A 142,808-nucleotide genomic window follows, 5' to 3' on the forward strand; every position below is an offset into this window, starting at 1 on the left:
TCCCAGGACTGAATCCCCCCCACTGGTTGGGGAGGTGACCTGCTGCCATGGGGGTTAAAGCAGCACTCCCCAGCTATGAACTGGGGTTCTATGCTCTCGTGGTGACCTGTGCTGTGGTCTACAGTGGCAGTGGGATCTTCGAAGCATCCAGAGGTAATGTTCCCCACCTCCTCTCCCTGGGAAGGCAGAATGGATGTCAGGTGGCTGCTTTTCTAACTTCCAAAACCAGCAGCAGATTGCTTGGGAGTCCTTTGTGATGTTCAGAAAGGAGCTTCTTCCTTTTTGTCTGGTTGTCCCTTCGTCCCCATTTCCACAGGTCAGGGCAAAAGGCTATGGGATGTCACAGCTCTCCATCCTAGAACAGCTAACCCCCCTGCCTACATAGGTCTGGTACCCAAAATTTTTGTCTAGAGGCTCCAAAACCTGAAAATTCCATGGGATCAGACAAAGCTCCCTGGGATGTGCACAGCAAAAAGGCCTTGCTGGAAATTCTGGCAGAAGCAGTCAATGTTCCTGACTCGTGTGATTTTTTCCATGGGAATTTGTCCTTTTGGGAAGGGATGTTTGAGCCCTGATGGCTCAGCATTGTGGTGAGGAAGACATCCTGCCTTTGCCCACAGCTGCTTCTTGAAAGGGGCAAACAAGAAAGCTGGGGAGGATTTGTAGTGATAGAGGGAGGGGCAATGGCTTTAAGCTGGAAGAAGGGAGGTTTAGACTGGAGACTAGGAAGAAATTCTTTATAGTGAGGGTGGTGAGAAACTGGAACAGGTTGCCCAGGGAGGCTGTGGATGCCTCATCCCTGGAGGTGTTCAAGGCCAGGTGGGACAAAGCCTTGAGCAGCCTGGGCTAGTGGAAGGTATCCCTGCCCATGGCAGAGGGGTTGGAACTGCATGATCTCTAAGGACCCTTCCAACCCAAAGCACTCTCTGATTCTCTCCCCTAACTCTGGTTCCCTTCCAGACAGCATGAACAGGAAGGCTTTCCGGGATGGCATAAAGCCCGGCTGGCACTACTTCGGCAGGAAGATGGTAAGCAGAGGAAGGACTTGGTCTGTTCCAGCCACTGGTACCATGGTTGGTGCTGACCACTCTGGAGAAGCAGAGCTATTTTTTTTTTTTTCTGCTGCTGACACACTTTTACAAAGTCCATGTGACTTGTGTTTGTCTCCCTAAAGAACTACTCAGGAAAACATCAGCCCTGCAGCACCGCTGCTGCTCTGCTTTGTGTGTGCCGAGAGCAGCAACCTCTGCAGGGCTCTCTGGGGGCTTTGTCACCAAGCTAAAGTGCTCAGGAGCCCTTGGGTGTAAAATGGGGAGAAAAGGCTTTGAGATGTGTGGGTTTCCCTCCAAAAAAACCCACAGAATGGTGGGGTTGGGAGGGACCTCTGGAGATCATCTGGTCTGACCCTCCTGCTAAAGCAGGGCCACTCACAGCAGGGTGCCCAGGATCACAACTCCCAGGCAGGTGTAGAAAGTCTGCAGAGAAGGAAGACTTCCACAACCTTTCTGGGCAGCCTGGTCCAGTACTCATCACCTTCAAAGTAAAGAAGTTTTCCTTAAGTTCAGGTGAAGTCTCCAGGCAGGTGTTGGGGCAGGGGGGGCTCAGAGCAGTGAGGTTCCTGGTGCTTCTCCTGCAGGATGTGGCTGATTTTGAGTGGGTGATGTGGTTCACCTCATTCCGAAACGTCATCATCTTCGCCCTCTCGGGACATGTCCTCTTTGGCAAGATCTGTTCCATGACCCTGCCACAGGTGAGCCAGCCATGTGGTGGGATGGATTTGAAAACATCACCAGGATGACCTGATAACTGCAGAGGGAGGTTTGAAAAGATGTCCTAGGGTAAGGGGAGCAGGGTTGAGGCTTTCTCCAAGGCGCTGATGGGTCAGGTCTGCTCTCTTCTGGCAGCACCGGGCTGTGATGTACATGCTGTATGGGATCTCAGCTGTGCTGGGCAGTATGGGGCTTGTCTACCTGATGATCATCCTCTCCCACTGCCTTGTCCTCTACTCTGTCGCTCTGGCCAAGCAGAAGTGGCTCTGCTATGTGGCTGGACTCTGCTGTCTCGCCTCCTTCAAGGTGGAGCCATTCAGCTCATGGCAGGTAGGTCACTTCCAAGGAGAGCTTCTGGGGCACCCTTAACCCCTGGGTATTTCTGGCTACATCAGAGCTCCCACAGGGGTTGGAAAGGAGGGGACTGTTATGCTGCTAAGCTTGGGAATAATCCCACAGGGCCTATGTCATGCTTTGGTGGCTTCATGTAGGGCCAGAGCTCAGGACACCTGAAACCTTCTTACTGGTCAAGGCAACAGTCTGTCAGCCAGACAAGACATGCTCCTGACCTGTGCCTTAGTTTCCCCACCCATGACACAGAGCTGGGCTGGGCTCAGCAATGCCCACACCTGTCTGCCACTTCCCAGCTCCTCTGGGATGCAGAGGCCAGCTGGAAAATCAAGCCCCAGCTTTGTCTTTCCAACAGCATTAGCTCCAGGGACCGTTGGTGTCGGAGCAGAATTTGCCTGCTGCCCCAGGGCTTATGTCCTTCACAGAGCAAGGGAGCACAGAAGTGAGAGCGTGTTCCTGGTGGTAATTCTTTGTTTCTCATCCAGAGTGGGTTTGTAACAGGAGCTTTTGATCTTCAAGATGTCCTCTTCTACGGAGGAAGCTGCTTCACTATCATGCGCTGCATGAGCTTTGCACTCGAGAGCTCGGAGAGGGAAGAGGGCATCTACTCCATCTTTGACCTCCTCAAGTACAACTTCTACCTCCCATTCTTCTTCTTCGGGCCTGTCATGACATTTGACCAGTTCCATGCCCAGGTGAGTACTCCTGAGGCCAGGCTGGAGGAGGACCTCTCCCTGTGTTTGTTTCCTTGCCTATAAAACCTTTTTGCCACAGAGAAGGTTGCAGAGCTTCTCATGGCCATCTAGAGCCTGGTCATGTTCTGGGTTGTGCCATGATGCTGAAGTTGTTGTGGAGAGGAGCTTACACTCCTGGGGTTTAACCTTCCCTTTTGGATTTCTGGCCATTTCCCCAGATTTCTCTGTAAGGGAAGGTGTTGCTGCAGCAAAAGCATCATGCTGAGATCAGGAGGGGAGGGTTCAGCTCATGTCCTTGCTCCCTGGGCACCTGCCCTGCTCAATGTCTCAGTTTCCATGTCCCATTGCCTCAGCAGCTCCATGTTGCTCCATTGCAGTGCTGGGAGGCAATGGTGAGTGCCAGACATGTGGGTACCCACCCATGGGACCCCTGCATGCTGGTGGGGGTGCCAGCAAGGACTGTCTTACATTTCCATCCAGCTGGTTCACCCAAGGAGCATGAATTTCCAGGGGTGGTCTCTGTGTCTTAAGAAGTTATTTCTCTAGAACTAAGGGTGGAAGACTGTATTTCAGCAATGAGGGGCTTTCTCTGCTCTCTGTGAAGTACCCTGGTGCCCCAAGTCTTTGCTTTTGAGGAGCAGACTCCAAACAGTGCTGGAAAACATCATCACAAGCCTGAGCTGGGACCAAGCTCTGGGGCTGTTTCACAGCCAAAGACCAAGCAAAGTGGCAGCACTCTTTCCCCCCTCACTCCTCCCATCTCAGCATCCTTTTACACCAATGATCAACCTTGGTCATCAAGCCAAACTGGTAGCTTCCTGCAGGAGGGACCTCTTTCTTGGTCAGCTATTGTGCTGGGAGGAGTTGCCACCAGCCCACTGCTTCCTTTTACAGAAGAACATTGGCTTTTTGGACTCCAGTTGACATCCAGTCCATCTGCAGGAGCATTTGGGAATAGCATTTGTGAACTCAGAAGATAAACCAGCCCAGGGTGGAGGAGAGCAATCAGAGCCTCCCCAGTGAGGAGGAGACCAAAGACCCACCCAGACCAGCACCTTCTCTCCAACACTGGGCTGATACTGATTGCTGATCCCAGCAGGGTCTGGACTGGTCCCAGTAAGCTAGATGAGCTGGTGGGACCTGCTTCCCAGGCTGCTGGAGCAGCTGCTTCATCTTTCCAGTCATGATGTTGGATTGAAGTCCAAGCCCCTTCAGAGGGGGTACAGTGCCCTAAGGTGCCCTCCTCACCCCAGGTCCTTCTTCCTTCCTCAGTGCCCAACAGCCTTTCCTACAAAATAGGCAGCCCTGGCTGCTTCTAACACTGCAGCAGCAAAGTATCTGCAAATCAAAGCATTAAACATCTTTTGTCTCCAAGACCTGCACTCCCACCACTCTTACAAGAGATGATCTGGAGGAGGTTTTATTCCCTGTGCACAGCCCCAAACCAGGACAAGGTTCCCCTTGGTGAGGAATTCTCCTCATTACTAACTAAAACACTCACCACAAAGGGATAAGGAACAAATCCCCAACCCTTTTCCAGTGCCCCAGCCAGGGGTCCTGTCTTGGCCTGGGCACCACTGCCATCTCCTGGCTGATGCCCCCCTGCACTGCTGGAGTTGCAGCTAATTGCAGAATTCCTAATTGCCCAGCAGCAGTTATGGAGGCAGGCAGGCAGGTGGAGACCCTTCCCCAGGGTGGAGGATATGGCCCAATTAGGGAATGGATCTGTTTCTTAGGTTTCTACTGGTGCTATGTCCTGCTGGAGCCATTGCACCACCTTGTGTGATGGGAACTCATCTGTACCAGGGCTTGGACAGCCTCTTTGAGTGGAAAGCATCTTCCTTACTAGGGTCAGCAGGATAAATTCACTTCTATAAGGAAGTGTGGAGGACACAGCCCTGATCCCAAGGGGGTGGGATGCTAGAGGAGCCTCAGGGGTGGGCAGAGCACTGCCACCACACATAGACATAAGAACAAGAGGCAATGGCCTCAAGTTGTGCCAGGGGAGGTTTAGGTTGGACTTCAGAAAAAAATTCTTCCCTGAAAGGGTTGTCAAGCCCTGGAACAGGCTGATGAGGGCAGTAGAGGGGTCTCCAACCCTGGAGGGATTGAAAAGTCATGGAGATGTGGTGCTGAGGGACATGGTTTAGCAGTGGACTTGACGGTGTTTGGTTTATGGTGGGACTTGATGATCTGAAAGGTCTTTTCCAACCAAAACAATTCTGTGATTCTGTGAAAGGTGAGCTCTGTGTCCTCCCCCACATCTCCACCCCAGAGCCTGGTCTCCCTCAACTTCTCCCCCAGTTCACCATCCAGTGACCTCCTTGTGTCCTTAAAGCACTTGGCATATGACAGACATGAAAAAAAATCTGGCAGAGGCTTTAATTCTCAGGAATCATCTGGATTTGCTGATGAGGCTGGTGCAGCAGCCTGTGGATTATGCTGGGAGAGCTCCCACCTCTCGCAGGGCATAAAGGGAAAGTAATAAACCTAAGAGGATTTGGAACACAGCAGCGATTCTGGCGGCGATGCGAGGCCATCACTCTGCCCAGGGTAAGCCTGACAGCTTGCTCTGATGGTTTCTATGCTACAGCAGCCAGAAACATGACAGCTCCTGCAGGCAAAGCCCAGCCCAGGTTTGTACAAGGCACAGCAGAGGTGAAACCCCCATGGATCAGGTCCCAGCTGACTCAGAATCATGGAATCATAAAATGGTAGGAGTTGGAAGGAACCGAGTCCAACCCCCGTGCTGAAGCAGGGTCACCTAGATCAGGTTGCACAGGCCCATGTCCAAGAGGAGCTGGAAGTTTGCTGTGGGTTGCTCCCTGTGGGTGTGCTCACCTGGGATAGTCTTTCTTAATCAATGGAGATTTGGGCCATGCAGTCCATGGTGTGACTGCTAAAGGGGAGCGTTGAGGCTGCATTTGGGCCATGACCATTCTCCAGCTGGAGGAACGTGCTGTCCGTGCTGCCCATCCTGCCTCCCAGCTCAGCCCTTTCCCGGTTTGCTGTCCTGCCAGGTGAGCACCACAGAGCTAAGACGCAGAGAGGATGAGATGAAGAGCATCCGGGTCCATGCCCTTCTCCACGTGGGGGCCATCGTTGCTGTGGACATCTTCTTCCACTTCTTCTACATCCTCACCCTCCCTTCCGACGTGAAGTTCATGAACCGCCTCTCAGACTGGTCCTTGGGTGAGTGCTTGGGCAGGCTCACAGCCCCTGCTCAGCTCCGAGGCAGTGGTGAGGGATTCACATCTCCACCCAGCCCCACTGAGAGGCTTTGGCAGTGCCTGTGTGGGACAAGTTTGAGTGAAGCTTCCTCTTCCTCTTGGCAATGCACAAAGCTGCAGTCAGGCCACCCTGGAGAGCACGGGGTGGTGGTGGTGTGATGTCCTCACAGGGTCCCAGTGTCAACTGTTTGAGCTCAGGGTTTAAGAGGCTGAGCACCAAGCCATTCCTGTTGGCTTTACCTGGACTGGAAGGGAGCTCAGCACCTCCCAGAAATCAGCTCCATGCTGTTGCAAGAGACACATCTGGTATCCCAGATGCCTTCACAGGTGGCCATCCATTATGGGTGTTTGTAAGCCACTGAAATGGCTCCAGGGTGTGGGTTGAAAGTGGCTCAGGGAAGTTGTAGCTGATGTCTTCAACTGCTAATGGAGGGTGAACCCCTCTTGAAGGCTAGCAGGGAAGAAGCAGGACACAGCAGACAAGGTGCAGCAAGGAAAAGACTGATGGCAGGTATGGACCTTTTCTCCCAAGCTGGTCAGACACTGAAACAGGGGTGCAGAGGGGTTATTGATTCTGCAAAATTAGACACATTCCACAGTTAAATGGACAAGGTTCAGAGTAACCTGGTCTCCATTTCAAGTGGGCTGCTCTCTGAGCTGCAATGGCACTAGCACTGTTTTAGGGTGTCCTAAGACACTTGGCTGGACCGACCAAGCATAAGTAGTACTCCAGAGGCAGCTGATGTCCTCTGCAGCCTCTGCTGATCAGATCTTCCTGGCCTGTGGTGCAGCTCATGCACTGCTCACACCAAAGTACTGTGTGGCCCTTAACCTGTGAGATGAATCCCACCAAAACTGAGGGCATTTTAGCTTCTGTTTGCATAGGACTTTGAACTCTTTAGTGTTTGTTCCTGCAGAGTTTGCCCTCCAGTGTCAGACATCTCTCCAAGACAGAGCTTCTGGCCCTGGCTCTGTTGTGGCATCCACATTACATCTATAGCCTCAGAGAGCTGTGCTAGGGGCATTTTGATGGAAGTGTCAGTGAAACCTCAGAGGTCAGAGCTGAGAACTGTGAGGAGTTCATCATAGGTTAACATGCTTTAGAAGGAAGGAAGGAATGATCTTATGATGGAAGAACTGAGATCTCTCTGACTTTCTTGGGCTACCAAGACCAATGAACACATATCCCAAGAAGATACTGCCCTTTGGTTCAAACTTTTAAAAGAGCTACTGAGTTTTAAAAGCTTTGCTGGTCCAAGACAGTGTTAGATTGTCCTCTTGATGTTGTGTTTACTACAGCAGACTGCATGCTTCCATGGGACCCTAAGTGATCCTGCTTTGGCAGGGGTGTGGGGAGTTGGATTCAATGATCTCTTGAGGTCCCTTCCAGCCTCCAATGTTCTGTGACACTATGATGATGTCCCTCTCTTCTTCCATGTTCCTCTTCATTCATTTGCATCATCTTGCTTCAGCTGGCTTGGCCTACTCCAATTTGGTGTATGACTGGGTGAAAGCTGCTGTCATGTTTGGTGTCACCAACACCATTGCCAGACTGGACCACTTGGACCCACCCCAGCCCCCCAAATGCATCACCATGCTCTATGTCTTCGCAGAAACGTGAGTACCCCGTGCCCATCAGTGAAGGGAACCAGCATGCTTGCCCTGAACCAAATGTGTGTGGTGGGGAGGACATCTGGGCTGTCCTTCTGAGCAGCTGGCCTAGGAGCTGCAGACACCCTACACTAAACAGTCTCTATCCAGACCTGCCTACAGCCCAGGGAAATAATCTTGTGCAGGAGGCAATAGATAAGGAGAGATGTTACAACCACATGGATTGTGGGACCTGTTCAAGGAAGCAGCATGGGGAGGTGCTGTGAACAAGGCTCAAGATGTGGCTCAGCAGGGGACAGCTTTGTGGAAGGGCTCCTCAGGTTTTAATGTGCATTATGTCTTCTGTCTTTCAGGCACTTTGACAGAGGGATTAATGACTGGCTGTGCAAGTAAGTGTCTAACATCCCCACTCTGGTCCAGGCTCTTCTCTTTCATCACATAGCAAAGGAACACTAAATGTTGTTCATCCCCAAGCTGAGGTTTTTCTTTTCTGGCTGAATCCCACTACCATGGCATGAAGTCATGTCTAGTTTGTTTGTCCATAAGACCATTGAATTAGTTGCCACAAAGTGAAACAGACTCCCTCAGGAGTTGAAAATGAGAGTCCTGCCTCAGAAGTCCGTTTAAATATGGTGAGTTTAGTGTTCCCGCAAGGGAGGAAGAGTCAGGCTCATATTCCATGAGGAGGAAAGGGGAACTGAGCCCAGATATGCCAAATCCTGGGTAACAAAGGCAGCCTGAACTCCACCTACATCTCCCTCAGCCCTTCAGCTCTCTTCAGCCATGAGTACACACCAGCAAACCTCTGCTGAAGGTGGTGGCTGCTCTGTGAGCAAATCTGAGCTAGCCTGGAGCTCTACAGATCCTCACATTTTATCAACCCTTTACTTGCAAGAGGTGGAAAGGATGGCATTTCATCCCTAAAGATCTACAGATTTGTGAGGAGCACAAGCTGTGAGCAGCTGGACTGCAGCAAAGATCAGGTTATTGCTAGAACCTGTCAGACAAAACCTCCTTCCTTCCTCACTGGGTGCTCTAGATGGATATATGAGGAGCTTGTGGTGGGTGAGCATGGGATTAAGGGATCCAGAGGGCTCTTCTTGATGAGAAGGAACACCAATCAGTTTCCTTGCCTGGTAGGTATGTGTATGATCACATTGGAGAGAACCATGACAACATCATAAAGGAGCTTGTCGCCAGCGTCGCCACCTTTGCTGTCACCACCCTGTGGCTGGGGCCCTGTGAGATTGTCTACATCTGGTCTGTCATCAACTGCTTTGGCCTCAACTTCGAGCTCTGGGTGCAGAAGTTCTTCCAGCAGAGACTCTTTGCCAAACTGGAGGTGAGGAACTGGGCTGCCAATGGATGGGGGAAGGTCAGTGGGTCTGGGACCACACTGTAGTGTTGGAAAACATTTGTCACTGTGGGAAGCTTAACCTTGCTTCTACAAATCAGATCTGTCTTCAGCTGAGACTGAAGAGCAACATCACTGATGATGGCATCCAGCTCTGTGTCCAGGCCTTCTCTGTGGCGACCTGAAGCTCTCTCCTGTGAATTTTTAACATTCCTATGTCCAGCTGCTCAGCAGTGCAAGGGAAGCACAGTTCTGGTCTCTGTATCTCTTCATTTTATCCATGATGTCACCCACCCTGAGCAAGTTCCTACCTGCCCCTACGATGCCTCATGGGAAATTTAGGTTGGATGTGGAGCTTTGGGAGGCAAAACAAAGGTCTAGGAGAACCAGGATCGCTGCTTCAATGAGGCATTGAAGTGGCACAGGTGGGCACAAAATCTGTCCATGGGGAAATACTTATACATTTCCATACAGAACTCATAGAATGGTTTAGGTTGAAAGGGACCTTAAACATCTTCTAGTGCCAACCCCCTGTCATGGGCAGAAAAATAATTTGTGTTTGTTCTGCAAAACATCTTGACATTCAGAGTGGTTCTGAGCTGATTGCTGCTAAAAGTGAATGTTCAGATATCAGGATGAATTCTTTTCCAGCTACCCTGTGGGACCCAAGTACCTCAAGGACATGTTGGGAGAAAAACTTTGGAAACCCTGTCCTAGAAACAATTCTGTCCCTGATTTGTTTTGCCCAGCCTAACACTGGGAGGTGCTAAACCAGTGCAGTAAAGATCACTTCTGAATAAAAACTTTGGAGAGCAATCCTCCTTTTTGCTCTCCTGGTTGAACTCCTAACCAGATTACAGCCTCACAGGCAGTGCAAGTTCCTTCCCTGTGGCATCCCCACTCTCAGCACTAAGTGCCCTGGGACTTCCCTGTGCTCTTTGAAGATTGCTCTGAACTCCTTCCCAGCTGCACTCACACCAGCTGCTCCAGAGGGTTACATGCCAGGGACAATTTCACTCTGCTGCTGTCACAACTTCTCAGGTCCTTTATAACTCCTTAGAAACTCTTTCTACCAGGAGCTGGGAGTGGTTTGCACACAAGGCTAATAGTAACCCTGGTGTAGCACAACGTTCATCTGCCCTTAGCAATGGCTGATCCAAGGCAACAGATGAAGAGAGGAGGACTCAGAGATTATTAACACTTGAAACCATATGTGGCACACCCATGGGACCTCAAAGCACCAGTCCAGAGTCCCATAGGCATCCACGTCAAGGAGCAGAGCAGAACTTTTACCTTGGTCTTATGTTTCTCGGTCCCAGAGACACTAAAAGCTTCTCTGATTTTCATCTACCCCTCTAGGAATCCAGCTGGAGTTTGACTGGAGTCCAGCCAGTGGATCCCTGTGCCTTCCAGCCCCATTTCCCCTCACCCTCTGCTCCTCTCTCCTCCACAGGCTAAGCTGCCAGAGGGCATGTCTCGGCGCATCAGGGCAGCCTTTGGGGCAGTGAATTTCTGGGCCATCGTCCTCTACAACATCCCTGCCCTCAACAGCCTGGACTTTGCACTGCTGGTGACCAAGAGACTCCTCCTGACAGGTAAGCTGCTACCAGTCTTCACTATTGAGGGAATCTTGTCTCCCTGGACTGGATGCTGGTAGGGGGAACTCAGGACCCTTTCTTCACCAGAAGAGTTTTCAAGCCCTGGAACAGGCTGCCCAGGGCAGTGCTGTGGTCCCCATGCCTGGAGGGATTTAAAAGCCATGTGGATGTGGTGCTGTGGGACAGGGATTAGTGGTGTCTTTGCAGGGCTGGGTTGGACTTGATGATCCTAAAGGTCTCTTCCAACCAAAATGATTTTATTATGCTATGTCTGGGACTCTCTGGGATCCAAAGCGGTCTGGCCATTGGCTTGTTGTGTGGTTGCTCCTGATTGTGCTTAATTCCTGCTCAAAAGGTGTAGGCAGTGGTTTCATAGCTGCCAGCCTTCTCGTGTGAGCTCTCTGGGGTATCCCTTCCAGGTGTGCCTCTACAGCTCCCAGCCTGATGCCAGCCTGATGCCATGATTTAGACTCCTCACAGCAACACAAAGGTCCCATTCACCCCACGAAGGTGGGCTGAGTCCCTGGCTGTGAAGTGTTCCCTTGCTGGAGAAAGGGATTTTCTTGTCGCACCTCCTTTCCTTTTCCTTGACAGCTACTCTTGCATCAACTTAAAAGTGACAGAGTTACAAACCTTTGTGCTGCAGCCTTCTCTGTGTGTTTCTGACTGGTGGGTGGCAGCACTAATTTGAAGTCTTCTTGACCAGCCCAGGGTATAAATAGCTATCAGGAGCCCATGTTCTCCAGCCCTCTCTGGGGCAGGGCTGGCGTAGGACATGGATAATGTGACGCTCTGGGCTCAGTGTGCCAGAAGTGCCTGCCTGCTGAGCTCGCTGGCTTTTGCTGGTTCCATTATTCATCTCAGAGGTCCTGTTTTAGCTGGTACAAAGCCTGTGTCTCCGCTCTGCTGTGGATACCAGGCTCGTGGTTGCAAATGTCGTCAGACCCTTCCTAAGTGGAGGAATTGCTCCCAGCTCTTAGTCACCAACCTAGCTGACACAAATATGTGCTGCCCTGTTTGCACACTCTGTCCCCAGTAGATAAGGGGTAGTGCTGGGGTTCATCCTCAGCATCAGCAGGGCACAAAGCTTCCAGAATGTCACAGTGATGGACAATGAAGGACATGGGCAGGCTGAATCATAGAATGGTTTGGGTTGGAAGGGACCTTAAAGATCATGTAGTTTTAACCCCCCCTGCTGTGGGCAGGGACACCTTCCACTAGACCAGCTTGCTCAAAGCCTCATCCAACCTGGCCTTGAACTCTTCCAGGGATGAGGCATCCATACCTTCTCTGGGCAGCCTGTTTCAGTGTCTCACCACCCTCATGGTGAGGAATTTATTTTTTATAGCCAATCTAATTCTCCTCTCTTCCAGTTTGTAATTATTACCTCTCATCCTACATTGCCTGATCAAGAGTCCTTCCCCATCTTTCCTGTAGGTCCCTGTAAAGTACTGGAAAGCCACTGTGAGTCTCCCCACAGAAAGTCAGGAGATCTCATAGCAGAGACAGAATGGGCAGCAAATCAGCTGTGAAGCCTTGGTGCCCCCAGACATCCTGGAAATTTCTCCTTCCTCTCAGCAAAGCTGTAGAGGGCTGAATCCACAATGGAAAATGTCCTTGGCCACCAGGAAGTTGTGGTATTGCCTAAACCCAGCTGAAAAGCAGCAGTGCTGGAGAATAGCTATCCCCACTAGGTAAGCAGCTACCCCAAGGTGACCATGTCTGCCTTCATCTTCCAGGTTTCCCTGTCAGCACCTTGTCCATCTGGTTCATCACATACTGTGGAGTGCAGCTGATCAAGGAGCGTGAGCGCATCCTGGCCCTTGAGGAGGAGAAGATTGACAAAGCAAAGGTCGAGTAGAGGAAGGCATCAGTAGGCTTGTCCCATAGCCTCATCTCCCTTCCAGCCACTGCTCCAGGGCTCTCCAAGCACTCCTGACAATCAGACTGCTGTAGCTCACCCATGTAGAAGTCACCTGGAAAGCAAAGGTCACTCTCTTGCGGCAGGAAAGATTTTTCTCTAAGACACAGTGGGCGTTTCACAGGCTCCCCATGCATGACAGACTGCTGAGGAAGGCTCCCAGGGCACTTCTGTAATGCCATAAAGAACCATCCCCATCATTTTTCTGATCCTTTGACACCATGCAGTCCTGGAGATTCCCCCCCCTGCTTCCCATACCACTTGGTCCACCCAACACTCGGCTCTTGTGCAGGACCTGTAGCCTCCCGGAGGAGAATTCCAGTCCCACAGCCGGATGGAGAAAGGGATTAACTGGTGCTGAGCCTGCTCTCAGAAGACCATTTCTAGGTCACTTCCAGCCCAAGCATCCCATGTTGCCTTCACTACAAGAAATGGTCAGCACCTGCTGCCAGGTGTTCAGCATCTCTGGTTGTGCAGTGAGGACTGCCAAAGGGCTCTGCATGATCCATACCTGCCAAGAGGCTAACAAATAAATAGGACAACCTTTAGAGCAAAGGGAAGGAGGACCAGGAACAGCAAATTGCAGGGTCCTTATGTCCCCATCCCTGTCAGCAGTGCAGAGGGAGCTGTTACCACCTCTGCAGAGCAGGTCCCTTCAGTGCTCAATGTCTTGAACAAGAAAGAGATTTTAGTGGCAGCCTCAGGTGTAGCTCATGAGAGTGCAGGAGCCACACCTGCTTCACAGCCATCCTGCACCCTGGCCAGGTTGCCTGGTGAGCAAGTTTGCTGAGGAAACACAACACATGGCTCACAACTGCTTGCTCCAAAGACCCCACTTCAGTCTCAAAGGGCCCTCCACTGCTGGGTCTGAGACTAGCTTGGCTACCAGGACCATCCTGCTGTGATACATGTCCTGGGACTCAAACCAAATCCCACCTGCTTTTTTTTTTTTTTATCCATGCCATGGACAAAGGTTTAAGCTCACATTCCTGCCCATGGGTGAGGAACAGAAGATGCTGTAGCCAACTCTTGCTGCTCTCCAACCAAGCCATCTCCTTACTCCACTGACTTTGGTGCATAAAGCCGAAGCCCATGGCTGTGTGGCTGAATGAGCACACACACATGTGCACAACCAGAGGAGGAAAGTCCTGAGTGAAGGGCAGTGATTAGGGACTTGGTGGTGGAGGGGAAGACTGTGACAGCCTCCTTGGAGAAGCAGACTTTAGGATGCTGCTTTGAGAGTGGACTGAACAAATGTCCATGTGGTGCCTTGGGGAAAGGTGGGGTTCAAACTGAAAAACAGCTCTGGCTCTCTCTTGCACTTTAGAGTAACTTTCAGTGGCCTTATGTCTGAGTGATGTTGGTGCTTGGTGAGGGCAGAATCTGGACCACTCCTGCAATGTGGGTCGAGGTGCTTGGTGCTGGTGCATTCTGGCTTCCATGTGGATAAGACAGGATCGGTTCCTAGCCAGCTTCCAGCTCTGCCAAAGTAATTTGTGAACTCCCTGGTAAATGTTGTTTATTTCGGTAGTAAATAAATGTTGGACCTCTGTGGTACCTGATGCTTATCACTGGTGTGCTGCTGTAATGCAGGGGACACCTTGGGCACTGCCCTGCCATCAGAGCTGAGACACACCAGGATGTGTTTGTAGGTCCTCATCTCCCACCTCTAACAGTAACCCAAGGAATTGTTGAGTTTAACAGAAATCCACCTTGGGAGCATCACCAGACTGGAGGTTTGGCTGCACCCAGATTTATATTCACCTTTATTTTGACTCTACCTTCACACTGGTGAAATATCATGGGCCTGCTGCCACCAGACTGTCACCCATGTAGCTTTTTGAGTTAGAAGCCACATTGGCTTTATTTCTGGAAGCCCCATCAAACACGTTGGAAGTAAGGGCAGGTATTGTGCCTTGGTGGGCATCCCTAGTCACATCCCCAACCCTTGTAGCTAGCAGAAACATCCCTTTGTGATGTTGATCTGCTGCTGGACCTTTGGTAGGTGTTTCATGGCATCTCCATTATTTCAGACTGACTCTTTACCGCCAAAGTAGCTATGACATGATTGCTTCCTTCCCTTGTAAACCTCAGCTCTTCTCCTCCATGTACTGATGTCCTCACACAGATGAAGCCAGCCTGAGCTGCTGAGACCAAAGGTTCTTTCTCTGCAGGTGGCTCAGCTCTAGTCCCTGGTTACCCTGGAGGACAAACAGAGCCACCCACATCCTGCTGTCCAAGTGGGTGACTCACATGGCAAAGCCCAGTGACTCTGCACTGCCCTCCTGACTTGGATACTCTGAGAGAGAAAAATAATTCATTCACTAAGGATCTAAATTTACCCAGCAGCTGCATCTGCTGAAGCTGCCAGAAGGAGCTAATCTTAGACACCAACTGAGAGAGTGATTTGTTAGAGAGACACTTGCTGGGAGAGCTTGGGCTTTGCACCCCCTTTGCCTGAAGTTATCCCCTCAGCTATCACTGCTGTTAAAAGCCCTGGGGGTCTGGTGGGCCAGGAGCACCCAGCTGGTTCTATCTCCTTCTGCAGGAGATCTTCAGCCTCAGTATATGCCTCTGTATGATGGGATTTATCAACTGCTCAGCTCTCTCCTGGAGAAGAGTATCTCCTCTGATCTGGTTGTTGCCTGAGGGCTGGTAAAACTCACCCAAGAAGCCAAGGAAAGCCTTTCCTTATTGCAGCTACAAATCCCAACTGAAAGCCCTATGCTGGACCCCGACGTGCCTCCAAGTCCTACCTTCTCTTTCCTTGTTCTAAGATGTTGGCTGGGAGGAAGTGATGCTGCTGCATCCTCACAGGATGCTTTCCATGTGCCCTCACCCACCTCCATGCTTTGGGGGACTGTTGTCCACGTAGAGACACACCTAGTAGCTGGTTTAGTCTGTTGGTCATTGGAAGTCACCAGTTGTAGTCCTATTAGACCTGGGGGCAGGGAGGTGAGGGCTCTCTCAGAAGAGTCCACCTCCACCCAGTGCTGTGTTGTCTGCTGCACAGCAGTCAGCACTTTTGGGGGTGGAACTCAGCACTCTCTGAGGGAACTCAATTCATCCATCCAAGTATGCACAGAGATAACCAAATGGTGACTGTGCTGACTGCTCACCCTTATCACATCCACTTGTGTCATCTCATCTGCTTCCAGATGTTACATCTCTCTGGGCTTGGCTGGTACTTGCTTGGATTCCAGCTCTTCCACAGTGGTCACATATTGGACCCAGCAAGTGGAAGACAGATGGGACAAGACTGCTGTGATCAAAGCCTCTACAGGACAGAATGGTTGCAGAGGGCTCAGGAACTATCCAAGCTTCATGTTCCGCTGCTATCATCAGAGAAAAGTCTCTCATAATAATCAGATGTGGCTTTAAGCTCTCCAGGGCAAAAAGGCTTTGACCAAATCCCCAGAAAATCATATTGTGCATAAAGAGGTCATCAAATGACAATGACCAACCAGTGTGGACCACAGCAGAGCAGGAATGAGGGAAGAACAAACACACAGGTGAGAAGGAAACTCTGGGCTTGAGGTCCAGGCTGGAAATGTGTAACCCAAAGTGTAAGGAGGAGAACAATCTGACCACTCAGTGGGTGAGAGGTTCTGAAGCTTGTGGATCTGAGCTGTAGAAAGCACTGGTGGCTTTTCATGTGTGAGTGTTGCCACAAGTCTTTGTGAGGATGGTGTCCCAGCACTGCTGGTGTTAGGAGACACTGGGAAGGGTTATTTAGCCTGAATTCCTGATTTAAGCTGTCTGTGGAATGAATGGGGACAGATGGACAGCACCAGGGTCCTCTCATCACAGGTAAGTGTCTAACTTGGGTGCAGTAAACCTGCTCCCAGAGACACAGGACACTGAGGAGACAGTGCTCTGCACACACCAATTGCTTCCCCAAACCTTGCAGCTGGTCCAGCCACTTTGCAAAGCTGCTGAAGCCCATGGGGAGCCCATAGGAGGTCTGGGACCAGCATGGTGCTCTTCCTGTGAGTGGACCACAGGCCTGGGAGAAGTCTTAGACCCTCTGGTCTGTTGGGAGCTCTTCTGGGAAGGAATGGGCAGGGGCACCTTGTGATGGAAACAAACCTCAGCTGGCAGCACATGTTGAGCAGCACAGTGAGAAGGAAAACAAGCCAGGGCTCAAGGGAGATTAAAAGCAGGAGGGGAAAAATCCCAGCACAACACCACAGGATTAAACTTGGGGAAGTGCAGAGCTAATGCAGAGGGAGGGGAGAGGGGAGCACAGGGCTGTCCAGCCCCTGAAATCTGGGAGCAGAGAAATGTTTCTGAAGTTCGACCTATTCAGAGATCAGCTCTTGTCTTCTTCTGATCCCAATCTGGATGAGCAGCACAACAGAAGAGCTGTGAGCTCCCAAACCAGCCTGTGATGATTTCCCTGCTGTATTTGTACCTTTCAGATGTTAGTGGAGTCTCACCAGTACAAAAAAGCTTCATACCAGTATAATTCCTTCTCCCCACTCATGTAGATAACCATCATGGCAGAAAGCACTTTGATAAATACCCCCATGCCAGGGTGAGGAGTTCTATGGCTTGAAATACACCAAGAATAGTGGCTAATATCTTTGTGTAGACCTAATTAAATCCTTAATTAAGCCTGTGCTACCAGTGAGTGTGAGCCAGCCCAGAGGGTCCATAGTAACAGAGATAAACCAGATTCATGCATAAGTAGGTATAAATAATTACAGCTCCTCTGCTCACCCATGGCTGTCAAAACTAATTTGCTGCTTTGTGAGCTCCAGGGAAAGATCTGGACCTCAACCAGCCACCTGAGGACCCATGGGTCTTCCAAGACATTCCTGGGAATGCAAGCAGGACACAAGACCTGCTTGAGACCTCAACTTTTCTGGAGCGTCAGCTCAAGGCTAGGCAGGTTGTCTTGCTGTGTCTCTAGACTTCAATATTGGAGGGCTGAATCTCAGTAGACCTTAGCAGAAGGCTCTCATCTTACAAGAAGCTGTTTGTATTCTGTTTAAATCTCTTAATTCGTGAATTGAAGCTCACTGTTGTGCTCTCTTTACTTCTGCTCTGCCTCAGACGCTCTCTCTTCCACCAAGATGTGGAAAAGATGGATTTGTTGATGACAAGATGTCCAGAAGCTGTGCCATTTGGGCCCATGCATGTATTGCAGGCAAAGCAGAGCCATCTCTCTCTCTCCCAGGCTTCTTGAGCCTCCTCCAAAGTCTCACTTAAAGTGAGACTTTTTAAGTAACTTCTAGCATAGGTCTGGTATCCCATCTGGGAGTGTAAATAAAGAGCTCTGTCTTTGTTTTCCACTCCCTTGCAGAACCCTGAAAAATTACTCCAGAGGAGAATCATAGAATCATTTTGATTGGAAGAGACCTTTCAGATCACCAAGTCCAACTGTTAACCCAGCACTGTTAGGTCACCACTAAACCATATCCCTCAGCACCACATCTACACAGCTTTTAAATCCCTCCAGGGATGGCGACTCCACCACTGCCCTGGAGAGCCTATTTCAGGGCTTGACAACCATTTTAGGGAAGAAATTGTTCCTAACATCCAACCTAAACTTCCTCTGGTTCAACTTGAGGGCGTTTCCTCTCATCCTATTGGGAGAACAAAGGACAAGCCTGTGTAGAAAAGCAGCCTTGGGAACAATCTGGATGGAGCTAGGGATGCCACCAAGCCCACAGAAGACTGCATCTTTCCAGCTTTGACTTCACAGTCTATTTTCAGCACAGCAAAAGGTTCAGCAGCTTGGGAGCAGTGTGTTTATTGGTGTCAGAAGAGGGTCCCAGCCTTGCCATTAATGACCCAGAAAGCAGATTCTGATGTCTGAGTCATCTGAAGGCAGTTTCCCAGCAGCTGAGCCGATGGGGTCGCACACATCTCCCATCATGGGGACAGTAGATAAAGCTCCTGCTGCAGTGACTCATGGGCTGACAGCCCCTTCCTGAAGCATGGATGCTGGCAGTACAGCTGTTCCCCCACCACCCTCCCCTCCTCCTTGTCCCATGTGTCATATTAAGGGGTGATCGGCTTACACATGCTCCAGTATGGATTCCTTAAGCTTTGTAACGCTGTGGCTATATAAAGCCCTGTGCTGGGAGCTGAAGTACACAGACAGCTGCCATAGTGCCAAGCCTTCCACATTCCCAGTCTGCTGAGGGGTTGGAAGCTGGGGAGACCCACCAGCCCTGCTTTGAGTCTGTTTCTTCAGCAGGACCTCAGGTACAGACACACAAATACAGAAAGAAGAAGGACTGGGGTAAAAAAGCAGCGGTTACGTGTTGCCATGGGGTTGCCTTTTGATCAGGTGGAAGAATTACGGCTCTACCAGCAAACTCTCCTCCAGGATGGACTCAAAGACATGTTGGACCACAATAAGTTTCTGGACTGTGTCTTAAAAGTCAAGGGGAAGGAGTTTCCCTGCCACCGGCTGGTGCTGGCAGCTTGCAGCCCGTATTTTCGAGCGATGTTCCTCTCAGACATGGAAGAGAGCAAGAAGAGGGAGATCAGTCTGGAAGACGTTGACCCGGATGTCATGGGCAAGATTCTTCATTACATCTACACCTCTGAGCTGGAGATCACTGAGCAGAACGTGCAGGACATCTTCTCCGTGGCCAACATGTTCCAGATCCCCTCCATCTTCACCGTCTGCGTGTCCTTCCTGCAGAAGCGGCTCTGCCTCAGCAACTGCTTGGCCATCTTCAGGCTGGGCTTGATGCTGGACTGCGCCCGGCTGGCCGTGGCCGCTCGCGACTTCATCTGTGACCGCTTCGTGCTGGTCTCTCGGGACCAGGAGTTCTACCAGCTCTCCCCCGACGAGCTCATCGCCGTCATCTCCAGCGACTCCCTCAACATCGAGAAAGAGGAGAGCGTCTTCGAAGTGGTGATGAAGTGGGTGGAGAGCAAGGACCGGGAGAGCCGGCGGAAGGCCTTGCCTGTCATCTTCGAGAGCATCCGCTTCCGCCTCATGCCCGGCGACTACATCAAGGACCACGTGGAGAAGCACGCCCTCGTCAAGTCCAGCCCAGAGCTGCTCAAGAAACTGCAGATGGTGAAAGACGCCCAGAAGGGCAAATTCACTGTGGTGAAGAAGAAGAAAGTGAAGAAAAGTGATGAAAAGCAAGAGAAAGAGAGTGTCGTCAACGGAGCAGTAGACGAGAAGGAAGATGCAGAGGAGGATGCTCTGCCAGGGATCCTGAACGACACAATGCGCTTTGGGATGTTCCTCCAGGACCTTATTTTCATGGTGAGCGACAGTGGAGCAGTGGCCTACGACCCCACTGCCAACGAGTGCTACTTTGCCTCCCTGTCTGCTCAGATCCCAAAGAACCACGTCAGTCTGGTGACCAAAGAGAATCAGATCTTCATTGTTGGAGGACTGTACTACAATGAGGACAGCAAAGAGGATCCCATGAGTTCCTACTTCCTACAGGTACTAGCTTTACCTTTCTTTTGGGGTTTTTTTTTGGACCAGTCTTTAGGCCCCTATGTGATGCCAATAACGTTCATTGTTATGTGATGCCAATAATGTTCATTGCTGTGTGATGCTAAAACCCAAGTTGTTAATGAAGGTGAAACATCTGAGTTGCTTTACTAGAGAATCTTCTCCCTATATTTTTGAAGCACTGAAAGGCGGTTCTGGTAACTGAGAAAGGAGGTTGAAGGAGCAGGTATTAAGGAATAAGCCTTGATCCAAATACTGAATAAAGGACCATTTTGGAGGTTAGTGGCATCAGGTCTAGGTTCTGCTTTATGTTCTGTGGTTATGAACCCCCAGCAAAACCCAAGGGTGACTCTGCCAGGAAGAGCAGCAGCTACAGCCACAGAGCAAACAGCCCAAGGACACAGGGTATGTCCCTGCCCACCAACATGTGCCCTGTTTCTAGTGCTCTTCTTGTGCTAGTTCCTGCTCAAGCTCTCTGCTCTGGCCATTTCCATCATGTTGGGGAGGGGGTAGACATGCTGTGACGTCCTTTGGGATCCTCCACAAGAGCAGTGATTGCTTTAGCTCAGCAGCAACCAGAGCTGTGAGCAGACTGAGCTGTGTGCCTGCAACCTGAGCCCCAGCCCAGGCTGTGACCCAAGAGCACTTGCTCTGTAGACAGCTAACCCTTAGAAGAATTCAGTAAATCCTCTGCTCTTCCCCCATTCCCAGAAATCCTTTTGTTCTCCCACGGCTCACATCTATTCTGGGAAAAAACACTAACATGTCCATGCAGAAAGGATGAAGTAAGGGTAGATCCCAAGGTGAGACATACCTGAGCCATCAGGAAAATGGGGCCAGACTCTTCTCAGTGATCCCCAGTGACAGGACAAGAGGTAACAGGCAGAAACTTGAACATAGGAAGTTCCATCTCAACATGAGAAGTGGGAGAGTGGTGGGAGGGTACTGGAGCAAGCTTCCCAGTGAACTAGTGGAGTCTCTGTCTCTGGAGACTTTCAAGGCCCACCTGTGCATGTACTTATGTGATCTGCTTTAGGTGACCCAGCTCTGGCAGAGTGGTTGGACTTGATGATCTTTCAGAGGTCCCTTCCAACCTCCACCAGTCTGTGATTCTGGGATGCTGTTGCATGGGTAGGGTTGTCTGCATCCTGGTGCCTGTTGTTGGACCATGCTTGTCCTCACCTGGACAGGGTCAGGCTTTGGAGGCTGTGCAGCCCATGTGAAGTCTGTGAAACTAGAAGTCAGCAGGAAGAAAACGCAGCCCTAGAAAGGAGGATGGAGGGTGAAGGCAGTAAGAGTTCCAAGGGACATGCTCTTTGAGATGCAGCCATTCACAATGGACAACAGGTGATAACAGGAGATGTGACCAGCTCCATCACTTCCCTGAGACAGGCTGCTTTATATTCAGCCAAAGCTTGTGTCTGGAGAGCAAAGCTCCACCAGTCAAGCTGCTGGCCAGGCAAAGTCATTCCTTGAGCAGCAGTGAAGGTCCACAATGTCCTGGGCTGTTTCAGCATGACTGCAGCAAGTGGATCAAGGGAAGTGATTATTTTTTTCCCTTTGATCATACACTTGTGAGTCCACATCTGGATGCTGTGTGCAGTCTGGAGGTGCCCTGTATAAAGCAGACGTTGAAGTACTGGCATGAGTCTAGCAGAGGTCAACAAGAGGGTTAGAGATGCAGAACTGGAGGTACAAGAAGAGGTTGAGCTGAGTGTGATCAGTCTGGAGAAGGAGAAGGGGAGATCTCACTGGTGTCTGCAGCTGCCTAAGGGAAGGGGTCACAGAAGAGGTATCCAAACTCTTCTTGGTTTTGCACAAAAATGGGACAAGAGGAACTGGCTACTGGTGGCAGCAAGGGAAATTTCAGTTAGCTGTGAGGAGAACCTTCCCCACAGAAGTGGTGGAGTACTGGGATAGGGATCCAGTGAGGTCACAAAATCTCCATCCTTGGAGACATTTAACATTTGGCTGCACAAAGCCCTGGCAACCTGCTCTAACCCCAAAGCTGCACTTGCTTGAGCATCAGGGCTGGATGAAAGACCTTTGAAGGTCCTCTCAGCCTAAGTGATTCTGTGATTCCAAGCTACCATCAGCCAGATTTTATATTCAGCTCCCAGATTGCCACTGACTCAGTAGCAAACACCTTGGGCCTCATTTTTAGCTCCTTCCCCACAACAAGGGGACACTGCTTGCTGTGAACACAAGTCCCTTGGCTGGAAGGTGCCATCAATCTGCAGAGGTGTAGTTTACTGCTGTTGGCGCCACTACATAGCTCAAGGTTTCTGTATGAGAGAAGAGTCTTTGAGGCTTTGGTCAGCTAACCTTCACAAAGATGTAGAGAAGCAGCTGCATGATGGACTCTCAAATCATTCTGTCAGTGCAGCAGCATCTTACACCTTCTAACTTAATGGCTTAGTGGGCATGGTGGTGTTGGGATGATTGTTGGACTTGATCTTAGAGGGTCTTTCCAACCTTAATGATGCTATAATCCTATGACTCAGCTTCTGGCCTCCCTGATTTCACATTCCTCCTGCTGAAGTCATCAGAGTTAGGTCAGTGGTAGTTCAGACTGAAGGGCAGGCACCAGAAGATAAACATGCTGATAAATCCCAGAGGCCTTGCCAGTTTTGTCAGGACAAAAGGATTCCATTGACATTTCAAATGGAGAAGGGTGTCCTTAATTTGTCACTTCCAAGATTTATGACTTGAAAACAATGCTGAACCCATCAAGAAGCAGGAACTATCCTGATGACTGAGCTGCAGGGGTTGCACTATAAATAGTATATATGTGGACCACAGCATCCAAAGAGACAATAGCCACAGGCACTCAGCTGAGGCCAAGTCTTTGGAGGCAACCCAGCAAGCTGAAGCTCTTTGGCCTCAGCCCATTGCAAACAGTCACAAAACATATGTGACATACAGATATGCCTTGGGTTTGCACTAAGATGTCCCATCCTGCACCAGATGGCAAAGAATGGGCACAAACTTACATTGCAGAAAGGGCCTACTGAGGTGACCACACTGCATGTGGCAATGGACTTTGCCCTCGGCCTCTGGACCCTGACTTTTGCTGAGCGACTGTGCTGGGTGAGCAGCCACTAATAGCCATGTGTTCCCTTTCAGTACGACCATCTGGACTCAGACTGGCTGGGGATGCCGCCCCTGCCCTCCCCTCGCTGTCTCTTTGGCCTGGGAGAGGCAGAAAATTCCATTTTTGTGGTCGGAGGGAAAGAACTGAAAGAGGGGGAGAAGACCTTGGACTCAGTCCTGTGCTACGACCGGCTGTAAGTGTTGGGGTGGGAGTGGGGGGTGGGAGGGCGTGCACAGGAGAAGGGGGAGCAGCTGCTGTGCAAAACGACCCCAGCTCTCCAGGGAATGAAAGGTTGCAGAGCTAGGGCTCGAACTCTGCAGCTAGATGTGGGACCACTGGGACTGTCTCAAGCTCTCTGACCCTGGGGCTCCGGTCTGCCTCTCACCAGCTGCTGCATTTGTTGTAATTGAACCTCCTGGAGATGGAAGTCATAATGGGGATATTATGTTATCAGGGAGAGAGATTAGTGATGCTCATGTGAGACCTGTGCAGAGGAGTAAGAGGAGTTTCTCTTTCTGCCCTTGCCTGTTGGTTGGAAGCTCAGTAGCATTTACCATGATCTCACCAGGAGTGGCTTAGGAACAGGAAAGTTGTGTTGGAAACATTCAGAGGTGGTACTGAATGGCCCATCAACCATGACACCAAGCTTAATATCTGATTATTTTGGGACAATAAGCTCTGCCTCATGTTTGGTCATGAGCTTTATTAAAAGGCACCATCCTGCTCTGCTTGCAGGAGACAGAAACATACCAAACCTGCTGCTCTCTGTCCCAAAGAAGCAGGGCAGTAGGTATTAACAGCCCTTTGCTTGATCTGTATTTAGACCTGAGGGCTTCAAGGATTTGAAATCAGTTTAGTCCCCACAGAATAGGGCATTTATCTGCCCCTGCAGACTCTGAGAAAGGATGTAGCTGCCTCCACTAAGTGCTCAGGGGGTGGTTTGTATACTGATTTGAAGCTGATAGAGATGTCATCAGCACCACTTCTATTTTCTAGCATTATTTAGGGTGAGATTTTAACTGTGACAAACCTGGAGAAGGCAAACTGCTGCTCTGTGGGATCAAATATTTGCCCAGAGTGGTTGGGCAATTAGAAAACACTCAGTTCTTAGGTAAAATTTGGGGGCTACACACAATCATAGCACTGGTTTTGGATGGAAAAGACGTTTCAGATCATCAACCACGAACCCAGCACTGCCAAGTCCACCACTACATCCTACATGTATGAAAACTGCAGATGAGTCTAAGCTACATGGGCATGAGCTGACACCTCTTGAGAAACTGGGCAGCCCTCTTTGGGTACCAGTTTCAGGTTTCCAAAGCTCCATCACTGCTCAGCTGTTCCAGAGCCAGCTCAGAAGCTTCAACACAGCACTGCCAAATGTGGCCATACCCACCCCCTTGTGGGTTCTTGGTGTTGGCCAGCCAAAGCAAGTGGAAGGCAATGGCCAAAAAATAATCTGGTCTCAGGATCTTACACCTCTACATCTCACTGATTTTGCATTTTTTTTTTCTTCCCATCATGCAGAAATCTCTGTCTCATTTGTGTTCAGCTATAAAAGAAATGAGATCCTGGTAGAAGTGTCTCCACAAAGCCCAAGAGCAGGGAAAGCTGCAGAAAACAATGAAGAGTGGCATAAACGTTCTGCATATTTCATTTTCCCTTTTTCCCTAGGATCACAGAATTTACTGGATGAGCCTCCTCTTGTGGAGAACCTCCTGGTTTTGATATCAAGTCAGGATCTGTGCTCACCTCTAGGTCTGTAAAGTGTCTCTCCCAGGAAGATACAAACCCTTTTGCTTCCTATCTTTCTGATCCAGGTCCTTCAAGTGGGGTGAAGCAGATCCCCTTCCCTACGCAGTCTATGGCCATGCAGTGGTATCACACAAGGACCTTGTCTATGTCATTGGTGGCAAAGGAAGTGACAAGTAAGTCAAAATGCAAGAGGGATTCAGGGAGCTGTCCACCAAACAAGTGGGAGTGCAGAGCATGAGGTTGTTCTTCCCCAGCCTGCATGCTATGGGTTAAGGAGGGTTGGATGGAGCATGAGATGTTGTTCCTTCCCTCTCTGCTCACTTCTGTGACTGGAATCCTTTCTAAGACCTTAGAAGTCCTATAGGGACATTAGGAAGATGGCATTGCCCTTGTAGGAGGGGGAATGGATCACCCCATTTTGCTCACAGCAAGCAAATATTGCACAGATGATTGGGAATGGCACTGAAGAACAAGAAACCACTTCAGTTAAGGGTCTCCTGTCTTGGACTTGTGGAGCTGCATTGTCTTAGTAGCTAAATCCAGATGGGGATTTTTAACAAGAGTGAAAAACCTCAAAGCTGACCCCCACCTGCTGTCCTGCAAGACAAAGACTCAGGAGAAAAAGGCTCTCTTGGGGAGCATGGCAGCAATTGCTTTGCAAGGCAGAAGTGTGACTGTTTGCAGAGCAAACATGCCATAATCCAGCAAAGACACGTCCTGCTCCAAAAGGATTGCAGTCTGGAAAGAGTGAGCATGCACACATTGCTGTCCAGGGGAACGGGGACATTACTGATGATATTTCATACAATCATAGGATGCTTTGGGCTGGAAGGGACCTTTGAAGGTCATCTAGTCCAACCCCCCTGCAGTCAGCAGGGACATCTTCTACTAAAGGAGGCTGCTCAGAGTCCCATACAAACTGATCTGGAATGGTTTCAGGGATGGAGCTTCTACCACCTCTCTGGGCAACCTGGGCCAGGGTCTCAACACTCTAATTGTGAAGAATTTCTTCCTTACCTCTAGTCTTCCCTCTTTTAGTTCAAACCCATCACCCCCTGTCCTGTTGCACCATCAGGTTGGATCAGGAGTACTGGAACACTGATGGCTGTGTGTGAGGTCCTGAGAGACCTTTAGCTGTGTGAACTCACATCCAGTTGTGTGAGCACAATGTCAAGATTTAGGACTCCTGTCCAAAGTGGGCACAGGAGGAGTGGACATGTTAAACACACCAATGATGTCTCCAGGCATGGGAACCCTTTCTGGAGCCCCTGTTACAAGAAGGATCTGGAGGTGCTGGAACATGCCCAGAGAAGGGCCACGAGGATGATCAGAGGGCTGGAGATGCTCTCCTATGAGGACAGACTGAGAGAGTTGGGGCTGTGCAGTCTGGAGAAGAGAAGGCACCAAGGAGACCTTCTTGTGGCTTTCCAGTATCTGAAGGGGGCCTACAAGAAAGATAGGGGGAGGACTTTTTAGGGTGTCAGGAAGTGATAGGACTGGGGGGAATGGAACAACAATAGAAATGGGTAGATTCAGATTGGATGTTAGGAAGAAATTCTTCCCCATGAGGGTGGTGAGACACTGGCACAGGTTGCCCAGGGAGGTGGTGGAAGCCTCATCCCTGGAGGTTTTTAAGGCCAGGCTGGATGAGGCTCTGGCCAGCCTGCTGTAGTGTGAGGTGTCCCTGTCCATGGCAGGGGGGTTGGAACTGGATGATCCTTGAGGTCCCTTCCAACCCTAACAATTCTATGGTTCTGTGATGTGGAGGAGCAAAATCCTTTCTGGAGACCACACAGGCTTCCCAGCAGACATCCCCAGTGCAAAGCTGTCCCTTGGCAGGTGACTGAGGTTCCTTTTCTCTCCCATCTTTCTCCAGGAAGTGTCTGAAGAACATGTGTGTCTACAACCCAGCCAAGTTTGAGTGGAAGGAGCTGGCCCCCATGAAAGCTGCCCGCTCCTTGTTCGGAGCCACAGTGCACAAGGACAAGATCTTCGTGGCCGCCGGTGTGACTGACTCTGGCTTGACCAACGCAGTGGAGGTCTACGACATTGCCACCAACAAGTATGTGCCTGAGCACACCTCTGGGGATTAGTCACACAGGGAGCAGCTGTGGGTTGGAAGCAACTTCCAACCATCCTGCAGTTTGCTTGCAACTCCTCCCAGTTCCCCGGTTGCTCCCAGTCTGTATTCCTCAGGCAGTTGCCATCACCAGTGCCACTGCAGCTGGGCTGTGGGTCATCTGTAGGCTCATCTTCAAAGCACTTTCACCAGCTGCTGCAGTCCTTGGGTTCACTGCAGGGCTGCAGCTTTATCTTGGCAGCTTCTACCAATGCCATGAACTCTGTCTTTGGGCTGGCCTTGCAGCTGCAGTCCCACCACTGGGACCTGTTGGTCCATGCTAGGTGTGCTTCACAGCTCGTCTACTTGATGCAAAATGAAGCTGAACTATGATGATGAAGCAGAGCTAACAACAGTCAGGGTATGCTCCCATCCCAGGTAGACCTACGCAGGTTAAACTGTCACAGGTTAATTCAGTCCCTGATTTGAGGCCAGTCTCAGCATGGGGTGCTCTAACATGTCCCCTCTCTTGGTGTGGCAGGTGGGACAGCTTCACTGAGTTCCCGCAGGAGCGCAGCTCAGTCAGCCTGGTGAGCTTGGCTGGGGTGCTCTACCTGCTTGGAGGGTTCGCCACGGTGGAGACTGAGTCAGGAGAGCTGGTACCAACAGAGCTGAACGACATCTGGAGGTGACAATCATCCCTGGGGCTGTCCAAGGGAGCATGGGAGGGTTGCTAGAGAGAACAGACAGCTTCTGTCTTTCCTGCTGTCTTCAGTGTGAGATGGATGCTGTTACCCCAGCAGAAGGCTGCAGGCTCAGTGCAGGGTCCCTGGGTGAGAAGTTTGCCCTGTGCTGTGCTGGAGGGCACATGAGGTGATTCAGTGATCTCTTCCAGCCTCACGTAGCAATGTTCCCGGGAAAAATCTGCCCCTTCAGCTTTGTTGCCTGGAGCCGATTCCAGAGCTGCCCTTTGGCATGAAGAGACTTTTGTGCAGTGCATCCTCTCCCTGGGAAAACCACAGTCTTACCTGTGAGCAGAAAGCACCTTCTGATGGCTTCTTATGTAGCATTAGCTGCTCCTGTCCTTCACATCTGTGGCTCTAGAGCACCCTCAGCAGGCACCTGCTGGCCTTCACCACGGACATTCAGACTTGGAGCCATCAACCCATTTCCCAAAGGGAAAATAGAGTCTCTCCTGTGAGACTGTGTGCTGATAGCCATGCTCCCTATCCATGCCCACATCCAGTGGCAGCCTAGTGCTGCCAACCAGAGGATGCCAGGACTAAAAGTCCCCACACAGGTCCTACCTTGTGGCCAAATAATGTCTGTGGGACACCACACCATGAACCAGGGCTCCACCACTATGGAGAACAACTGAAACAAAGGAAAGGAGAGGCTTTTCTGACTGTTAACTGTCTGTCTGTCCCTCCCCAGGTATGATGAAGAGCAGCAGAAGTGGGAGGGGGTGCTCCGGGAGATCCAGTACGCCTCCGGTGCCACGTTCCTGCCCGTGCGCCTCAACGTGCTGCGCCTGACAAAGATGTAGCCAGGAGTGACTTAGGCTTTGTTCCATGGAGGTCTGGGGCAAGGAGGGATGGGGGGAGGTGAGGCCATGCTTAGCAGAGCAGAGATGTAGCATCTGGGAAGGACATTGCATCTACGATTGGTATCTTTTTCCTCAGTCAAATGGGAAAGGGGAGGAATTATTCTGAAGCCCTAGGGGAACTTGAAGGTAACTAGAGCTGGGAGCTGGAGCCTGCAAGGAGCTGGGGTAGACTGGAAAGCATTGAGCAGTGAGTTCTTCCAGTCTCAGCAGAGAGGACAAAAAGATCATACGCTTGTTCTGCTTCTTTCTCCATGTTTCTCCCCAACCTCTCAACCACTGCTGAACCTCCCCAGCCAACAGTGGAGGCAGAAAGTGGGTCCTAAGGGACTAAGCAGACAGTCTGCAGGGAAGGGGGGTTAGAAAGTATTTCCTCACCTAAAGCAGCTGTGAGGACGGTGATAGAGCCCACCCTGGGGAGGAAAGGGAAAGGTCAAAGTTAAGTGGTACATGAGAGACCTGGGAGGCCTTTGATGAGTTCCTGAGTGATGAGGACTGTTGGGATGAGACACTTAGAAGAACACATGAACACAGGCAGCAGAAACACTTTGGAAGTTGCAATGGAAAGAAACTAGACTTAGTTCTCTGCCTCCACCTTGACTCTGGGCTGAGGAGAGGCCAGGAGCTGAGATCTGCAGAGAGGAAGAGTCATGCAAGTAGTAGGGTAGGAAAAGGGGGAAAGAGATGAGCAGGGGTGGCCATGTGTGTTCATCTCCAGCCTTTTGGGCTTCTCACCTGCAATCATAGATCACAATGTCCTCACTTATGGTTGGCCAAGTGCTGTTTTTCAGGGAAAGGTTTTATATTTATGCTGGTTCTCCTATTTTTAATGTTCTGATGTTTTTTTAAGAGTTTCTACTAGTTTGCTAAGTACATGGAGATCTCAGACATGTTTGGCTCAAAGAGAGCTTCCTACTGAGGAAAAATGTGTACTTTTTTTTTTTTTTTAAGTTATCCATAATGTTGTTTTGATAGAAACACAAACATGCTGGCAGCAGGACAAAGATCTGCTAGAGCAAAAATCTCCTGATGCCCACACCATCTGACCAGAGGTTTATTTAAAAATAAATTACTAGCCTGTTTCAAATCAAATCCCCTGTGTTTGCATGTTGATAAAAGCTGTAACCAAATGTCTACAAGGAACGAACACAAGGACCAAGCAAAAGCTGCAATGAACACATGCAGCAAAGCAGCTCTATGGAGAGCCCCAGCAGAGCCCCAGCTTTTCACAGGATCATAGAATGGGTAGGGTAGGAAGGGACCTCCAAAGTCATCTAGTCCATGCTCCCTGCAGTCAGGAGGGATCTCTGCATCTAGAGCACGTTGCTCAGAGCCCCAGACAACCTGACCTGGAATGGGTCCAGGGACGTGGCTTCTACCACTTCTCTGGGCAACCTGGGCCAGTGTCTCACCACCCTCAGCATAAAAATTTTCTTCTTTCCCTCTAGTCTAAATCTCCCCCTTTCTAGTTTGAACTCATCACCCCTTGTCCTGTCACAACAGGCCCTGCTAAAAAGTCTATGCCCTTTAAGTACTAAAAGGCCACAGGAAGGTGTGCCTGGAGCCTTCTCTTCTCCAGGCTGAACAACCCCATATCTCTCAGCCTGTCCTCACAAACAGAAGGGTTCCAATCCCTGCAACGTTTTTGCGACCCTTTTCTTCTTACTTTCCCATATTTGGGAGCTGAAACTTTAGCATTCAGATCCTTCCAGCTATTCTCCATACATAGGAGGACTAGAAGCTTACCTAGGACTAGAAGGAAGTTAGATGACCTCATTTTACCATGACCAGAAGTGACAATTAATAATAAAAGAGAACATTTACAAACCTTGCAAAGTGCTATCCTCCAAGTGGCATGAAAATTACACTATCAAAATACCATGATCTCTCTGGCTCAAAATGCACTCATGGAGAAACTAAAACACATTTGAGAGGAAAGCCAACTTGGCATGAGTAAAGGAATCAGAGTCTTGTCCTGGTTTCATTTTAAGGGTTTAAAAAGTTACAGGATAATCTCCTTAGAGGCCAATCACATCAGAAGAGTAATGAAATATTCTTCACAAGAAAAATAAATCCAAGGTGACTGGCTGTCACAAAATAGCTAAAAAAAAAAGGAGAGGGAAAAAAAGAAAAAGGCAAGAACAACCTTTGAAACAATCAAATGTGTGAAAAAATGAACTGCAAAAAAAATAATCACCTTCTAGCCAGATCTGCAGAAATTCCTCTGGGTGATTTCCAAGCTGAATGATGATGATGAATCCACCAAATGCAGGAGAGCTTGTGGCAGAAAAGAAAAATGAAGAATGAAAAACAATCCATGCACAGAACAACCTGCTTAGGATTGGGCACCACCACCTTTGCTTCAGCTTTTTTAGATGGATGCAGGATGGAAAGAATGGAAAGTCCACTTGGTCCCAAGAGAAGCTTGATCCCCATCCAACTCCTTCCAACTAGGCTGGGCTCTCCTGGGAGAAATCTGGACCCTCTGAAGTCACTGGGGAATGTTGCTGAGCCTTAATGAGTTGGTGTGGTGTGGTTCCCTCAAAAATGTCTTGAGCTGTGGTGATTAAAACTGGTCCCCATTCTCAGCTGCACACCACCCAACTGTCCTTTGGCTTCATACACTTCATAGGAGCTTAGCACTCCCATGTGGTTCACATCCATCATAAAGCTGCAGGAGATGCCACTGCTGGCACAGGGCAAGAAACCACAAAAGAAAAAATACTTGTTATATAATGTGACTCAGAAGAGCTTGAAATATGCCACTGCCTGAGCCACAGGGGCCAAATCTCAGTGTATGCAAGCCAGTGTTGGCCCAAGGAAGGTAACAGAGTTGCTCTTCACCCAACAAAAATCTGGCCTGGAGACAATCAGCACCACCTCACCGACGGGCTGCTTCACTCCAAAGGCAATCACAGACAAGAAATGCCAACAGGAATACTAAGAGGGCCATCACTCCTCATTGCTGCCTAGCATACTCCCAGCTAGACACACACAACTCCAGTGGCACAGGTCTCACCACAGCTAACTTCTCTAGGCAATGCCAGCAGCAAAGGAGGAGATGCATCCCAAGGGTGGGGGGAAATCATCTCCTCTTCCATTAGCTTTCCAGTATCAGTGCTGATGATAGCTGGTGAGGTTCCCACAGCTCCATTTTAGATCAATAAAGGCAGTAGGTGCTTTTGGATGGGCTCCTTTGTTTCCCCACTGCCTCTTGAGTAGCTCAGAGAGCCCCAGATCATAGCTCACACAAACCTCCTGGAGTCAGTAGGACCCAGGAGCTCAGCCCTCACCCTACCCTAATAACCCCAGGGCTGTAAGCATTGAGACTCTTCCTCTACCAACTCATGAAACTCATCACCCTTCCCTGAAGAGCTAGTTTTCTGTTGGCCCCACAACAGCCTAGCTGCCTCACACACATGCACACACCTCCCACCAAACTGCATGCAAAGTCTATACCCGTGAAGCAACACCAGCAGTCAACATGCCACGGGAAGCCCACCCTGCTGGGCACTGACTCCTCAACCAATTGCCTGTAAAGAGCCTTGAACAACAACAACCCCCCAAGCCCCCCCAAAAACCCCAAAAAACAACCACCCAGCCAAAAAAACCCTCCAAAACAAAACCAACAAAGCAAACTTCAGGTAACAAAGAAAGTGGTGGAGCTTTAGGTTTTCTTTTACAAAAGACAAATCGTTTATTGATTCAGTCCTTCCACTTGCAACCTCTTTGGTAACAGTCATAACACTTCCAGACTGGGAGCAGGCAGTGGGAAGGCCCATTTCTGACCTCTCACCACTTTCAAGAGCTCAGCAACCCCTGACGTGCCTTGGTGAGAGGCCAAAAGCAGGTTTCAAAGCATTGCCAAGGGGCCTGCCCTTTAAGGACAACCTAAACCAGCCTACCGTGACTTGTCTTGCTTATGGGTGGCCCAAAGAGCAGCTCCAGCACCCCCAGGCAGAAGATAGCTTACGATGGGGCCATATGATGGGGCCACACATTGGGCCCCTGGTGCCCCGGAGCTGTGAGCTGTGCCCTGGAAGGCTGCTTTGATGCACCTCTTGGGACCTCCTGTGGCCATCATCAAAGCAAGACTTGGCTGTACCTGTGGTAGGCAATGACTTGCCCAAGTCAGCCCCATGCTGATGGATTAAGCCAACCATCTCAGCTTCCCCCTCATCACACCATCCCAAAGAGAGTAACTGCTGTACTTGGAGTTAAAGATAAACATATATTGATTACACATGGTCATAAAAAAAAAGTAATAATAATACATTTCCTAGAACATTACTCGATGCTTCTGAAAAGCATCCAAGCTTCCCCTCCCCTCCCCACCTTCCCTCATCTATACAGAATAAAGTGCTTCATTTAGTTTGTTCACACTTAGCAGAGCCACCGATACACTCCTGGCTTCTTGGGGTAACTGATACTCAACGCTGGGAAACAATACAGAGCCAAACACCAGGCATGAGAAACCAGTTTGGAGGCAAGTGCTTGGGGTGTCATCTGTTTCCTTCAAGTTCCATGCTACTCAGGTTGGTCTAATTCCTCTTTTATTTTCCTTTCCCTCCCCCTCCCACCCCCCCTTTTGAATTATTAGTTTCTTCCTTTGTAAGTTTGACCCAACTCCTGTCGTGGTTCTGTGTCACCAGGCAGGGCTGCGCGTGGGGAAGCTCTCTCTGTCCGTGTGAACAAAGGGTGTCTGTCCATCTGTCCTTCCCTCGTCTTCAGGCAAACCAAGAGTTCCATCAGTGGAGTTGTCTAGCAGCGGATGCTCGTCTCTATTGCACTGTCACAGCCGTTCCCACCCACTGGCTGTCCATCCACCATCACCTTCCCACCGTGCTGGGGTTATGGCTGTGGTCCAAAGGGCCAGCTGTGCCTCATGGACACGATGAGGCTTAACTGGTCTGTGCTACCAGGCTCCTGGGATAGAGAAACCAAAGAAATGACCCTCCCCACATGATTCCCTCCCTCCCCAGAGTTCAAATGATGAAGGGGGAGGGGAAACTAAAACTGAAACCCGGACAGGTCTGGGGTTATGTGCAGAGGTGTCAGCTGAATGTTGCGTTGTGGCATGTTCATGAACTGGGTGATGGAATCAAGCCCCTCTCCACCCTTGCCATCTGTCGAAGAAGGGATGTGAGAGATTAAGGTGCAAGAGTTTAAAAAAAAAAACAAAACCAAACCCAAAACCATAAAAAGCTTAAAAACAATGGACTTGACTCCCCCACCTCCTGTCTCGTCTAACCCAACAAGTGCCAACCAGGATGGATAGAGGACAAGACACTGCGGGAGCGACTTGTTTGAGCTTAGTACATTAATGAAAACCAGACATGAAGAGACACACTGGGGCCAATAAGGGTGTGGACAAAAGGGCTCAGAAGCCATGTAGGACTCCTAGGAACTGCCCAAGGCCTTGGAGAGGGGAGGGAGCAGCAGGGATCTGGTTCTCCAAAGTGCTGTGTGCATGGTCACATCGCGACATCTCCAAGTGGCTCTAGGAGCAGGCTCTTGAGGGGATCAGACGCGGCTGGGATCAGTCACTGGGCTTTTTGCTGGGCTTCTAGCCTCAGCGAGGTCCTCTCACCACACAGTGACATCCAAGTGGGACAGGGAGAGGAGGAACCGTGACTGGGACAGGGCAGGTCACCCCCAGGTGAACGGTTCAAGGGAGCAGGTGTTGGGATGGGTGTTTACTTGAGGGGAAGCAGCCTACCAGCCAGGCAAGCTGATGGGCTCCATCACAGATGACCACACTGGTAAGGTGATCCCTCCTCAGGGTGCAGTGCTTCCATCTCATCTCAAGGCTGAATGAGGGGAAAGAAGCACAAGGGAGCCCAAAGGAATTGGAATTGGGAGGAGACTACATGGACCACTCTGCTGAGGCTCTGCAAGGGTGGTGCTTCTCTAAAACTTCTCTAAAGCAATCATCTTCTAGTCTGGGTCATGGTCCCTTCAGAAAGCCAATGGTAGTGAGCTCATTGGCCCTGGCTGCAGTGCTGGGGATCCACAGGAGCCCACCCAGCATGGGGATGAAAAGCAATTTGTTGCTCCAACACGTTAGTGGGAGCAGCGTTCCAGAGACATGAGGCACAGGGGCCACTACTCAGTAGGAGGAGCCACCAGGCACCTAACTCATCACCTCAAAGAGTGCTCAGGAGAAGAGCAGATGCTCCCCTTCCTGTTTCTGTTAGGTCAATGTTCCTGAACATCCCTGGTCAGTAAAGCCCCTGAGCAAGTGGCTAAATCCTCCTGTCCCTACAGGGAGAAGCTCAACACTGCCCAAGTGCTTTGATGATTCTGTCCAGGAGACAAAGCATCAAGACCTCTTGCAGAGCCAGATGTGGCTCACTGTCCCCAGCACCCTGCTATCACCTACAACAAGGTGCAAATGAGAAAGGGCTCTTGAAGCCCATTCATTATCCTCTCTTCCTTCCTGTCTATCAACAGCCCTGCTCACCACCTCCCTGACCTGACCCACATCTGCACACATGCACAACAGCCTGGGGAGTAGGGCATCAGCTGCAACACACCCCTTTTGGCCATCATGTCTCTGCCCATGCTGGATGTTCTGCAGCCTCTGCAACACTCCCTGACACCAAAGGGGACACTTCTGCAGGAAGGTAGACCACACAGCTGTGGTCAGGCTAGGCCAATGCATGATGCTCCAGGGCAGAGCACAGGAGACAGAAACCCAGCTTGGACCCCAGCATCCAACAAACAGGTAAAAGCAAAGCCTTCCTCTTCTCCTCCACCAGCATGAAGCCAGCCTGAATGAGTGAAACCAATGACCAACTCTTCAACACACACACTGTGGCCAGAGAAGCACTAACCAACACCACAGGACATCTCCAAACCAAACACAGCCTTCACTGGTCCTTTCTGGGCCCCTCAAGCCAGGGCAGGGCAACAGCCATGGGGAGAGGTGAAGCTTGGGAGAGTGATGTGGGAAACAAGTTGGGAGAAAGGGCCATTGTCATCATGCTGAAGGTGGTCTTGCTTTAGCTCTGAACCTTGCAGTGGGACCCAAGTGGGAGGTCACCCACCAGCCAGGTGGTTGTTTGAATTGTTAAGGCACTATTCTGGGCTGAATCTGCCGAGAAACAGCGGCATTCTGCTCCTCTGCCCCAAGCCACCCTCCCACCAGTCCTGAGGCCATCTGAACTCTCCAAGGGACACCTCACCAACTCCAGAACATCCCCAGGAGCACAGCTCCTGCTGGAATTAGTGGAAAGGGCACAACAGGGCCCAGCTCCCTTAGGGTACCCCAAAAATGAACCAGCACCAAGCTCCTGATGCCCCAAGATGGAACACTGGCATTTGTGCTTTCACCTATCAAGGAGGAAAACCTCTTGTGGGGAAGGAAGACGCTGTGAGGGCTGCTAATGAGAGCAGGCTGAGAGCTTTCCAACAGGGACATCTGCTTGCTTGCCATGGGGCCACCGGGGCCAGCAGGGTGGTGCCCACCTCTCAACCTCTTGGCTGCAGAGGCTGAATTGAAAGACCAGCTTTACAGTACAGGGATTCAAGCACCACTAGCTCGATTTCAACTGAGGGTAAGTATCGAAGCACCGGCGGGCACACGACACTGGCCAGCTCCACCATGGCTGGTGTGGCATCCTGCTCCTCCAAGCCCCACCACCATCCCAGCACAAAGGTGAAGCCAGTGCACGGGAAAGTGAAACGGAGAGCAAAACCTTTTACCTGCACCCTTACAGATGGGACGATGGTTCCCCTCCACGTTTCTCACAGCGGGGGCTTCCACCTGCTCCCCTCTCTCCGTGGAGAATGATGGGTGAGAAAAAGGAAAAAAAACCCCAAAACCAAACCCAAAACAACCCCAGAATGAGGAGGAGGTGGGGTAAAGAGCAAGCGAAGCCTCGGCTCCCCGCGGGGAGAGCAGTCCGTGCGGCTGGGGGGGGGGTCCCTAGTTGTTGTTTGAATTTATCCTCCCCGCTGGGAACAGGGGAGGGGGTGGCGGTAGGTGAGGAGGAGGAGGGAGGGTCTGTGGCAGGGGATGAAGCAGCGGCAGGGGCAGCGGGGAGGCGCCGGGGGCCGGGGGCAGCGGGGCCGGGCTGGCAGCGGGCTGGGAGGTGGCGGTGTCCAGAGCCAAGGGGTTGCTGACGCGGAAGCACTTCTCCTTGTGGGCCTTGAGCATGTTGGAGAAGCGGAAGCGCTGGCCGCAGACGTCACAGGGGTAGGGCTTCTCCCCCGTGTGGGTCCGGCGGTGCCGCTTCATGTTGGGGCGGCTGGTGAAGCTCTTCCCGCAGATCTCGCAGATGTAGGGCTTCTCTCCTGAGGACCACACAACCACAGAGTGCATCAGGGCCCTCGAAACTCATCTGGCCCAACTCCCCCCGCAGTCAGAGGGACATCTACAACTGGATCAGGCTCCTCGCAGCCCAGAATCACAGAACCAACCAGGTTGGAAGAGATGTCCAAGATCATCGAGTCCAACCAATCACCCAACCCTATCTAATCAACCAGACCATGGCACTGAGTGCCTCATCCAGGCTTTTCTTAAACACCTCCAGGGAAGTCGACCCCACCACCACCATAGGCAGCCCATTCCATTGGCCAACATCTCTTTCGGTGAAGAACTTCTTTCTAAGATCAAGCCTAAACTTCCCCCTGTGCAGCTTAAGCCTCTGTCCTCTTGTTCTGTCCCTGGTTGCCTGGGAGAAGAGACCAACCCCCACCTGGCTACAACTTCCCTTCAGGCAGTTGTAGATGGCCCCCTCAATTTTGACCTTGAATGTCTCCACGGATGGGGCCTCCACCTGGGCAACCTGTTCCAGTGTTTCACCACCCTCATGGTAAAGAACTTCATCCCAATGTCCAACCTAAATCTACCCTGCTCCAGTTTCAAATCATTGTCTCTTGTCCCATCACCACAAGCCCTTCTAAACAGTCTCTCCCCAGCCTTCCTGTAGGTCCCTTTCAGATACTGAAATTATGTTATATGGTTTCCCCAGACCCTTCTCTTCTCCAGGCTGAACAACCCTCTCAGCCTGTCCTTGTAGGAGAGATGCTCCAGCCCTCTGACCATCTTCATGGCCCTCCTCTGGATCCAATCCAGCATGTCCATGTCCCTTCTGCCTTGAGGGCCCCAGAGCAGGACACAGCACTCCAGATGAAGTCTCACCAGGGCAGAGCAGAGTGGCAAAATCACCTCTCTCCCATCTGCTGGCCAAGCTTCTTTTGATGCAGCCCAGGACTAAATTGGCCTTCTGGGCTGCAAGTGCCCATTGCTGGCTCATGTCCAGCTTCTCATCCACCAGTAGCCCCAAGTCCTTTTCTGCAGGGCTGTTCTCATTCTCATCATCCCCCAGCCTGCATTGATGATGGGGATTGTCCCCATCGTGCAGGACTTCACAAGGTTCACCTGAGCCCAGTTCTCCAGCTTGTCTAGGTCCCTCTGGATGGGGGAAGCTGGATGAGAAGCTGATGACCAGACTGTCCCCCGACAAAATCCCATCCTGCCATCCACCTAAAGATGTGACCCTATCTCTGCTCTTTCCCCAGGACTCCTTGCCTGCAGGGGCTGGGAGACCTCACCTGTGTGTGTCTTCATGTGCTCATCAAAGTACTGCTTCATGTTGAAGTCCTTGCCACACCACTGGCACATGAACTGCTTGTGGCCGATGTGAATGCTCATGTGGGAGCGCAGCTGGTACTTGTACTGGAAGCGCTCATTGCAGTTCTGAGGGGGGAAGAGGGGCACCAGACAGTGATGAACACTGGAAACACCTCCCATGTTCCTTCCACCAAGATCACCAGCATGTTGGAGCAGTGCAGAAATCACTCTTTCACCCCCTCCAAAAAACCCTAAATAAATGACTTTTCAGGACATAATCAGTCAGGCTCGCAGGCAGGTTGGGCTTGGAGTGGGATGCAAAGTCCAGGGACTGGAGGGACAGATCCTGGCAATGGATCACAGGATCACACAGGATGTTAGGGGTTAGAAGGGACCCCTGAAGATCATCGAGTCCACACCCCCCACCAGAGCAGGACCATAGAATCTGGCACAGGTCACACAGAAACACATGCAGATGGATCTTGAAAGTCTCCAGACTTTCATCATAAGGTCGGTGAGACCTCCAAATCAGGACATGTTTCATCATAAGGTTGGATGAGACCATCAAACCATGCCATGTTTCATCATAAGGCTGGATGAGACCAGCAAACTATGCCATGTTTCATCATAAGGTTGGATGAGACCAGCAAACCATGCCATGTTTCATCATAAGGTTGGATGAGACCAGCAAACCATGCCATGTTTCATCATAAGGTTGGATAGGACCATCAAACCATGACATGTTTCATCATAAGGTTTGATGAGACCAGCAAACCATGACATGTTTCATCATAAGGTTGGATGAGACCATCAAACCATGACATGTTTCATCATAAGGCTGGATGAGACCAGCAAACTATGCCATGTTTCATCATAAGGTTGGATGAGACCAGCAAACCATGCCATGTTTCACCATAAGGTTGGATGAGACCAGCAAACCATGCCATGTTTCATCATAAGGTTGGATGAGACCAGCAAACCATGCCATGTTTCATCATAAGGTTGGATAGGACCATCAAACCATGCCATGTTTCATCATAAGGTTGGATGAGACCAGCAAACCATGCCATGTTTCATCATAAGGTTGGATAGGACCATCAAACCATGCCATGTTTCATCATAAGGTTGGATGAGACCAGCAAACCATGCCATGTTTCATCATAAGGTTGGATAGGACCATCAAACCATGCCATGTTTCATCATAAGGTTGGATGAGACCATCAAACCATGCCATGTTTCATCATAAGGTTGGATGAGACCAGCAAACCATGCCATGTTTCATCATAAGGTTGGATGAGACCATCAAACCATGCCATGTTTCATCATAAGGTTGGATAGGACCATCAAACCATGCCATGTTTCATCATAAGGTTGGATGAGACCATCAAACCATGCCATGTTTCATCATAAGGTTGGATGAGACCATCAAACCATGCCATGTTTCATCATAAGGTTGGATGAGACCATCAAACCATGACATGTTTCATCATAAGGTCAGTGAGACCTCCAAACCAAGAAGGGTTGCAAAGCCTGGAAGAGTGGGGAGCATCCCTACTACTGCACTGATACAAAGCATGGGGGAAGCTCCAAGAAGTGGAAGATGTTTCCCCAAATCAGTGTTTTTGACCTCATTTGAGAGGCTGTGGGGTGGGAGGACCTTACCTCACATTTAAAAGGCTTCTCCCCGGAGTGCTGGAGGGAATGGACCTTGAGGGACATGCTGCGCTTGAAGGACTTCCCACAGGTCTCGCAGGTGAATGGCATGTCCTTGGTGTGAGCTGAAATGGAGAGAGGCAGGGTCAGGCACCCTCCTCACACCTCAAGTCCCATCTGCTGCTCCAGCAAACCCAGCACCGTTTCAGGAAGAGGTACAGCAGCAATGTTTCAGGTGCCTGCAAAAACTTCTATTTTTTTTTTGATCACTTTTAGTGCCTTCAAGCCCCAGGGAGCCAACTGCTGCTGACATGTGCAATTTACTTTTGAAAGCCCAGCACTGATGTGGTCTGGTCCTCTTTTACAAGGGAAGGGATGGTTACACTTCAAACTCTCCTTTGATCATTTCTGGGGTCCTTTTTTTCTGGTTAGATAAAATAAATGAGCTTCCCCAGCGCCGTGTCTGGTTGCTCTACACCCAGCAGACATACCTTCAGCATTAAATACCAGGCCAGATTTCAAGGCCACAGGCACTGACATGAGAAACCTCACCCAAGAGTAAGGCCAGCCCTAAATTCCCATCAGGACAGTGACAAAAAGCCACCCTTCATTGCCCAAACAATGGCTGAACACCCCTAAAGAGATCTCTCCGTGGCACTGGTGCCTCCCACACTCACCAACCATGTGTTTGCGCACGTGGGCCATGGTGTAGAACTTCTTCTCACAGATCTCACAGGAGAACTTCTTCTCAGCATAGCCATGGACGATCTTGTTGTGCTCATGGAGGGACCAGAGCTTCTTGAACCCCTTCCCACATGTCACGCACTGCAAGGAGAGAGAGGATGGGTAGGGAAGCAGAGCAACCTACCCAGGTGCCACAAGCGTTTTTGTTTTGCCAGGCTACCAGCTGGAACATCACTATGAATCCTACAGCTCAGGCAGCAAAAATCATAACAACCACCAAGTCTGCTACAGGCATTGTCACTCCAAAACCTCCAGAATTCAATTTTCTATCCATTGGATGAGGATGGGACAACGATATTGCAAGGAAGGACACGGCATCTCCATCAAAAGATGTATTAGGACTTGCATGAAGAGCAGCTCAGGCACCAAGGCCCTTTTCCCAGCTGGACATTTTACTCTTGTACACCATGAAGCCATTACATAAAAATAACCCCAACCCTCTGTGCATTAGCAGGCTGAGAAGAACAGAGGAAGAAGGAGAAGCCCAAGCCAAGGCAATAGAACTTCAGTCATCAGTAGGTATTATGGATACTTTACCACAAAATGAGTTTCCCAAACATGTCCAAATAGACCAAAATGGCCCCAAAGTCCATCAGCACAAGCAGAACATGATGTGCAAAGTCGCCTCCAGGAAGGTATGGTAGACATTTGCTTCAGCTCCAACATGTTCAATGTTCCTCTGAAAATTGCCAGGAAAACTCCAACTTTGCCATGAGTTCTGTTGCAAGCATGAGAGGTCAGTGTGGTGCTTGAGAAAGCACAGGACAGCAAGGTTCATGCAGGGACAGTGGCCACCACTTGGCCAAGGACCCTGCCAGGAGCCAACAGTCCTTCTTTCTTCCAAGGGTCAATTCTTTCCCCTTCAGCTCTCCATGACTCATCTTCCTCTGGGACAAAACCATCCCTTCTCCTCACAGATGCGTTCAGAAAATAATTCATGCCTTGGAGACATCTCACAACAGCACAGCTGAGCAGTACCAGCAAGCCCAGGTTGGGATTCCTCCAGCTTCTCCTCCTGCCCAGAAGAACAGATGCTTGTTGATGGCCTTCAACCAAATTTTGCACCAAATAAGGCAGTGATACCATGAAAATACACCATTAGGCCACATTGTCACACTACCTCTCCATAGGTTTAGGTGCTTGAGAGTCAAAAATATGGTCACAGAGGCACTCCCAACACTCATCTTCTTCATCTTGCCATGCTTGAACATCACCATGAGTGGACTTCTGAGTTGTACGGTTCCCAAGCACAGATTTCTAAGGATTCAGGACCAGAGCCTGATATCAAAGACACATTAATGTCCATTTTCTCCACTTGAAAAAGGCTGCAGGGGAATCTTAAAGTTAAAGGTAGAGCGAAAGCAGCAGGTGTAGGAAAGCCCCTGGGCTGGAACCAAGCACCCTGGAGGGCTGAGCTCATGCCCTTGGTTCCTACAAAAAAAGAAACATCCCTTTGCAAACGTGCAAATAATGTCCAAATGAGGAGAAAATGAGAAGATAAATTCTTGCAGGGTAAGATGAAAAGCATGCTGAAGCTGGCCACAAAAGAGTTTGAGAAACAACTTGATAAAGCAAAGGCTGAGTCATTTTTAGGTGTAGGAGGCAAGATGTCCATTATGGTACCCAGAGGGATGGGAAACAATTGCAGGAGTGAGATGAAGCCCAATGTCTAAAGCATTATGGATGAAATTTAGGGACAAAGCAGGAATTGAAAGCAGCAGACCTGAATGAGAGGAGGGATGATCCCTTCAAGAATCTGGTTAAAGAAGAAGAAATAAAGACTGTCCATTATAGGTACAAAGAAGTCCCTTTTCCATCCAGCTATAAGCCCATGGTGTATTGATAAGAGTTATTTGCTGTCATCAGAGCAAGGTGAGTGAATCCTGGAAAAATTCATAAAGTTCAAGAGAGAGGCAATGATCCATGTTTTCAGCAGGAGGTCACCACAAGGGCAGTTGTGCTTCACCCTACTCAGAAATGACCCAGAAAAGGGATGAAAAGGGGGGGAAATACAAGCCAGGAGATGAGAGTCGCATGTCCTCCATCAGAAAGCAGACAAGGCTGAAGAAACATTCTGGGAAAAAGCAATTTTAATTGCACAGGCCACCACCAAGCAGGTATTTGAGCTGCACTCATCCATTCTGGGAAAAAGCATCCACCAAAAGCAAGGTGAGGGCTGTGAATTTGTCAGGAAGCTGCACCACAGACTCAGCACAGGCAGCAACACCTTCGCTTGCTGGAGATGAGACTGCTCCTGCCTCCATATTCCCTGCACTTCCTTAATGCTGAGGTCTGCTTCATTCCCCATTTCATTTGGGGTGCCATGGGTGAAGGGCTCCACTCACACCTGAATTATGTTATCTTCACCTAGGAGAGATGCAAGAGCATCTAAATTTGGTTGCTGGTGGGAAGGATGATGGCTGAAGCTCTCCAGAAGCTGGTATTTCAGCAGCAGCTCACAGGGATTAGGAGATGGGTTGGAGTGATCTGCAGGAACACATATTTGCTGCTCTGATGGGATGCCTGCCTACTCCTCTGCATCCTGGGCTGATCCCCTGCTGTGTGGGCAGCAGATGGAGGGAGGGGGTTTTGCCCCTCTGCTCTGCTCTGCTGAGACCCCACCTGAAGCATTAGGCCCAGCTCTGGAGTCCTCAGCACAGGACAGACATGGACCTGCTGGTGCAGGGCCAGAGGGCTGGAAAACCTCTGCTGTGAGGCCAGGTTGAGAGAGTTGGAGTTGTTCAGCCTGGAGAAGAGAAAGCTCTGGGGAGACCTTCTGGTGGCCTTTGAGTACCTTAAAGGAGCTGATAATAAGGATGGGGACAGACTTTTTAGCAGAGCCTGTTGTGACAGGACAAGGGGTGATGGTTTGAAACTAAAAGAGGGAGATTTAGACTGGAGAGTAGGAAAACTTTTTTTTTGCTGAGGATGATGAACCACTGGCCCAGGTCGTCCAGAGAGGTGGTAGATGCCCCATCCCTGGAACCATTCCAGGTCAGACTGGATGAGGCTCTGAGCAACCTGCTCCAGTTGAAGATGTCCCTGCTGAATGTAGGGGAGGGGTTGGACTAGACGATCTTTAAAAGTCCCTTCCAACTCAACCCTCGCTCTGATTCTATTCCCCCCAAACTGCACTGATGTAATGGACTCAGTCTGCAAACGCTGGATCTCATCAGCATTAGGTGAAGGACACCTAGCCTGAACCACACATGGATGTCAACTGCTCACAGAAATATGCTCATCCAGCAGCTGAGGAGCACAAAGGGCAGATTAAAACCATTTTAACTGTTGTCAGCAAATCTCTGAATTAAGCTAAATTGGTTTCAGCCTGGGGGAGGACAGCTGGAGTATGCCTCCATCAGGGGCTCACAATGTTTTGTCTAGATTAACTGAATAAACTCCAAGAAAAATTGCTCCTCACAAATTACTCCACAATCCCACCCACTCAGCGAAGGGGATGCCACAGGCCCTGGGCACAAATCCTCCATCCCCATGTCACCAGGTGACCCTCCTGAGCCTGCATACAAGTCATGGGCGAAGTAAGGTTCTCTCCCATCTGCCAGGTGCCTACCACAACACCAAAACTATTGTCTGAGCATGAACCCATCTCATGGTGTAGCTAGGTGGGATTTTCTCCACAGTGAGTGGAAAGTTCCTTTCCCTGTTGGGATGTCCCACCATGGTGGGATCCTCCTTTGATGGGATGAGCCCACCCCCATGGGGCATCTGTCCCAACCCCATCTCTGTGGACATCTGTCCCGACCCCATCCCCGTGAGACATCTGTCCCGACCCTATCCCCATGGGACATCTGTCTCGACCCCATCCCTGTGGACGTCTGTCTCGACCCCATCTCTGTGGGATGAGTGTCCCAACCCCATCCCCATGAGACATCTGTCCCAACCCCATCCCCATGGGACATCTGTCTCGACCCTATCCTTGTGAGACATCTGTCCCAACCCCATCCCTGTGGACGTCTGTCTTGACCCCATCCCCGTGAAACATCTGTCCTGACCCTATCCCCATGGGACATCTGTCTCGACCCCATTTCTGTGGACGTCTGTCCCGACCCCATCCCCGTGGGACGTCTGTCCCCAGTGGGATGGTCCACCAGTGGCTGGGGTGCTGCCCTCTTGCTGGGGGCTGGGCTGTGCCCGGGGGCTCACCTGGATGTTCTTCTCGCAGTCGGTCTGGTGGTGCAGCAGCAGCTCGCTCTCCAGCAGGAAGCGCTTGCCGCACTTGTCGCAGATCTGCATGCGGCTGTGGGTGACGTTCATGTGCTTCTCCAGGTACCAGCGGTTGTTGAACACCCGGGGGCACTTCTTGCAGGGGTAGTGCTGCTTCTCCTCCAGCTTCACCTTCTGGCCCAAACCATCCTGCTCTTTTTTCCTCTTCCTCCCTCGCTGGCCTTCCTCTTCCTCCTCCTCCTCCTCTTCTACCTTGGCTAGCTCCTGGGACCGGGTTGCCATGGTCGGTTTGGTGGCTCTGGATGCCCGAGTACCCCTGCGGGGCTGCCCGCCCTTTTCCCTTTTCATTTCTGACATGTCTTCATCGTCGTCATCATCATCCTCTTCTTCTGTCGTCTCCTCCAGGTCTTCCTCTTCACTGTGCTCCTCCTCTTCCTCTTCACCCACCTCTGCATCCTCCTCCTCTTCCTCCTCCTCTTCTCCTTCCTCATTCTCCTCTTCCCCTTCCTCCTCCGTGTCACGCCCATCACCATCAGGCCTTCCCATCACAGCTGCCTCGCTGGCCACTGCCTTCCCCTCCATGCCCTTGGAGACGTTGAGGGTCTGGTTGTTGAGGTTCACCTCCACGATGATCTGCTCCCGGTTGTACGAGCCCTGGCTGTCCAGGTCCTCCTCGGACTCCTCCCCTTCTATCTTGCAGACAGCATCCGGACCACCACCTTTCTCCTCCTTGTAGTACTGCTTGGCTGGACCAGGGGGGAGCGCCCCACCGCCCGCTCCATCCTCCACCCGCACCGAGTAGGGGTCATTGCCCTCCCGAGCATAGATCTTGGGATGAGGGGCGTCCACCTCCTGCTTGATCTCGCAGTAGTAAGGTGGGGGCCCGGCGCAGCTCTCAGCAGGCAGGGCCATCTCGGAGGCCAGGCTGAGCGAGCGGGTGTCCAGCAGGTCCTGGCAGGAGGAGGCAATGTTGTTCATCTGCAGCACGGCGGCCGCGTTCAGCACGTCCTGCACATTGCAGGCGTTGACGAGGAGCTTGGAGGTGTAGATGAAGTTGAGGATCTGCTGCAGGCCCTGTGAGGTGAGGGCCTCCAGGGAGAGCTCCACGCGCTGCAGCTGCTTGTTTTGGGTGAAGAGGGAGTGGAAGAACTGGCTGTAGGCCGCCAGCACCCCCTTGTGCGCTGGGAAGATGCTCTTGTGCTGCACCAGCACGATGTCCACGTCGCACAGGTCCGGCTGAAAGAGGCGCTGCTCGTTCAGTCTGTCCATCAAACACGTGAAGTGGAGGGCTACATCCTCCACCAGGGAGTACTCAGCTGAAGGGTAGTCAGTCGTCTTTTCGACTATCAGCTGTGGGGAGGGAGGAAGAAAAAGAAAATCATCCAAAAGGGCACTTTTCCTAGGGAAAAGACCCTCCCAGCCATGCCAGCCGCCCCTGCCCCTGCTTCCAAGTCAAAGATGCCAACTGAGCAGCTCCACTGTCAGCCTCAGCTTGGAGATGCCAGCCAAAAGGTTCAACCACCAGACTGTGTGCTTCAAAACACCAAGACACTCTAACACTAAGCCTAGTTTGGAGATACCAGACAAAATGCTCAAGCACCAGGCCTACCTAGCTTAGAGACACCAACCAAGGAGCTCCACCACCAGCTTGAGTCTGGGAGACTCAATAAAGAAGGAGAAAGGCCAGGCCGAGGCCATATAAGCATCCACTGACATGTCTTCAGCCTGGGTAGGAGGCACGATGGCCACCTCACCACCAAGGAAGACTAAAGCCTGGCTCAGCTGTCCAAGCTTAGAGCCAGCACACAGGAGAGGGGATACTTTGACCTCCTGAACCAGATGGAGATCTTGGGAGATATTTACCCCATGCAGGAAGCCAATTTTAGGCATCAGTTGAGATTTAACTCCCTACATAGAAGAAAACGAGGTTTTTAAAACTCCAGACTTCTACAAGACAGTTACAAAACCCCCAACGTTCTCTCCCAGGCTGCCCAGGGAGGTGGTGGAGTCACCATTCCTGGAGGGGTTCAAAAAACCAGGAAATGGTTTAATGGCCGCAGTGGTGCTGGGTTGGACTTGACGATCTTAAGAGGTCTTTTCCAACCTTAATGATTCTATGATTAACCTTCTTTTTTTCATGCCCATTTTAAATCACTTGGGAAAGGATCTACCTGGAAAAATCCAATTCAGGGAGTGGCATTCCCAGTCTGGGAAATGCTGCAGCTACCAACACCCCCAGGCTATGTTTGCTGCAGGTTTCATTCAGCTCAAATGTATTCTGCACGGTGCAGACCACTCCTGAATGTTCAGCAGCTCTCCTGGAAATACCTAAACTCCAGAATGGCTTTGCCAGCTGCATCCCAAATGCAAGGGATATCCCATGTCCAAAGTCCCACATCCTCTACTGAAAGGGATATTCCCTTTCCTTCTGCTTCTCTTTGGCTTTCTGTGCCATCATGGATGCAAATGGATCCAACCACACTGACATTCCCTTTCCCAACAATTTTGGGATGTGAGCAAGGATGTGGTGCAGGACAGTGGTGTAGATGGAGGGTTCAGCCTCCTGGGTTTATCCTGCACCTCCTGCTCTGAAAAAAAGTTACTCAGCTCCCATATTTTCTGGGACAAACAGCAGCTCTTGTTCAACACACAAATTCCAGCAAGACACATTTTGTTTGTCCTTTCTTCTTTTTTTGTTTTTGTGAGCCAAAGGCAAAAGCACACACAGGCAAAAATGTCTGAATACTATAAAAGGGTGTTTGCTTCTCTGTTTTCTCAAAAGGCAAAAAAAAAAAAAAGAAACAAAACTCAGAACACAAAACCCCCAAAATCCTTCCCCCTCCATTCCAAAACGTTTCATTTCTGCTCCTCGGTCAACGGAGTCATTGGTTTCCTGTGGTCCCAATGGCCCTGGGGAGCCTCAGCAAATGCTGGCAGCCACAGAAAAGAGGGAAAACAAACAAACAAACAAACAAAAAACCCCACATTTTTTCTAAACTCTTGGCTCTGCAACCTGGAGTGGGGCAAAGAGGCAGTAAAAGAAAAATTAAGTAACTATAAGATATTTTTCTATTGTACATATTTGCGTATACGGTTGAGTCAGCATCCCTGGATGTGTTTAAAGGTGGTTTGAATGTGGTGCTTGGGGATATGGGTTAGGGGTGAACTTTGTAGAGTAGGGTCAACAGTTGGACTTGATGACTCCAGGGGTATTTTCCAACCTGAATGATTCTATGATAAACATATTAAAAAATACATTATAGAATCATTCAGGTTGGAAAAAAAGCTTTAGGATCATCAGGTCCAATCATCAACCCAGCACTGGTAGGTCACCACTAAACCATGTCCCTCAGCACCACATCTACACAGCATTTAAATCTCTCCAGGGATGGGGACTTCACCACAGCCCTGGGCAGCTTGTTCCAGGCCTTGACAGCCTTTTTGGGGAAGAAATTGTTCCTGATGTCCAACTTAAATCTCCCCTGGCTCAACTTGAGGCTGTTTCCTTTTGTCCTACCACTTGTTACCTGCAAGAAGAGAACAACCCCCACCTGGCTCCAACCTCCTTTCAGAGAGATGTAGAGAGTGAGAAGGTCTCCCCTGAGCCTTCTTTTCTCCAGGGTGAACAACCCCAGTTGCACATATAAAGAGTTTAAATACATAAATAAATAAATAAATGTCAACATATGAACATTTAATACACGTGAACATCAGAGATTCTCTAAGAGTATTCCTGTATGATTATATAGACCTCATATCTACTGCATAGAATAAGAGAAAACATACAGACAAACATATGAACACTCTTTATTTTTATATATATATATATATATTTATACATATGCTATAAAATACTGCATCCCAACTGGAACACCCATCCACCCACCCACCCCTCCCCATTCTCTAAGCCTCATGTCTGCCAAGGACATTTCTTCAGGATGAACTTGGCTGGCTCAGGCCCCCCTCTGAGCACAGAGAAAATGAAAAATGATATAATAAATATCGAACGCCGAAGAGACAGCTCTGCTGAGAGCGCTGCTCTCTGCCAAGGCCTCTCCTGCTTTGCTTTTGCTATGAAAAAAGAAATGAATTTAGTTTTGGTTTGGTTTTTTTTCCCCCTGGGAGCCACCTCACCTCGCTCCCCCCATAGGATGCCCCAAGCTTGGCACGGCCACAGCTGTGGAAAGCAACAAAGCTGGGGAAGGGTCTGGAGAACAGGTCTGGTGAGGATCGCCTGAGGGACCTGGGGTTGGTTAGCCTGGAGAGGAAGGAAGCTGAGGGGAGACCTCACTGCTCTCTTCAACTGCCTGAAAGGAGTTGAAGTGGGGGTGAGGTGGGGGTTGGTCTCTTCTCCCTAACATCAAGTGATAGAACGAGAGGAAATGACCTGAAATTGTGCTAGGAGAGGTTTAGTTTGGGTATTAAGAAAAATTTCTTTCCTGAAATAGTGGTCAGGGATTGGAAGAAGCTGCCCAGGAAGGAGGTGAGGTCACCATCCCTGTAGGTGTTCAAGAAAGGTGAAGACAAGGCACTTTGAGATGTGGTTTAATGGCCAGGGTGGTGTTAGGTCAATGGTTGGACTCCATGGTCTCAGAGGGCTTTTCCAATGGGAACAATTCTATGATTCTGTGGAGAAATTGATGTAAATCCAGGGGAAGTGAGGCTGCTGGGCAGCATCGCCTCTGCACAGCCCAGCCTGGAAAACAAAAGCTGGGGTGGTTTTTTTTTTTTTTGCTTCAGATCGAGGGTTTTTTGGCAAAAGGGGCTGACCCCTCACCCAGCAGTGGGCTTGCCAGGCAGCTCTAATCAGTCCCAGCAGCGGCGAGGACAATGCGTGTCTTGGCTCTGTCCCGCCGGTGACTTCAGCCCAGGCTTGTCAGCAGGAGGTTTCTGCTCTTTATTGCTATCAGATGCTTTTTGTGAGCCTGCCCAGAGCTGGGGCTCCAGCCAGGATGAGAGGCGCCCGGCGGGGTGAGATCCCAAGAAAGACCCCAACTCGCCCCAGAAATAGCCCTCTGGCAGTTCTCATCCCTGCAACTCCACCAGAGAGGAGAAACTGGATTAACAGGGATTAATGGGAAGGTTAAATCCATTACCCTTCCCCAGGGAAAGCACAAATACTGTCCAAAAATATTTTTTTTTCAATTAATTCAGAAGTCATGCTTTTAAAATATTTTACCAACATTTTACTTAAGTTTTACTTAGATAATATTTTGCTTAGATAATACCTTACTTAGATAATATTTTGCTTAGATAATATCTTGCTTAAATAATATCTTGCTTAAATAATATCTTGCTTAAATAATATCTTACTTAGATAATATTTTACTCAGATATTTTATTTAGATAATATTTTATTTAAATAATACTTTACTTAAATAATACTTATTTTTTAAATAAATTAAAAAAAAAAAAAAATCACAGTTTTGGTCTTTTCCACTCCCTTGGCCCCTTAAGTCAGTTCAGTCCCCAAATCAGCCCAGTATAGTACCACAGCAGCAGGCCACTCATCCCATCTCCATCCCATGTCTGGACAACTTGGGATGATCACTGGGTGCATCCAACTGGTGCAAACCCTAAAACTACCCTCTGGGTAGTGTCCTGGCACTGTTGGCAGCAAAACCAATCCCAATAAAAATCAGCAGCAGCAGTAATAAAAATTATTCAAAAGCAGCATGACTCCAAAGTCCCCACCCCAAGGGGATGGCAGCACCTCCAGACAGCCCTCCCCACCCTGACACTGCCCCTCAGCTCTATTTTAAGAGCCTTTTCAAGGGATGCTGCTAAAGCCCCATCCCAAAAATGCCAATGAGAGGATGGGGAAGATGCTTGGGGTGAGGCTGGATCAAGGGATGCAGGTTGGCTCTGAGGAAGACATAGAAGTGATATAGGAATGGTGGTCAAAGGAGATGCTGCTGTTCCCTGGAGCAGGGCAGCTTCTCTCCAGCAAACCCACCAAAATTCCAGCTGTAATAGATGGATCCAGAGCACAGCCCCACTCCATTTCCACCCAGCATATGCCTCAGTTTCCCCAAGCAGCCACACCAACCCCCAATCAGCTCCCTTGCAAGGAGGCTGCTGCTGGGTTTAAGTCACTGTAAGAGGAGAAAATGCTGTTTATCCTAGCAGGTATTAAAAAGCCAGACCCCTCAATGCTGCTGCAGCACTAAAACCCCCTCAGGGACCAGGAGGTCAGGTCACTCTGGGTACATTTAAATACTCCAAACTGCAGCCCCCCAGAAGCCCATCTCTGACATCCCCCAGCCTCTCTACTTCTTAACTTTTAGCCATTTCTATTGCTCTCATTGCCAGATATCAAGGACCACAGGTACCCCTCCCCTGTCCTAGCACAAGGACAAGGGTTTGGGGGGCATAAAAAGCCTATTTAGGTGGCCATAGCCCCTCACTTCACACCAGGCAGAGGGGTTAGACTAGCTGCATGCAAACCAATTTCCATTCAACACAAAATTTGGGGATTTCCTTCCAATTTTCAACCCCCAAACTCCTAGGAAAATCAGCAATCTGCTTCTCTGTATCATTTCCAACCACCAAAACATTTACTGCTGACCTTCAGGATTAAATTGCACTAATGAAAAGGGCTTTAATAAGTTGATGAGTATGATGTTAGCACTTGCTTCTCAAAAAAAAAAAACCAAACCAACAAAAAGCAAAACCACCAACCCCCCACCCCATGTCCTATTCTCAATTTGAATTGAGAATTTGCATTTCAGGGCAGAAGAGCCTGGCTGGAAACTATTTAATGCCAAAGCTTGACTTTTGCTAAAGGAAGGAATCATTTTAAAAACCTCATTTTTACAGATTTTTTTTCTCCAATGATACAAAGGGACATTGTTAGGCTTCTCAAAGACACCAGGGATTTTGCTTTCAATCCATAGTCATTACAACTTGACCTCTGCCTTCAAGACTCTTGGTTGAAACCTCCAGCCTTTTCTCCACAGTTCTGAGTCCACATAGGGTTGGATTTCCTAACGATGATGTGATGCTTGCATCTTCCCATGAGCTCCTAAATCAGGATGCGCGTGGATCGTAGCATCATTTTGGTTGGAAAAGACCTTCAAGATCATCAAATCCAACCATAAATGAATGGATAAAGCCACCTCAGAACCAGCAGCACTACCTAGACTCTACACATCCCACCCATCACCAAACCCACCTATTTTTGGACCACGGGATGCAACAAAACCCAGCAGTGGAATAAACCACATCCCAGCGGACCCTTCCTTCACCTATCGCCTACCTTCCCCACTCTGCTTGCTCCTCACCTCCCTCCCCTGGCACCTCCTCCTGCAGCACAGCACCGTGTTGGGTTGGTGGTGGGGGGGTTGTTCTCCTCTCTGACAAGTGTTTTTATTTAATTAGGGAAGGGTTGTCCGGAAAAACAAGCAGGAAGGGAAAACTATTAATAGCTCGGCCGCAGCCCCGCCTGGCGAGGCGCCGGCCGACACGGCCCCGAGCACCCACCGCCGCATCCTGCCCCTCGGGATGCTGTCAGGGCTGGACCATCACCATGGATGGTCCCATCTCAGCTCTGGAGCCTGGGGACGGTCACATCCTTTAGGATGGTGGTGTCACTGTCCCAAATGGTCATTTTTCCCCCCTACATGCTGTCTAAAAGGACTGAGACTATCCAAAACAGAGCCATATGTAGGCTTTAGGGAGAGGAAGGGGCTCAGCAGTGCTCCCAGAGCCCACTGGGCACCCCAAAAAACATCTTCCAGCCTCTGCACAAGTGAAGATGATGTTGGGTGCCCTAAAAAACATCTCCCAGCCTCTGCATATGTGAAGAAGAGCATTAAGCTGTCTGAGGGACAGTCAGATTCTTCCAGCGCTTTTCTTTTTTCTCCCTTTTGGTTATTCTGTTAATAGCATCCAGCATCTGCAAGCTTTGACTCAAAGATGTTTTTCCAGAGAGCAGCCTGGAAAGCCAGCAGCAGCACCAGGCTCTATGGGACCATCCAAGGGAACAGTGACAAATCCTTCCCCAGTCTCTGTCACCCTGCAGTCAAGTAGTCAGTTCTACAAACAGGGAAAAGGTTCCTTTGAGCTTTTTTCTAAACACCGTGGCCTCCCAATGGCCTGGGAAGAGCAGAGGACTAAGTGGGGTAAGCAACACTACCACAACAGCACCAGGGACACCATGCCTCCGTGCCACCACAGATCCAAGCACGATGCTGGAGGGCATTGCCAAGCTCTGAGATCAGTTTGGTAACCTCAATGTCCATCTCAACACCCGTGAAGGCTGCACAAACACAGCCTCCCTGCTGCAAAAACAGGACCACAGAATCATTTCAGTTGGAAGAGACCTTTAAGGACATGGCGCCTGACCGTTCATCCAACACTGCCAAATCACCACCAAACCATGTCCCTCAGTACCACATCTACAGAAGCTTCAGGCCAACACCATATTGTTTTCAGCTCAAGACAAGACCCATTCCCTCTGCTCCAGCTGCAGAGGGGAAGCACTGAAGCTAGGCTGGATGCACCCCTCCATCTGTCCATTCTCCCCCAGTCTGGGACAAAAGGGGGTTCTTCTGCAGCTCAGGCCAGACCCAACACGTGCTGCAAAAGCTCTGCAGGTAACTCAAGATCTTCACTGAGCCCACAGCAAGGTCTGGTGTTAAGCCCCAAATGGATGGGGCTGGATTTTGGCAGCTAGCATCCTCCTGGCAAATATCGCACACTGCCCAGGCAGAGCAGACAAGCCATGGGGTCCCCGCCAGTGCCTGGCACAGCCAGTGACACCCAGCTGATGGAGATGTCCCCAGGCCACTGCCCTGGCACGGGAGCAGGCAGCAGGACGGGATGCTGCCCTCATGTCTAGGGGATGCAGGACCTCCTGCAGAGTCACTGCTGGGATGCAAGAGCCCGGGGGGAGACACACAGACACACACAAAGCTGCTGTCCCCCTCCCTCCCCTGCCCAAGAAAAACAAGAGGAGGAAAGATCGAGGGAGGAAACGAGGACAAAACCCAACACTGACCTCCCCAGCCGGGCTGGCGGCCAAGCGGCTGCGCCAGGGCCAGCTCCAGACCGCTGCCCAGCCCGGCGTGAGGCTGAGCAGGCAAGCATCAGCCCCTCGAGATGCTATGGATGTCCCCTGAGCCACCAAGGATGGGTACAGTGTGGCAGAGGGTGCACCGAGCACCCCATGGCCCACAGAATCCCTCCAGGGACCACTTGATCTCAAAGGTCTCTTCCAACTTCAACGGTTCTATGGTTCTACAAAATTCAGTGCATGGATGGGTGCAGGGAGGCAGCCACCCTGCTGCTTGTGCACAGCCTGAAGCCATTGCATCCCCAAGCCAGCCCCACACCCAAGTGCTGCCATGCAATGGTCAGGAAGAAGCGGAGATCCCTGGAAGGGAAGCAGGATGGATGCACAAAGCTTCCTTCCACATGCTGCTAAGTTAGGCTGGTATCAGGCAGCAGCATCCCCTTGCCCTGCAGCATGGTGTCCATCCTTGGGAAAGCCACTGTGACCTTCCAGATGGACCAACAGTAAGATGCTGGGGATGTTTAGACTGGATATTAGAAAAAATTTCTTTATGGAAAGGGTGGTCAGGCATTGGAACAGGCTGCCCAGGGAGATGGTAGAGACACAATCTTTGGAGGTGTTCAAAAAACGTGTGGACATGGCACTTTGGGACATGGTTTAATGGCCATGGTGGTCTTAGGTTGAGGGTTGGATGCCAATGATCTTAAAGATCTCTTCCAGCTGAAGCAATTCTACGATTCTGTGATTCTATGAGATATGACACCTCCATGGTTTGCCCCATCAGATCCTAAACCCACAGTATTCCAAGTCCTAACCCAAAGTCTAACCCAAGTCCAGACCACAAAATTACCACAGAGGTCCAAGGTTAAGCTAGCACACTCTCTCTCCCAGTATCTTGGGCAAGGCTTTCCATGCAGGAGCATACTCCCTAAATCCTGGCACTGCCTCCCCAGATGGTCCCCACACCCAGCTCCATCTGACACCCAGCCCTGAGCAGGCAGCACCACTCACTCTCCTCCACTTCAGCCATCCTTTAAGACTTCAACGTTTTTAGGAGCGTGCATTAAAATGGATTATTTTTATCATGTCTGTCCAGCAGACTCAGCAGCTTGGGGAGCTGAGCTTTACCTCAGACAGGGTGTTGGCAGCCCTGGCTCCAGGCAAAAGATATAGTCATAAAAAATAATAATTAAAATAAGACAATTTATGGTAATTAAGTTCTCTGCTCATTGTATCTGCCACGACTGCCATGGCCAATCTTTCCCCATATATCCACAATCATCCAAGGTCTCACCATCAGGAGAGGCAGCCAAAGCACCAAGGTTGGGGCCAGCAGCCCTGAAGAACATAGGGACAAAACATTAGGAAGAAGTTCTTCTCCATGAGGGTGGTGAGACACTGGAACAGGCTGACCAGGGAGGTGGTGGAAGCCTCATCCCTGGAGGTTTTTAAGGCCAGGCTGGAGGTGGCTGTGAGCAACCTGATCTAATGTGAGGTGTCCCTGCCCATGGCAGGGGGGTTGGAACTGGATGATCCTTGAGGTCCCTTCCAACCCTAATTCTATGATTCTAAGTCCCTGGGTATCCCCACATGGGAAAGCCAACAGGGCCAGCCCTGCCCTACAAATGCCACTCCAGCAACACAACGGTCTAACATCTAACACCACTTGGTGGTTGGACTCAAGGACCTTAAAGGTATTTTCCAATCAAAACAATTTTAGGATTCTTTTAGAAATAAGAAGAAAAGTCAGGGGCAAGTGAGAGAGCCCATCTCTGATCTCACCCCTCCCCACTGGCCACAAGATCCTGTGGGATGTCAGGGGATACAAACTAGGATACAAACCACACAGGGGGCATGAGGATCCCCTTTTTCAGGACCATACAAATGCAGCACCAAAATAAGAACTCCAGGTGTTGCCCTTGGAGGAGAGCACTTTGTCACAGCCATCGCCACGTCCCCACCTAAAAAGGCTTGAACGCAGCAGTAGGGGAATGCCCTTAGTTTTCTCCTCCAGCCAGAGTGATGAGGCAAGATGGGAAAATCAGCGATTCCCCCGAAACCCTCAGAGCCCCCCTGATGTTTTGACACATTCAGTTCACCCACCACACGTTTCTCCCTATTTCTTTCCCTGCCCTCAAGCAGGAAAATCTGCATCTCAAAAATCACCAATATTTGATCGACTGGCAGGCACAACCTTTCCTGCTGCTCCTTCCCTTCCACAAAGGCAGCATCTCCCAAGGCAGCAGCGGGTTATTTTCGTGAAGGGGGTGACATGCCTCCTCTCCAGACGCCAGACAGAAATGCAAGGCCGTTTATCTCGCCCGACTCCAGGGGCTGGCTGCTAATAACCCAACACGCCGTTAATTCCGCACAGGGAGAACAAAGCTCCATCGTCAAGCCAAGCCGGGTGGCCAAGGGGACCCTCCAAGCTGCCCTGGCAAAACCCCTGGAGCAATGCTTAGCCCAGTCAGCAACCTCAGGGAAACTCCATGGTCAGACCTGAAGCGCTTGCATCCAGCAAAGGTTTCACCCCACATCCAGAAAAAAAAAAATAGAAATAAATTAAAGCAATAATAAAGCCCTTCATGTCTTTTCAAGGAGGATTTTTGCTGTGCAAAGCTCATTTTCCTCTGGTTGTTGCCGAGGCTGGGTGTGGACGAAAGGTTTAATTCCCAACTTTTCCTCCTTATCCTCACAGAGCTGCCCACTCAGGTGGACCCTGGGCATTTCTATCCTCACCTTGGGGCATGAAATGTTCCCAAAACCCACCCTGGTGTGTGCCCTGCAGCATCTCCCTGCAGGTGGGATACAGGAGTGGTTTCAGCACTTGATTTAATGCTAGCAGGAATGTTCATAGAATTGTTTTGATTGGAAAAAGACCTCTAAGATCATCAAATCCAACCATTGACCTAATACCACCATGGCCACTAAGCCATGTCCTGAAGTGCCTTGTCCACCCCTGCAGGGACAGTGACTCCACCACCTCCTTGGGCAGCCTGTTCCAGCGCTTGACTGTTTTGCAGGCTGGCCAGCATGAACCTAAGTGTGACTCCAATTACCCCAAGTATAAGAGCTGGGGGGGTGCCAAGCCCCAGCCCAGCATCCCAGGCATCCCCTTGTGCACCTTGTTTATTTTTCCCTAAATCTTTCACTTTCTTACCCTTTCCAAAAAGCCACTCAAACACCTCCTGGCTCATGATCATGGGCACGGAGCCATCACTGGGGCAATCACAACCCTGCACTTTCAGGGATGGGGATGGCACTGAGGTCCCTGAGCATGGCACATCCCAAAGCATTTAGAACATCCTGAGGGATTTCCCTGTGCATCTTCCCAGCTCAGGCCTACTCTCTGCAAGCTAAACTAATCCCTCCCCCCAGCCCCCCAAAAAAAGTCCACCGGCCGCTAAAATAGGTCACTGCCACAGGCTGCCAGGCTCCTGCTGCAGCCCTTATCATTATTTCTTATAAGGTTTAATTATTATTAGTTATTGTTATTAATCATTATTAATAATCATTTTTTAAGAACAAATGGAAAATCCCTTTGCAAAGCCGAAGTGGGGTGGGATGCTGCACCCCTCCCCCTGCCACGCTCACGTCCTTGCTCCTCGGGGTGGTTTCAGCATCCCCCAGATCCCACTGGGAAAAAGGAAGCCCAGGACAGGAGCATGCCGGGGGTTGGGGCTGGGGACACACATACACAAGGAATTAGCAAAATGAAGGAGTCATCCGGGGAACAAAACGGGAAGCAGGAGGCAGCTCCTGCGCCAGCAAAGCCTCTGGCCTGGGCGACCAGGCAGCTCCAAAAGTTTCCCCCCACCCCAACGTACACCCCTCAAAATCTTCCCAGTCACCCCAGAGCTGCAGCACTGAGGCGGAGCTGGGGGAGTCTGGGCCAGCGGCCCCCCACAATGTTAAAGGTTGCTCACCCCTCTCGGGGGGTGTCAGGCCCTGCATCCCTCAACCACCCCCACCCCGGCACCCCACAAGGCACCCCAGAGGCGAGGGCGAGCCCAGCTCCCTCCATGGCCAAAAATGCTCCGTGCATGGAGGAGGGGCGGGCGGGGGGGATGTAGCATTTTTGGTGCCATTTTCTTTACAATTTAAACCACACAGCAAACCGTTTCCCCCTGCGTAACAAGGCGGGGGGGTTGTCCATGCAGACACACCCCCCCCCCCTAAATCAGCTTGCAATGACCTATTGCACGGGGGGGAGGAGGTTGCGCTGTTCCTATCCCCCCCCACCCCCCGCTTCCAGGCTCCATCTCCAGCCCTTCCGCGCACCCCCCGCGCCGGGATGCAGCAGCCTGCAGCTCACCCATGCAAACCACCAACCCCCCCCACACACACACTCCCCCCCGCCCCGAAAAACAACGAAAAAACAAACAACAAAAGCAAACCACCTTCATCCCAAGGATTGGGGCAAGTTTGGGAGGCCCTTTGCAAAGTCAGCAAAGCCCCGGGAACCCGAGGGAAGGGGGGGGTTTGGGGAGGGCTGGGATGGAGGTGGGGGGGGGGGGTTGGGAAAACAAAAAAAGAGGAGGGAAAAGGGAAAAAAGCGGAGGGGGGGGGGGGGAGAGGAGGGGAGGGGGGTTTGCAAAGCTCTACCATTTTGATGCAAAGGTCTCCGCGCAAAGGAGTCCCGGTCCTCCTCCGCTTGCCTGGGGTTTTTGCTCTCCATGAAAAAAAAAAAAAAAAAAGAAGAAGGAAAAAAAAAAAAAGAGATGTTGGGCTGGGTGGTTTGCTGGGCTGCTTGCTTGTTGGGGCTTTTTTCCTTCTTTTTTTTTTTTTCCTATTTTTTTGGGCTTATTTTTTGTTGTTGGCTGGCTTTTTTTTTTTTTTTTTTTTTTTTTTCCTTTTAGAAGAGGGGAGGAAGGGGGAAAGGGGGGGTGGAGGAAATTACCGAGCTGCCAGCTCTGCTTGCATCCCCCGTCCTTTTCCTTTTTTTTTTAAATTAAATTTTAAAATTATTTTTTCTTTTTTTCCTCCCTTTCTTCTTTCTTTCCTTTTTTCTTCCTCTTTTCTTCCTTTTTTTCCTTCCTTTTAATCCTTTCTTTCTTGCTTTTTTTTCCTCCCTCTTTTCCCTTTTTTCCTTTTCTTTTTTCTTTTTTTTTCTTTTTTCTTATTTTTTTCCCCTTCTTCCTCTCTTCCTCTTCTTGTTCTTCTTCACCTCCTCCTCCTCCCCATCGCCATGTTCGCCCCTTTTCGGAAGCCGGAGGAATGCGGAGCGGCGGCGGCTTCGGCTGCCAACAGCCCGAGGGCCGCTGATTGGAGCCGCCTCATCAGATGGGGCCGCGGCTGCCCCCCTTAAAGGGACAGGCCCCCACCACCGACAACCGCACCGCCCACTCAACCCGGGTCTCCCCCATCCCTTCTCCCGAACCCCATCCCTTCTCCCGAACCCCATCCCCAGGACTGGACCGATTCTTACTGCGCAGCATCACCCCGGGATCATCCTTCGGGGAGGAAACTGAGGCATGGGGAAACCCTCCCTGCAAAAAAAAAAAAAAACAAGTCCCCAGATACGTTTAGGGGTATGAAATCCCAGTTTGGGGGTCGTGGGATAATATTGGGTTTAGTAAAAAGGGGGGTGGGGGATTGGGATGCTGTGCTGCTATGGAGAGGAAACCCAGATCCCCCCAGGCAGATGCTGATCTGGGGGAGGAAGGGGGTTAAGGTATATTCAGACGGCTTGGCGAATGGCTGTGGCCCCCAAAACCACCCAAAATAGAGCAGCAAGGCTTTGGGGGGCAGAAAATCCCAATCTGAGGAGTTGTGGGGTAACATCATGTTTATTAAAAAACAGGGGTTTGGGGGCTTTGTTTAAAAAGGGATTTTCAGGGCACTCCCTGAAGGGAGTGGTATGGGGAGGAAATGGGGATCCCTCCACAGGCAGAAACAGATTTGGAGGAGTGCTTAAAGTACATGAGGAAGGGAATCTGGTGGATCCCCCCCATGCTCCCCAGGCTCCAGGACATGAAGATCGAGGCAGAGCCAGCTCCCAATTCCTCCCAGAACGTAGCAAGGCCTCATGATTTTGCCCACAGCTTTACTTGGATCTCCCTGATGCTGAGCAGGGTGGTGGGTTTCAGCACCTCAATGTCTCACAGCATTGTCTGGGAGCCAGGTCACCCCAAAACTTTCGTTCTGGAGATCAAAGAGGCAAAGCTGGAGCAGCCTCAAGGTGTCCAGGGAGACACCATGCAGGGTTCCATGGTGCTCCCACACCTCTAATATTAGCCCTGACTGACCATAGGAGGTTCCCCCAGGGCAGAAGATCCAAGAGGCACCCAACTGAGATTCATCAGGATGGTGACCACCTCCAAAACCCACTTCAGGCCCACCATCCCTGCAGACACCATCCAAAACATCAAAGACACATGAATTCCCTTCTACCACCCTACAAGCAGAGAAACACAATGGCTCCAAAGAGCCAAGCACGAGGGCTGGGGGCATCCCTGGAGACCCTGAGCTTCTCCATCTTCATCCCACCTTCTCAGCTCTTTTCCTAACCCCTCCCTTTTTGCAGACATAAATGTGGTAACGTCTTGCACTTGTTTAGACTCTGCTTTGGTTGCTGTGCACAGTAACTTCTTCCAGATGTGTGCAGCAATTTGCACAATGTCACCCTAGCCACGTCCTGCCTCTGCTGGCTTCATCTTATAGATACTGGGGTTTTTTTAACACCCTTTCTTGCTCTCAATGCTGCTCTGATCTACAGGAAAAAAATGCTGGCTGATGCCACCAGCACCTCTGCCCTATCAGAAAGCTTGTGAGATAAGTGTTTGGCCCATCCAGCATGTCTTGCACCCTGGAAATGTTTCCAAAAGCTGCATGAGCTCCTGGAAAACACCCTGCAGACACCCAGCCAGGGCTGGGTTGAGGGTGAGATGAGGCTGGAGATGGGAGCTTTGGAATTAAGCTCTGCTCTAGGGTCTAAATCTCTGCAGCACCTTCATGGGTGTGGCAGAGGGGGCCAGGGAGCTCCAGAGCTTGGAGTCCTCGAAGCTCTGAGGAATGCAATTCTACAGGGGTGGTCCAAGCCATTCTGGTGGGCTAGCCATGAGGTCATTGCCCTTTGGGGGATGCTGAGCTCACCTCTAACATGCACACCTTTGCCACGCCACACTTTTTGCATTCTGATGTGGGAGGAGCTCTTGCACCACCAGCACAAGGGGAAATGTCCTGGAAGAGGCACAACCGAGGACACACTTGAGTGAAACACTTTGTTTGATGAAAGTGACTACAGCAGCCTTGCTAGGAGGTGAAACAGATGTGGCTTCATTAGCCACAACTACCTGTGGACTCATGTGGAAATTTCTGAACCAGTTCCCAAAACTCCCAGCAAATCCCACCCAACCTGGTTTGGGATCATCATAGAGGGATCCAGGGGCCTGGATTTCAGTTCAGTCACTGTTGGGGAATGGGCTCTCCAGTAAGAAGGAAGCTCTGGAGAAGCTGGTAGGTAAATGAGGAGCACATGGAAGGAGTCCCTGGTGACACAAGAGAAATGTTAGGTCTCCTCCCCCATCTTTTTCCAGCACTGTGGTGCCCACAAAAGGGACATCTGCTGTAACTTTCCCTCTTCCTTTCTTTCACTGGGATATGAGATAGCAACCCAGTGAGTGCACAAGCTCATAAGGGCTCTTGAAATGAGCATAATGCAGGAACAAGAAAGCATTTAGGGAGACCAGGAGAGGTTCCTATTTCCTTGATGTAACAGATCTCTGATATTTCAGTTTGAATCTCCATAGCTTTGGCCTTCTCCAAGAAAAGCATCAGCAAGGACAAGGGCCAAGAAGAAAGCTGATATTCTGTAATAGCTCAGACAGCTTTGAGTTTGTGAGGACCCAGGCAAGAGCCTGGAGGTGGCACTTAGGGACATGGTTTAGTGATGGACTTGGTAGTGTTATGTTAATGGTGATCTTAATGATCTTTTCCAACCCCAGTGATCCTACAAAGAACCAAGTGGACTTGAAAGGTGGTGCTGTGTCCTCCTGCTGGCTCTGGCCTGCCTGGGCTGGATTCACTGCTTTCTATGCAACAACCATGTTCTGCATCTTCTGTAGGCTGGAAGTCCCATAGATAGATGCTCCAGGAAAAGGTGAGATGCACTTCCTTGGTGTCCACCCTTCCTGAGCCAGAACTGAGCCCCTAGGATGTCAGGCAGGCACATGCTTGGGTAAAGCAGGAGATGGAAAAGCATTCCAGATTGCCTTGGCCTCACCTTTGGGACAGAGGATGGAGGCTGCTGGGACATGGTCAGCCCTTTGGGGACTTATCATGGACTTGGCAACTGGTTCTACTCAGCAGCTGCTTTTCTGAGCAGGCGTATGGATCATGGAAAAGCAGGGATCAAATCGGGCCAAGAGAAGGAGAAAGAAAAAAAAATAAAATAGGGAAAGTAAGAACATTCCTGGAGGCTCTCTGGCCTCTCTCCCTCCAACCTCCTGAGAGGAGGAGAGAGACAAAACAAAAGGCACAAGAAAAGAATGAGCCAAAGCAACATTACCACGAGGCTTGCAAGGTCCAAAGCAAGCAGAGCTGTGATGCAACAAGCCAGGCTCCTTCCCTAAAGCCCATCAGCTCCTGGAGAACCCGGGGGTCCTGCAGGAGACTCTGTCCTTTTATGGCCAGGCAAGGAAGGCCGTGGCATGGGAGCTTTCCTACTAAGGGAAAACGTCTCCAACTTAGTGTTTGCCACGAGAACACCCACAGAGCATAGACAAGCTCTCAAAAAATGACTGAAATACTGCTACTTTGTCTTGACCCCAATTCTTCTTTTTTTTCTGTGGTTTGTTTTTGTTTTGTTGGGTTTTTTTACATCTTCCTCCCCCCCCCTTGATTTCTCTTCTCTGCCTCCAAACTGAGGGGAAAAATCAATTTTTAAAATAAAGAAAAAATAAATAAATCCAAACCTGGTTCTTCAGGCAGGGCTGGGCTGGAAGGTTTCAAGTGACACCTTCTGATCACCCTGGGGGGGATCAGGTTTAGAAAGGTTGAGTGAGGACACAGGGGTGAAGGCCACGAGCAGGCAGACCTCTGTGTGGAGGATGAGCTGCAGCCAGGCTGGTGTTTGTCCTCCTGACGTGGGGAAGGGCTGAGATCCAGCTCGGGGAAGACGTCGTTGCTCTGCTCTTAAACACAGCAGCGTCTGCCAAGAGCATCCAGCAGCCACTGCACATCCCAGCCTGGGCTGGCCCAGCATCTCGCTGCCCAAAAGGCAGCCAGCACCTCCCAGAGCTGCAGAATACACCTTGGCCCAGGTCAGATGGTGTTCTGCTTTCGAGGAAACACAGCTCCGCTGGGAACTGTTTTTTCTCTTTGGTTGGTGGAGGCAGGGAGGGAAAGCCACGTGGCAAATAGGACTTTGGCCCATCAGAATGTCCAGTGAAGCTCCTGAATTTGTGTTTTCTGTATTTATCCTGCCCTTGGTGATTTTCACACCAGCAGCTATCTGCTGGTTTCAGCAGCAGCCAGGTGATAATCCTCAGAGGAGCTCATATGGGATTCCAGGTCCTGTTTTCTAGTGGTTTTGTAAGTGAATTATAGCATCACAGAACAGTTTGGACTGAAAAGAACCTCAAAGGTCATCTAGTTCCAACTTCCCTGCCATGGCCAAGGACAATTTCCACTAGACCAGGTTGCTCAAAGCCCCATCCAGCCTGGCCTTGAACACTTCCAGGAATGGGGCATCCACAATTTCCCTGGGCAACCTGTTCCAGCACCTCATCAGCATGAAGGTAAAGAATTTCTTCCTTGTCTCCAGTTTAATCTCCCTCTCTTACTTTTAACCCATCACCCCTTGTCCTGTCACAAGCCCTGCTAAAAAAGTCTGTCCCCAGCTTTCTGCTCAGCCCTTTAAGTGCTGGAAGGCCACCAGAAGGTCTCCCTGGAGCCTTCTCTTCTCCAGGCTGAACAACAACTCTCTCAGCCTGGCCTCACAGCAGAGGAATTCCAGCCCTTGGATCATTTTTGTGGCCTCCCTGGGCCTGCTTCAACAGGTTTATGTCCTTCTTATACTGAAGACTGCAGAGCTGGCAGCACTGCAGGTGGGGTCTCTGCTAGCAGAGTGAAGCAGAGGGATAGAGTCCCCTCCCTCCACCTGCTGCCCACACTGCTGGGGATGAGCCCAGGACACAGTTAGAATCAGTGCTGCAAAAACTCAGCACTAGACCTGGTGCCTTGCAGTATTTTTGTCCAGGTAGGTCATCTAAATGTGTTCTAAGGAAGGAGAACAAGGTGCAGTTGACATTACCCTGCTTTTTTGACCTGGTCCTGTTCATCCTTGGGTGGAGTTAGAGCAGAGGATCAGAGCATTGCCAGGCCTTCATTTTTGGGGGGGAAAAGGACTTATTTCAAAACTACAGGTTTTAAGATTGAGGCCTGTGCAGTGGATTCATCAAGCAAGCCAAGCCAAGCTAAGCCAAGCCAAGCCAAGCCAAGCTGTCCTCACTGCAGTTGTGTTGGAGGAACGATGCCTATTAACAACTTGACTTGGCAGGTTCAACGGTTTGGGGAAAGAAACATTTTTATTCTCCCAGCAGGTCTTTCTCCAGCCATCCTTGGCTACTGCTGTCTTCAGGCATGGACAATTTAACTCTTGTTATGTTCAGGGCACTGGACAAAAGTAAATTCAATGAAGTCTAACCTTTTCCCATGAAAAAAAAAACCATGTGTGGAGTCTAGGTTGTAGGTGAAAAACCTCAGGGTTTTATCAATGTTTTAAAATACCTCAGCAAGATCACTAAAGAAACTAAGTTGCCACAGCACTGGAGAAAAGGTCCTTTTGTTGCTCAAAAGCTGTTTTAAAGCCAAGAAGTAAAAGGTAAAGCTTTAATGGTCACTTTTCAGGATGGAAAAGCGTCCATGCTATGGTTCACCAGAGATGGAGTCTGGGGTTTTGCAACATCCTTATCAACAGTCTGGAGGAGTAAGACCAAACCTACAGCTTCACACCTGTGGGTGACCACATTTGCAGGGTCATCAAGAGCCACATCCATGGCAGGAAACTCTAAAAGGTTCTCAAGAAAGAATGAAAAAAAAAAGGGGGAAAAAAAAAAGCAGAGAAGAAAGTTTGAAACAGGCCCTGGACACATGAAGTAAAGCATCTGGAGGAAAAAGGTCTAAACCATGCTTGTGCTATGCTGAGGTTGGAACCAGCAGCTGAGCTCTTGGATTGCCACCAGCAGCTCTCTGAAATAGCTGGCTCAACATGTAGCCAAGGCAAATTCAAGGTGGCAGCCAAAAAAAGCCCAGGAATTGCTGTTTCTCTGCCTTCCCTGAGCACATCCAACTCTCAGGGCATCACTTCACTGCTGCAGCAAACCCTGATGAGTCCACGTCTCGATTCCTATGTGTGGTCCTGATCTCCAAGAGGAGCAGGATGGCTCTGGAGAAGCAGAAAGAAGAGTGACTAAATTATTAGTGGGATGGGGCAGCTGCTTTACCAAGCAAATTGGCAAGCTCAGGACCCTTTAACCTGAAGGAGGGAAGGCTGTTAGGAGCTTCTGAGCAAGGCACAGCAATTCAAACCGTTACTGAAAGGAGCAGATCAGTTTGGAACAAGTAACAAACCTCCTTCATTCAACAGGGTGGCCAAGAGCCAAATACATTGAGAGATTCAAAGAGGAGCTGAGGAAATTCATGAGCAATAAGTCTACCAGCAGGTACTAGAGCCTTGTGTTGCACCAGGGGAGGGTTAGGTTGGACATTAGGAACAATTTCTTCACTGCAAGAGTGGTCAGGCACTGGAACAGACTGCACAGGGAGGTCGTGGAGGTGTTCAAGAAATGAACTTGGGCACTCTGGGAGATGGTTTAGTGGCCATGGTGGTGTTAGGTCAGTGGTTGGACTTGACAGTCTTGGAGGTCCTTTCCAACTGAAAGGATTTCATGATTCTACTGGAAGGAATGGGCAGGCTGGTACATATCAATGCCCATCACACAAGGATTGCTGATGCTGGGAGAGCAGAGTGGAATGGACTTTCATCTTTGGCCAGAGTATTTTCTCCAGTCACTGCTGGAAAAGTCTATGAGGCTGGATAAACTTCCAGGAACATGGAGGAAGTTACTGGGCCAGACACACCCAAATCCAGTGAGATGCACTCAGATTACTACTTATCACCTCTAGATTTCATCAAGAAGTAGTAGGATTGAGTCCATATCCAACCCATAGATAAAAGATAAATTAAGGGAAAAACTACTCTGAGGGTGCCAGAGCACTGACCCAGGCTGTCCGGAGAGGTTGTGGAATTTCCTTCTTTGGAGAGATTCCAAACCCACCTGAAATGTGATCCTGAGCAACCTGCTCTAGGTGACCCTGCTTTCAAAGGGGGGCTTGGACTAGATTCCCCAGAGGTCCCATCCAACCCCTGCCATTCCCTGATCAGGAGCTTCTGTCCCTGCATTGTCTTGTGCAAGCTTAGGGACTGAATCCTGTGAGAGCTCAGAAATGTTCCAGGGTCACCCACAAGTCACGTTCCCAGTGCAGCTTGTGTTGATGAGCCAGGTGTGAGAGCTGCATGGGACTTCCCAGCACGGGGTCCACAGTTCAAAGGCATCTTTGCATATCAAAGGATAACACAGTAAGAAACAGCATTTCATTAGTCAGGAAGTTCTAAATTGATATCTTGATTGAAATAATTATCAAGAATTACAGGAAATACCCAGAGATGCATTTATATTCAAGAGAGTCTTCAGGCTGAGAGTTGAGGTTGTTCAGCCTGGAGAATAGAAGGCTCTGGGGAGACCTTCTGGTGGCCTTTCAGCACTTAAAGGGGACCTACAGGAAAGATGGAAGGGACTTTTTACAAGAGCATGTAGTGACAGGATGGGAGGTAACAGTTTTGAACTGCAAGAGGGTAGATTTAGAATGCATAAAAGGAAGAAAGTCTTCACTGTGAGGGTGGTGAGACACAGGAACAGGTTGCCCAGAGAAGTTGTGGATGCCTCCTCCCAGGAAGTGTTTAAGGCTAGGTTGGATGAGGCTTTGAACAGCCTGGTCTAGTGGAAGGTGTCCCTGGCCCATGGCAGGGGAGTTGGAACTAGATGATCTTTAAAGACCCTTCCAACCCAAACCATCCTGTGATTTGGTGGGTAGAAGAAACCTTGTCCCCAAGAGAGAGTTTCTGTTCTGAAAAGCTCAGGGAACATGCACCAAAAGTCAGGTTTTCAAAGATAAAGTTCCAGAGGGAACTAGAAAGATGGCCTCTGAGGGTGACTGTGGAAAAGGAGCAATGGGCACCTTCAGCCAAGGGTTTGTAAGACCCAGTACAGAACTGTAGAATGGTTTGGGTCAGAAGGGAACTTTCAAGGTCATCTAATTCAAGTGAGCAGGGACATCTTCAACTAGAGCAGGTTGCTCAGAGCCCTGTCAAGCCTGACCTAGAATGGTGGTAGGGATGAGGCTTCTACCACCTCTCTGGGCAACCTGGGTCAGTGTTTCCCCACCTTCAAATGTCCCAAATCTCCCTGTTTTCAGTTTAAAGCTATCACCCTTTGTCCTGTCACAACAGACCCTGCTAAAAAGCCTGTCCCCATCATCACATCCAGAAGCTCAAATCAGGCAAGCTGAACTTCAAATTAAAGACAGCAGCTCCTACTCAGATCCCCACATTCCCAGCATGGCTGGAAGAGGAAAGATGGCAGGGACAGAAGACATGAAGCTGGAGGAAAGTAGTGCTGGAAGGAGGGAACATTGCTTGCAGGACTGATTTATGATCCATCGGGAAACCGAAGAGATACACAGCCTGAGTGTCCCTGGGGATCTGTCCCAGGCCTGGTACTGCTCAAAATATTTTTATAATAATTACTTGCATGAATAGAAAATTTGCTTCTTCCAGCTGCAAATGATACCAAGCCGGGAGGGACTTCAAGTACTTTGGAGGCTGGGCTGGAACTTCAAAACAATCTTGACGCATTAGAGAAATAGCCTGGGAAAAAAAAATAGGCTGCAATTTGGTAGAAACAAAGGGAAAACTGACTGCTTGTGTAAGAGGAGTCGAGCTGCAGAGCAGAGCATGGGCAGGGAGCGGGGCAGCCCGGAAGAGGCAGCATCCCTGCCTGGATGTGAGCAGCTGTCCTCACGCTACTGCAAAAGCAGCAAAACCACAGGCAGGGCCAGGTAAATGTCTGCAGGACACATGGAGAGACGCTTGAGATGCACAGGGCAGCAGGAAGCCTTGGCTGGTGTGTGTGCCTCTGTCCTTGGCACTGGTGAGGCTGCACCTCGAACACTGGGTTTAGTTCTGAGCCCCTCACTTTAAGGACATCAAAGGGCTGGAGAGTATCCAGAGGGCAACAATGCTGGTGAAGGGTCTGGAGAACAGGGCTGGTGAGGAATGGTTGAGGGAACTGGGGGTGTTCAGTCCTGAGGGGGCTGAGGGGACACCTCATTGTTCTCTACAACTCCCTGAAGGGAGGTTGGGGTGAGGTGGAGTCCAGGCACAAACTGAACACGGAAACTTCCATCTGAACATGAGGAGAAACTTACTTACTGTGAATGTGCTGGACACCTGGCCCAGGCTGCCCAGAGAGGCTGAGTCTCCTCTGGAGAGATTCCAAACCTGCCTGGACATTGTGATCCTGGGCAACCTGCTGTAGGTGAAACTGCTTTAGTAGGGGGTTGGACTGGATGATCTGCAGAGGTCCCTTCCAGGCTCTACTCTTCTGTGGTTTCACATGTGCAATGCTACGTACTGCAGAGGGATTAGAGGGATGCTATTAAATTCAAGACTGGGTTCCTTTCACTGTCTGTAGACATTTTAAAAAGAGTTTTAACTTGCCACAACAGTTAAAGCACTTTAAAAACAGGTAGAAAAATAATTTCTGTTTTACAACCATATAATAAATAATAATTAAAAAACCACCAGAATTATTTCTATGGATGTTAAATAGGGGTGGAGCATGCAAAGCTTCAAAGCTTTATCTCCCCATGATTTAAATCCCAGGCAGTGCTCTGTTTGGAAATGACACCAGATGGATTCCTGAGTGCAGCTCAAGGTCATCTAAATACTGTGTTCTGCTCCCTACTGGATGTGTGATCACCACCAACCACACAAAGCCTTCGACAGAAATTTAATACAGCACCACAGACTTAGTGAGCTTCTGCAAGAGCTCTTCAGATGCATCCTACCCTCCAGTGCAAGGACACAAACTGCCCTTGTTTAAAAGTGATAGAAGAGGAAGGAAATCTCCCTGCACGTTGTTATCATAGGAAAAGGGCATTTATGCCACTGCTTTGTAAATTGGAGCTTTGTGAGGAGCTGTCTGGCAGCCAGGTGGTTTACCTAATACTGGCTTGTTCAAGTCATTCACCTGCAACTGGAGCCAGGCTTGCTCTTTGAGCTACACCACAGTATGCCCTGGACTTGGCACTGGTGAGGATGCACCTCAAATACTGGGTTCACTTTTGGGTCTGTCACTAGAAGAAGGACATTGAGGTGTTGGAGTATGTCCAGAGAAGGGCAGCAAAGCTGGGGAAGGGTCTGGAGAATAGCGGTGGGGAGGAGTAGCTGAGGGAACTGGGGTTGGTTAGAGGAGGCTGAGGAGAGAGATCATTGCTCTCTACAACTCCCTGAAAGGAGGTTAGAGTGAGGTGGGGGTCAGCCTCTTCTCCCTAGTATCAGGTGATGGAAGAGGAAACAGCCTGGAATTGTGCCAGGGGAGCTTTAGGTTGGGGATTAGGAAAACTTTCTTTGCTGCAAGAATGGAGAAGAGAAGGCTCCGAGGTGACCTTCTTGTGGCTTTCCAGTATCTGAAGGGGGCCTACAAGAAAGCTGGGGAGGGACTTTTTAGGCTATCAGGTAGTGATAGGACTAGAAGGAATGGAATAAAGCTGGAAGTGGGGAGATTCAGGCTGGATGTGAGGAAGAAGTTCTTCCCCATGAGAGTGGTGAGAGCCTGGAATGGGTTGTCCAGGGAGGTGGTTGAGGCCCCATCCCTGGAGGTGTTTGCAGCCAGGCTGGATGAGGCTCTGGCCAGCCTGATGTAGTGTGAGGTGTCCCTGCCCATGGCAGGGGGGTTGGAACTGGATGATCCTTGTGGTCCCTTCCAACCCTGACTGATTCCATCATTCTATGATAATGGTCAAGCATTGGAATAGGCTGCCCAGGGAGGTGGTAGAGTCACCATCCCTGGAGGTGTTCAAGAAATGTGTGGACATGGCTCTTTGGGACATGGTTTGATGGCCAGGGTGGTGCTGGGTTGAGAGTGGGACTCGATGACCTCAGAGGGCCTTTCCAACTGAAACAATTCTCTGATTCCGTGATACTATTCTGTGCACTACTTAGTGGATAACAAATTGCTGAAGGAGCCAAGATATCCAGGCCTCAACATTATTTACAGATCTCTTTTGAATTTTTTTATTGATGCAACCACTTGCACTTGACTAATAATTCTCCTACACTGCATGATTTCAGTCATATTTTAATAGAAAAATATCACTAATGAGTAATCCACAACCGGGTGGCAGCTACTCTATTTTTAGCACTGCATGCTGCAGCCCAGTGCCTGCCTCCAGCCTCCTCCATAAGCTCCAGCTTGCTGCTGGAGCCAGGTCAAGGCAATGGCTTGACCTCTATCACAGCAGCTCCACGGTCCTCAGCTTTAACTTCAGCATAAAATGTGGCCTTTGACACTCAAAAAACGATGTTATGTATTTAAAAGGTTGTTGACTAATGAGGAAGAGTTTTACAGTGGCATAACAGGTGTCCAAGGCTTCTTATACTATGGGGTTTGGCTCCTGTCTTTGATGGAGCCCTACCTTTAATTGCCATTTTTTACACCTTTCATCACTACACAGCTTAGATCATCTGGAGTTCCTGCTTCTCCTGCCTAGGGTTTCTTGTGGCTTCCTCCTCAAAGGCAGTGATCTGAAGGTTGTGAAACAGTATCACAAACTGGTGGGAGTTGGAAGGACCTCTGGAGATCATCTACTCCAACTCCCTGCTAAAGCAGTCAACCTGCTTTAGGTGGCCCTAAATGCCACATTAACCATGCTAAAGATTATATAATAGAATCATAGAATCATTTAGGCTTGAAAAGAACTTTTAAGATCTTCAAGTCCAGTCATAAACTCAACACTGCCAAGGTCATTGCTAAATCACGTCCCAAAGCACCACATCTCTATAGCTTTGAAACCTCCCCAGGGATGGGGACTCTACCACTGCCCTAGGCAGCCTGTTCCAGGGCTTGACAATTCTTTTGGGGAAGAAATTTTTCCTAATGGCCAACCTAAATCTCCTCTGGTTCAACCTGAGGCCATTTCATCTTGTCCTACCATTGTTTACCTGGAGAAAGAGACAGACCCCCCCATCTCTCTCCACCCTCCTTTCAGGGACTTGGAGAGAGCAAGGTCTCCTCTCAGCCTCCTTTGCTCCAGGCTGTAAGCCCCCAGTTCCTTCAGCTGCTCCTCACCAGACCTGTTCTCCAGGCCCTTCACCAGCTTGGTCGCCCTTCTCTGGACACACACTCCAGCTCCTCAATGTCCTTAGTGTAGTGAGGGGCCCCAAACTAAATCCAGTATTTGAGGCACTGCTTCACCAGTGCCCAAGACAGGCAGATGATCACTGCCCTAGTCCTGCTGGCCAAACTATTGCTGATCCAAATCAGCAAAGGAGGAAACACTTCCACTTGCCCTTTTCACCTCAGACCAAGGCAATTAGCCTTTCCATCAAGACAAAGCTGGCATTTTCCAATGAAATCCAGTGTTTCCTAGAACAGAAGGTCTGAAAGACTAATGGCTTAGTCCTCTGAGCCCTTACATCTGCTGACCTGCACTAATACCACATCTCCAATATGCCACAGAAATGCCCAGGGAATGTGCATTTGAGACAGAATATTTAGCAAAATGATTCCTCTCAGCACGTTGAGAGGTTTCCATGTGGATCTGGGAAGTGTCTCTCTCCACAAAGGATAGGAACCTTTTATGCATCTTGAGGAAATGGTGAGATCACGAATCACTTGAAAATTTCAAAATATTTGTTCCTCCAACGAGTATTATGTAAACCCAGCCCAGAGTCTTGCTGAGGAATCCTTCTCTATGTAGGTCAGAAGGAAAGGCAACTCGTGCAGGCTTTCAAGGGACAAAAGCAGGGACAGAAATTGAAGTGTATTTTTACTTCTCCTGCCTGTTTCCCTCAAGCAGCATTGGATTTTTCCGGATGGAGAGAAAGCATCTGCAGATATGTACAAAAGTTTATTTTACAAACAGCAACTACTTTTGAATAACAAAGTTGCAAAAACATAGACCAGCAGTAGAAAAGCAGCTCAGGGGTACAATTTCTATCTGAAACACAACTGAATTGAATTCAGTAGGTAAAAATACTCTCCCCTCTCACCCTGTCCTCATAGCCCTTCCCAGGTATCTGTCAGATGCAATTATGTTTATAAAGCTTTAATTCAGGATATAAAATAATGACATCTGGTGATTCTGGACAACTAACAATTAATTCATTGACCATTTTTCTGTTACCTCTTTCCAGCCTGAAAAATAAAAGCTCAGCTCAGATCTGAAATATGACAGAGGCTGATACTGGAGCAACTTTTTCCTTTTAAGTATTGAATGGCAATGTTTATATTTGTATAATTTGTTCCACCACTAATTCTATTTACTGAGTAAGGGGAGGGGGAAAAGGTTACATTTGTGCTTAAAACTATGAAACTGCACCAAACATAACCTTGGGTTAGCAAGGAAATTTTTGTTCAGGACTCTGAAATGGCTGCTGTTATAAAGGTGGCTGCAAATGTAGACTGACCAAGTAATAAATGTACTTAAAAAGCATAAAATTTTAGGAAATATTGGTGCACACATTTTCTCATTGGACTACATGAGCAGGAAGGGTTTAAGTTGTGACAAACCTTCACAACAAATTCAGTTTTAGGAACATGCAAGCAAACATCTTATTCAGCCATTCCTGGGCAGAACTGGAAGGTGTTAATCCTTCAAACTTCACTTGGAACATTTTGCGTTTCAGAAGTGTACCAAAAGCTAAATTTTGAATAGCTGAAGTCAAAGAGACACTACAAACTGATGTCTAAGCAAGAAATTACTGCTTTTAATTTTCAAAGCTGTTGGGTCCTGATGGGAAGTAAAAAAAAAAAAAACAAACAACCCCAAGAAACCATTTTCAGTATTTGAAAACATTTGAGAAAAACCAAAAACATCTTCAGATATTATTGAAAGTCAGTAAGGAAAACTATTATAATACAAGAGTAAATTAGCTCTAATAAAGCTACATTAGTCTGTTCTTTCACTACAGACCCCACTTCTCAGGTTACAGTATACCATTAAAAAAAACCTGTTTCTCAGTACACAACTTTCTAAACACTGAAAAAGTTTACAAATTGTTTTAAATCAACTCAGTCAGAATATTGCAAAAAATTTCTTACTGCTCTTCAGTTTAAATCCATGTGTTGTTCTCCTTTTTTGTTTTTATTAAACTTGTATCATGGAGTAATTTTTGGCATTAAACTTGAAAGTATTGTCCATGCTTTTTATCAGGCATACTACTATTTTTGTAGTCATATCACTTCTACAATATAAGGTTCAGTAGCTGCAGTACCAACATATTCCTTGTGGCAAATGGGAGACATCTATAGGCATTCTATCAAGGAGCCATTAGGGTTTGTTTTCTCAGAATATCATCACCACTCAAGTCTTGCAGAAAGTGTTTTGTACATACTCAAGCTTACAACTTCCAACTTAAAAAAATGTGTTGAAGTTTGCCACGGGCTGTAGCACGCATCAAAAATGAGTTCAGAAAGTGCTTGAAACACTTTTGTTGTTGTTTTAGACTCTTACCATTGTTGTTTATCACAGAATTCACCCTGAAACAAAGTTTAGGCAAGTTGAAGATCAAAACCCATTTGCCACATTTGTTTTTTCACTCACTGCTTGTCAGTTTGAGAGTTCCCATTAGGCAGAGCTTCACCCTTTTCAGCAGAATCCTGGAGTCTCACAGTACAGTGAGAATTAAGACAGAGTGGCAGTCTTTGTTTCCATCACCTAGCTGCTGTGCATGTACTGTATGCAACACAAAAATCAGCAAACGAGACAGCATGGAACCCATCTCCCAGCACTTAAAAACAAAAACAAAACAACAAAATAAAGAAGGCATTTTAATAAACTAGAAATGGCAGCCTTTGCAAGGTTCATTCACAGTTTTACAGTTGCTAGTATATACTGAGTAGTGAGAGGCAGAAAGCCCTCAGGTGTTTAGAAACACACTTGAAGACAGTACAGATTGCTGCACCCAGACAAATGAGGGCAGCAAATTCACCTAAGTGTCTTCCATGGCTTGGAACATCCAATTCAAAGAAACAAAACTGGTTTTGGTTGCATTTGTTGTTTTGGTTTGTTTTCCTTTTTTTTTTTTTCTTTATTTATTTTGTAAAAGTAGCATCTGACATTAAAAAAAAGAATTAGAAAACAAATCAGTTGAGTTGAGCTCAGTACTTCCCTCTCCGAGTACAGTCAAGTGAGTTTGCTGTTAAATGGTAACCTCAGCTCAGTAAACGCCCTCCAATTTCACTTGTGACACTGTCAAAACAGTTTTTGGTTAACATTAACATTGAAAAAAAAATAATGTACTAAATATAGTTTCCAACATCAAAGAGATGCTTTCAGCTGTATCTGCTGCTTTCACTGGGACTTCGATTGTTGGAGTAACTACGATCGCTTTCGCTGTCGGAGCCAGAAGATCTGCAAAGAAAAGATTAAAATGCCTCAAAATTGTATTTTGAGCTTCCAAGTCAAAATTGCATCATGGAAAAAAAATATATATATTGTCAAGACAGACAAGAGAGACAGCAGAGACGAGAAGAAAACATTCAAGGAGCCTTTTACAGGTTGGGATTTCGTACAACTGAAGCAGCCAGTAAGGGAGACTCCAAATTAAAAGACACTGACTTTAGATGATGAAAACCCTGAGTAGCTCAACTCAAACTGTTTGTAACTACGTTTCTTGCTTTCTCTGTACAGCTCAGGAATCACCTAGAACCGGTCCTGTAAATGTCAAGAGCTGGCTGAGAAGTATATTCTAACAAACAGAATTTGACAGTGCAAGTGTTGCTCCACGAAGAGCTTCACAAACCCTTGCTTTACGTATTCCAGTTTTTTGTTTGAAGAAGAACTAGGCCCCATAACAAGAGAAGGGTGTGAGTGTTTGCAGGGTGGGAGTTGTAGATAAAAATGTTTTGGCTAATCCAGAAGATTTCCAAGCTCAGCACCTGGCCAAACATCAAGACAGAGTCCAGATGGCGTCAGACAAGCCATAGGACAAATCTAAATTACACAGAATAAACTTTCAGTACAGTTTCTAGCCTTGTCCCTGCAAGGAAAGCTTTCCAAATGCAAGATCAGGATACCTTCATCCAACGTTGTTTCTCTGAAGCTCTCCAACATCCTAAACCAATGTTTATTTCCATCCACTTTGTTAATCTCATTAATTTCCCCTCAAATACAAAATGAAAAGTTGTCTTACTGTCAGAACTAGAAGTGAGAGGAAGTCCACTAAGGCTTGACAGTAACTTGTGAAAAATGAGTATGACAACATTTGTCTGCCTGATTTTTCATCAACTAATATGGGACATATTAGGGTAGAGTTTAGAGTGGGTATTTGGAAGAAATTCTTTACAGTAAGGATGGTGAGACAATGAAACATGATGCCAAGGGAGGCTGGGGATGCCCTGTCCCTGGAGGTGTTTGAGGCCAGGTTGGATGAGGCCTTGAGTGACCTGATCTAGTGGAAAGTGTCCCTGTTAATGCCAGATGGGGTTGGAACTGGATGATCTTCGAGGTCTCTTCCAACCCAAACCATTCTATGAATGTATGAATATTAAAAAGGTGCAGAACAAACCATTGCTGATATTCACATTATTTCTACATCCTGTTCCACTTCTGACCTTTGTGGAATGCATTCACACCTAAGAAACTCCCCTGGGCTGAGCAGAGTAAAATTTACCCTAAATTCATCAGAAGCATGCTGAATTTGCAGGAAAGTTGTGCTTTCAAAATTATTTTCTAAGAAGTTAAAAATCAGTTCTGGGTAGCTCTGTAATTTCCCTTCCAGAGTTCCCTCTTTTAAATCCACTTTTGCAGTCTAACCAACAAGAACTGACCACCCCGTGGAATTCTTTGCATACCAGGCAGCTCTTAATCCACTGAAGGGGCACTTGATTTAAATCTTGAGAGCTGGATCATTTTAGTTTTAAAGAAATGTTAAAAATTATCACAAAATGCCAAACATGCTTGTTTTGAATGCATACACATAATGAACTGCAGCCTTCTCTCTTTCTTATCTCAGTGTCTTCCCTGTCCTCATATTCATTATATCCGAAATTCCAATTTCCTCACTCACACACCCACTCTAATTTTGGTTTTAACTATTACTTCAGGTAACAAGGTGTTTTTTATGCTTGGGACAACAACATTTAGCCTTCATGAACATTCTAAGGATGTATTTAGCAAATGAATTTGCACAAATACAGTGTCAAAGTCAGACTGGCAACAACATACCTGCATCTCCTGTCATAGCTTCTAGATCTTCGGTAGCTGTCACTCCTTTTACTTCTACTTCGGCTTCTGCTGTAGTAACTATCATATGTGTAAGACCTACTAGAAAGGGAGAAGAACTGTAAATTTGCACATTCTTGTATAAAATGTTATTGATTTAAAATGTGTGTTTTAAACACTTGTAATACAGAGCTGAGAGGCTGGCAACTCAAAAAACCAACCTCATGCTGGGCTGCGGCAAAAGATAGGTGGCCAGCAGGGCAAGGGAGATGATTCTGCCACTCTGATCTTGTGAGGCCTCATCTGGAGTACTGCATCCAGCTCCAAAATCCCCAACACAAAAGACATTAGACCTGTTGGAGAGGGTCCACAAGAGGGCCACAAAGATGACCAGAGGTCTGGAGCACCTCTCCTACATGGACAGGCTGTGGGAGTTAGGAGAAGAGAAGACTCCAGGGAGACCTTACAGCAGCCTACCAGTACCTGAAGAGGACCTACAGGAAAGCTGGAGAGATTTTTTACAAGGGGCTGTGGTGACAAGACAAGAGGCAATGGTTTTGAACTCTAGAGCAGGGTAGGTTTAGATTGGATGGTAGGAAGAAGTTCTTTATTATGAGGGTGGTGAGACACTGGAACAGGTTGTCCAGAAAAGTTGTGGATGCCTCATGCCTGGAAGTGTTTAAGGCCAGGATGGATGGGGCTTTGAGCAACCTAGTCTAGTGGAAGGTGTCCCTGCCCATGGCAGAGGGTTTGGAACTAGATGATCTTTAAAGTCCCTTCCAACCCAAACCATTCTATGATAATAAATTCCTTTTGAAGGAAGTGGCAAAAAGAATCATTCTGGTTTATAGCAGTTTAAATACAAGAACAAGTATCTTTGAGTAAATCCCTCAAATTTATTCATCTGTAAAAGACTTGGTAAGCATTAAAAAAAAATTATTACTACAAATGAAGTGATTCCACTGATAACTCTGTTAATTTAAACAATGAAGTGAAAGGTGTTCACTATTATTTATCTCATATCAGCACTATTATTTATCTCAAATCAGACAGATTTGGGGACTTTCAGCTTTTTCAAGTGCCTTATGTTGGTTTTGCTTTAAACCAAGTTGCTACCATGAAATTATATAATCTTAAGCACGATAAATAAAAGGCTATTCTTACACTAAGCTATTTTGATAGTGAGTATATTTATTACAGTTTGTATAAGGTCATAACTCCTACCTGGATCGGCTGTGATGACCGGAAGAACTACTTCTGGATCTACTTCTGCTATAGCTTCGACTGGCAAAAAAAAAAAAGGCAAGAGACAGTTTAAGTCCATCAGAAACAAGTGCTGAAGGGATCAGGGAGAGAGGGAAGGCAAGAGGAGATCACAGAATGACAGAGGTTGGTAGGGATCTCATCTAGTCCAACCCCTCTGCCAGAACAGGTTCACCTAGAGCAAGTATCAAGAGATGATACTGGACTTCAGCAAGGCCTTTGACACTGTCCCCCACAGCAAACTCCTGACCAAGCTGGCAGCCTGTGGCTTGGACAGCAGCACTCTGCGCTGGATTAGGAACTGGCTGGAGGGCCGAGCCCAGAGAGTGGTGGTGAATGGTGCCACATCCAGCTGGCAGCCTGTCACTAGTGGTGTCCCCCAGGGATCAGTGCTGGGCCCCATCCTGTTCTTTATTGATGATCTGGATGAGGGGATTGAGTCCATCATCAGTAAATTTGCAGGTAACACCAAGCTGGGAGCAGGAGTTGATTTGTTAGAAGGTAGAAGGGCTCTGCAGAGGGACCTTGACAGGCTGGACAGATGGGCAGAGTCCAACAGGATGGCATTCAACAAATCCAAGTGCCAGGTGCTGCACTTTGGCCACAACCACCCCATGCAGAGCTACAGGCTGGGGTCAGAGTGGCTGGAGAGCAGCCAGGCGGAAAGGGACCTGGGGGTACTGGTTGACAGCAGCTGAACATGAGCCAGCAGTGTGCCCAGGTGGCCAAGAGAGCCAATGGCATCCTGGCCTGCATCAGGCATAGTGTGGCCAGCAGGAGCAGGGAGGTCATTGTACCCCTGTACACAGCACTGGTTAGGCCACACCTTGAGTACTGTGTCCAGTTCTGGGCTCCTCAGTTTAGGAAAGATGTTGAATTGCTGGAGCATGTCCAGAGAATGGCAACGAGGCTGGGGAGAGGCCTTGAGCACAAGCCCTATGAGGAGAGGCTGAGGGAGCTGGGACTGTTTAGCCTGGAGAAGAGAAGGCTCAGGGGTGACCTCATTGCTGTCTACAACTACCTGAAGGGAGGTTGTAGCCAGGAGGGGATTGGTCTCTTCTCCCAGGCAACCAGCAGCAGAACAAGAGGACACAGTTTCAAGCTGCGCCAGGGGAGGTTTAGGCTGGAGGTGAGGAGAAAGTTCTTCACAGAGAGAGTGGTTGCCCAGGGAGGTGGTGGAGTCACCATCCCTGGAGGTGTTCAAGAGGGGATTGGACGTGGCACTTGGTGCCATGGTTTAGATAGTCATGAGGTGTAGGGTGACAGGTTGGACTCGATGATCCTTGAGGTCTCTTCCAACCTTCTTGATTCTTGAAAGCATTTTGCTCCAAATTCCTCACCTATACTACAAAACACTAAACAAATCTCTTTTTTTTTTTTTTTTTTTTGGTAACAGGCAAGGGCAATTTCAGTAACAAGTCCTGCACCAGTACAGGTGAGGAGCTGACCTGCAGGGAAGCAGTTCCGTGGAAAAGGAGCTGGGAGTGCTGGCAGACAGCAAGCTGTCCAAGAGCCAGCAATGTGCCCTTGTGGCCAAGAAGGCAAACAGTCTCCTGGGATGCATTAAGAAGAGCATAGCCAGCAGGTTGAGGAAGGTTCTCCTCCCTCCCTACTCTGTCCTAGTGAGGCCACATCTGGAATGATGTGTCCAGTTCTGGGCTCTCTCTTTCAAGAGAGGGGGAACTACTGGGAGAGCCCAGCAGAGGTCACAAAGATGCTGAGGGGACAAAGGAGTAAAGACAGAGATGTGGGGCTGTTTAGTCTGGAAAAGAGCAGCCTGAGAGGGGGATCTTCAATGCTCAGCAAGAGCTAAAGGGTGGAGGGCAAAAAGATGGGGCCAGACTTTTTTTTCAGTGGCTCCCAGCAAAAGGAGAAATAGCAACAGGAGGTTCAATCTGAACATGAGAAAAAACTTCACTGTGAGGGTGCTGAAGCTCTGGAGCAGGCTGCCAAAAGAGGTTGTGGAGTCCCCTTCTCTGGAGCGATTCCAAACTCACATGGACACTGTGATCCTGGGCAAGTTGCTGTGGGTGACCCTGATTTAGCAGGGGAGTTGGACTAGATCTGCAGACGTCCTTTCCAGCCTCCACACCATTCTGTGATTCTGTGAATAGGAAATTCTAAAATCTGCCTCTTCTCCCTTGCACATTTCAAGCAGACACTTCAGACTGTAGCATGCACAGCAGAGCACATTTCCAGCTCTCTCAGCCTGAAGAGCTGGACTGCTGTGCCTAATTTACTGGGTTTGTAACATACCCCAACATTACCCCCAGTTAGAGAACCTTACCTTCGACTCTTGTAACTGTGGTAAGAGCTGCTTCGACTTCTTGACCGATCTCTACTGTACCATCCTCTGCTTCGGCTTCTTGTGTAGCTTCTTGACCTACGATCAATGAACAATTTTGAAAAGCACAAAACAGAACAAACCTGAGGAAAAAGAGCAGGAGCAAACAGGAAGCAAAAGTGCTAGAAAGCTATCTTTGAAGTTAAAACTTTCTTCCCTGCTAGGTGAACAATACAGTGATGTTGAAAAGGAAAACCACACCCTAAAACCATCAGAACTTCCAAGGTAACATGGGAGGCTGTGGGAACAGCACAAACTTCTTACCTATATGAATATGTAGAACTTCGGGATCGGCTTCTTGAGTGACTGTAAGATATGGACCTTGTTCTATGCCTGGACTTAGACTCGGATTTACTTCGTGACCTACTGAGGCTCCTGGATGGGCTCTTGTCATCTCGACTGGGAGATTCCTCCTCGCTGGAACTTTCTTGGTTCCTTGGCCTTCTGTTTAGCCGTGCTGTTTTTCTGACTTCATCAAACAGAGATCCAGGCCTCACTTTATTTTTAGCTTTTATTTCAATTCTTAAACCTGCCGGTTTAGGTTCTGGTGCTGAAGTTACATTCTTAACTTCTGCAGCAGTACTAATTGCTGCTGGCTGTAAGTTACCAACACCTTGCAAAGGCTTCCATTTATTATCTATCATATTGCTTTGTGTATTTTCAGTATTTTCACTTTTTAAGCTGCAGTCTTTAGCACTAGACACAGAGACAGGGTTGTTTTCTTGCCTTCCTGTTTCTTTTTCTTCTGTAATGCTAATAATGTCTATACTATTGTTTCCTAGTTTGACAGCCTCTTGTTCAGGGGGCTCAACCTGTAGCTCTTTGCTTACACCAGCACTTAAATCCTGAGGTTTAGCAGTGAGAATGACAGGGGACAGAATGTCCACATCAGTTTTCCCTGGTGAGTTACGATCTGGAGTACAAATCTCCATGTTGTCATCTGTTTGAATGACATCTTCCAAGCCGTTCTCATTACTTTCTTCTGCTTGTTTCATCTCACCCTTGCCAGTGGTCACGTTTATCCCTGAGTTTAAAACGCTGGCTGAAGAGTTTGTCTCAGTGCTCTCTTTATTAAGGTTACTGAGATCTGGCGAGGCATCACACGTAGTGCTTTTACCTAAAAGGTTTTCATCCAGACAAGACTTTTCACCATTTCCCATTTTATCTTTGACTATTTCATCCTTTTCATGAGCTTCTGTTTTATCCTTTATGTCCCTGCTAAGCTGCTTTTCTTTTTTATCATCCTTGGTAACCGGCTTTTCATCGATATCATCATCATCTTCTTCACCAAACTCCAGGGGAGGCTGCCAATGAAACATTTCCTTTCTTTTCTGAACTTTGTGTTTCCTTTCCTTTTTCCCTTTTGATTTTTCTTTTGCTTTTTTGGAGTGTGCTTTTTTAAGTGTTTTTTTTGATCCATGTTTGTGTTTTTTTGACTTTCCTCTAAAGTTTGCTGAGCTAGAACAAGAACTCTCAGAGTCAGATGATGACAACTGTTTGCTTGTCTTCAATGTACAGTCAGAATCCAGAAAGCCTTCTGAAGAATTTGATTGTTTCTTCATCCTTTTATCCACACTACGCTCTGTATCAGATCCCGATGAGGCCTCTCCTTCTTCTTTACTAGAGGAGAGTCTGGAATCTCCCCTTTTACACCTTGCCTCTCCTCTTTCAGAATTTGATTCAGAGTCCCATTTACTGCCTGAATAGGATTTTCGTTTCGTGTTTGCACCACTCCTAGGCTGCTCAGCAGACTTCTCCTTGGCAGTTTTCTTTTTACTGTGATTAGAATCCCGCTCATGCCTGGACTTCTCCTCCCTTCGCTCAGAACTTAAGCTATTTTTATCCTGCTTCTGAACATCTCCTTCTAATTGCAAGCGGCCTTCTTTTTCTTGGAGCACTTTCACTTTAGCAGAACGCTCACTGTCAGTAGAGAAGTTTGAAGATGATAAAGTGTCACTCTCTTTCAATCCTTGAGAGGACTCATCGTAGTCTTTTGTACTCTTATAAGGGAGGGTACTTTCAGAGCTTGTCTCTTGCTTCAGTTTAAGAGACCGAGCTTTCTGGTCACTCGAGGTGGATTTTCTTTTCTTCCTGTGTCTATCATCATCACTAGGGGAATAGCAAGATGTTGACTCACTATACCCTGACTTGTCACTGTATTTACTCAGTGATGGTGATCTGCCAGAAGAATGAGATTTTGTCCTAGAGCTAGATGGACTTCTAGACCTTGTGTAAGATCTGGAATATGACCTACTTCGAGACGATCTGCTTCTTGATCTTGGGCAACTATCTGAGCTACGATACTTGGAGTAACTGCTTCGATCGCTATCTGAACTCCTCTGTCGTTTACGATAGGAGGAAGAAGTGTTAGCCTCTTTAACCACTACTAAACTGTAACTAGTTTGTGTGGGTATTAAGTGGGTTGTTTTAGCTTTCATTTCCTGAATTCGCTCATAAGATGGTTTCCATGGTTTCTGCCCAGGTTTCCACCTTGAAGGTGGTGGACTATCGCTTAAGGGTATAACAGGGAGGTTTTCTGGGACAACCGGTGGTACAACCACTTTATCACTGGGAAGGATAACTGCTCTTACAGGCTCAACAGACTTGTTCAACTTATTTTCAGTTAATCGTGTTGAAAGATTTCGTGGAGAATTGGAAACTGTCTTTTGATGCCTACAGTTAGAACTTGACCTTGACCTATTTCGAGAACGTGATGATTTAGAGGCTGATCTTGACCTAGAACTTCTTCGGGAATAAGATCTTGATTTAGACCTGGATCTGGACCTGTAGTATGACCGAGTCCCTCTGCTTGATACAGTTGATGAGCTCTGGTCGTCTTTATCAGATTTAGACCAGTCTCTTTTGGATGAATGTCTAGAAGATGAGGAAGAAGAACGAGATTTCCTCTCACGATCACAAGATGACTTTGTCCTCCTGTGGAAGGAATGAGAGGATTCCACATCTGATGAGGCTGAAGTTTTCTTTTTTGTTTGTTTGTGCTTCTTGAAGTGCTTCTGCTTTTTAGATTTCTTTTTGTGTTTCACCTTCTTTTTCTCTTTTCTATGCTTTTTGTGATGGCTAGAATATCTTACAGTACTTAGATCAGAATAACCGTTATGTGACCAAGACCTTGATCTCCGGGATGCACTTCTTTCATCCCATCTGCTTGTGCATGGGTCACTCAACCTAGAAAACAAACAAGATCTGTAATGATATCACTAGCAAGAGCAAATTCTCTGTAAGAAATGAAATGGCCATCAGCAAATTTTGTATGTTGCAGAACCAGTGTGAAGAGATTTAATGTTTTAACTGTCGTAGTCAGGAATTTGACTTCTACAACTACAGGATTCTTAAATCACATTCAAATACAAATTTTAAACCACCACCTTACTGAGTATTCTTTTGGCTATATGTAAAAAGAATTGTCAGAAATATTTGCAATTATTTAGCAATGATTAATATTCTTCAATTTTCCTTTTGATAGAAGCTCTTATTTAGCATGAGGTCAACAGAGATTCTGGAGAGCTGGCTTTCATCACAGACTTTGCTGAAAGAATCTATAAACTAATCCAATATAGGATTGGTGGATTTTCTTATCTTGCCTGGTATCCAAACAAATCATATCACTAAGTTTGAGGATAAAGGAAATGTGACAAAAAACTGGACAGACAAATAAATTACTTAAGTATCCAAGATTCCACTATCAGAAATGAGTCGTCTGATGCTTTTCTGTGTATGTCCTCCTGATGTCACATTTAAGAAAGTTTTTCACTTCTAATTTTCAGATTTTAAATGGAATGTGTTAACCACAAGAATGTTCACATTTTTCAACTCAAATATTTAAGAGCTGAGTAGACATGGGGCTGTGGGACATGGTTTAGTGGTGGCCTTGGCAGGGCTGTGTTAATGGCTGGACTCAATCTTAAAGGTCTTTTCCAACCTAAATGTTTCTGACAGGCTACATCTACACAATCTATCAAAGCTTGTATAAAAACCCAAGACCCTATAAATTTGCAGTAAGATCTTACTTATCTCCTTTGCTCCACTTCTCTCCACTTGGAGGTCTGTATGTTCGTAGTCTCTGCATCTCCTCTTTCCAGTGAGGAGGGGTCTCACTGCTCTCATCATCATCGGATTCAGAACAGGACCGTGATCGAGGTGGGGTGTGGTAGCGCTGTGAAAGCAAAGATATGAGCTGATAACATCATTTTCTTTAAGAGAATGGATAATGTAGACAATATACTGTCTCTTACACAGATTTTGCATGCATCTTCATAACACAAGCTGGAAAAACATTGTCCACACAAAGTCCATAAAGAAAATACAAGTTCTAGATTTCCTGCCACTTTTGGAGTGCGTTTATCCTGCATCAGAAACTGAATTCCATGGCTAACTAACTTCTCCCACCCTAAGAGCACTACACAAAGTTTGAGAGGGGCCAGCAGCTAGTCCATTCTTTTTCAAAAGCTAAAAGGAATAATCAAGGAAGAAGTAATGAATTCCCTTTAAGTAACACTTTTTGGAATAACATCACAATAACTGCAGATAACTTTTTTTTTCCTGGCTACTAAAGCACAGATGTATCACTTGAGTTAGCAGACACCTAACTGCTTGTCTGAATAAAGACAAGCCCTGTTTCAAAAATTACTGCTGTTCAGCTCTTCAGAAATGAGAGCCCAGTATAGAACACGTTTCAAGCAAATAAAAGCCCAAAATAATAAAAACAAAATTCCACAAAAGTGTAGCGAAGCTTCAATGTTTAAAAAAATTTCTGCTTAGGCACAGCATTTAAGGAAGAGCTACTTGTGCAACAGAGGAAAAAACCTCTAACAGTGCTAACTCATCATTTCCCATTACCCAGTTGGATACACACTTAGGTAAATTTTGTGAGGAAATTAGATGCTCCTCAACTCAATAATTAAGACAAACATCTGGTTTTTACTCAATTATTTTGAGCCACTTATAAAAGCAAGCAATATGTGAAAATAAAGTATATATTGCCCCTCAGAATAAAACCTGATAGTTACAGAAGGCTTTAAGACACCCTGTTTACATTAAAAAAATAAAGATCTAGAACTTCCCTATCCTTTCACCTGAAGCAACAACTACTTTGGGGGAGGGGGGGGCAAGCTTTTACAGATGAAAGGCAAGAATAAATAAGTTGTCACATACTATTGTGCCTCTTCCTTTAATTTTTCGTCCAGATTTAGAGACTGAGGGTTTCTGTTCGCTGAGAACTGGTGCAGCATCAAGAAGCTTCCTACACAAATTAATAAAATATCAGCATACATGAAAAAAAAAAATCAAAACCAACCAACCAAAAAAAAAAAAAAAAAAAAAAAAAAAATCAAACACTGATTTTAACTTAATCACATAAAACTTTTTCTTTTTGAGATGGCAGAACTAAGAGTTCAGTGAATACTCTGAGAAATAAAGCAAGACAAACAGTTCTGCAACAAAATGCAAATCAACACACACTTGATTTCAACCACATGTGTAGCTTATATGGAAATAAACTCCAACTATGGACTTGCACTCTGTTGAAGTGGGCAGCTGGCTTTTCTAAAGAGGTTAACATGTGCTTGGTGCACAAATCATGAAAACAACACATACAAAGGAGTTTCAGGACCTTAACAGTTAAGAGTCCTTAGAAGCAAGGCTTCAGAACCTTTCTGAAACAAGAGGTAATTCAGCACTCCTTTTTACAGTTTGTGTATGGTTCTTCACAGCAGCAGTTACCAAGGCTTGGGAAACATCATTAATCTTTCAAGAAAAGGCTTACAGGAGACTAGAATATTAACTAAAATAAAAATCCCCATCCCAAACAGATTTTAGAGGTGTATGGCAATGTAACATATCAGCTCATCTGAGTCCAAAAGCAGAGAAATTTGATTAAAATAGAAGAATCTAGCTGCTATTTAGTAGAGGTGCAAAACAAATCTGAAAAGTAACTTGTGAACTCATGCCTGCCTTCATATCCAAAGACGACTATTTTCTCTTATTCTCAAATATCATGTGGGTCATAAAATTCTGGTTGACTGATTTTGAATCAAAATTTCACCTTCTGAGTAACATGGCACTTCTCCCAGTGCCAAGTTTCCCTGTGAAGAAAGGCTGAAAAAGTTAGGGATGTTCTGCCTGGAGAAGAGAAGGCTCTAGGGAGACCTTGTTGATTTCCAGTACTTAAAAGAGGTCTATAAGAAAGATGGGGACAGACACTTTAGCAGGACCTGTTGTGACAGGACAAGGGGTGACGGTTTAAAGCTAGAAGAGAGAAATTTAGATTAAAGAGAAGGAAGACCTTTTTTACACTGAGGGTAGTGAGGCACTGGCCCAGGTTGCCCAGAGAGGTAGTAGAAGTCCTATCCCTAGAACCATTCCAGGTCAGGTTATTTGGGTCTCTGAGCAACCTGCTCCAGTTGAAAATGTCTCTGCTGACTGCAGGCAGGGGGGTTGGATTAGTTGACCTTTAAAGATCCCTTCCAATTCAAACCATTCTGTGATGTGCTATGATTTATATTCAGAACTTCTGGAGTTATTCACTCTTTTTTTGCATCTTCTGTAATTGAGTTGAAGGTCATAACATGTATGACCCTTAAGGATCAATGAAGCTAACTCATTAGATCTCACTGAAAATCTCTGACACGAGTTGTAAGGAATACTGAAAGAAAACTGTAAAAAGGAGAATTAAATTACCTCATTTAGAAATACTGACAGTAGAGCCATCATTTGCTTTCAGTAGTAGTTATAGACCTTTAGCAGGAAGGGCTTAGGCATTGTTTCCACCAAGTCAACATAATAAGAACATCAATGCTGCTTACGGTTCAGGTTCCACATTGACAACAGGCACATCTCTTCTTAGCAAAAATCTGTTTTCAGGCACTGGGGGAATTTCTTCAGGACGTACCACAGGCTTGTCCCTCTTTGCACTAACGTCAGTTGCTTTTTCTGTTGTATCACTCTTGTCAGAAAGGCTGCTGTGGGGACAAAAAGTTGAGAACACAAAATTAAGTGTCAGCTGATAAACACCACTTCTCAAAGTGACTAACAAAACAAGCCCACATGATGCATCAGACTTTGATAGCTTAACAACCAAAATTCGCTTCATTAAACAACTCAGTTTAGGCTATGGGGACAATTGTGCACTATTATTGGCAAGAAGGTTCAGTTCTTGCTTCGCAGCAAAAAATTTTGCTTTAATTTGCCACGCAATATAATCAATTAGACAAAGAGCTATTATTTTTCTGATGTCTTACAGGTATTCTGAGTCCCACAGGTAATCTAAGTCCCAAATACTTTAACATGTTCAGACTCATTTCAAAGTTGCTTCAACCTTCTCACTACAAACACCTTAAAAATCTTCCAGGGAAATGTTACTCAACAAGCTCAGCTTCAGGGCTTTTTTAATTTGCTTTTGTTTGTTTATAAACCAAGCATCAAAATTCAAATTAAATAAAAGCATTTTCATATTCATTGCTTGAGTATTTCATGGAAACAAAGCAGAGTTTCTCAGATTTCTCTGAAATTTTTAAGAGATTAGTCACCGTCTTTGGCTTGAGGTTTGCTTGCACCTTGGATCCTCTTTTTTCCTCTCTTCCTTTCTTCGTTTTTTTGATTGCTTGGCTTTAGCTCTTCTTTTACGTTTTCTCCTTCTGCTTCTTTCATTTTCATCCTCACTTTCAGATGAAGTTTCTGAAGAGCTTGATGCACTGGAGGAGGAGTCTGAAGCTTCTGACTCAGAACATACTTTCCTCTTCTTCTCCAAAGCTTAAAATAGACATTTTAAATTTACAGGGTGTACAGTTGCCTGTGTATGCAGTGTGTACACACAGCACAAAGTACAGTTTTATCTGTGTATAAACACACACAGAGCGCTTCAGAGGAACTCTCTGAACTTTTTTATTCCACAATGAGTTGCATTAAAGCACAATAAAAAGTGTCAGAATTCTGTCCTACCTAAATCCACACCAATAAAATTATCAGTAGTTGTTAGCTGTTGGAATGTGCTGCCCAGGGAGGTGGTGGAGTCACCATCCCTGGAAGTGTTCAAGAGGGGACTGGACGCAGCACTTGGTGCCACGGTTTAGTAGTCATGAGGGCTTGGGTAACAGGTTGGACTTGATGATCCTTGAGGTCTTTTCCAACCTTACTGATTCTGTGATATCAGGTATCTGTAAAATATTCCTGAACGTAAACTGTAAGAACTTCCCTGCACAGCTTCTACCATGTTAAGACACAGCACTGCAAAACAAAATAATTTTTGAATGAACACACAAAGTCTATAATTGAAGCTGAACAGTTAAAAAAGGTAGTTTCTGTAGAAGGCAATGCAGAGGCAACAAAAACTTGAACAAAGAGTTGGTCACAGTCTCCATTGTTCATTTTTATTTCTACAACTTTGTCATTTTCTCCTTTCTGCTTCCTCAAGCTTTTATATCATCTATTCTCTTGACTTCCTCTAAGGACGTAAATAACCATATTATCCTTAAGGAAAGTCAAAAGCAAAGTAAAAGACACAACTTTAAAACACTCCACTACTTTACAGCAACTACTCAAATGTATTTAAGATAATTCCTTCCCCAAGAAGTCTCACAGAAAGGAAAATGGATGTTGACTGCATATACTGCATGCATTAACATCACCTGAAGAGAAACCTTTGGAAACCACACAAAATTCAACTTGAAGAAAAGCATGTTAGTGTCTCCACCTTTCAGAATCAGCACAGTAAGTTCTAATTATTTTTTTTTTATAAACTACATTAACCTCAAGGACTAATCAAGGAGAACAGGAAGCAGGCAAGAGACAAAGGTTTAGGACAGAAAAACCTTTTCCCTTGCTGTGCTTCCTCACATCACGATTAAAGTTTTCAAGGTTTGTAAGAATTAAGATTTTAGAGATTTTACCACAATGAGACATAATGTCTGAAAATAATGTCAACAGTCAGTGAACTTCAGGCACAGTGTGCTTACCATCTTTGGCTGATTTGGTAACAAGCACCCCACAGTCAATAACTCTCACATCTGCATAGGGTCTACTTGCTGTATCAGTTTTCAGATTTTCTATTTGTTCTATTACTTCAAACCCAGAAATAACCAATCCGAAGACAACATGAACACTGCAGAAATACAACGTTTGGTAAGTACAAATGTGCTGTAGTTATTTTCCAGCAAACTGCGGATTAAAAAAAGTCAGTCTGAAATAGAAACATTCAGCTCTTAAAAACGTATTCCACTTAGAAATAAGATTTTCATTACTTTTACATTTACAGCAATGCCAGGATTTCATGCAAAGTGAAGCACAGGTCACCTCCAGTTCAATTTGAGAGAAATACTTGATGTCACTCTACTCTCTTCTACAGGGGCAGGGTAAACAGATCATCGTTACTAATCCATCTTTCTATTTTTAAAGTTTTGTGCAACAGAGAGATCAAGAGCCCATATATAAAGATGACAAAGAAATGCAATTTTCCCCAGAGAAGAGACATTTATTTACAGGTCTCTACAAACCCAGCATGCAAATCCCCACTGGCATTGCAAGGACAATTCTAATTAATCCCCAGTCTTGTCCTACCACATCACATTTCTCTTTCCTCCTTCCGCTTGCCCCATCATTTATACATCCAAGAATTAATATATTTTGGGGATAAAAACATGCCACAAAAGAGCATTACCCAAACTTGACATTTCAGCTCACTGATTTATGGACTGAGGGCAGCAACCAGCTTTAAAAAAAATAATAATGTCAGGATTTAAGAACTTCCAAGTATTCAAGCAGCTTTAGGAAGCAAGTTGCAACTTGCAATTTTTATAGGGCTGAATCTTTTGTTTTCCCTCTTGTTCTGTTGTATAATCTCTCACAGAATGAAGATTGGGCTTTCCCCCCATTGTTGCCTACTTTCAATAGAACATGAAGACTCACAACCTTGAAATTTCAGTCAGCACTGCAGAAACTAGAAAGGATTCTTACCCATCCAGATGAGGAGCAGGTTTTGTTGTTCTGTTTGACAAACAGCAAGATGGTAAAGAAAAAAAAAAAGAAAGAAAATCAGAGATTCAGATGAAAAAAAAAAAAGAGGAGAACAGCACAGAAAAAAAGGAAAAGAGATGAAGGTAAGACAAAAAAAAGTGAGAAAATCCAGTTACATACATGGAATTTAAATGGACATTATATATACAGGCTTTTTTATACTTTCACAGGAAATCTGTTTGATGCTTAGCTAACTGTGAATATTTGAAAACCATACCAAGTATCACTTTATGCATGCAATAAATAATTTTTTCAAGTAAGTGCCTTTAAATACACATTCAAATATAACTCACTAATGTTTTTAATCACAGAGAAGATACAATTTGGCTCTTGATAGCGGGTAACTAATGGAACTTAAACGTTTCTGAAATTGTTAGGTTCTTACATTACAAGGTCACAGATTATTTAAAAAAAAAAGTTATTACATGTGATAAATTCTCTGCTTCCACCCCCTCACACTTCTTACTCTCTACTTGATTGCCCTCATGACTCAGAATTTGAAGCAATACTTTTCTCTTTAACCATCAAGACTATAGCACTTCAGCTCATGAGCTCACAGGCTTCCCAAAAGCACAATGCAAGCAGACATTAGACACTACTCTATTTCTGTGATAAACATGGTCTTCAGCTTCCCACATTTGGCTGTTTCTAACCTGAAGGAGAAATGCAACTGCATCACATTTTGTAGGCTATCCTAAAAGGCATTTGGAATTATGCCCAATTTCTGAGTTGACTTCAAATCAGCATGCTCAAGGCTGTGCATCCATAATTCTATGTTACAATTCACCTTGCTGATGATACTGCTACAACCTGGCATCTCTCTACATCCTTTTCCAAAAGAGAAAGGGAATTATTTCTGCATGTGAGCCACAGGGAACCTTGCTATGAAAATTCAGTAAGGAACATCAGAACTTGCATTAATCTTATGTATTGGGGAAGAAAAAAAAATTTGCATTTACAGCTATTTTAATATTTGAATATTTCTCCTCTCTCCTCCCCAGCATTATTTTGCCTTTCTAGCTTTCTTCCAATGAACTCCCCTCTCTCAAAATAAGTTAGATGCTTTTTCTAAATTTAGAAGCACACAGATGTGGCACAATGAAGTCACTTTTTCACTGCTATAATAAAATACTATTTTCAAAGCACCTATCTTCACTCAAGTGTGGAACTAAGTCATAAAACACTGCAGTGCTGGAACCCATGCCAAAAGTTGAAACTGTGAACCAGGAGTGGTTACACTCCTGATCTTTTTTTTTTTAAGTTCCAAATGCCAACCAGCCCTTCCACTTCTGTAATACTAAATAGTAGGAAAACCTCTCTGGCTTAACACAGGGAATAAATGTTATCAAGACAACATGTAATTTCTCAGTAGTTTGGGGGGGTGTTCTCTGTTCTTCCCTTGCTAATACAGAGTACTGCTACAGAGAGAATTCTTACAGCTTCTCAAGTTCTTCAACCAAAAGTCAACTGCATTAACCACCTGCTGTTAGGTAACCAGTTTAAGCAGGCTTAATTATAAAGTTGATTTAAAGTAGTGAAAACCCAGAAATGTGTTACTTTAATGAAACCAGTAATAAACAAGGCTCAGTGCTTAGAAATAGCTAGAAACAGCAATAGACACTTGAGATGAATGCTTTGGTAATGTGCTCCTGCCATGCAGCAGCACCACCACTTGAAGATCACTTGAGCAGATCACCCAAGCATGGCCTTTACTTAGACTAGTCCTCAACAAGCAAAGAAAGGGATTGTTGGTTCCTTAAAACCTATATAGTTTTTTTCCATTACATTGGCAGTTTGATAGATCAAATGGATAGTTTTTTTTCATTTAGTTGTTCCTAAAATGACATCACAAACAACAGGATTATCCCAAGAGAAGACTACTCAGATGCACAAGGAGCTGGGTGACTTAACAGACACTTCCTACAGGAAGCTCCTCATTGTGCTCTTGAAAGTTTTTTTTCAGCTCAGTGTCAGGGCTGTAACATGATGTTTATTCTGCAAACGTGCACTTTAAAAGACCACTTCAAGTTTTCTGGATATATTCTGCCTTTTTCACTTCTTGAACATTTGCTTTTGCTTAAAATCTTAAATCAAGAGGAAAACCTACTTACTGCCTTTGCACTATAGAAACCTGAAGTCATGATGAGCTCCTTCCCTGAAATAGTGTTTTATTAAAACATTTTGATACAGAACATTCAAAATCTGCCTTATAATATATATTATTATCCAAGTTATTTACAGAAGGACAAATACCTGTCTTCACTTAAAAGATACTGCTGAAGAAAAAAGCATCTTTGATAAAGGCATGTTATCACCCACCCCCCCATAAGATCTTCAGTCCTAACACAGGATTCAATACACATAACAATATGATCAGGAAAAAAAAAAAAACAAAAAAAAAAAACCAAAACAAAACCAAACCAAAACCAACCAAACAAGAAAGATAATAAAAAACAGAGAGAAGAAAAGGAAAGGACACAGCCTTAGAGGAATGAGACATTACCTTTGGAGCGCACGATGTAACACTGTTTCTGTAAATTTTACACAAAAATGGCAGAAATAAATTGTAATACATTTTCAGACAAAACTGAGTCTATGTTTTATTAAATACAAAGTTTTAAAATTATTATTAAAACCAAGTTGTATGCAGAACAAGGATGCCTAAAAGAGGGCTCTAAATTTTCTTTAGAATGTAAGATTACTTTGAAAACTGCAGTTAAATTCTCCTTTAAAAAAAAAGAAAGAAAGAAACCTACAGACATAACTTGCTTGCATCCACCATTATAAAGATAAATGGTTAGGAGAGAACTGTCCCACCCCTCCAAGTCTCAATCCAGCATAAGTGTTAGAACACAGACACAACTTAAGCAGATGAATAACTGGTTGCAATGGGTTTATTCACATGCTTGCAGCTCCTTAAATGTTCAAATGCTCTGCTGAATCCAGTCCTATGGAGTATACTTCATGGATTGGCACCCCAGTGCTCACATGTTTTGATTTACAAATGCAATGGGATAATTCAGTAAGTTTACAACTTGATACACTTGATGATTAGCTGACACCACCCTTCCATGACGAAGTTTTTCTAAACCTAAGCAAAACATGTGTTTCCTTTAAAATATGTGCATTGCTTGTGTTCAGAATTAGAGAAAACATATTGCAGGTGCAAAAAAAAAAAAAGGCAAAACAAATACACCAGCTAATACCATAATTCTGCTCTGGTATAATTCTGAACAGCAGCAACGTTTTCAAAATGCATTAGCAGTTCAGCTTACTCATAATGGGCATCCTCCCTCTGCCCCCACCAAAAAACTATTAGTTCTTAATTATGTCTCTGCATATTTGAGCATTGAAATGATCTGTTTGTTATTTATTGCACACAAAAGTATCTTGTGAATGCTCTCACATGGGCTGTACTCCTTTAAAGCAACTTTGGGTCAAGCCAATGGGCCCTGCCTGAATGCTAGGTGCATGGATATCAAAGATAACACAACACCAGCCCCTTTATTTGAAATCTATAGCTGTTTATGGTCTTGATAACTGGTCAATAATTGGTATTTGATTCACAGTACAAGAAAACCCGAATCAACTGTTGATAAAAATAATGCCTGTTTCAGGACACCAAAAAGACTGAAGAAATGAATTAACTTTGAGAAGCTGGTTACACTCAGAAATCATTTGTAAAATCAAAACAGAAGTCCTCACAATTTATTTTATCCTTCATTTAGCAGATGAAAGTGGTTAGTTTAGAGAATTTGCAACTAGGCATGGCACCACACATTAAATTTTTTTTAAAAAGAAAAAAACCTGTTTAGTTTTGAGCAAGAAAGCAAAGACTGAGAGACACATTACGCCAACAATACCCTCAATATGGGAAAATAAATAAACAAATCTAGCAGTAAGAGCAAAACAGCCTCAGGTTTTAAATAGCTTTTGAACACCAGAGGCAAGAACACCAAGCATTTGAACTGATAAGAGACACAACCTAGGACTCCTATTTAAGTTGCTGTAAGGATGAATTCCTCAGTAAACTACACAGATAAATAACGAGGCAATAAATTAATCATTATACAGAACTTCCCACTGACAACAGAGAGGTTGGTGACTTCGTTTTTGGCTTCCTATTGTTTTCTTTATGCTTCATTCCACATTTCTCTTTTTCCTGTAAATGCAGCTTGACAGATTTTTCATGAAAACAGAAGCAAAGCCCATGCAAGAATTTGTAGGCTCAGGAGTCTCAACATTATAGTACTTTACATACTCATTTTTCACCAGAGTTGCACTTCTTTTATACTGCAACTTTCCTTACTAGCAGGTTGGGCACAGCCATGTGCATGATGGAGCTGCTCCAATGAGACTAGAGACCATCACCAGATCAACTTAACTGAGAATCCCACCACACTGCTTGGGAAGAAATCATCCAACAAGTAATAACAGCCACTGAGCTGGAACATCCAAGACCAGGCTGACTGTGCTTCCTAACTCTAAATCAGGGACCTAAAGATAATAGCTGTATTCATGCAATCCTCTGGATGCACTCCCTCGGTAGCAATAATACTGATAATCACATCATCATCATCATCTTTTTGGCAGCACTTCAGAACAGACATGGGTGTATATAGACAAAGGAAATGGTTCCTGCCAACCTCTACCCTATCCTAAGCATTCCCTATCTGAATTTCAACACAAACAACTGAAAGATTAATACACTCAGGTAGTGTTTAAAACTTCTGCTAAATAACTGATGTTTCTGAAAGAAGTTACTCACAGAAAAGAATTAAATCAAAGTGGTGCTATCTGAAAATACAAACAGCCCATTTATAACCTGGTGCCTTCTAACTATCTTCACCACAAGTCTGCAATAAATTGCTACAACACATCCCTCTGGGCAAAAAAACCCCAAAACTTGAAATTCCAGTATTTCACAAACACAAACTTTATAAAGGGATGATTTCTGTATCCTTTCTGTTGGATTTCAACAAGATGCATTTCTTTAGAGTAGGAAATGTTTCACAGACACACATGGGAATAGACTTGGCCTGTTTAGAGTCCTTGTGCATGAAACACAGAATCCTTCCTCCACTAAACATTCTCCTTTCAACCCAACAGCTACTCCTATTCAACTAAGCAAAAAAATTAAGTGAGGAAAATTAATCAACAAGCATTAAATACTGCACTTCTGGCACTACATACAGACACTTCTGACTCTATTCTACTTTTTCATCTTGCCAGTCTGTTGCAGTGTTTTGTTTATTCACCTGACACTGGCCTCACTGGAGCTTCCTAACAATACTTACAAGGTCTTTTCCATGCCCAGTTCTCTATTGTTGCTTATAAATGCTTTAAGCATGCTCAAGGCAGAGAAATTCCTGACGAATCAAAGAAACCTGATGATACATTAGGATGGGCCAGATGCTTGTTTACAGGAAGGTTAGTCTGGAGCTTCTGTTTCAAGCAAAACTGGCCACTGCAGCTCAACTTTCAACACTTTCAGGCATGGCATGGAGTCATGTTATGACCTAGTTTGTTAGGGCAGTCTGCCCAAGTGATACTCCCCTAGTTATTCCCAATGACATATTTCTGTGGCAAGCAGGGAAAGCACTTCTGATGAATAAGCAAAAGTGTTATAATCAGGATTCTTGCTACTGTTTTAGCCCTGCATGAATAAATTCTTATAAGAAGATAATCTATTTGCCCTCCTAATCATCAACATTAGAGAAGTTATGAGGAAAAAAAAAAGGCAAACAGAGGTGTGAAGGACTTCAGATGGAGAAGAATTATCTCCCTTTCTGTAAAATTAATCAATAAACAATTACAAATGAAACAGTTAAAAAAAATTCTGAAGGCTGCCACTGAAGACTGCCTTTTACACAATCTTCAGGTGGAGAACCATTTTTCCTAGTGGTAAACTACAAATAACTGTGTGTTCCTGAGTACAAGAAACACATTTTAGTTTCAAAGAGTATCACTAAAGGAAGCAAACAATCTGTTATAGAAAAGCTGTACAGATGCACAGTACATTCCCTGAAGTAATCAGATAAATGTCACCAAGCAAGACTAACTGCTTCAATACACTGCATTTTCAAGTTAAGGCACTAAAATCTTTAGTAGTTGTTTCCCACTTTAAATCTTGAAACTCAAACTCTCTATCTCACGAAGCAGAAAACGAAGTCCACCATTAAAAATCTGTACAAAAAGAGATTGTTGAGCTATGAGTTTGATCGAATAATAGAATGGCTCAAGCTGAAAGGGACCTTTGAAGGTCATCTAGTCCAACCTCTGCAGCCAGCAGGGACATCTTCAAGTAGAGGTTGCTCAGAGCCGCAAACAACCTGACTTGGAATGGTTTCAGGGATGAGGCTTCTACCACCTCTTTGGGCAACCCTGGTCAGTGTTTCACCACTCTCAGCATTAAAAAAAAAAAAAAAAAAATCTTCTTTGTATCTTGTCTAAAACTGTTTTTAGTTTGAAACCACAACCCCTTGCCCTGTCACAACAGGCCCCACTATAAAGTCTGTCCTGAGCTTTCCTATTGGCCCCTTTAAGCGCTGAAAGGCCACAAGAAGGTCTCCCAAGGTTTCACCGTCCATCCTTGCTTATTCATAAGCTGAGCTATCAAACATGAACCTGACCTTACATCTGACTCTATACATACACACATCCCATACATTTACAAGCAGCCCCACTACATATTCACTCCTAGGATCAGCTGCAGTACTGAGGACCAGCAGTGGGATTTGGCTTAAACAGAGAAACTTGGATGCCTTTACTGTAGTCCACCAGTGAGGCAGGTTCCCAGCTGCTGGTCAGATTTAGGGAGAACACTCAATTGCCAACATACAGGTACCTTGAGCTGCTTGTACTGTATCCTGCCTGGCTTTCAGCTGCTGCTCCAAGACAGCAGTGTGTCTGGCAGGTGCTACATCATGTTTCTGCTCCCTCCCTGTTTTGGAGTTCCCAAAGGTGTCTCAGACAGCATTTGATGTCTGCATCCAGTAAAATGAAAAAAGCCCAAGGTCAAGATGGTCACAGGAGCCTGAAGCATTAAAGCATGATTTAAAAACTTGACAGCTGCCCGCCCAAACCTCACTGGTTATACCAGGAGTTCACTTCTGGGAGTGATTCAGTTTCAAGCTGGTACCATTTAAGACACTGCAGGATATCCAAAGGATCTACATGAGGCAGGCAGGTAAGACAAATGACCTTCAGAACATCCTCATCCTTCTCTCCCAGCAGCTGAAGTACAGGTAGGACACTCCAGGACTCTAAAAGTATCTTTAGATTCCTACAGGAGAATCTAGCTTACGTGGAGATCATTACATTACCTGAATTACCAAACTGGCATTCTCTCTTTACAGTGCTATTATGAAAAAACAGAATTTTTGAAGAAATCTGCCTCTTTCAGAATACTGTGCTTGAGGAAAGTACTCTTAAATACTGCTCATTTTATTGGTTCATGTAAATAGTAACTTAGCATCCAACACAACCTTAGGTTGCTTTGGTACATGGGGAGTGTTCATAGCTGTTAAATCTAATCAAACAAATAAGCTGACTCTACTAAGCATAAGGGAAGGCAGACAACTTCTGAATCAAATGCAGGAGAGAAAAGAAACTTTAGAGCCCTCAAATGACAGCTTCTTGACTGATGTGACATCATTAAATTTTCATGTATACTGTTCAGATAAGCTTAAAAATGGAAAATCGTGGCAAGGGGACCAAAAGGTAAGTCACCATGTAGTAAATGGTGAACTAATGACTTTCAAAGAGCTTATTAAACCCTAGAGTCTTTAATATAGTTTTCCATATTAAATACGTATACATATCCAGATTTACTGTAAAGAAGCACAACATCTAAAATTTAGTTTCAAGGTAACAGAAAAAAAAAAAGCTTTTGACAATTTCTCACAGTGGTAACTGAAAGATATCCTCCTAGGTTCTTATTCATTTTCCATTTTTAGAGCATTCTTTAGGAAGAGACCTAAAAATGTCTCTTATCTGAACTTCATCATATCATACTGAAGCTCTTTTTCAGGCAAAGAAAAATAAAAAAAAAAAAAAGAAAGATTTTTGAGGACAATTTACTCCTTTACTGAAGACAGTGAAGCGCCATTCATTCTTATCCCCCAAGAAAGATGGCAAAGAATTTTTCATTTCTTTTTCTGGTCAAGTAACTGCACTAAAATTTACTTTTGAAAACAGCAGGATTATTTCACGAAGTTCTTAGCACAAGCCCCGAGTTATAATTCCAGATCTTTCCAAATACAAAAACTGTTAAATAGTTACAGAAGGCAGTTTTAAAAAGGGAGTTAACAGGAAGAATAATCACATAAAAATTAGCAAAAAAAAAGGCTAATTAGCTTGAGAATGCTAATAGTGAACAATTAGTATACAACTATTTTAACCAGAAGTCCCTGCGCATAACAGACCTGAGTATTTACTGATGGTAGAGAATTGTTTTCTACAGTTTAACAGAATATTGTTACACAATTTTAGATTTTATATTTTTAAGGTAATTAAGGAAAAAAAATGATTATCAGCACAGAATTTTACAAAGTGTTGGTACCAAAGGTGTTGGCATATAGACAAGTAAACAGAATTATGCAGCAATGTAGAAGAAAAGTGTTTCAGGAACAAAAATTAAAATAAATAAATAAATAAAAATTAACTCCCAGCACCACCCCCCACATAAATAAAAAAAAAATCCCAAACAAACCAAACCTACCAAACCCCAACTCATCCTCCTCCCCATGAAAAACAAAACAAAAAAGCCCCAACCAAAACAGAAAACCCCAACAAAACCAGAACCCCCCCCCAAAATAAGTAAAAAGTTACCATATTTTCCAAGAGCAAATGCAAAACCACACAAACCACCTTTAGATCTCATTCCCTTTTGCCTACAATGCTTGAGACTGTCATTTGCAGATAATCTGTTCAGATTTAGTTGGTGCATGCACAAAGCCAAAGAATCTATTTCCTGGACACTAAGAACTTGTTGTATTAACTTTTTTTTCTTTTTAGGGTAAAATGCAATGAGTCAGGAACATCCATGTAGTACCAGCTTTTAATCCAAATGAACACCACAAGCAAATTGTGCTAACTAAAGCCTCCTATTGTAGCTTCTGCTGCAGGTACCCCACTCAACCCTTGCTAAAATAAGGCAGAGAATGTGGCTGTAGGCAATTTAGCAATACCATCTAGAACGTGGCTATAGGTTAATTTAGCAACACCATCTAGAACGTGGCTATAGGTTAATTTAGCAACACCATCTAGAACGTGGCTATAGGTTAATTTAGCAACACCATCTAGAACATGGTTGTAGGTTAATTTAGCAGCACCATCTAGAACATGGTTGTAGGTTAATTTAGCAACACCATCTAGAACATGGTTGTAGGTTAATTTAGCAACACCATCTAGAACATGGTTGTAGGTTAATTTAGCAACACCATCTAGAACATGGTTGTAGGTTAATTTAGCAACACCATCTAGAACATGGTTGTAGGTTAATTTAGCAACACCATCTAGAACATGGTTATAGGTTAATTTAGCAACACCATCTAGTACATGGCTACAGGTTAATTTAGCAACACCATCTAGAACATGGCTACAGGTTAATTTAGCAACACCATCTAGAACATAGTTATAGGTTCATTTAGCAACACCATCTAGAACATGGTTATAGGTTAATTTAGCAACACCATCTAGTACATGGCTATAGGCTAATTTAGCAACACCACCTAGAACATGGTCATAGGTTAATTTAGCAATACCATCTTTCTCATGAACAGCGCTTCTCTGTGTAAGAAAAGCTCGACTGCCGCATTACTTCTACTCACATGAAAAATTGGGAACCATTGGTATGTTTCCCTCGGTTTGCCATTGACAAAAGGAACGCTCTGTCATGTTTGAGAATAAAGTTTTCATCTGTTTGAAGAAAAAATATGTTTGTCAGATTCTTCCCCGGCGAGGAACACGAGTCTAATTTTCTTAGTAACTTATGGGTGCTATGAGGAGAGAAGCGCTGCGGCTGCTGAAGAAACATGAACAGGTTGGAAAGCCCAAAAATCACACGGAGACAAGCCCCTCAAAAGTTACAATAGATGCAGTTATGAGACAGAAAACATTCTTTCTTGAAAAAAAGTTTCAGATACAAGGCAAACATTTCTCATGAAGTCAGGAGTAGTGCCTTCAATAAACATTAGATTCTCCCAGAGCTGGATTTAAATCCAGCATTTTCTGAGCAAGGAGACTGGCAGATTTACTGACATCCTAAAGCAAGATTTAACACACATGATCCTGTTATTTACACAGCATGCACCTCAGGCAGAAAGATCTAAGGACAAAGGCGTTTCCCTGGTAGGGCATGTTCAGCCACCTCTCCATTCAAAACTGGAAGTCTCAAAACATACAAGGGGAAATAAAACCCAGACACCTGGCTGAGAAACCAAAGAACACGTTCTTCCTGCAAGCCAAGTATAACATTAATTAAGAGTCAACTAAACATGCATTTTGTTTGCCAGTGAATTAAAGAGGACTTCTGGTTGTACAGCTTAATATAAAACTAGATCTGAAGTTCATTTCCCAAACAAAACCCAGTCAAATTTGGTGTATGAGCCCACTACTTTTAAGGTGACATATCAAACCACAAAGCTGCATGTTTAGCATTCACCACCTTCAGAAGCAAACCCCAGTTACATCTTAGCAAATGGATCTATTTGAGACCTTCTTTTGACTAAAGGCTGTAATTCTCCAACACCAAACTAGGTTTCTCCTTAAGACAAACTTAATGACATGCACTTAACCAGGCAGAACAAAACAGACAGAACCAGGGGCTGTTACATAAATACATATTGTGCCTTTATTAACATTTCGATACCACAGCAACTACCTGTTTTCTTGCAAGAAAGAATTGTATGTCTTTAAAGGAATGCTTTATAAACTCACCATTTTCCTTCCAACAACAGATTTTCCAAAGGGGTAAACGTACACTTATTTATTTACAAGTTCTTTGCAAGCAAACTAATTTGTGTAGCATGTAAACAACATCAAGCACTTTTAGAAAGGAACACTAGGCATACAAACCTTGAATAGGGAAGGGGAGGAAAAGAGACATTAACAAAAGAAGAAATAACTGTTTAGAGCTGGAAATTATACCAGAATTCTTTCTCAGAGTAAGTCATTAACCCTCAGAAAGGTTAGACACAGAACTCTTCATTTCTCCAAGGAACACAAATACCCATCTACAAAGGGATGTATCAGTTGCCTATATAATTTACTAGGGAGGGTAAAAGGGAACAGAGTTTGAATTTGTGTTACTGAGCTTTTGTCTCTTACCTTTTCATTTTGCAAAAGACCACATTCTCTATAAACAAAAGAATATGTTGACAGTTTTAGGCAGGAAGATAGGAGTTTATTCATGAATAAAGTTGCCTAACCTCCATGCTGAAAGTCATGTTTAACCAATAATGTTAGCCTTAATTAATTGTCAGTTAAAGTTAAAAATTACCCAAAAAATTATCTGAAAGTCATGCATATAAAAAGGATTCTCATGCAACATTAGTGTCATGCAAAAGGTGATCTATAAGTAGACCTGTTTTCATTAAGTAGTTTGGGAATCAAGACTTGTTTATCTCAGAGCTGAAGAAAGAATCTGCAAAGACATATTTCCTCTTACCTTTAAAATAGCCACCATAAATAGATTCACCTCCTTTTCCATTACCTAGGCATTAAAAAGCACGAATTAGATCTTTTGTTTCATTCATGAAAACAGTTGTATTAACATTCCACCAGTTCATAACAAACCAGGATACTCTGGCCACCAGTATGAGAGCATAAGCTCCTCAATTAAAAGTCACAGCCATGTGTTATCCTCTTGACACTCCAAATATTGAGAATGAAGATTGCCTTAGTGCCTCTGAATCCTGGCAAGTCTGAAGCAGGGCTCCAAAGGCTAATCCTCACTGGTATTTGCTAAAGCAGCAGCAGACAGAAAAATAACAGCAGCAAACAAGACAAAAACCCAGGTGAGGTAAGGAAGTAGCTAACGGTTTAAAGACATCTTCACTTCCACCTGACTCTCAAAACATATTCCCTCACCTGTCCATTTTATCAGGCACAAGATTTCAGCAGAGAGGGAATAAGACACATTTCAGTAAGGACAAGCATTGCAGGGAAGGACAATATGTTGGAGAGATACTGAAGGAAAAGGAAACAAAGAAACTCCTGGAAAATATCCTTAAGCTTTACATACTTCTAGCCTGTATATTACTTTAACAAACTTATTCAAAAAATTATGCCCCCACATCAATAGAGTGTTACTAGTGTTGCCTCTACTGTGCACATAACCCAAAAACCAGTTAAAAGGCTACAGTTTGGATTTGGGTTGTTTTTTCTTCTTTAATTTAAATACATTCTTCTAAACAAGTATTAGTTCAGTTGAAACATTCTAGACTTGCCAAAAAAAAAAAAAAAAAGAAAAAAGAAAGGATTGAGCCATGCTCCACTTCACAGCAAATTTAGTATTTTTATGGCACTGTAGTACTTCTATGGCATTCTCTCCAAAGTTACATTAAAACAACGTAAGTTATAACATCTATATTCCATTTGGAGCATTTCAGTTTCAAAAAAAAAAAAAAAAAAAAGTGTTTTACCTTCACTGAAGTCCCCACCCTGAATCATGAAGTTTTTAACCACACGATGGAATGTGGTGCCTTTGTAACAGAGCTTCTTTCCAGTTGTTTTGCCAATTCCTTTTTCACCTGCAAGGTTACACAAAAAGGATGAGAAAATTTTATCTCCTCAGTGCCAATGGATACAAGAGAGCCATCAGAATAGCACAACTACAAGACAACACACTCCTACCTGTTGCCTTTTCACTGCCTTAATAGCAGAAAGGATTCTTTTACAAGGGGACTGTGAAGTGAAAATTAGGTTTTTTCTTCTTTAAAAAAAAAAAAAAAATCCTCCCTCCCAGGAGGGAGGGCACTTACTAGAAACCACTCAGGACAATAAAAGAAAAAAGTTGACAATAATGATGAGTTAACCATTTCCTATGGTTTTAGCTACACTGCTTTGTTACCTGAAGCTTACAGCAGAGTCCTTTTCAATCTGTTTATATAACTGGATGCATCAGCTGAATGCCCAGAATGAGAATCTGAACAGGCTTCAACTCAGTATCAATGCAATCCATTCTTGGAAACATGGGATTGAGGTACTCCAAGCATGTGTCACATCTTCACCAGTCCATGAACAGGGCCAGGCCACCATTAATGGCTGGCACCAACCCTCTCATGCCCTACTAACACTCTGACTGCCAACCCAGTTGGAGGCATTTTGAATTAGGTGCCCCCAAATGGTCTCTCAGATTATGAGAAGGGAAGCTCCTGACAGAGCATCATAGAGCAGATGTGCTTATGCTTTTTCAACAGCTGGACCAACTGAGGGGCCTGCAAACACCAGTTTGCAAGTCAAGATGCTTGAATTTAAACACAAGGAGCCTCTTGCTCTTGAGGCAGACAGCCTTCTTTCACAGCAGTCAGGTCTATTTCTGACAACAATGTCAGGCTGCAAGAAGGCAGCCAGAATCACCCTGTCCTCCTCCATCTGTTTCTGACAAAAAGAATCTTGGCTACCCTCACAGAGATTATGGAGAGAGCCAGGCATCATTATGGGCACTGCATTTCAAACACTGGTCTCTAGTCCTTCTCTTGGGGCATCTCACCTGGCCTTGAGACAAGTGAAACCACTCTTCACAACAACACAGTGGACATTCACAGACCAAATCAAGCTGCTATGAGGCCCCTAACAGTGTAAGTGAAGACACATGGTACTTCAGCAGCCTTTATCAGCTGAACGCAGGTGGATACCCACAAACCTCAAAGGAAAAAAAACATGGATTGGCCTAGCATGCAGAATGCTGAATTTATGTAGCACAGATGTGCACAAACACTCAGTCTGCTGCTAAGATACTCCATTATGTAGACTATGTGGTCTGGAATGGGATAGCATCTCCTCTCTATTACACAGCTATATGCCTCCTTAGAGAAGCACAGCCCTTGCATATGGTGCTGCAGTGTGTCCAAAAGAAGGGTAATAAACTGGTCTAGAGCACAAGTCTTGTGAGGAGTGGCTGAGGAAACTGGGGTTTTCAGCCTGGAGAAAAGGAGGCTAAGGGGAGACCTTCTGTTTCTCTACAACTCCCTGAAAGGAACCTGGAGCCAGGCAGGGTTGGTCTCTTCTCCCGGGCAATATAACTTAATTCTCTTAAACATGGAATTCACCAAAAGAAATTAAATTACTTCAGATTCTTCCCTATGTTTTTTCTCTCCCCAGAAGAATTTAATTATCGTGTGCAAATTTCTGAAGGTATCTGTCAAATCATTTTTCTGTCCTACAAGTTTGCAGCAGCAATATGCAAGAACAAAACAAGTGTTTTGGGCAGCTTTTAACCCTCAGAATCTGATCTTAACAGACAGCCTCCTAACTTCATGCCTATTTTCCAATGTTCTTTCAGTTAAAGACAGGTTCCAGCTGGAGATATCAGATGTACAACAGAATTCAAACAGGGATACAACACAAAGAAGTCAGACTTTTGGTGTTTTTTTTTTTTTATTAAGAGTTATTTCTTCTGCTTGTTTCATTCCTCATCATCTCCAACATCTCCTCCTTCGTTTACCTCCACCTAACATTTTTCTAGTAAGGCTACTGTGAGAATTAAAACAATCCTTCAGAGATACAGAAGACAAGGCTCAGCCATGACGTTATTCAGTCTGTTACTATATCTTCCTTCTTACCTTCTGTAATCTATTCTGCTTAAAATAAACTTCAAACGAGTTCCCATTTTTCTATGATAGCTGTACCATCCTGTCCCATTTTCAATCTATCTCTAGGTACCTCTTTAACAAGCATAAGTGATAAAAGAAAACCAGAAAGTAGAATAAAAAGGGGGCATCACCACATAGACCTCAAAAGAAGAACGTATCTAATGTTCCCTCCACAAGTTCATATAATCCCTGCGAAGATTTAGAAGAGGTTCATCTAGAAGATATCACATTCTGGGATTTGAGTTCTGACAAGATGAGCTTTAAGAAGTTAATGAATAAGGACACCAAATTTGTTTCACATAACCAGTTAGCTAAGAACAGATGTTAAAACATTGCCTGGAAAGTTTTGCTGGAGCATTATAATGAATTGGAAAGAATTATTTCATACACAAAGTAAAGGCTTCACTGGAGCAGTTAATTCAAGGTATATTGCATGTCACTGAGCATTCAGATATGAGATGAGGAGATGACCAAGAGAGAGTTTGCATAACTAACACACACCAGTTCCTAAAATAACCTTATCAAGATTAATCTGCAGTTTATAGCTACAAAAAAATCCCTGGGGAGCAGTGCAGATCAAAAACCGACACCAAACCCTTACTACTACCACCCTTATACTTCCATTCATTAGAAAACACTTTTAAAAAGTTAAGTCCTACTTGAAAAAAAACAGATTGGAGGTTTTCTACATTATACCCAGATATTCTTTTGCCAGGGCTGCCCCTCTCATTTCACAGATCTCCTCTCCTCTGTTCCACCCAACAAGCCCAGGATTTCTAAGGAAACATCACATTCCCTTTTAGTAATCCTTCATTTAGCCATAAATGAGGTTTTATCTAATTTATGTAAAGTTTTATAGATGCTCCTATCCTGTGATCCCTGTGTAACACTTCTATACACCTGAAATGCACTCAAATTTTATTATATATAAACAACGTTTTAGGTAAGGAAAAAATTTATATTCAAAGTTTGATTTGGGACACTACATAAAATGTCACCACTATACTGTGCAGGGACATTAATGCTTAAATATCTCTCCAGATAAATCCTAAAGCCCTGATAAATCTTAAGGAATTTCTTATCTTTATCACATTTGTGCAACTTGAGCGATCAGTAATTCCACCAGTCTCAGCCTTGTCAATCGTTTCTACCTACAGGAGCCCCACAGTAGGGACAAAAAAAAAAAAAAAAAGAAAATAGAAAATAAACAGTTTTGTTCCATAAATTCCAAGTTCTGCATTCTGTAATTATGTATTATCTCCACAGCTCTCAGTAGGTACCAGTTAGAGAATTTTGCACTATTTCCTGCTATGCATTATTCAAATCCCCCTCAGTGCTCACAAATCTCAGCTTTGTTTTTAGCACAAAAATAAAGAGATCAGCACTATTATTCTTCTGTGGTTTCTACTTACATAAATTGTAAGAAACGTTAAAGAAAAAAAAATCCTAAATATGAGCATGTTACTTACCTGAGCACAAGCAAAGGAAGTTTTTACAAGTCTTCGGACATATATCAGAGAAGAGCTGAAACATAATTCTACCAACTAGAAGATAAAAATAAATAAATAATTAAAATTAAGAGTTTTATAATTCTTTATTCACTGATCTTACATGATCATTGAATGATCTTAATGATCTTTTCCAACCTAAACCATTCTATCACGTAAGAAAAACTACATATAAATAAATCAGCACACTTTGAAAATATAATTTCCTGAGAAAATTTTACCACGTAGAGCACAGTAAAAAAAAAAAAAAAAAAATCTCAAATATACATATCTTTAAAAAAGTGGCAGGAAAGAACAATACTTAAATGGTAAAAAAAAAAAAAAAGAGTTAAGATTAAGCAATATTGTTACATCTAATGTATTAGAAATCCTACTGATTCCATTTTGATTTGAACCTGGAAAGCCAAATGGATTTACTTTATCCTGTCAATTCATTTCTGCTTTGAAAAAGAAAATTATTTGCCATAAATACAGATCATCACAGAGTTGGAATAACCCTCTTCCCCAGGTACTATTCCTTGTCCTACAACTGCACACCACAGAAAAGAGACTGGCACCTTCATCTTGACACCCACCCCTCTGGTATTTATAGACATTGATCAGATCCCTTCTCAGCCTTCTCTTCTCAAAGACAAAACAGCCCCAGTTCTCTCAGTCTTGAAATAAATCCAAAACAACAAAACCACCACCAATCTCCCACACATATGAAGTCCTTGAAATAAAACATCATTAGCTAAGAGAAAGTTGTTATCTTGGTAGAAATAACAGAGAAATAAGCCATCAAAGCCCCAGCTGGCCAGCATTCCAAGGAGACCAGTAATAATCTGTCAATGAGCACTACCCTCTAGTGGTGTAAACTGATAAGATGTCAAATTCAACTTAAAAAAAAGTAACCACTCCAGGAATTTTATCTTCCAATAAAGAAAAGTTCAAACAGATTTTATTCAATACTTCATTGTCAAGAAAAATTTTCTTACGTTTTAGGGTTTTGTCCAAACACATAAAAATGGCCACTAGGTGAATTGTTGGTTCAAAAAAAGGGAGGAAAAAAAATTGAAAACAACACAGAAACCACTTGTATTTTGTATTCTTAGCTAAAACTTCAAGATGCTTTCACAACTGTTGAAATGTCTGCAGTTCATTAACTGCAGTTAGAATGTTCTCTGAGCATTTGGCATGACAGCAGGAACATGTATAAAGAAAAGGCATAGGGACAATCTCCAAAGGATGAAGAAATAGCAAATATGCAAAGACTCCACATTAAACAGTGTGAGCTGTAAGTACTGTGATGAAAAGGCAGCTTTGTGGAAGTGAAGAAACCATTATAAGCTGTGTAGATTGAGGATTTGTACAGAGAACACAATAGAGAAGAGTTTTGTGACAGTTATCCATTTTCATTACAAGAGCAGCAATTCAGGAGAGAAGAAATCCACTCCTCTACTCCTCTGCTTGCATGGTGACTGAGTGCTTTGGAAAGGCACCTAGAAATCTCCTCTTGCACTCACTGTGTAAAATAGCACATGATGTCCTTCCGAGAAGACGACGTCACTATCCCCATTCTACTCAAGGTACACAAACAAAGATGAGCTGCTCATTTACCAAGGTGCCAGTTGCCAGACAACTTACAGGTGTTACTGCCCGTGGGCTCCAGAAGGGATCTTTGCCCTTGGACATAAACCGCAAAAGCCTTCTGGTTCCAAGTCCCTGTTCCACAAGCAAATTCCACCACAGTCTTGAACAGAGCCACAGCATGGTGGGGTTTGAAAGGGAGGGTCACCCACAGTAGGTTGCCAAGGATCACAATATCCAGGTGGGTTTGGAATCTCTCCAATGAAGGAGACTCCACAAACTCTCTGGGTGGCCTGGACCAGGGCACCACCACTCTCACAGGAAAGACATTTCTCCTCAAGCTTAGATGCAACTTTCTGTGTTCTAGTTTGTCCTTATCACCCTTTGTCCTATCACTGGGCATCACTGAAAATAGTCTGGCCCCATCCTCTTGCCCCCCACCCTTTAGCTCTTGCTGAGCATTGATCAGATCCCCTCTCAGGCTGCTCTTCTCCAGGCTACACAGCCTCAGGTCTCTCAGCCTTTCCTCCTCACAGAGATGCTCCAATCCCCTCATCAGCTCTGTAGCCTCTGCTGGACTCTCTCCAACAGTTCTTTGTTCATCTTGAATTGGAGAGCCCAGGACCAGACAGTACTTCAGGTGTAGCCTCACTAGGGCAGAACAGAGGGGGAGAACAACCTCCCCCAACCTGCTGGCCACTCTCCTTAATGCACCCGAGATCCACCTTAAGCAGCACAAACAACTTTTGTCTTCTGGTGAAAGAATGGCATCTTAAGTTCTTGAAGATATCAAGGCAGAACATGAGAAAAACCATTCAGAACGAAGGTATCATGATTTCAATAGCATATTTCACCAGTGTCTGCCAGCTTCTCATGCCTTTCAACTCCTCCAAACTGGAATGCACATATCCCATACTGAACGACCCAGTTTCAAAGCTCTCTCCTCCATGAAGTACTGCTCGCCCTGTTATATCCAGCTATATAAAACACTGCCATGTGCTTACAAGACACAAACCACATACTGTGGACCCATCTGGTGGGTTACTGTCTGTATTTTACCTAAGCTGCATGAATACCAGTATCACTGAAAGGTTCTGTTTTCCACTGACAAACAGGCAATTAAGTGTGCCAGAGAAAGATCAAACATTTTCACACCCTGGTCAGCCAAATAACAGCTGCTGATAATAATTTAAAAAAATAATTTAATTCTGTATTAAAAGTATGCTTAGAGCCTACAAATCTTTCAGCTCTTCCCTCAAAAGAAAAAAAAAAAGACAGGAAATATCTAATTTTAAACTTGGAGCTGAGGTGTATGTTGATTTAACACAGATTAAAAGAAACACATTTGAGATGCTACTAATTTCCTCAGCTTTAGACACCTCATCTCTGAAATGATTCACCTTCACATTACAAAGGAAATTTACAATACATTTCCTCAGCTTCATTTCCCTGCTACAAAGGTTGTCTGCTTAGGGGACAAGCTTTCTGCTTGAATGGTAAATTAAAAACAAAACAAAACAAAACCCAAACAAACAATTGCTAAGAAGAATTATTCAAGCAGGCGAGTCTCCTTCTCTGGAGACTTTCAAAACCCGTCTGGATGTGTTCCTGTGTGACCTGCTCTAGGTGATCCTGCTTTGGCAGGGAGGGTTGGACTCGATCTCTGAAGGCCCTTTCCAACCCCTAACATTCTGTGATTCTGTGTGAAGTCTGCTCACAAACCCACACAGATTCCTCAGGTGGCTTTACCCAAGCAATGAGTCTTCTAGCCTAAAGCTGGGATTTTAAACAATGAAATCCTCAGCAAAGCTGAAATATTTCAGTATCACAAGGAAGTTATAAAGCCTATTAAAATCTTTGTTTTAATGCATCAGTACTCAGGACATTTCTGTAATTTTAACTTTATATTGTGATTCTCACCAGTTCAGGGCTATGAAGATGTGTTCATCTGAAATCACAGTGTAGGCTTTACAGTACATCAGACAACTTTTTGTGCTGGAAAATACCACAGAAATAACCAACCATAACTCCACATTTGCTTGTCACTGGTAAAAGAATGCTTTGATAAAGCATTCCTACCTGTTAGCAGGCTTTTAACTTATTTTTGAAAGATATTTTTTGATAGAAATTGGAGTGATGAAAGAAGTATTTACACTACTGATAATTACTTAGAGTAAGTGATGCACACATAAAGTCTAAGATGTTTTGAAGTCAGCTTTCATAAAGTGCTATCTGTAGCTAATGAGCTACACCAATTACAGAAACAGGAAACAATGATGAGAAAAAGAAAATCCCATTTCAGAACTCTATTTTCAATTTGAAAGATTAAAATACTTTTCCTTTTGTTTTGTTTTTGAACCTGTGATCTATTTTTCAGCTCAGGAAGAACTAGTACTTGATTCAAATGAAGTGGTAAAAATTCCATGTAGGAATATCAATGCTGTAGTGTAATAAGGGCTCCTGCTAGCAGTTTATTAAAATCATCATTGATTTCCAATGTTTATCAAATGATTTCACCCAATTTAGCTGCTTAGCTTCTTATAAACAACCTCAGGAGCCAAACACGTATTCCTTGAATATGTTTGCCATATAAAACAAACCATTTCACTAGATAATGTTATGTTTAGGCCATAAAAGTAACAATTCCAGATAGACGCTCCCAAAATAAATCTGGTTATTCAAAAATTCATTTAAATATATTGGTTTTGTCTTTCCCTGGTGTCTTCAAGAAAACTGGGTGCTCAAGGATATGGTGTAGTAGTTAGATAATGGTTGATGATCTTGAATGTCTTTTCTAACCACAGTGAAACCAAGAAGGCACTGCAGCACTTTTCCCAGTGTTAGCAGCAGGAAGATGCTGCTGAAGGAGAAAGCAGAGATTACAACCGTTAAAACTGATCCACATCCCTTACAGACCAAGATCAGGACATCTGCCAGAGGCCCAAAAGCTTAGACACAGAGTTGCATGCAAGTTTAAATAGCAGCTCACTAAAATGACCAAATTTTAATTGCATTAATTTATTTATCACTAAATGTGGGAACACCAATTTGAAAAGACTGCTTTGAAGTAGAACTACAGCTACAGTTGTCAGAATAAAATATGCTTCCTGTAGAAAACCAACAGATTTTCTTTATAACACCAGTTAAAACAACAGAAGTCTCAGTTCCCTTGAGCTCTATCCATGAAGTCTTGAAACACTGACACTTTGTCAATGCTTCCCCACCCCACCTTATACTCTTTGCATGGAAACCCTCCATAAACTTCTTCCCCCAGCTCTCTACTAAGTCCCATCTTCCACAAATCTAGGGGTGTAGAGCAGAAGTTCTATAAGGTGCATCTGAGGGAACTGGAGTTGAACAACCCCAGACTGGAGAAAAGGAGGCTGAGGGGACACCTTCTCAGTCTCTACCACTCCCTGAAAGGAGGTTTGTAGCCAGGAAGGGGGTCTGTCTCTTCTCCCAAGTAACAACTGATAGGACAAGAAGAAACAAGTTGTGCCAGGACAGGTTTAGGTTGTGAATTAGGAAGAAATTTCTTCCCCAAAAGGATTGTCAAGCTCTGGAACAGACTGCCCAGGGAAGTGGTGAAGTCACTATCTTTGAAAAGATTTAAAAGACAAGTAGATGTGGTGGATGCTGAGGAACATGGTTAGTGGTGGACTTCATTTTGCTGAGCTAACAGCTGATGATCTTAAAGGTCTTTTCCAACCTAAGTGATTCTACGATTCTAAACACTACCTAAAGCTCCCTCCATTCCAGTCTTCCATGGTCTCAGTGCTGCACACAACAGTTTCACAGAGAATTGCAAGTGAGAGACTACACTCTTTCAGCAGAAGAGGCTGATCAGTTTGGTCTTCCAATTGTTAACCAATTTGCTCTAAACCTCAAGGTAAGTGTTCAGGATGTTTCACTCTGCACTGACAAGGAGCAATGGATGTAAGCTGAAGCACAGAAGGTTTCACCTCAGCACAAGGAGGAAGTTCTCTACTGTAAGGGTCACAGACCACTGGAACAGGCTCCCCAGAGGGATTGTGGAGTCTCCGTCTCTGGAGACTTTCAAGGCCCATCATGGATGCTTTCCTCTGTGACCTGACCTGGATTGTATGGTCCTGCTCTGGCAGGGGGGTTGGACTCGATGATCTCCTTGGGTCCCTTCCAACCCCTAACATGCTGTGATTCTGTGACATCAACAATTCTATGCGATGAATGAATTACAATTTTTATTAAACCAGTTCCCCCTGAAACTCTCTGTAACTTACCTCCCTCACACCCTCTGATTAGGAGCTCCCCACAGAGCACTGCCCCCTGGCTCCCGTTGTACTACACTCAACTGGACTGTCAAACAGTTCATGGACAAAGTGCTGATCTGACTTCTGCCAACCCAAAGCCCCTAAAGCCTCCTTACTTCTACTAACACAGACACAGGACTACAAGGACTTCTGCAGTGGAGCTTATTTCGCAAATTCATAAAATTGGAATCCCAAAATTTACAGAAGCACAAAATGGTGGGGATTGACTGGTGACCATCCAGCCCGACCCTTCTGCTAAAGCAGGATCACCTACAGCAGGTTGCTCAGGATCACAGTGTCCAGGTGGGTTTGGAATCTCTCCAGAGGAGACTCTAGAACCTCTGGGAAGCCTGGTCCAGAGCTCCAGCACCCCCACAGGAAATAAGTTTTTCCTTATTGTCAGATGGAAATACACTAAACTTTTGCCAGAAGTGACTGAAAGTAATGAAAGAACAGACTGATAAAAGAGACACCCCAGGAAGGAAAGTAACTTAAGTGGAATTAAAAAGTGAACAATAACAGAGGACAGGAAGAAAAAAAAATAAAGAAAAAGTAGAGAAGAAAAATTCTTCTACAACTAAGAATGAAACAAAGCACAAATGAGTAAATAGAACACACTTTACAATACACAAAGCCAGTCAGAGAGGTGGAGCAGAGATGTGTGGAAAAAAAAAATCTTGGATGGCCACATGAACTGCTACAGCAGCAGACTCTGTATGTGACATCCTGGTCAGACATCTGCTGCAATTATCACCGTACCTGAAAGACAGAAGCTCCATACAGATTTGGCACCAGAGAGTAAAGACAATTATTTAAATAAGCATCTGCTGCCATCCCAAAACTTCTTGGAATATTGCAAGTAGTTTACTGCTATGAGCATGCTGTATGCATCCAAATCCATTGGTAGCACAGACACAATAGAAAGGAAAGATGCTGTCTGTGCTGGTATCAAAATAAATGCTTATTCCTGATTTATCTTCCATTTGCTCTTTAAAAATTATGAACCACAATGTGCATGTATTAAAAATTGCTTAACAGGCAACTTAATAAAAGCAGCCTAAATTTAGACTTAAAAAGCACTGACACAAAGCCCCTACAAAGTCTGCCCCACTGCAAGAGGCACATCCAAGCAGGTATCGAGTTTTGTTCTGAGATTCTGTAGCTAAAATTAAAATGTTGACACAAAAGCTGCAATAAAGCTTCTGAAAACACAACCAAAGCTGCAACATTCAAGCCTGTGTTTTCAAAGGGAAGTAGTTAAAGAGCAAACAAACTCTGCAGTGCCCTCCCCTCTCACACAGGCACGCACCCCACCTTTTGCTGCTCCTGCTCATCTGGTCTGTGCACCACTCTCTGGATTTGGTTTTAATTGCTACAGGTATCTTGGCAAACACTAGGAAGCAAAGTCTGTGAGGGGAAAGCTAAGATTTGGCAGCTGCATGGGGGAACATTTTTGGACTCCAGGCAACCTACACTGTTAAAAATGACACAGTTTTGTATTCTGCAGACAAAGAGATGCCTCCAGTACTGCGAGAGGCATGTCCTCATACTCTCTGCATTTTGCAGAGAGGTGTTAGTTCAGCTTTTCAGTGCAGACAAACACAGGCTAGCAACAAAACACAGGGTTGTTCTTTACCCCACTTCATCCTCCCTACATCCAGTAAAAACGAACAAGCAGATCAGCTTATTGTATTACAGTCAAATAAGCAAAGTGTTCATTTGGAAATCTGCTGACAGTTTCAAAGTTAAAATTAACACCTCGCTAGTATCAGCAGGAGAGTACATCTCTCAGAGTTAGTGCTTCGTGTCATCTGGAGGCACTGCTTTATCATTCACACTTGATTCAGCTTTTGAAGGTCATCTTACAGCTAAGAGCAACGTCTAAGCTTTTTCAATGTACCCTCAAATCCCAAGACATAGTTGCACAGTGAATTAATAAACAGAGAGCAGAACAAAGTGCTATAACCAGATTACACACAAGTCCCCATACCAGTATCTTAACAAATTGGCACATTTTCCTGAAAAAATACAAGTCATTAGTTGGGTGCAATAAAACCAGCAGGGTTCTGAATCTCATATACAGCTGCGAGATTCCTGTTACTTTAAAGTACAAATAAATACAGACAAGCACAAAATGAGCCACAGCTCTGTGTCTACTCCTGATAACCAAAGCTCTGCACCACCAAGAACACTAACACTGCAATTCCTCTCTGACGCCGCTATCAGTCATCAAACCCAAGTAGATGTGAGGGAAAACAAGGTAATCCACTTTCACTCGTGATGGACAGCACAAGGCTGAGGACAGGGACAAGGCAGGCAACAAGAAGCATTACAAAACTGGAACAGGAAAGTGCACATACAGAGAGAGAGAAAACAGCAGGGAGGGAGAGATTCTTCAGATGGAGTGTCAAACAAAAAACCCTAACGAAGATTACAAGCAAATGAGATGAAGAATGAATTGTCTTTGCTATAAATCAATCCCATCTAACTACCAGTCCTAAACTGGAAAGTTATCCAGCCTAAAGCAGATTTAGTAGTCTAATTCCATTGTAAGTCTCAATTTAAAGCAACACAAAGCATTAAAACTCCATTTATATTAACATTTTTCTCTTCAATAAAAGTATTCAGAAAAGGTACTGTTAATTAAAATAACTTGAATAGAAGTTACAATAGCAACAGATTTATATGTATGCCCTGCCAGGTCACTGATGCTAGAACTGAATCTTTAGCAATTTTGGTGAAAATATAGAGCAAGCCAAAAGCATTGCAGTTCACTATTTGAACACAACTGTAATCTGAACATGCAGAGATACAAACTCTTATTTCAAAAGCTTTCAGAGAAAACATTGAAGCAGAAAATGAAAGTGAAAGCATAATGAAGCCATCACATTTATTCATTTTTCTTAGAGGCAAGGATAGAGATACAGAGCACTGAGTGCACGTGAGATAACTCAGAGGCACAGATAAACTCACGTTGAAAATATGGGTAACTAAACCTGCTCGACCACCTTTACCGAGTGGGGAAAACTGATGAGGGAATCAAGAAGCTATTCCAGGATTAAAACTCACAGTCTACCACTTAGGGGTGATTACACTTCCTACAGGGAAAACATGAGTTAAAGAGATGGATTTATCTTAATTATAATTTTTTTTAAACAGGCCATCTGGAGAGATATTCTATGCTTCCATGGTCAGTTCTTCATTTACATTCGGAAGACTCCTTTTGAGAAGAAGAAAGATTTAGACCAGACGACCTCCTGGGGTCCCTTTCCAGTTTTAATTACTGTAGGATTAAAAAGAATTCTAGGAGAAGGTCTCCAGTTTCCTCACAACTTGCCCTAATTTTCCATAGTTTATACAACTGTAAAGGTGTCATAGGTAACCAGCCAGCACCTCTGATACAGAATGCTTATCCTCAGAAGTGTCAGCCTCGCTGAACCTCTTTCTTCGTCTATGCAACAAAAATCAAACGCAAGTGAGAAAAAGCATCCAGCACCGCAATAGACTTCCAAAGTCGCTAAAAACTAACTCTGAGATAACACATCAATGGCGTAATTTAAAGCAAAAATATGTTTAAAACCTCTCTTAAAACACCCCACTGGAGACGGATGCCTGTGCTAGAGGCACAACCTCACCTGGTTCGCGGTTGATTTCTATCTCGAAGAAGCACTGGGGCCGGTCCTGCACACCCATGGCCGCGGGCAGCCCCGTCCTCGCCACCTGGACACAAAGCAGAGGAACGCTGGGGAAAGAGCAGCAGCGACCGCCGGATCCCGCCCCTCTCCCCCCACCCCCCACCCCCGAATCCTCCCCTCCCTTCCCTCTTTTCCTTCCCTCCCTTCCTACCGAGGGGTAAAATTACACCGCCGCGGCAGTGCCAAAAACTCCAGGCGATACCAACATCCCCCGCCCGCCACCGCCCCGCAACCCCCGGCCGTGCGGGAGGGCCCGCGACGGGGCTCCGGGAGGAGAAATTCACCCTCGGAATTTGTTCCCCTCACAAACAGCCGATATAGGGAAGAGGAGGAGGGGAAAGGGGGAGGGTGAACTCCGTCAGCGTTGCCCATCCCCTTCCCCCAGGAAGTGGGACAGCGGCCGCGGCCTTACCTAGCAGCTCCGGCGCTTTGTTCCCTTGCTGCTTTTCCCCTCAGCACCCCACCACTACCCCTCTCCGGCCCCGAGCGCCATTAACCGACCGCCTCAATGGCCCGTCCGGCCGCCCCGCCCCGGCACGGCGCGGCGCGGCCCCGCCTCCTCCGCCGCGCCCGCCCCGCCGCGCTTTCCCGCCGCCCGCGCAGCGCTGTGAGGGGAGGAAGAGGGGAAGCGGCGGGGGCGGGATGAACCTTTCCCCATCACCTCGCTGTGGTGAGGGGGTTGGCACAGGGAGGAAGGTGCTTTGTAGAAAAAATAAAAAAGGGGTCTGGCCAGGCTGGATCGATGGGATGAGGACAATGGGATGAGGTTCAACAGGGACAAGTGCCAGGTACTGCACTTGGGTCACAACGACCCCATGAACGCTCCAGTCTTAGGGACAGAGTGGCTGGAAACTGCTCTGTGGAAAAGGACCTGAGGGTGTTGGTCAGCACCTGGCTGAACATGAGCCAGGGCGTGCCCAGGTGGCCAAGAAGGCCAACGGCATCCTGGCTTCGATCAGCAATAGTGTGGCAAACCCGAGTACGGCAGTGACTGTCTCCCTGTACTGGGCACTGGTGAGGCCACACCTTGAATGTTGGGTTCAGTTTTGGGCCCCTCACTCCAAGAAGGACATTGAAGGGCTGGAGCTGTCCAGAGATGGGCAACAAAGCTGGTGAAGGGTCTGGAGAACAGGGCTGGTGAGGAGCATCTGAGGGAACTGGTGGTGTTTAGTTTGGAGAGAATGAGGCTCAGGAGACACCTGAGAAGCCTGAGCAGTTTTGCAGAGAATTTTTTCTGAAGGGAAAATATTTCGGTGAGCACAAAAATCTGAGAAGATTTTGTAGGGGAAAATGTTTGCTGCAATGCATTTCTCAGGGCTATGGTAGGACCACTATGGTTCTCCTTCAGCAGGAAAACAAGGTTGCTGCAAGGACCAGCCTGGGATGACCCTGACCCTTGCTCAGTCTCAGTCCTGGATAAACTTGGCCACCTATGGCTTAGGAGTCCAAGAAAGAAAAACAAAACCAAACAAAGAAATTTTAATTATTGCAGCAGGCCATAGGCTATTTTTTCTGAGCTGGGGATGTTGGACCATCCCAAAGTGTGGAAGTGGTAACTTTAGCAACTGAAGTATCAAAAATGTTCAGGAAGGAGTATTCAGTTGCTAAATCCTCAGCCTACTACATCCTTCATTACAAGACTGAGGATGTCCTGCAGCCTAAACTAGCTTTTGTATCCCCTTCTATCCATTTAATAATTTCTTCTGTGAAAGTAACTTTGTTCTCATCTGTACAGAGATGGGTTTTCTGGGAAGGCAGAAGAAGGCAGCACCTCCTGCATGAAAGACACCCTGTGTACACTGCCATCCCTACAGCCCCTACATATAGCCTATAGCTAAACCACAGCCTCACTACTCTGAAAAAAAAAAAAAAACAACCAAACAAACAAAAAGAAAAAAACACTTTATTACTTCTGGAAATAAGTTTTGTCACTTTCTAAGCAGTGAGGACATTCTTAGTGCTCACCACCCATGAAGTAAAATCCTCCTGAATGCTTTCCCAAAGTTGTACAAACCAGAACTCACAGCAGTAATTTCACCTGGCAGCAGTATCTGCAGTTATGTCCTTGTCTGAGGAGAAATTCAGAGGTCTCAGATTAAAAATGAATGTGCTGAGAATAAAGTGATACTGAAATCAAAGGATGTTTTAGAAGTTAGGAGTGTAGTGAAGGGGGATTGTTTCAGATAGAATTTATCTATAGCTTTAACTGCTGCTGTCACCATAGTATTTGAGCATCTCACGAAGTTTTAACAGACAGATTCTGTCATTCTTTATTATGTCTAATAACATGTGACAGTCCCTCAGGAAACCTGACTGGAGTTGTCATGTAGGTTTGCTGGTCCTGTGGGGATAGTGGCACGGCAAGTGATCACACAACGAGGAAAAAACGTAGCATAGTCTGGCCCTAAATTATTTAGCTGTGAATTGCTCTTAGAAAGTAGAAGGGTATTATGTTAGAATTAGGGAATCACAGACTGATTTGGGTTGGAAGTGACCTTTTAAGGTCACCTGATCCAGACCCCCTGCAGGGAGCAGGGACATCCTCAACTAGATCATGTTGCTCAGAGCCCCAAACAACCTGACCTAAAATGTTTCCAGGGACAGGGCATCTACGGTCCTTCTGGGCACCCTGGGTCAGGGTCTTACCGCCCTCAGTGTAAAAAGTGTCTTCCTTATATCTAGTCTGAATTTCCTCTCTTTTAGTTTAAACCATCATCCTTGTCTTGTCACAACAGGCCCATCTTTTTTATTGACTCCTTTAAGTAATGAAATGTCACCAGAAGGTCTCCCTAGGGTCTTCATTTCTCAACGCCAAACAACCCCAACCTCTCAGCCTGTCCTCACAGCAGAGGGCTTTGGGGGTTTATGGTTATGTTGTTTTTTTTCCTCCTGAGCTGAAATAAGCTATTCATTCCCTTTTACCTCTTTACCTCTTTAGTCTCTTGCTCTTCTGTTTTCAGAACATGAACTTGCTAAAAGCAGATGAGCAATGAAATACACAAAAGTCTCAAAAAGACATGGAAATGTGCTACTTCATGCAGTAGCAAAGATTGTGAGCAATATAAAAAGTTAAAAAAAAAACAAACAAAAAGAGAGATCATTTTAAGCCTTGATTATTTTACTAAAAAGGCAAATTAGAAAGAAGTTTTGATCCCCTGGGAGAGAAGCTCTTAAGATCGTCACTAGGACTAGAGCTGATAAATATGCAGCTTGGTGGAAGAAAGATATTCCCAGAAAAGAAAGTTTCCAAAGCACATCTGAGGCCAGTCTTTTGAAACGTGAAACATTTAGTTAAAAATGAAGATTTTCTCCGGTGTTCCTCTCAGGGAAATGCTGCAGATGCTGTGCTGGTAACATCCTGTGCTCATTGAAACCAGTGACAAAGTCCCCATTGATTCCAGTGACCATGGATGCAGCCTGTTTTAGGGGGGTCAAGTCTGCATGGCAAAGCAGGGTAGTTATGAAGAACTGCTCCTGGATATAGTTTTGATAAACTATAGATTTATGAAAGACTCCCTTCTACAGGCTAAATTTTTCATGGCTAGGTTCCAATCCTATAGGCAACTTCAGCATGAACCATGATCAGTGAACCTAACATTATTCTACCTCAAATCAACTTCAGAGATTTTTTTAGTGGTATATTTCATGCTGTCAAGGGTCAGAGCTGGGCCGGCTGCTAGACAAGGGACAGACACTTTCTGTGAACCTCTCTCCCTTCCCAAAGAGAAGACAAAGGGAATAAGAGAGAGACACTGATGGGTTGGAAATGAAAACTAAATCAGCTTTAATGAAAATAATAAGAAGAAATAGATAGTTACAAACCCGTACTGAACCCAATCTTCTGATGGCAATGATGTAATGATGTCACTGCCACCACTGATGCTGTGGGCAGGCACTGGGAAAGTCCCAGACTGGACTAAGTGGGAGACAGGAACTGGATTCAGGAACAGTTGGATTGGGATCAAAGGCAGAACAGACACCTCGGATGCCAACTAGACTCTGGTGATCCCTCAGCTTTATACTGAAGATGACATCCATGGGATGGAATCTGTTGTTGGTCAGTTTAGGTCACCTGTCCTGTCTCCTTCCCCTGACAGGAGCCAACTCTTACTTACTGCACCCCAATGTGGTACACAAGATTTAGCAGTGCCTTGGCCTCCATAGGAACAAGTCTAAGCCAGAACCTTTGCAGCCCAGCCCTTATCAGTAACTCCCCATCAGAGTTTTCACTGCTAGAAGCAGCCACTGCATGCAAACATGCCCTGAACTTCAGAAAGTGTCCTCACTGAGCAGAGACTGAGCTGAGAAGTCAAATCACTGACCAGAATTAGTCCTGTTCTAGCTCAGACCAGGACACATGCCCAAGAATTCATGTTTACAAATCTTGGCTAAAAGTTGCATTCCTTCCTGAGATAGAGCATGCTTGGCTCCAGGAGCTGGAGAAGCAGGAGGGAACAGAAGCCGTGGTGGAGCAGTAATGTGACTCACCTGCACATCAGGGTAAAACTGCTTAAATTAAGTCACAAACAGCTTTATTTTGCAAATAGTAATTGTAGACTAAATGTAATTATGTAGGCTAATAATCTGTCTACTTGTGGCCACGAAAACTTGAACTACCCAGCTTTTGTTTAGGTATTTATTGAGGCTTTTCCTTATCTTTTTGCAAATTCCATAGATAGAACCTAAGTCTGACACTGAAAACAAGTTTTTTTATGAGCAACAAGTTGTTGGTCAGTTCTTTCGCATTGCCATTGCAGTTCCAGTGCTTTAGCTGCAACTCTATACAGGGCCTAGAGTCTGGAAAAGCTCTGGTCTGCTCCAGGGTTGCTGAATATTTTATTACCTGAGTTGTGATTTCCACACACATTAGTTACAAAAGGAGGAAAAGGACTTTTCAACACACCTTTTTCATTATCTGGGACATTTGGTTTGGGGAGGTGGTGCTCAAAATAATTCTGTGAGACAAATTCATGGCTGCTTGTTCAAGATCTCACTCTGTAGCTGCTCTCTGCAGATTCTGATCTGGTGTGAACGGATGCGAAGTGTTGACACCCGGAGAAGAAGTGACTCAGAGCTGTTCACAAGGGTCATTGAAGTTTTGAACATGTAGAGATGGTGGATAAAAGAGCCAGAAAATGCCACAGTTAAATTTAAAAGACTTGTGTTACTGAAGAACAGATAAGCACCTGAAACGTTCCCTTCAATCACTCAGGCAGGCAAAACCATCCCTTCAGTATTTTTACTGAAGAATAAACATTTCAGACCAAAATAATTGAAAAAGGGCTTTAAATATGAAAAGCTTCACTCCTGAACAAACAAGAAGTTAAAAGTGAAAAGCTGACAACAGTTATCTGTGTAGCAAAAATCAAGAGTGAAAAAGTGCTTAATTAAAAATACTCATGTCAGCATCTGAGCGCAGTGTTGGGAATGTTAAAGGGAAACCCATGGCTTAGGGATAAGCAATCAGATAATCACAGAGTTGGTTTCAGTTGGAAAGGACCTTAAACATCATCTAGATCAAACACCCTTGCCGTGGCAGGGGCGCTTTCCCCTAAACCAGATTGCTCCAAACCTCATCCAACCTGGCCTTGAGCACCTCCAGCGAGGGGCCATCCACAACTTCTCTGGGCAAGCTGTCTGGTGTCTCACCAGCTTCACAGTGAAGAGCTTCTTCCTTATATCTAATCTAAAGCTACCCTTTTTCAGTTTAAAACTGTTACAACTTGTCCAAATGAACAGTAAAACCTGTCAGCTCTAGGCTGCTGATCAAAATCCACACCATGGCACTAACATCTGGCATTTTCCCACACATTGAATACCAGAGCGTTAAGGATCTGTGAGTGGCTAGCAAGAAACTCCAGTCCACGTTACCAAACCCTTTAAAATTCTGGGCTTCAGAAGAGCCTTGGAAGTAGTTGATGGTTCCTGTTTTGGCATCACTGAGTAAACTAGGAACTAAAGGACACAGAATTCCAAGTGCAGCAGGAGCTTTGAAGGCTTAGGCAGGTAGATTGTCACAAATGCCTGCCTTCGACAGCAGCTTTCCTACTTTTGGTATTGAGCACTAACAGCTACTGATCAAGCCTGGGAAAGTTACTGGAGAAACAAGCAGTTACCCTTTGGCTGCCCCAGAGTTCTACCTGTGAGCAAGCCAGCCAGCCTCCATAAGAATGGAAAGCTGGATCTTTGGAAATCACTCTTTCACTGAACATGAGCATTAAGTAGAAGTAAAGAAAGATTATAATTACTGTTTTAAATATACTGACAATGCCATTAATAACTTCATGGAGACTGGGGCACAGAAATCAAATAAAACCAGGTTATAGCCACCCATACACTGAGCCAGCTCAAAGGAATTTCCCTCTTCTGCTCCCTGATAAACTTGTAGGACACTCAACACAGCTGTCCCACAGCTGAAATTCACGTCTCGAGCAAAACCTTTGTCCTAGGACTTGCTTTTGCTGAAAAGGAGCATTGATGTAGGCACAGACATAGCCTCATCAGGATATGTGTAACCTCACACATCCAAACACTCCCTGCAGTTCTCTTCATTCATGCTTCCATTTCCCCAGGGATTTCCTGTGAACCATAACCCAATTAATACCTGAAGCATTAACACACTTCCTCAAGGATTACAGAGCTTTCCCCTATCCTGCCCTAAAGCTTTAGGAGTGTTTCCAACCCTGGCATGAGTAGGTGGAGCCATCTGCTACCCAGGCAGTAAACAGAATTTGTTAATGACAGTCCCAGCATGACAGAAATACAAGCAAACCATTAATTCATTGTGTGGTGAATTGCTTAAGAGGGCAGGGTATATTCCTCTAAGTGGAGCTTCTTTAGGCTCTGATACCTCTATTGTGCATCAACCAACATACAGGACTTGAAATGGACATGACGTGTGCTGAGTACTACCAGCAGCTTGCTGAGTCTAGAAATAAAGTCAGGCAGTTGATGAGAGGCAGGGCAGCTCTGGGAGGCTGGAGCTCTCCTCCTCTATCTGCCTGTGCTCTCCCTGGATAAATGAAGTGCTTCAGTCTGGGGCTGATATGGCATAAATCTCCACAGTGCCAACATCTCATCCAGACAACATTCAAAAGCAAAGGCTGTCAAGAAATCTGAATATGAGTGAGTTCAGAAGCTGGAACATCATTTAATGGAGTTTCTATATCATTCTTCTAGCTGCTCCTGATTGATACCTACCTCCATTATCTTTCTCTCTAACTAGCTGCTGATTTGCTCTCCTAATATCTTGAGTTCTCAGCAAATAATTTTACAAAAATATCTCCATTTCACTCTTCTTTCACTGTTTGTAAATAAGTTGATGATTCCCCTTTCTGCTTTGGTGAGACCTCACTTGCAGTGCTGCGTCCACCTCTGGAGTCCACACGACAGGGAAGACATGGACCTGTTGAAGTGGGTCCAGAGGAGGCCACAACAATGATGGGAGGGCTGGAAGTCCTCTGCTGTGAGAACAGGCTGAGAGAGTTGGGGCTGGTCAGCCTGGAGAAGAGAAGGCTCCAGTGAGAACTTCTGGTGGCCTTTCAGGGCTTAAGGGGCCTCTAAGAAAGATGGGGACAAACTTTTTGGCAAGGTCTGTTGTGACAGGACAAAGGGTGAATGTTTAAACTAAAAGAGAGAGATTTAGACTAGACAGAAGGAAGGAATTTTTTACACTGAGGCTGGTGAAGCACTGGCCCAGGCTGCCCAGAGAGGTGGTAGATGCCCCATCCCTTGAACCATTCCAGGTCAGGTTGTCTTGGGCTCTGACCAACCTGTTCTAGTTGCAGATGTTCCTGATGATGGCAGAGGGATCTTTAAATATCCCTTCCAACCCAAACCAATCTAAGATCCTATGATTTTATATTTCCTCAACCAATAAATGACAGATATCTGACATATGGGTTGTTGTGCAGGTCTCAAGATTACATTTGGCCTGATCCAAACCCTATTACAATTAAGTTGGGAGGGTTTTTTTGCCATTTTCTGCAGAGGGCTATAACTCAGGGCTATTGACAGAAAATAAAAGTCTTGCTTGTAATCAAAACTATTCTTTATCCAGAGGATGAAGCATACTTCATGTCAGACTTGATTTACCTATTCAATACTACTTACATTAGGTAAAAAAAAAAAAGAGGTTATTTTATGTATTTTATACAGGGTATAATTAACTGGTGAAACTTGGTGCCACAGGAAAGCACATGAGAGACAAGTAAATGAGACAATGTCTGGTTTGCATGTGGAGTTTTGTGTGGAAGCCAGTGAGTGGGCTACGCTGCAGAACAGCAACACAAGTGAGTTTTTACCCTCACAATAAAATTAGACTGTTTGTGTTACCATGTTCTTGCAATTGCCCATCTGTTTCTCTGTGCCTGTTGTCTCTTGTCTTGTATTAAATTATGAGTTCTTGAAGTGGATGACAGCCAAGGTCTTTTGGTAGGTACTTTGACAGCCCATATCGGTCTTATGTCAGTAAAAGAAATAAGGCAATTCTGGCTAAAAGCTTGCCCTTATTCAGAAGGGACACTGAGGCAGGGATTAGAAATAAAAAATGGTACTGAAAAAGCAGGGGGAAAAAAAAGAAAAAGAAAAAAAATCACAGACACTGCTGAGGGCAGCTAACTGATCCTGTAAGAAGCTTGGTGTGACATGGGATATCCCCACTACCACTCTGATTCAAACTACTATCTCATTAATAGCTTTTTGAGGGGGAAATAGCATGATGATTCCTTTCCTCTAGTTTCTTTATTATTTTTTTCCTGTAAAGTTTAGTTCACCTTTTTACCTTTGCATTAAAGATGCATAAACCCCAGCTCAATGTTCTCTCCAAGCACCGTCTGAGAGCACTCCGTTATGCTGTGGAAAACACTTGAAATGCTTGGAACTGTGTCAGCTCAGGTGCTTCAGAGCTTCTTAGTTTTAGCTCAGATAGCTTGGACCTTTCTGCACTGTGGATTGCAGGAGGGTTTGTGAATGCAGCTATGATGCAAATATACACAGCCAGCAGAGCTCTAGGGCCTTGCCTGTGTTGCGGACCATGAAGCAGAGACATCAAAGTAGCTCTGCAGACCAGTTTACCACCAGCAGAGATTCATCGGAGACAATTTGCTGTGCTGACGCAGAAATGACTTCACAAGCTGGGCACTTTGTCATTGTCCTCCCAAAGTTACTGTTTCCAGGAGTGTGATACATGGCATAGGGGTGCTTGAGCTGGTTCCAGGCAGAAACAGCTGAGCTCTGGCAGGGGTTTACTAGCCCATGCTCAGCACTGTTTCAAGGCAGCTGCATCACTCCAAGACCCAAATTGGCCCCAGAACAAGTGCAACTCCATTTGTATGCACTTGGTGTTCCTGAACCAGTAAATCATACTGAAGCCAAGCTGACTCCACACAAAGCCATCTCAGGTGCATCTAAATCCAGGCAGCTGGTAGTGCTTTAAAAATAGAGAATTCAAGTCACAATGCAAAGGTAACTGGGTGAAATGCAGCAGTCCCCACAAGCTAGGAGGTCAAACTAATTGAGACAGCATTTTGTTCTGGCACTAAAGCTGTGAAGCTGCTGCTGAGGCTAGGAAGCAGAGTGATGATAGTAACAAGAACAGTGCCAGGAAGGACAAAAAGCTGAGCAGTTGGCAAAGCCATGGCTGCAGTGAGGTAGGTCATTCTCAGTAGGGCTCAAGAGGCAAAAGGGAACAGCTCCTTGCCCCTGGACCTGGGGGAAGAACCACAGAATTATAGGGGTTGGAAGGAACCTCTGAGATCATTGAGTCCACACATAACCCCTCGCCCTTGCCAGAGCAGGGGCGCCCAGAGGAGTTTGCACAGGATGGTATCCAGGTGAGCTTTGAGTGACTCCAGAGAGAGAGACTTCACCACCTCTCTGGGCAGCCTGTTCCAATGCTCCACTCAGCATAGAGAAGTTCCCCTTCATATTCAGATGGAACTTCCTATGTTCCATTTCCTCTTGTTCTGTTGTTGGGAAAAGACTGGCCCCATCCTTCTGACATCCACCCTTTAAGTATTTAAGAACAGAGAATCCTGGTAACACAAGAGAGCATGGAGAAATTCTGGACTGTAGATATGGGTGGAATCATTGGTATGAGGGAAGGGAATGGATTCATGCAGGGAGATCCTGCAAAGAGGCAGGAGGTCTCTACAGGAGGAACTAGATGAGGAATGAAGGACTGTCAGAAGTCCTCAACTGGCGCAGTGAGTTTGGAGAAAAGAAATAAAACAATATGCAGTGTCTCCTAGTAACAGTGTTAGTAATAACCATTGAGATAAATGTGGATACAAATAGAGCTCTATGCAATTATAATTAGATAAGGTCAGGGAGATATTATTTTTCTGTACTGAACAATTAAGTGCATTGTGTGCACTTATGGATAGATAAGGTCGGAAGGATTTATGTTGTCTTCTGAAACACTCAGCACTGACCACTGCCAGAGACAGGATACTGCATCGATCTGCTCAGGAATGACAATTTCTGCCTTCTGCAGCGACTGCATAATACTTGTGCTGGGAGTTCAGAGCTTTGGCCTCATTTAATTCAACACTAAAAGATGCTGGTGGACAGAGATAGACACAACTGCTAGCATGACCTCGTGAGAATTGTGTTTATGCCTCTGTGTAGGAAGAGTTTGTCTTATGCTAAGGCAGGAGCTTAAAGTAAAACCTGAATGTAAACATATAAATAAAGTGGTTGAGTATTTACTATAGACTCTAAATTCTGTCTTCCACAACATAAATAAAATGGTATTTACTCTAGCTGCCACATGAAATGCAGGCTGGAGTGCCATGAGTTTGTTCCGGTTTAGTGGCATGCTAATAATTGCAGATGCACTGTCAACTGTGCTGGCATATTCCTGTAACGGATTGCAATTGTTGCTATAAACAAATGGTAATTGCTTGGGGTGTAAAATACACCATAACTGCACTTTCAACATTGAACTTTTATGCTGTAAGGATGGTAATTGCTGCATCTTTCGGTTCAATCAGTTTAAAATACAGGGACAAGGGCTGTTTATGCATTGTTAATGTATCTGGATAAATGAAGGGGTGATATAATCTCACAGTGTCTATAAATGTAAATCAAGACCAGTAAAACACTGGATGCACAGAGGCAGCCTCAGATTCTCAGGGTGGATTCAGCAGCTTTAAGGATACAAAACTTAATTTCCCAATCATCTGAGCCTGTATCCCACTTATATATCCTAAAAATGCTTCAGTACCTTCTTTGTGTCAGTGGCTCAAATTATGCTCTTATATTCTAGGAGGAGAAACATTAAACTGCATCCAGGATGGGAGGAGAAAAGAGGGGGAAAAAAAAAAAGACTTTACAACCCAAAAAGCCTCCAACTTGAAAGTATCCATTTACTGTCCAATTTATAATGGAAAGCCACCAAAAAAATATACAAATCTATAAATCTAGTTATAAGCTAATGAAGAAACAGCTATAAAGCTGCATCCCAGGGCTTTTAGATCTTGACTGAACTAGAAAATGTTCCTTCCTCATTCCGTAAAGTTGAGTTCCAGTGCCACCTTTGGAGCTGGGCAAACTGAGCTTCACACAGTAGAAAAAATGTTTTGGATATGGTTTCTGACCCCAGCACTGGATAAACTCAGGCCTGGTTAAAACATATGAGCCAAGGGAAATAACTGGAAAACTACATTAGAGGGGAGTTAGTCAAATCTCCATGGCCTCTCATCTGTGCCCTGCTGGGGTTGACAAGCACAATGTGGCTGAACTAAATTCTCATGGCACTACAAAAGGGATTAAACTGTGTCCCCTAATGCTTAGGTGAAAACAATTCATTTCTTGAAACAAAACTGTGTCTCTGCCTTCATTCTCTTCCTATTTCCCCCTCTGCCAGAGCACTACATCAATCATTTTCCTTCACTAAAGACAACCTCTGCTGCTGACTTGTCTCAAGCTGTCAAAACACTCACTGTCAAAAAACCTTCTGATGTTTGCCTTGACTCAATTTGTGACTGACCCATCACATGAACTCACTCGCACCCTCTCTCTATACTTTTTTGTTGTCCCACTTACAGGGAAATGAAGGGGAAAACCATAAAAATAACCAGCACATAAGCAACACTGCTGGGGAATAAACAGCTAAGAGGATGAGCAGTGAAAAAAATCAAACATAGTAGAGAAAATCTCCTAGATAAATGTGAAGATTTAGGTCAGCCAGACAGTAAGTGCAGTGTTTGCAAAAGTCTATGTGCATCCACATGAGGACTGTGAATGGCTTTAAGCTGGAAAATGGAAGATTTAGACTGGATATTAGAAAGAAATTCTTTACAGTGAGGGTGGTGAGACACTGGAACAGGTTGCCCAGGGAGGTGGTACATTGCCCCATCCCTGGAAGTGTTTGACGCCAGGTTGGACAGGGCCTTGAGCAACCTGGTCTAGTGGAAGGTGTCCCTGCCCATGGCAGGGGGTGGAATTAGATGATCTTTAAGGTCTCTTCCAGCCCAAACCACTCTTTGGTCCTATGCACCACGTTGTTTACAGCAAACAGCACATTCAGTTGCTGCAGCCTGTTCTGTGTTCCTGAGACCAGTGATTTGCTTTTGGTTTGTTCTCTCACAATTTGATCAGACTTCCCAAATAATCTTCCCAATGCTTTGGCCTCTTGTTTGGAGCTTTATAGGCAGTTACAAGCACTGTTAATACCTGATGGTCTAAAACTGTGACCAGTCAATTTGGATTAGTCATAACAGGGATGCTGTAGTGCAGGTTTCCAGGACAAACAATATTGATGAGTGTAGGAATCGTTTGCTGAGGGCAGTGAAATGTGGGCCCTTTGGAGGAAGACTGAGAAAACAAAACTGAAACCATGACCTGGCAATTTGCACTCACAGCCCAGAAGTCCATCACATGCTGGGTTGCATCCCCAGCAGTGTGGGCAGCAGTTGGAGGGAGGGGATTCTGCCCCTCTGCTCTGTTCTGCTGAGACCCCACCTGCAGTGCTGGAGTGCAGCTTTGGAGTCCTCAGCACAGGAGAGACATGGACCTGCTGGACTGGGGACAGAGGAGGCCACAAAAATGATTGGAGAGCTGAAACCCCTCTGCTGTGAGGCCAGGCTGAGAGCGTTAGTGTTGTTCAGTCTGAACAAGGCTCAAGAGTGGCCTTCTGGTAGCCTTTCAGTTCTTAAAGAGGCTTATAAGAAAGATGGGAAGCCTTTTTAGCAGGTCCTGTTGCACCAGGACAAGGAAAAAAAAGGTTTTAAACTAAAAGAGAGAAGATCCAGATTAGATATAAGGTTGACATTTTTTATGCTGTGGATGATGAATGGCTGTCCCCTGTTGCCCAGAGAGGTGGTAGATGTCACATCCCTGGAACCGTTCCAGGTCAGGTTGTTTGGGGCTCTGAGCAACCTGGTCTAGTTGATGATGTCCCTGCTGACTGCAGGGGGTTTGGACTAGGTGACCTTTAAAGGTCCTTTCCAACCTAAAGCATTCTATGATTTCAGAGGCATTGTGTCCTATAGTCCCTGCTTCACAGGGACTGCAAATGGAGTGCAGAATGAAACTGTGTTGATGTGGCTACATCTAGCAGAAGGCAAGTCTGCCTTACTGCTTCTGTTTTTCAAGGTTTTAAAGTCAAAGTACGCAGGGCTCCCTGCTGATAAAAATATTCAGAGTTGCTGCTTGACTCAAGGATGAACACAAAGTGAAACCACCTCAAACAGTTGGTGGTATCAGCTGAAAACACTCTCACTGTCCTCCTGCACTGCTCCTTTGGTTTCAGGAATGTGCCCGTGGGGCTGTGCTCTGAACCAGAACAGGGAACTGACAAAGCTTTTACAGATACAGGTGCATCACCTCGTTTTTTCATGCTCTGTTCTCTGATCTTTCTCACAGCTGTCCTCACCAAAACCATCATGTCAGTGCAGGGCAGGAATGAATAGTGGGGTGTGGGGTGACTCCAAGCCAGTTGTGTCACTGTTACATCATGTGAAACCTGGGCAGCAAGGGAAAAGCTTCTGTGAGCAGCCTTGAGATTAGGCTGCTGCTCTCTTTGTCCTTGCAGTATTTGCTGGGGAGTGAAAGCAGGGGGAACACAGAGTGTATGGACTTGATCAGGGTAAATCAGACAGTGGAGGTGAAACACTCCATGCAGCTTGAGCCTTCCCATTGTGGTGTCCCCTAGAGTGACATTACTGGTTATTGATGAAGTCAAGTTGTTCCTCTGGATAGTCTGAGCTGATCCTGTCTTGTGACTCAGATATTTGTGAGTAACAAAATAAGCTGTGAAGAGTGCAATGAGAACTAACAAATTGCACTTTTTCAGCAAGACCCCAAACTCTGTCACACCAGTCCAGCATTTTCCATGAACCATTCAGTTTTAAACCATTGGTTTAAAAAATAATGATAAGATGGCAATTTATTTGCTACCTTGTGAATTTTGCGACATGTCACTTTGAACACTTCGCTACACAAGCAACGTAAAAACGAGATGGGGTTGGACTTGATGATCTCCAGAGGTCCCTTTCAATCCCCACCATTCTATGATTCTATGATCTACAGAATTAATCTGGGGATTATTATTCTTGAGGGGATAAATCTGGTTTGGTAAATTGGGAGGTAGTTACAGAATCACAGAATGATGGGGGTTGGAGGGAACCTCTGGAGATCATGCAGCCCAACCCCCTTGCTAAAACAGCAGGGGTCTGGAATCTCTCCAAAGGAGACACAACTTCTCTGGTCCAGTGTTGTGTCAGTTGTGTCATTTTCGCAGGAAAGAGGTTTTTCCTTATGTTCAGGTGGTACCTCCTATATTCCAATTTGTGCTTGTTGCCCTTTGACCTGTCTCTGGACACCACTGAAAAGAGTCTGGCCTCATCCTTTTGACCTCTATCCTTCAGATATTGATCAGCATTGATAAGGTCCTCTCTCGGTCTGCTCTTCTCCAGGCTACACAGCCCCAGGTCTCTCAGCCTTTCCTTGTCAGAGAAATGCCCCAGTCCCCTCAGCATCAATGTAGGAGCAATGAAACTAATCTGTATGTAAGTCATGATAACATCAGAAACAGACATGAGAACTCAGGGTAAACCCCTAATTAAAACCAACTCAACAAACGTATTCAAGAAGGTCAGTAGGTAATTACACATTTCAGTATAAATACAGAAGAATAAGAGATGTTTCTTCATGCTATGGACAGCTGAACTGCAGGACACCTTGCCAGAGGCTGTGGATGTAGAACATTTAAAAGGAAAATGGACAGGATTTTAGAGAGGTGTGTTGAGGATTACCAAGTAGACAAACCGCACCGGGTTCACGAAATTCTCTAAGATGAAAGTAGCTGGAAACTGTAGTTGGTGGGGGAAGCATCCCTCCTTCTTTGACATCTGCTTACTTTTGCAAACAGGGCAGGGGAATTTGTGCATTCAGTCTGAATCAGTATCCCTGTTCCTTTGCCATTCGGGGATTATTTACTTATTAATAACAAACTGTGAACACGAATAGGACAAAGCTGCATAATCGTTTATTGACCCTTCCCATGTTATGTTTAAAACAGGCCCCACAACCTGAGAATGTTCATAGAAACCAACATTACATTTCTTAAATGCATTTGATAGGATCCCCTCAGCTCAGTGAGAGTAGTCAGACAAATAAACCTTCCATGTGTTCATCAAATGCTCATAAAATTGAGGATTTAGACTGCAAATTATGATATGTTCTTCTACAATAATGCAGAGCAAACAGAAGGCTTTACCTCCTGTTACAGTATTAAATAAGCTATTCTAAAGTTATCCAATCTTCTTCTTAAATTCCCAGGAAATGAAAATGTAAGACTTTGCTTCTTGTGTTCTTCCATCATGGATATTTTGGGAGGTGGTGGAATGAGCATTACCATGTGATCCAGAGACTGGCTTCACTGTGTGTTTATGTCTGAGTACAGTCCTCAGCCAGTATCTTATGCTGATGTGTTGGTAATGTAAAATGTTTAATGGTACCTCTCATGACAGCCTGAGACCCTGCTGACAGTGTGGGAGAGAAATGTGGTAGCTACAGAAGAACCACTGGCTGCAGGCCAGGGTCTTGGCCTACCTTGCCTTGCCAGCCACTAGCAGAGGAACATCGTCATCCACCGTCTTGGGTAAGACACCAAGCCTCCCTTCAGCAAACAACTAAACTCCTCAAACGTGTTTGCATTGAGGCTGTGATTACAGGACATGTAAAACTCAGGATGACGAGAAGGTTTCAATCTTACACAGACCTTCTCAGTTTGCAATTTATTCAGATTCATTATTTCATATCCAAGATAGAAACATGAAATCATAGAATCACAGAATCATAGTATCATGGTATGTTTGGGTTGGAAGGGACCTTTAAAGGCCATCTTGGCAACCCCTTTGCAGTGAGTAGGGACATCTTCAGCTAGATCACATTGCTCAGAACTCCAAACAACCTGACCTGAAATGGTTCCAGGGATGGGGCACCTAACACCTCTTTGGGCAACCTGGACCGGTGTTTCACCACCCTCAGTGTAAAAACTTTCTTCCTTCTCTCCAGTCTAAATCTCCCTCTTTTAGGTTAAAACCATCACCCCTTGTCCTACCACAACAGGCCCTGCTAAAAAGATTGTCCCAAACTTCCTAATAGTCCCCCTTTAAGTATTGAAAGCCCACAATAACATCTCCCTGGATGTTTCTCCAGGATGACCAGCCCCAGTTCTATGTCTGTCCTCATAGCAGAGGTGTTCCACCCACTCTGATAATTTTTGTGGCCTCCTCAGGACCCACTCCAACAGGTTTATGTCTCTCCTGTGCTGATGATTCCAGAGCTGAACCTAGCACTGCAGGTGGGAAGAATCATGCCCCTCAACCAGCTGCCCATGCTGTTAGTGATGCAGCCCAGGACACAGTTGGCTTTCTGAGCTGCAGTGCATAGTGTTGGCTTATGTCCAGCTTTTCATCCACCAGCACCTCCAAGTCACTCTCCACAGGGCTGCTCTCAATCCCTTCACCTCCCAGCCTGTGTTGATACTAGGGGTTGCAGGACCTTACACTTGGTGGTTTAGCTCCACAATTCATACACACACAAGGTGTATCTACATACCATAAAAAAGTGGTTGTGAAAGGTATGAAGACTACAAAAGCCTTCTCTTTCAGATTAGATGGTACCTTTCTTTTTGCCCGTTGGATAATGCACAACTGCTTACCTTGGAACCAGCGTTGTGGCCTTCTAAAAACAGGACTCATGTCCAGCACTCTTGTTCCCTCAGGGAGTATTGGTGAAGACATTTGAGCTCTAACAAGATGTTATGTTGTTTATGTTTTTAACATCACCATCAATGCCAACTTGTATTCATCCAGGAAGCTGTCAAGGGTTTTGCATATCAATGTGGTTTCTTCTATTTTAATTTCAATCTCTTAGTGAAGGCTTCAGTGTTTGCCATGTTCTGTTCCTTCCCAGTCATGGCTAGGATCATTAAATCACAAGCAAATCTTGAAGGCAAGCAATCTAATAAAGCAGTCCTTTGTTTTGTGCCTGGCATGGTAATTGAAACAGGTCAGTCAAAAGATCAATGCTGTGGGGAAAGGAGTGGATGAGTATCTTTCTAACCGCCACACCATGGCAGGAAGAAGTGAATTTCCATTTAATGCAAGAGATGAAAGTGTGAAAACTTATTCAGTGAAGTAACAGCAAGTTATTTTCACAGTAAGGCACTGCTGGCACTTCCACAGCTTGCCAGAGATTTAGGGACTACTGCAGGAAGCCATGTCTAACGTATGCTAAGCCCACTCCACATCACCTTGCAGAAGGAAACCTTAAAATATATTCAAATTACTTGCTTTGTCACCTCTTGTCAACATGACCATCTTCCATCACCTTGTATTCAGTATCAGTAAACTAGGAGTTGCTCTGATTTCAGCCTGTGCCCCAGGTTTGGTTGTTTTGTGGTATTTTTGATGATTTTCAAAATATCTTCAAGTTACTTCAGGCATGAAGTGGAAAAAATTGAATTGCCTGAGTAGCAGTAAGTAGTTTTCTGCCTGGTTTGTTTTCACTAACCATTGCTATCACCACCTCTCAGCTGGTCGGTAAAACAGAAGTTCAAAAACTAAGGTTTTCATGTGTTTTCAGATGTAGTAAGAACAGAAAGATTCTTCTACTACTCAGTCCTACTACTCTACTACTCAGTGGTGATTTTATTTTACTTCTTCTTTAGCCCCAAATACTCAGTCTATGCTTTACTGTATACTTTTGTCTTTGACATGAGGATGTGCTGCTTCAAAATGGAAGATTAGCTTCAAATTCCCTGGCAAAGCTTCTCATACAGGATACAGATCATCTCTGCTTATCTGGTTCAAACCTGTCTGCACGTAACATTGTTTTCTTTGGAAGTTCAGTACTGTTGCTCTGTGCTCCATTGTTCTCCTTTCTTATATTCAGAGTTGTGGCAAAAGACAAATCAGTTTTTTATTTCTCTTCAGCACCAGTGGGTAGATCACTGCTGATGTAAACAATGGGTATAAGCTGAAACATGGGAAGGTCCACCTCAACATGAGGAAACTTCCTTATTTTGAGCGTGATGGAGCACTGAAACAGGCTGCCCAGAGAGGTTGTGGAATCCTTTCTCTAAAGACTTTCAAAATCAGCCTGGACGCATTGCTGTGTGGACTGCCTTAGCTGATCCTGCTTTGGCAGTGGGGTTGGACCTGATCTCTAGAGGTCCCTTCCAACCCCTAGCATTCTATGATTTTTTTCCCCCTTATAACTGTTTGGACTCAGCCTTCAAAGTTCTTGTCCTAGATCCACTGCCTACTGCCAAAAGGAACAATGCTGGGTGATGGACAGCAGACCAGTGGAAGAACAATAGGAAGATATGGAGCATTTGATGGTCAGTGCAGCCTTACTGACCAATAAAACCAGTACTTCAGGACAAGTTTACTTGTCAGGCTCCTCATTTTCTCTGACTGCAGGTATTGGGAAAGAACAGCCGTGGCACTGCCTACAAGAAGTTGCAAAGCATTGCCTGGAGGAACCCATTATCTCCCAAGCTACCGAGCCACTCTTGTTTTACAACTTGCTGTAGTCAGTAAGATGGAGGCCTGCAAAGCTCTGGCTGTCATTCATTGAGATGTTGCTGGAACAGCAGAATGCGAATGGTTATTCACTGCACGTGGTGCCAAGCAGTGCTGCTACTGCTTAGAAATACCAACAGCTTGAATATGCTCGGATAATGTCCCCATGTCAAGAGCTGTGAATTCAAAGCTCCCATATTCAGTAACTGATTTTTTATTTTTGCACTCTCATACTCTGCTGTTTTTTTTTTTCAGATGAATGTCCTGTGAGAAGACAGTTTGCACTGTTACTGGCACAAGGCCCAGCACGAGGCACAGGTATCATTCCAGATGCAGAGCTTCCTGACTTTTTTCTTTTTCTGTGCCTGGCACCACCAGAAGGCAGGAAAAGGGTAATCTACTTTGAATCCCACTTCATCTCCTGCAGCAGCTCTTAATTAAAAACAACAACCCATCTGTCACCCAGGATGCAGAACAGCAAAATAACTGAGCTGCAGAGCTTTGTTTTATTTATTTCAACCAACAGCCCCCAGAAGAACGTGGTAAAACTTGCTTCTGTTCCACTTGCTGCCCAAGCCTATGTGCGCTGTGACACTGTGAAAATCGCTCTGCTCCCCCCTCTCCCGTGGCTGCGGAAGGGGCTCCACTGCAGCTCCCCCAGCCTCCGCGGCAGGACAGAGGCACCCACAACCCACGGCCTCATCTCGCTGCCGGCCGCTGCCAGCACGCCTGGGGTTCTTCTTCAGATGCTGACCGAGTGTGATGGGCCCGCTGTGGGGGCTGCGAAAGGGCCGCCGCCTGGCACTGAGCCCGCGGCCTGCTTCCTTCGGCCCAGGCCCAGGCCCAGGCCCAGGCCTCCGCATCCCCGCCACTGCGGTGCCACGCTCCGCGCCCGCGTTTGTGTAACGGGGCCGGGGCTCCCGGGCCCACTATTGCACCGGCCATGGTGAGCGCCGCCCGTCCCGGCGTGCCCCGCGCGGCCGCCACTCTGCCCGCCGCCTCTGTGGGCGGAAAAGGGCGGGGCGGGGCGGGCCGCCTTGTGCTGCCGCCGGCGCCTAGCGCTGGGAGAGGCCCGAGGCCGCGGCGAGGGGCGGGGGAAGGTGAGCGGCGAATGGGTCCTGGGAAGCGGGAGGGGTCCTCTTTTCCCTCCCCAGTCCTCTTTTGCGTCCCCTGGGATGGGGGGCAGGGGGGCGGGGCTGAGCCGTGCAACCCACCGTGGCTTGTGTGGGGAGAGGTGGGCCCCGAGAGGTTGGACAGGGCTCCGATGTCAGGATGTGGGGTCAGGGAAGTAAGATTTGGGGTGCTTGAGGGGGTCTGCGGGGAGGAATGGTCTCTGAGGGGTTGAGTCCGGGATGATCAGGGATAAACTGAGGGTGTGGGGCGCTCTGGTAGGGAAGTAAGGTTTGGGATGTGTAAGGAGAATGTGGGGAGGCAATGACAGGTCTTGAGGAATATGGGGATGGGGTGGGCGTGAGCAAGGATGATGTGCATTTAGGGTTGGAAGCCCTGTACTCTGGATGGAGGATTTGGTGGTTTCTTGGAGTGCTTGAGGGGTGTAGGATGAGGAGGACTTACGACCCTGAGGAGGTCTTGTGTTCTGCTGGGGATGTCTTGAGATGGGCTAGGATAATGTGGGGGTTTGGGTCCTGTGAGGTAGAAGTAGAGTGTGAGGGAATCTGGGTACTTGAGGAGACTTGTCAGTACCAAGGAGTGTTCCATCGAGGAGAGTGGCCTTCAAGGTGTCTGGGTTTAATGAAGAGTATGGAAAAGAAGTACTTTTGTGGGTATGAGACTTTTAAAGCAGGGGAGAAGAGGGACGAGTGGAGTTAGGGTATGTATAACGTGATAAGTGCAATAGGATGCATATGGAAGGGTCCTTAGTTATGTGAGGCTGGTGAAGGTTGAACGTGGGCTTTAGGAGGCTTCTGGATACAGGTTGGAGTGAATGGGTGTGTATTCAGGAGCAGATAAAGTGGCTGATGTTTCTGAGAGATGAATGTACAGGGAGAGCTTCAGAGCCTTACAAAGTTGTGTGATTTGGACAAGGGTTAGGAGGGCTGAGGCAGTGAAATTGATGGTGGGGGTTGAGTGTTGGGTTTTGATTTTTGTGTAATGCTCCTTGTTTCTGGTAATTCATAGGAGTGTGTGTAGACAGGAGGTTTGTGATGCTAAGAATTTCCTACATGCTTCCCTTTGGGGATAAGAATAAAGCCTGTAGGGCTTATAGGAGCCTCTAGGCTCTTAATATCCGCAAATACTGTTTTAAAAGTTCAGTTAGCATCATGCTTTCAAATTGTCTTTATTCACTGCTAGATCTGGAGTGTGGCTCTTGTTCTGCTGTAGGTCTGTGATACTTGGGCAGCAACTGCTGTGACCATTGAGGTGGGAAGAAGCAGATGGATACTCTTACTGCAACCACAGAAGATGATAAATTCAACAGCATTTCAGATATGTCTCTTATATATGAGGATAAAATCCGCCTCATGATTCTGCAGAGAAGTAGTAACAGTCTCTCATGAGCCATGTCTCAATTCTTTTTCTCTTCATGTTGAGACTTAAACCAGCATTTGATCTGCAGCTCTGTAAATGTTTTGTGTTTGATTCAGTCAACCTGAATCTCTCTGATATTCTTACATCCCACCTGTAGTTGTCTGTGACCCTTTCTGAAGGGAGTCCTTTTCTGCCCAAGGAAAGATGCATTAGGTGCAGTAGTTACAGTCATGTATCAAGCTATTCTATGTAAAAAAACTTCACAAACTGCTTCAGGAGTCTCCTAGACTATGGTAACTTCACAAAAACTTTCTGCTTTCCTTTCAGTAGGAAGATCAGAACTTGACAGAATCATTGGATGTTGTCAGGTTGTCCCATGTGTCACCTAGAAAGAAGGGAAATGTGAACAAGCAGGGCAAGAAGATGAATGCTTGAGAGAAGTCTTGGTAACAAGACATTCCTTATTAGTATTATGCCATTTTTAGAAGGAAACTTCTGCTTTTAGTGGTTAGATAAAATAATTTCTTGAAGAAGAGTATTTTTAAATGTACTTCCTCTCATGAGCTCTGTACTGGTTGGGATTTGCCTTTGTAGCCTGTTGAGTAGATTATTTTCTACAGACAATAAGGTAGCAGTTTGTTTAGCATTTGGAGATGTCTGGCACTTGTGAACTGAGTCTAATCTTATTTGAAGGAGATTGCATAACAGTGAGGTAAAGTGTAAGAGGTCTGAGTAAGGCTGCCTTAGTAATCCCTACGCAGGCACTGGAGAGAGTTGGTTGTTACCTAGGAAGAGAGAGATGGAAGAACCGTACTTCAGAGAATTTCTTAGATGCCTACAGTGAGAACACCCTGAAGAGTTTTGTTTGTTGTAAAACGGATAAATATATTCTGTTTCTATGAGTCTTAAACTAAACAGTTTTCTTCTGAAGTGGTGTTACTTGTACAGATGTTTCAGGTAATGAAAACCCAGGCTTTGTTTACTTCAGTTGTAAATTATGACTTGTTCTTTTGAAACAATCACTTAAAATATCTCTCAGGGTTTTGCTTGCCTTGTGTCAGTGAAATAGCTGACCTGACATGATGTCACTAATTCTGGATACAGTACATTTGCTTAATTAAAAGACACAAGTACATTATCAAAATACTGGGTTTAGTTTTGGGCCCCGCAGAACAAGGACATTGAGGTACTGGAGTGTATCCAGAGAAGGGCAATGAAGCTGGTGAAGGGTTTAGAGAACAAATCTTGTGAGGAGCAACTGAGGGACCTGGTGTTGTTTAGCCTAGAGAAAAAAAGGCAGAGGAGAGACCTCCTGGCTCTCTACAGCTACATGAAAAGGGGTTGGAGCCAGGTGGGGGTCAGTCTCTTTTCCCGAGAAACAAGCAATAGGACAAGAAGAAATGGCCTCAGATTGTACCAGGGGAGGTTTAGGTTGGAATTTAGGAACCATTTCTTCCCTGTGAGGATTGTCAAGCCCTGGAACAGGCTGCCCAGGGCAGGTGAATTCACCATCCCTGAAGGAATAAGAAAAACATGTAGGTGTGGTGCTGAGGGTCAGGGTTTATCGGTGACTTGAAATGTTTGGTTAACAGTTGGACTTGATGATCTTAAAGTTCTTTTCCAATCAAAACAATTGCATGATTCTAAAGTTCAGGACCTGAGTTCAAAGGCCTGCCACGTAAAGTCAGTTGCAGATACTTTGGGCTGCTAATCATATGCAAATAGCAAGAGACTGGAGGAGGGAAGGATAGGTCAGGTTGAAGTGATACGATCATAGATTCACTTGGTTATGTGCACAGATTGATCAGGTTTTGCTGGTGCGTGTTCACTTATGGGTAACATGGCAAGACTGACCTGCGAGGAATTCAACTTGGAAGGGAAGTGATGTGAGCAACTGTTATTTGCCACAGGCACTAAACGCTTTCTGATGTGCAAAGTAATGAGAGGCTTGTGAAAAAAAGAAGAAACTCCAAAGCCTCATTGAGGTGCAGTGCCAGAGCAGGTGGGCTGGGGGCTGGGGAAAGAGACAGGAGAGGGCTGGATGAATCCAAGTGATGGGTGGTTGGTGAGAAGAGCTACCTAGAGACGTGTGAACCAGTTGTATGTATTTACTTTTAGGTTTTTCCACCTTCTACAGTGTTGTGTTGGCTCTTGTATCTCTTAGCTAAGCTTGTGCTGCATTTCAAATAAACCCCGAAATTACAAATATCTTCTCTCTATATAATTTTTTTCAACTCCTCAGAAGTCTTTACAGGTGCTGTTCTCAAATCTCACACCTCTGTGCTCTGTTGGGGTGTTACCTACACAAACATTCCTCTACACTCTAAGTGGGAGCTTTATAAATATGACCAGTGAACTCATTTCCAGTTGTTACGCCCTGAGGTTGTGCTCAGCTGCTCTCTGTTGTGATTGGAGTCACTACATTAAGGCTTCTCTCTGTTGGGGTTGTACCTTTCTATTCTACCTATTTCAGAAAACCAAAAGGCACGTAAGATACTTATTCCACTTGCACTTAGAGGTTGGTCCTGTAAGCCTCTTTAGGCAGCCCAACTGAAAATTCAAAGGCAGGTAGATAAAAAAAAAAAAACAAACACACCAACAAATAAACACTAAAAATTGAACCTTTTGGATGAACAGAGCAGTGATAGTCTGATAGTATGTGGCAGCAGGTGTGTTCTCCAGGGGAGGAGCACTGAGTCATTTCTCCAGTGAAGTCTGGCATTTAATTTGGAGGTCTGCCTGATGGTAACTGCTGCCAGATCTTTCAGAGGAGAGCAGCAAATCCCTCTGATGGGGAGCTGGTATTCAGTGAAAACCGTATGCCCTGGAGCATGGAGATTTGTATGTCTTGACAAGTTGTGTACCTTTATATGTGCAGTTTGTTAACTATAGGTGGTGTTATCCCTAGTGAGGAATATATATCACAGAATTCCAGCATGGTGGGAATTGGAAGGGACATCTGGAGATCATCTAGTCCAACCCCCTTCCTAAAGCAGGGTTTCCCAGAGCAGGTGGCCCAGGATTTGCTTTTCTAAGGGAACAAAGTTCTGTGCAGTTTTGCTTTTTGTCAGTTCCTCTGACAAGTGATGGCTGTTTTATCATGCTGGCAAATTGCAGCCACCTCTGATAGGACTTAGTTCCTACATGTTATGTGGAAATGATTCCTGTGGAGGAGAAATAAGATCCTCTTAGTGCTGCTTGTGGTGCGAACTCAACCTTTGTTAGTCATCAGAGCAGCTCTACAGGCAGAAGAGTTTGTGAATGCCTGAACCAGAAGAGACTTTGCACTCTTACCTTCTTAGACAAGAAAAGCACTTGATGATGAGACACATTTCAAAGAAACTTTGAGCAGCATAATGAATTGTTTGATACAGAGCTGTTTAAATCTGTCGTTCCTCTATCAAAAACTGGAGTTCACACTGTGATTTTTCTTTTTTTTTTTCCCTAACACTTTGCTTAATTTGCCTGTAGCAGAGTAAATGCCTTTTAAATTTTTTTTTCTTGTGATAATCATTTAAAGTCTGCTGGTTTAGAGCTGCTTTTTTAGAGGGAGCTAGGAGAATTTAAAAACAGTGATCGAAGCATCAGAAATATTTTATATATCATTTCATAGTGTTTTTGAATGCATCTTGGAATTGATAGATTGTTGTGGTTTGATTAGAACAGAACTAATTCTGGTCAGTGATTTTACTTCTCAGCTCAGTCTCTCTTCAGTGGTGGCACTTTCTGAAGATCAGGGCATGTTTGCACAGACAGTGGCTGCTTCTAGAAGTGACAACCCTGATATTTAGAGTTACTACCATGGGTTGGGGTGCAGACCAAATTCACTGCTGAATCTTGTGTACCATGTTGGGGTGCAGTAAGGAAGAGGTGGCACCTGCAGGGAGGAGGGAGCAGTTGAGGTGACCCTAAACTGACCACAAGGTATTTCCTCCCATGTACATCATAAAATCACAGAATTGTTTCAGTGGGAAAAGACCTCAGAGATCAAGTCCAGCCTAACACCACCATGGCCATTAAACCACATCCCAAATTGTCATGTCCACACATTTCTTGAACATGTCCAGGGACAGTGACTCCACCACCTCCCTGCCCAGCCTGTTCCAATGCCTGACCACTGTTTCAGGAAAGAAATTTTTCTTAATATCCAACCTAAACCTCTCCTGGCACAACTTGAGGCAACTTCAGTATAAAGCTGAGGGGTCATCATGGTCAAGCCTCTTCTTCAGTGGCCAGTGTCTGAGGAAGACTATTCATTCTGCCTTCAGTCCTGAGCTGTGTGTTCTTTAGTCCAGTTCCAGAAGCCAACCCTAACCCTTGACATATCTTGGATGAGTTGTTTGTCCTCCTTGAGGCAAAATGCTTTCTGGGATTTGCTGGGAAATCTTGTATTGTAAATATGAATATCTGTACAGGTCATTAATTTCTAAAATGTTCTATGTGCTTTTCTTTCAGAGCTGCTGCCTTAGTCTTCTAACATCTTGCACTGCATGCTCATGGTGTGTCTAAGGGACAGATATCTTGTGTGCTCTGACTGTACCAGGTAAATCCCAGTAACAGCTTTTCATGGGAGATTGTGACCTGTTAAAGAGTAAGAAGTTAGAGAAGGCAGCTTTTGTTCTATATTTAGTCTTAGCTGATTCAGGAAAAAGAGTGTAACAGGCTAGAATTTATTGTTGTATTTGTGTGTTATACTAGAAAATCCAGTAACTGCAACACTAGTGCAGGTGCAGTGTATCAGTGAGAGTTAGCCAGTTTCCATCAGTACCTTTAAGAAGTTTCCCAGCATCTTTGATGCTTGAAGTAAAGAAGAAAGAGGGGAAATAGTGACTTCTCAGTTAGATATTCCTCTGTTGAAGCCTCACCTTTTTGTCTGAGAGGCAAAAAATGCACACAGACATCACCTCTGAGAACGGTTTGATCACCTTTCAGTGGCAGTGGTACTACAAGAGGTTTGCTCAGTAGCAATGGTGAACAACCATAGACAAATTTCTTACCTTGACACATTCCTGGCTGACACATTGGATTGTAGATAGTATCACATCCATTAACTCAGTTTAATATTTCATTTTCAGGTTGTCCTCATGAGTACTCCAGTGGAGAATGTCCATGATCTTCTTTGCCTGTGTGGTGCGGGTGAGGGATGGACTTCCCCTCTCAGCCTCCACAGATTTTCATTTCAACCAGGACTTTCTGGAATGCAAAAAGAAGCTAAAGGCTTTATCCTCAATTCTGGCACATTATCCAAGTCGAGGCACAGCAAAAGGATGTGACCTTAGCATACAGTAAGTCCCTGCATTCGTTTGGTTGGATTTTTACTTTAAATTTAGAAATGGAAAATAGTTGACCTTTAGGTGTATTCTGTAGTGCCTGACTCCAATCTGAAATCCTACCATGCATGTCTAGATTGTAACTTCCTCATTTCTCAGTATCACAGCCACACAGCTCCTACTCAGTTCAGTAAGCATATGTTAAAAATTACTTATTTTAGTTGTAATTTTTCATAGCAAATGCTTTATTCTTTATAGGCAGGACTTGTTACTATTAGTAATTGCAATATCTTGGACTCCTAAGATAAGCCAGCAATGTGCCCTCAT

At 45.7% G+C, this 142,808-nt stretch overlaps 5 protein-coding genes across 7 annotated transcripts in view; 3 read left to right on the forward strand and 2 right to left on the reverse strand.

Annotated features, from left to right (window-relative positions):
- The first annotated feature begins 44 nt into the window (after positions 1–44).
- Positions 45–12,469, forward strand: HHATL (hedgehog acyltransferase like). Its single transcript, XM_054390209.1, has 11 exons — positions 45–153; positions 961–1,028; positions 1,637–1,750; positions 1,905–2,099; positions 2,606–2,815; positions 5,836–6,007; positions 7,518–7,662; positions 8,010–8,045; positions 8,797–8,998; positions 10,464–10,605; positions 12,348–12,469. Exons 1-11 carry the CDS (start codon positions 48–50, stop codon positions 12,467–12,469), a joined length of 1,512 nt encoding a protein of 503 aa, XP_054246184.1. The 5' UTR covers positions 45–47.
- Positions 12,470–18,809: 6,340 nt separating this feature from the next.
- Positions 18,810–28,421, forward strand: KLHL40 (kelch like family member 40). Its single transcript, XM_054390170.1, has 6 exons — positions 18,810–19,955; positions 23,094–23,254; positions 24,882–24,989; positions 26,693–26,878; positions 27,417–27,563; positions 28,310–28,421. Exons 1-6 carry the CDS (start codon positions 18,810–18,812, stop codon positions 28,419–28,421), a joined length of 1,860 nt encoding a protein of 619 aa, XP_054246145.1.
- A 7,987-nt stretch (positions 28,422–36,408) lies between these two features.
- On the reverse strand, positions 36,409–58,276 carry ZBTB47 (zinc finger and BTB domain containing 47). Its single transcript, XM_054390186.1, has 6 exons — positions 58,262–58,276; positions 44,620–45,990; positions 40,389–40,536; positions 39,721–39,836; positions 38,040–38,184; positions 36,409–36,776 (listed from the first exon to the last, which is right to left on the reverse strand). The coding sequence occupies exons 1-6, from the start codon at positions 58,262–58,264 to the stop codon at positions 36,409–36,411; spliced, it is 2,151 nt and encodes a 716-aa protein (XP_054246161.1). The 5' UTR covers positions 58,265–58,276.
- Positions 58,277–74,277: 16,001 nt separating this feature from the next.
- On the reverse strand, positions 74,278–115,679 carry NKTR (natural killer cell triggering receptor). 3 transcript variants are annotated; one of them, XM_054390164.1, is made up of 16 exons: positions 115,622–115,679; positions 106,090–106,164; positions 102,449–102,556; positions 101,473–101,517; positions 99,635–99,722; positions 89,742–89,771; positions 88,745–88,890; positions 87,320–87,542; positions 86,597–86,749; positions 84,948–85,035; positions 83,804–83,949; positions 80,040–82,961; positions 79,719–79,814; positions 77,393–77,452; positions 76,172–76,267; positions 74,278–74,356 (listed from the first exon to the last, which is right to left on the reverse strand). In XM_054390164.1, the coding sequence occupies exons 1-16, from the start codon at positions 115,677–115,679 to the stop codon at positions 74,278–74,280; spliced, it is 4,413 nt and encodes a 1,470-aa protein (XP_054246139.1). The 3 variants fall into 3 exon arrangements, with proteins under 3 accessions (XP_054246139.1, XP_054246137.1, XP_054246136.1); XM_054390162.1 differs by having other exon boundaries at positions 76,172–76,270; XM_054390161.1 differs by having other exon boundaries at positions 76,172–76,270; positions 86,597–86,752.
- Positions 115,680–142,314: 26,635 nt separating this feature from the next.
- The window catches only part of SEC22C (SEC22 homolog C, vesicle trafficking protein), a 16,222-nt gene continuing 15,728 nt past the window's right edge, over positions 142,315–142,808 (forward strand). Inside the window, exon 1 of the mRNA XM_054390173.1 lies at positions 142,315–142,496. Within this exon, the coding sequence (XP_054246148.1) occupies positions 142,315–142,496 (182 nt within the window). The remainder of the gene's footprint in view (positions 142,497–142,808) is intronic.

Source organism: Indicator indicator, chromosome 20 (genome assembly GCF_027791375.1).
Source record: "Indicator indicator isolate 239-I01 chromosome 20, UM_Iind_1.1, whole genome shotgun sequence".
Classification (NCBI taxonomy): Eukaryota; Metazoa; Chordata; class Aves; order Piciformes; family Indicatoridae; genus Indicator; species Indicator indicator.

Coding starts and splice junctions, on each gene's coding strand:
- HHATL (XM_054390209.1), top strand. CDS start 48: ATGGGGGTTAAAGCAGCACTCCCCAGCTATGAACTGGGGTTCTATGCT. Junction 154..960: donor GATCTTCGAAGCATCCAGAG/GTAATGTTCCCC, acceptor GTTCCCTTCCAG/ACAGCATGAACAGGAAGGCT. Junction 10,606..12,347: donor CAAGAGACTCCTCCTGACAG/GTAAGCTGCTAC, acceptor TTCATCTTCCAG/GTTTCCCTGTCAGCACCTTG.
- KLHL40 (XM_054390170.1), top strand. CDS start 18,810: ATGGGGTTGCCTTTTGATCAGGTGGAAGAATTACGGCTCTACCAGCAA. Junction 24,990..26,692: donor GGTGGCAAAGGAAGTGACAA/GTAAGTCAAAAT, acceptor ATCTTTCTCCAG/GAAGTGTCTGAAGAACATGT. Junction 27,564..28,309: donor GAGCTGAACGACATCTGGAG/GTGACAATCATC, acceptor GTCCCTCCCCAG/GTATGATGAAGAGCAGCAGA.
- ZBTB47 (XM_054390186.1), bottom strand. Junction 39,837..40,388: donor CGTGCGCAAACACATGGTTG/GTGAGTGTGGGA, acceptor TCTCCATTTCAG/CTCACACCAAGGACATGCCA. Junction 38,185..39,720: donor AGAAGCCTTTTAAATGTGAG/GTAAGGTCCTCC, acceptor TTCCCCCCTCAG/AACTGCAATGAGCGCTTCCA.
- NKTR (XM_054390161.1), bottom strand. CDS start 115,679: ATGGGTGTGCAGGACCGGCCCCAGTGCTTCTTCGAGATAGAAATCAAC. Junction 101,518..102,448: donor GGGTGGGGACTTCAGTGAAG/GTAAAACACTTT, acceptor TTTAATGCCTAG/GTAATGGAAAAGGAGGTGAA. Junction 87,543..88,744: donor TACCAAATCAGCCAAAGATG/GTAAGCACACTG, acceptor GTCTATTTTAAG/CTTTGGAGAAGAAGAGGAAA.